Consider the following 144,179-nt stretch of genomic DNA (forward strand, 5'->3'; position numbering starts at 1 on the left):
GACCACTGCAGCAGTGTCCACCCAGGGAGGGTGGAAACGGGCACCCCAAGATGTGGTTGTTCAACACATTCTTGTTTGGGAGGAAAAAGCAATTCCATTTAAACAGCTTTTTGGTGGTTTCCATCCATTTAGGGCTGCTTTCCATCATGTCAGTTCCCCACTGCAGATCCATGCTAGGTTATGCACTGCTGGGTCCCCTTCCGAGCCTGAGGATGTCCTGGCCAGGATGGTCCCAGGAGGGAGACAGGGTATTTACAGCTGGAAACACTGGGAGAAAATGTGCTCCTGTAGTGCTTTCTCTAAGAGAAGCAAATCCCAGAGGTTCCTCCTGACAGTTCCTACTAGAAATGAGGTTAAAAGAGTGAGGTTGTTGTGGCAGGAGATGCTCCTGACAGCTTCTCCACTGGGGAGCAGTGGCAGGGAAGCAGCTCCTGTTACCAGGATTTTCCAGGGCTGAGCTGAGCACCACACGGAATATGCATGGTGCATCATACGCTAGCGTCATTGCGGCAGCTCGGCCACGTGAGAAGCACAGCAGAAACCCCGGGGTGTGGTATGATGCAAGGGGGTAGCTGGGGGTATGCTTCAAGCCCATGCAATCTCAAATTGCCTGCACAACTTGGTTCAGCATCTTCCTGCTACGTAACATACAGATGGCAGAATAAACTGAGGGATGTGCAGATGGGGACAGATCTATCCCTGAAGGAGATTACTTCTGACCCTCCTGGAGCAGGCTGGAGTGGGAAATGGGATGCTGAAGGAAATGAAACCGCTGTTGCGGGGCCCCGTCCCAAGGGTGGTCTGGTAGTTCAGCATCTCTCCAACCTTCTCCAGTGATACTCCAATGGAATGCAAGAGCATCCATCCAGCACCTGTCCTGCAAGCTGGAAACACCGAGCTCCTGCTTTCTCCTCTTTTGGTGCGCTCTGCGTTGCTTCACTCAGCCCGGGGCCTGTCCCAGTTTCAATTTATTTTCCCTCGAATGTGGGTGTGCCATATTTCCCCCCCTTCATGGCTGTGTCCTCTGAAAGCAGAAGGCTGCTGTTAAGTGCTTGATACTCCTGTGAGCTGTGGGAATACTTGGGTTTGCCAGGACACCATTGTGCTGATGGCTCATCATCATCATCTCTCTTCAGCATCTGAAACTTATATATATATATGCAGATATATATATGCCTGTCTGCTAGGGGACATAGCCATTATCCATGATTTCAGACTTTTTGTCCTATTAAATTTCATCCCATTTCTACTATTGCACTCCACAGGGTTGTTCAATTCCTCTAAAATGGTATGCAAATCCTTTTTCTTTTTTTTTTTTTTTTTGGTGAAAACTATTACATCTTTATGTTACCACAAATTCATTAGCATATTGTTTCTTGTGCCACTGGCATTGCTAGAAATACTAAGTGATCCCCAAGACTGATCTTTGCGGATCACCAGGAGTTATCTCCCTGCAGCCTGAGAAAACCCTTACTGAGACAGAGCTCCGGTATGTCCCTTAGTCCATTTGCTACCCATCTCAGAGGTTCCTCCCACCAGGTATTGTCTTCCGCATTTTAACTAATAATTTCACATGGGACACCATAAAAAAAAAAGTGCTGAAGTCCAGCAAAATATGACTGAATGCCTCTCCTTTGCCTAGAAAATCAGTTATTCAGGAAAGCTTGTGGAATTCTCTGGCAAAAATTTCGTTTGGCAGAGCTACTGCAGAAAAGCAGAGCTGTAGTTGCCCAGGGCATCTTTCTTGCCTTTCTTAAATTACTATTTTCCAGCACCGCTTCTAAACCACCATAGATTGATTTCAAATACTTGCTGCTGAACTTGCAATTTCATGGCCATTTCTTCCCCGACTCTGAGGTGGAGCTGGTCCAGTTCCTCCAATTCGCATGCACCCAGCTCTTTGAGATTTCTTTCCCCTTTACATATGGTCATTTCCATATCCTGATGTCCATCCATCTTCATTTTGGCCTAAGATTCAGCATCCTCTTTCTTCCCAAAGCCTGACACCAAACAGCTACCTTGTTTGAGGGATGTAGGTTTAGTATCTTTAGACTCCACCACACCCTGGGCACGCAGAAACCACATTTCTTTCTTCTTTTCTCATTTATGACTCACGAACATTTTGCTAGTTGTTTTAATTTCCTTTGCAAGATCTAACACAGCTTGACTTTGGCAATTCTCATGTTACCCCTGCACTGCCTGACCTTTAACATAAACCTCTCTTTGCTGGTTAATCCCTTTTTTCCATCCATTGCAGGCTTGTGGTTATTCCTGATATTCTTTTTGTGGTAATTTTTCATCCAGTTAAGGCTTTGGCCTTTCCCCTGGGAGGTTTCCTCTCTTGCTTGGGATTGCATTCCAGATTGTTGTAAGTTCAGTTGATTTCCCTGATTAATTCCTTTAATTTCTCAAAATTTCCCCTCTGAAAAAGTTAGCAGAAAGCTGAATTATTCTTAATTTAAATTGAAATGCCATGAGAGCATTCAATCCAATATATTTTCTATGACAAATTCCTTTCTAATGTCCTTACTTCTTACCAAAGCCAAGCAAAAAAGTCTTCCCTCCTTTTGGTTTAATGACACTTCAGTGAAGAAACCAGACTGTTGTGTCCAGGAGTAGCTGCGTCTCATCATTGCTAGCAGCATGATGGGAAGTTAAGGTCTTCATAAAAGACACCACTCCCATGCTTGACAGTATCAGCTCTATAACAACAGCACAGCAATCCCTATCCGTTCCCACATCTGACCCTAATGATCTAAGGGGAAGTGCCATCACTATCCTTCTATGGCCTTTTGATGCTCCTGTCTCCTTCCTGTCACTGCTGACACCTGCTAGATACTTCCCAGCCAAAGCACCAAAGGATGTGATCCCTCCCTCCCAGGCTAGTGCTCTCATTAGACTGTGTTTCTGCAGAGACACTACGAGGTTTGCTTACTCCTCGCCATCCCTGCTGCTGAGTTGATGTCCTACTCATCAGGTAGAATCATAGAATGGTTTGGGTTGGAAGGGACCTCAATGATCATCTAGTTCCAACCCCCCTGCCATAGGCAGGGACACCCTCCGCTAGACCACGTTGCCCAAAGCCCCATCCAACCTGGCCTTGAACACTTCCAGGGATGGGGCCTCCACAGCTTCTCTGGGCAACCTGTTCCAGTGCTTCACTACCCTCACAGTGAAGAATTTTTTTTCTTATATCTAATCTACATCTACCCTCTTTTTGTTTAAAACCCATTACCCCTTGTCCTGTCACTGCACTCCTTGATAAACAGTCCCTCTCCATCTTTCCTGTAGGTCCCTTCAGGTACTGGAAGGCCTCAGTAAGGTCTCCCCAGAGCCTTTTCTTCTCCAGGCTGAACAACCCCAGTTGTCTCAGCCTGTCTTCATAGGAAAGGTGCTCCAGCCCTCTGATCATCAATTCCCATATCAGTTCCCACATGCTTCCCCAGCCTGACCCAACTGCTTGTCTGATCTTGTGCAGACTCACCCTGGAAGCTGCCATGAGAAACAGCTGGTTTGCTTGGTATAAAATCAACCCCTTTTTGAAATAATTCTATTGACTTTCCCTTTCCTTCAGCAGGTCTCAGTCAAATCTAAGCTCATTAGATTGGAAGTGCCTGTAGTTACTTGGTTGGAAACTAGGCCCCATCCTCAACCTCAGGGCCAAGGGTGACTGATCTAGGTTCTCTCTCCACTCATCTTCTGGCTTCCTTTGCCTCTTCATTACTGTCATCTTGTGAAGCTTTGTAATCCTCCTAATCCACAGGAACAGGCATGTTTTAGGAACTTTGAGGCTTATGGGTCTTAGAAGGCTGAATTCATTGGAATCTAGGTACAAATGGGATGTTGAATAGCTACTACACTGCTGCAACAAGTTAGTATCTATCTGCTGATAATTTAGGAGGAACTCTACATGTTACCAACCTCTCTCCAGTGTTTTTCAGCACCATGATTGCAAAGCTCAATAAATGACTGAAGTATCCCAAACCATTTCATCTTCTTTTCCGTGTGTTACTTTAGTACTCTCCAAGGACCCATCCCTGCTCCTTCTCTTCTGCTGGCTTTCTGGAGAAAAGATCAGCTCCTTAGACCATCTCTGCCCTGCATTTTGAAACCTGCAGGAATGTGCTCTGCCTCCACCACACCGGGGCTGACTCCTCTGACACTTTTCCCAAACACAGGGTTCTCTTTACAAGTGGCACACCGCTAACTTGAGGCCCAAACAAACATTAATATGACTGAGAACAATATTTGTTTCATCAGTCTGGAAAGAAAGGTTTAGAAGAGACTAGAGGGGGCGGACAGAGATGTTTCTCCAGCACAAGGGGGAGTGCCTGCAGTGCTCACCCCGGCAATGGCCCACGCTGCCCAGCAAATGATGCACGGTCATACGTGTCCCTTCCAGTTGTCCCTCTTTCTATGATGGTCTGCCAAGGGAAATCTTCGATGCATACAGCATCCAATGGGATAGTCCTTGCAAATGCATTTCGTGATGGGTGGGACTCCACAGTGCCTCCCTGATGGTCCCACAGGCTGGCACAGGGGATACAGGGAGCCGGTGGGGTGAGAGGGAGATTGCCGAGGGGATTCCAAGCTGCTGGTCAGTGCCCGAGCAACCCCGGGGCTGCTGCACCCTTCCATGCTGCCTCTGCAGGGATCAGGAGGCACTAGCCGTGGGTCAGGATTTTTGCACGTGATGATAACACAGCGCTGCCGAGGGGCTCTGGGACCCCAGAGTGGGTCCCACCGATGGATGCCCAGCGCAGTGCCATGCTGGAGCTGCTCCCGGGGCAGGCCTCAAAACGGCACTCCCCTCTCCAGTGAGCTGGGGGAGACTCTGTGCGTCCAAAGAAGTATCTTCTACTTAGGACTTCAAGTGCATTTTTCACATGGGAAAAAATCTTGCCGCTGGTGAAGGATCCAAGGAGAAAGCCAGGTGAAGGCTGCCAAGCACTGGGAAATGTTTGCTCTAAAGAGGTGCATGAAATTCTTCTCTAAAACTGAAATGAACCCAGTCCATGGCAGCTGTTTGAGGTCTGAACTGATTGACTGGATGATGAGGCGAGGAGGACTTACACGCCCAGAGGCTGGGTAATAAAGAGTTTTCAAGTGCAGCCCAGTTCCCACGAGCACATCGTCCCGTTTTCTCCATGCAAACTCAAAGCCCTGTGCCTGGGTTGAGCTTTTTACCTGGAAAGGCCTAAGTTTGAGATGGCCTGGCCACAGCCAGTGGTTACAGGGGGATAACAGATGATTTTCCCCTAGCATGGATGTGCAATAAAATTCTTCACCTTCAAACCCTTCTTTTGCCACCTGTGGTGAACAAATTTATTATATTATTATTATCTTTTTCTTATTCTTACTAATTTTCTTGTTCCCTGTGATGAACTGAATTTATTCATTCTTATTCTTATTCTTAGAATCATAGAATCATGGAATCATGGAATCATAGAATGGTTTGGGTTGGAAGAGACCTTTAAAGGTCATCTAGTCCAACCCCCCTGCCATGGGAAGGAACATCATCAACTAGACCAGGTTGCTCTTAATCTTAGTCTTAGTCTTATTCCTCTTGCTGTATCTCTTCTACCACTATTGCTCTTACTGCTATTACTATATCATTATTGATATTAGCATCATCACCACCATTACAGGCTGGAGCCACCCTTTGGACCAAAATCCAACGGTGCTGTGTGCTGCACGAACACAAAATGTCCACAGGCCCCGTCTCGGAGCCTTTCCAGTTGAAGTGCCAGGGAAGAGCAGGCAGGACAGGGCAGCGGGGCGAGCAGTTCCCGCGCTGCTCTGGCACACGGGCAGACCCCTCACTGCCAGATGGCTTTGCCACTGGACACCGGCACCGGGGAACTGTTGATGGTGGATGGGGATGAGGGACACTGGTGGTGCAGGGTTGGGTGAGGCTGTGGGGCCCCATAGGCAGGAGAAGAGCCAGTGCACGCAGCCATCTGGGTAACACGATAAGGAGCTCAGGGCATCCGAAAGTAAAGGCTCATCCATCTAAAAAAAGCCCTGTGGTGGGGGAGAGGCATTATTTAACACCTAAGTGAAAGGGCTCTGACTTCTGTGCCAGATTTAGGCTTGGGGATCTTCTACAACAATTTCATTTTAAAAGCAGAGATGCACTGAGCTGTTGTGCAGATAATAGTAATAATAATAATAATAGCAATAATAGTATCAATATTAGTATTAGTGTATTAGTATATTAGAGTATTAGTATTATTTACAGCTTGGGAAAGTGCTTTTGAGCCACTACAAATGGCCCCACCGTGCAAGGCACTGTACAAACACCTAAATGAGGGCAACCCCTTCCCCTGGCCGTTCAATCTTAAATCTAAGAAATGGTGGCACATGAGGACCTGAATGCCTGGGCTTTCCCTGCCTGTTTCTGGCAGGACTGAGACAGAAAAGGACGTGAGAGGCAGCAGGGTGAGCAGAGGGATGGGGCAGAGTGGCAGGGTGGGATAAGTGCTGCAAGGACGAGCCTGCCAGCCCACAGCGGCAGCACGGGTGAGCAGGGTGGGGGATGAGGACATGTCCTGCAGAGGAGCAGGACATGCAGGGGGGACATGTCCCTGCGGGAAAACAGGGCATGGGTGAGAACATGTCCCTGAGGAGCAGCAGGGCATGGATGGGGACAGCCCACCAGAGCCCCTCTGCTCACCTCCCTCCCCACCGAGGGAGCAGACAGGTTACTGCTGCCCCGGCATCATGCCCACCCCAGACCTGGGGCTGTGCAGGTGGTGGCTTCAGCTCTCTAAACTACTCAGGCCCAAACCTGACTGGGTCCAAACCCACACAACACAGATTCCCTGCAGGTGTGGCACGAGTGTGTCCTGTCCACAGGCCCTTCTCCAGCCCCTGTGAGAGGTGGCCAGACCCACAGGCCCTGGGGCTTCCCCATCCCTGCATCCTGCTTCACCCAACAGCAAGGAGGGGAGAGGCTTCCCGCAGCTGGGGTCTGCACCTGGATGATGGGCTGATCCTGCTCCTTCAACAGTCCTGGGTCAGCCCGTTTGGGTGCTCCATGTTCCCCATGAGGTCACCAGGTCCCACTGCTGCTTTGATGGGCTCGGGGCGTAGACAGCATCAGAACAAAGACGTGGTGGCCACCAGTCCTCCAATAAGAGCAGAAAACCACTGGATTTGGTGCTTGGCCTGTTCATTTCTGAGTGTGCTATGAATTCAGGTGGAATTCATCCCCTGAGCAGCAATTTTTTTTGTGTACCAAATCACAATGCGATTATAAGAGCGAGCCTACCAGAAAGGGTCTTCTTAAAAATACTCTGAATAACCGGGCCAAGGGAGGGGACCTCCATCTCCTCATGCCTTGTGACACTCTTCTCCCTCCTGGTGCTTCCTGCCAGTGGGATTTCTCCTGCTTGGGTTGATCAAGACCCAAGCTGGGGACTGCCCGGGGGATGCCGGCTGCTGCCATGGTCCCCTGTCCTTGCCCCAAGCCCAGCTGTCCCATGGGAAGCTTTGCATGCCTGGAGGCTCACTGACTGCCCACCCGGCTTCTGCAGGGGCCTGAGGGTGCTCCCAAGGCACACAGGCACCACGAGGGCTGTGAACGGGGACTCAAAGAAGCCACCAAGCTGCCAGGAAAGCCACCACGATGTCCAGGCATGGGTATGACCTCCTAGGAGAGGTGGTGGCACTGCCATCCCCCACCTTTTAACTTGCTGTTAGCTCTGCTGCTGCCTCTTCCAGCAGTACCCAGGAAAACACAAGCTCCTGTCTGGCACTGAGCTTTGCTGTGGGTCCTCAGCCCCTCACAAGACAGGGGGCTGATGTTGACCTGGGTCTCATCTCTCATCGCTGCCATGCTTTGTGTCAAAGTGGAGGGTGCTGCCAAAGGACCAAGGTCCGGGCTGCGGCAGGGCCACGCAGGGTTACTCTGGAAAATATGCGCACTGATATTTTATTCATCTAAAGCTGAAGTGGTCGGTATGAAAGAAAATAGCTTGTGGTCTTTCATACCTCGAGTCAATGAATTCCTGGGCCTTTTATAGCTCAGGAATGCCGGGCGCTCTCGGTTGGTTTTACAAGGCTGTGAAGCCACGGCTTAAGGTCTGGATAAGCATTAATCAACAGCGGAGATGATGACAGCTGCTTGTGTTTTACCCGGCTTTCTGGCGGGTATCGCACTTCTGCACATTGCACCCTGTTTTCCCCTCTCGTCTGAGCCATTTGCTTTGGTCTGTGTGTGTGTGTATGCTTCAGGCTTGCGGGACCACTGGGTCCACTGGTTTTAGTACTGGGATTCATGGGGTGGGTCCATGCCCAGCACGTTGGTGCAGCACCAGCATGGGATGCAGCTCAGTACTGGCCTCAGGCACATCCCTGCACTTTGCTTTCCCCCCCAGGCTGCCGTTTGAGCCATATTCCTGCACCAGGGGTGCGAGGAGGAACGTTTCCCAAATTTCTGTGATATAAGAGCTACAGACCTGTAAGAACATGGGGTTTGGGATCCACATGCAGTTGGTCTCTCAAGCCCCCATCTGTGCCGGCTGACAGCTGGGAAGGGCAGCCCAGCCCAGACCCCACCGGGTACCACTGACCCCCCGGGGCTCTCCCACCCCCATGCTGTCCGCTTTCTGGGTGAGCAGCTCATCTGCCACAGGATACCAAAAACCTGGGTAAGGGGGTCAAGGAACACAGTGGGATGCTCAGACCCAGCCCGGTTTGTTGGGTTGCATCCAGACCCCAGAATGGGGATCCTGATGGCAAGCAGACACCTGGCAGCATCCTTCCTGGAGGGAAGGGATGCGATCAAGGCTGGAGAGGTGGACCCATGCAAGCCTCATGAAGTTCAACAAGGCCAAGTGCAAGGTCCTGCATGTGGGTCAGTGCAACCCCAAGCACAACTACAGGCTGGAGAATGGATTGTGAGCAGCCCTGAAGAGAAGGACCTGGGGGTACTGGTGGATGAGAAGCTCAGCATGACCTGGCAATGTGTGCCTCCAGCCCAGAAAGCCAACTGTGTCCTGGGCTGCATCAAAAACAGTGTCACCAGCAGCTCAAGGGAGGTGATTCTCCCTCTCTACTCTGCTCTTGTGAGACCCCCACCTGGAGTACTGCATCCAGCTCTGGTGCCCCTAACATAAGAAGGACATGGAGCTGTTGGAGCGAGTCCAGAGGAGGCCACAAAGCTGATCAGAGGGCTGGAGCACCTCTCCTATGAGGACAGGCTGAGAGAGTTGGGGTTGTTCAGCCTGAAGAATAGGCGGCTCCAGGGAGATCTAATTGCAGCTTACCAGTACCTGAAGGGGCCTAGAGGAAAGATGGAGAGGGCATGTAGTGATAGGACAAGGGGTAATTGCTCTAAACTAAAAAAGGGTCGATTTAGATTAGATGTTAGAAAGAAATTCTTCACTGTGAGAGTGGTGAGGCACTGGAACAGGTTGCCCAGAGAGGTTGTGGAGGCCCCATCCCTGGAAGTGTTCAAGGCCAGGTTGGATGGGGCTTTGGGCAACGTGGTCTAGTGGAGGGTGTCCCTGCCCTTGGCAGGGGCTTGGAACTGATGATCATTGAGGTCCCTTCCAACCTAAACCATTCTATGGTTCTATGATACTTTGCATATTTTTTTCCTGAGGTTAATATGCAAAGTGTACTTAACCTGGAGACAGCGTTACAGTGACGTTCTCGGTTTTTGGCTGGAGCATCCGTGAAGACACAACCCAAAAATGAGATAAAACCCCTCGTTATGCCTGAACACAGCTGGCAATGAGGCTTTTCCCACCCTAATACTGTTTGGCCCCTGTTAGTTTCTTTCTCCCATGGCCTTGATGAACCAAGCTAAGACCCAAATTTTACTGTCAAATCTCAACTTGAAAAGTCACAATCTCGGCAATCACCAAATTTTTGTTCTTGGTGGTAAAGAGCCAGGGCACTACAAATACTTCCAGCTGCTATGCCTTGAAGATGAAGTAGTCAGATGGGTCAGGCTGACCTGTGCTTGCATGGGGAACACGAGGTGCCGGGATGTGGGTGAAGCAAAACGCTGCTCGAGTTTCTGCAAAGCCCCTGGATCTTTGCTGACACACTCCTGCCCAGGGCAGGTTGTTTTTTTAAACAAGAATTGTGCAAGAATTTGGGGAGAGGAGGTTGGGACAGGCAGAGGAGAACCCATAGGAGAGAGATGCCCTTAGTGGCTTTCATGCCTTTCATGCCTGCAGCTCCCTGGGACCTGATTCAGGAATTTTCAAACAGACACTTTCAAGAGCATGTGAGAGCCTGCTGAGCAAACCTCCCTTACTCAAAGCCAGACACTTGGGTAACGTTTGCTCCCCTCCCCCCGTTTATTTCAGTTGCATGAGCAAACACAGGAGCAGTATTTCCACTGGGCTGGAGCACTCCCCTTGCCTGCACAACAGCTTGAAATGGGATCTGATCTTTATTCCTTACTGAGGACGTTAGAGTAATTCAGGAATATCTAGATCTACAAGGTATTTAGCAATCTCACACTGATCCAACACCTGTCAAATAAAGAAGCCCCAGACCTTCAAGAACAACAACTACAAAATAAAAATCAATGGGAGTGCTATGTTTAGCTGGAATGTAGGGCTAAAGGATCTTCAGATCTTCACCGAAGTGTCTTGTTAAGTTTCCACCCTCATTTCCTTCAGGTGAAGATGATCTCACTAAAATCCTGCTCTCCTTGCTTGGCAAAGCTCTCAGTGTGACCCTCTGCTTTGCAGAGCCACTGATTTCGTGCCCACATACACCTACTGATGGCACCTGCTGTGGGGCCTTTCATTAACAGCTACGAAAAGCAGAGGAGAGGCAACCTTAAAGTCCCCGAGGTATCACTTAGCACATTGTGTGCAAAGCTTAGAGGATTGTTTAAAAAGTCCTTTCTTCTGGGGGACTGAATATATTCACACTGGAAAAGTGAGAAAAGAAACATGTTTATACATTTATTATATACAATATTAAGGCACAAGTTTAAACAGCAAAGAATAAGAAATCTTTGGCTGACCAACAATATCAATATTTGCTGTGGGTGACACGTAACGTTCTTCATTTCCCCCCCTATGTACAAATAACCCTCCAGCTGTACAACACTGTACACCAACTTCTCTATACAACCGACGACAACAAAAAATGACAGTATTTTACAACTAGTTACCAATGTCACCTGGAATGGCTACAGCACAGTTTCCCAAAACAGAAAATGGTTCAAAGAGCTGGGAAAACCAGCACAAATGGAGTTGCACCGCTCTACTGAGAGGGGCTGATTTATGGCAGTAGTGCTCCACGCAAGTCCTGCTAGATCTCGGGCTGGGGGGAGACCCGCTGGTCCTCCAGAACTTCCCTCCAGGAAAACTAACATCTCTTGAATTCAACATAATTAGGAGAATAAATCTTTGAGTTTATTTGAGCTGGTACTCCAAAAGCAAACGAGAGGTTGCCTACACCGTAGTCTCTAACAAACAGTTTCCTATATGTGACCATGAACCCGGGGCAGCATCGGTTATGAACACACCTTGGGATACCAGAAACTGGAGGGACTGTGGTCTCCCCCAGGAGGAGAAGGAGGAGTGCTGTACTCTAGCTGACTTGGAGAAGCTGAGCTGCACCACTACCAAACGTAACTGCAAGCCACATCACGCACACTGATCCAACACTTTCTGCTAGACGCCCGGCTGTCTGCCTGTACACAAATTATTAAATAGTTTCATCGAAAGAAATAATACAGCTGGTAATAAAATGCTTAGGGACTTCCAAGCACCTGGGTAACCTTATTTCTTGGAGAGAAGTGATGAAATTAAATATTCACTGTTGTTTTACTTGTATTCCCTTGGTCTTCCTCCTGCCCCGCTCCCACCACAGACACTCGAGGAAGGGCGACAGAAGTGGGTCAGCGCTGCTGCCACGCGTGGGCCTGGCTTTTATGCAAACAATTACAACCTTTAAATTAACTTTAGAGAAAAAAATAAAATTATTTTACAAAGCATATATTAAGCTGCGCAACATCTTCCAAGGGTTTTACACATTTGGTTTCACAATGCAAAGCTGCTAATACTCGAAACACACAGTTCACTTGCCCGCACAACCTACCTACCACTACTTTGTTTAACAAGTGCAAAAATCAGAAAGTGGGCGACACCAGCGTATGTCTAATTCTATGTACATGCAAAAATAAGTGCATAGATTTAACATAACGATTTTAAAAAAAAAAAAAAGTATCAGCCAGGCAGTATTTAGCACAGGGCTCTGGCCCTGAAGGCTTTTTGAGGTTGCAGGGACTTCAGTTTTCAGTTGAAAGCAGAGTTTAAAGTGCCTGGTGTTTTCACAATCAAGGGCTCTGATCCAATACCTATCAGCACCCATCAGTTTTTCACGCTAGGCAGCTTCACATGAAAGCCCATCACCCTTTTTCCCAAAGCCAATACAAAAATACCTCAAAGAGAAAAATTTCCCAATCGGCATGTGCAATGCATGAAGCAAATAGTATGCCATGAGTAAAACAGCTGGTGAGGTGGCTTTCTTACAGACAGCCACCACCTCTACAGAATTCAGGGACTAAGCTGAAAATGGGAAATGTTCCATCCTGGGTAAAACAAGGTGAAAAGCAGCTGCAGCTCAGCACAGAAAACAGATGACGCTCATGCTTTGCTTTGCTTTGCAGTTAAACCCTTCCCGGCCTGATCCTACACCCCTTAATGTCAGATCAGCTTGAATGGCAGGTCTGTATGCTCAAGGATGGTAGGATTGGCTGTAGGCATTGAAAATAAGGAAAAATCCTGTTCTTACCACAAACACACTGATTCTTCCACTACTATGAATGAGTGGCACACTTAAAGCATGCAAGCCCAGCTTAACTCCACTGGAAATGCACCCACGTAACGCCCTCTGAATGAGCTTCTGCACCACACAGCCCTTTGGGGAGCTGCCGGGATCCTTCCTGGACTTCCCCTCCTGAAAGCTTCCCATCCTTACAAAAGGGATTGCTTCAGCAGGGTCCTCCTCCCCCACCTCTACTTTCACCCTCCATGGGAATTCCAGCCAACAACTGCTCTTACCAAAAAAAGAAGTCTCAGCAAGCTCTGAGGTTGCAAGACACGAATATTTGCATTGTAAATCCAGCTCCAAGAGCAACACTTGTCCAGCCAGGAAAGAGGCACCTGACCTGCCTGCCCAGGAAAACCACACCACACCACTTCAAACAAATACCGACAAGAACCCGCCATGTACATCTACGGACCAAAATTAAGCAGTGAATACTTTTGAGAAGTGAATTGATACTGAGGAAGATGCAAGTTTCTCCTGGGTTATTCAGAAACTCCCTCTGGCCTCAGAAGAGCCAGGATTTCACTCACTGTCCCGGTTGCAGAGAGGCAGGAAAACAGAGCAGCAGTTCACACCCAGTCTGTAACTTTGCCACCTTCTCTTTACACCAGAAAATGCAGTTTTCTTTTCCCTCAATGATCCCCTTTTCACGCCACTTTCCATTTTCAACTCCCCTTTCTGCTCAGAAAATCCCAGACGTTCATTTCATCGCTCCTCTTCAGCGCTCTAAACTTCTTGCCTGGTCCAAAGTCTCAACATATCAGACTCAAGCTTCGTTTTGGGCAAAAACTTTCTCTATCTTTCGTCAAACTCTCAGGGTTAGTTTTTAAGGTTGGCACACGGAGGACCATCTTGGACCTGGCTGTATGCACGCAAAACCCCAGAGATGCCGTCCTCTGCTCAGATGAGGACTTCCATCATGTCCGTATCTGGAAACTCGGGCTTGTGGAGCAAGCTGCTCACTCTGCCTTTGCTGTCAGGCAGCTTCCCGTGGCTTGAGTTTTCTGCAACGAGAAGAAGGGAAAGTTGGTTTTCGGCTCAAATTCAACAGCAAATTGTTCCATGCAAATATAAAACCATTTTTTGGATGGTGGTGGAGCACATCTTAAGTCTATGTCCTACATACTGAAAGTCAAACTTGATCAGGAGGCAGAGAACATGTCATGCTTAATTCCCTGCGCAACGACAGCAGGTGTGTCGGTGTGCACAGACCCCAAGGGCAGGCATAAAGATGGTATTTAAGAGATATAGACCAAAGTACCTCTTCAGCTGTGATCCTAGAGAGAAATGGGCATTTGTGAAAGGTCTACATCACTTTACCAAGTTACTCCTTGTCATATGAGCCATGGTAGCTCTCTGTAGGTATGCTCCTATTCTGCATCAGGTACAAAATTTAGGAGTTTAAAACATCATGAAGGCAGTACACAAGTAATCAGGTAGGTGGTTTAATCTAAAATGTGTTAATTTGTCAGTGGGATGGGCTAAGAGAATGTATATGGCCAATTATCACAATGTATGATAGATGTTGTTAGGTGTTAGCTATGTTTATCACCATAGTTCTTGAAAGTCAATTTCAGGGAGAAGGAGGACTCTTACAGGCAGAAATAGCTTGAAAGGCTATTTTAAGAGTACCTGGAAACAAATTCCAATCTGGATTGCCCAAAACACGGTAACCCAGAGTTTCAAGGAATCAGTGATATTCATCCCTATTAATGATACATGGCATGTTTTTTGAGGGAAGGCTTGCTTTTGAGACAAGATGAATGTGTAGGAAACTGACTTTTTCAAAATAATGTGTGTAAAATAAATGTCTCCCTTGCTAAGACTGCAAACCAGCAGTTTCCACCTTTCCAAAATAATTAAAATTGTATTTCTTTAACAACTGTCCTCCCAAAATCTCCACTTTCTCCTTACTATTTCCCCCCAGGTTTCCTTTAAAATATATAGAGAAAATGGTGCCTTCACTAACCATAGTTTAAGCTGAAAAAAGAGAAGGGTCTGAGTACGTGAGCAGGTGCGGAGTGTGAAACTCTGTAATTTTATCTTTGGCAGCATGAATAATTGCATTTGTTGGAAATTCTGCCCGCCGCAGGCAAGCGGAACTTTACAGAAGCTGTCAAGCATGAAGCTCTGCAAAGCCAGACCAGGCTTGGAAAGTTCTCTCCCTATGATTTTAGTTTCCCTGAAGAAACCTCCACACAAATTGCAAAGGTATCACCCCCCCACCCCATCAATACTGGGGTGTCTCTGGGGATCTGCTGACAGCCCTGGGGGTGCTGGTGTTTTGCACCAACGTGGGGTTCTGATGGAGCTCACCCAGTTTCTCGCTGGCCACTCGTGTCCCTGGGGGCCGTGGGGCCGGGCTGTGTGACGGGGTGGTACCCAGTCGTCCACGGCCGGGGAACGAGGCGGCAGCGGGCCAGAAGAGCTCAGTGCTTTTGTCCGTCTGGGTGCTGCTGTCTTTGCTGCCCGTTTTCGCGTGGGAGGCTGCTGGCACCAGGACAGGCATGCAGGACAAAGAGGGCAGTGGAGGAGGCAGCGAGGGGCCCGATGGGTGGTCGTGGTGCTCCTTCCCCAAGAGCAGCCCTGAAAACACATGGAGGTCAGTCACATCCCGGCTGGAACGTAAGTGCTATCCCCTCGTCCCACCCCAGCGCTACAAGGTGCTGGTCTGGGTATGTCTCCAGCCTTTTAGTTCAGCTTAGCCTTTCCCCTTGACACCATCTGTTGCCCTTCTCCTGACATCCACATGGTACTTTCCTACATAAACAGCCTTTTGAGAGCAGCTGCCCTTTCCTGCATCCCCTTCTGCACACCCATCCCAGTGATACCTACCCCTGGCACAGACTTGCATGCCTCTGCAGCCCTCGTGCCATGCGGCCCCTCACCACAGTCCTGCAATCATTTTCCCATTTAGCTGCCACATCGCATCATGCACTCCTATCCAAAGGGATGCTCACCCTCTTGTTTATCCAGGATTTTTTTCTAGCCCAAATTTGTTATTTAGTCCCACAAAGTTACAAATATCATCTGCATGTGTCTGGGAGGATTTCCCCTGACTATGGCTTTCTATATTAGTACGGAACAATTAAGTTGATTAAAAATATAATTAAGATACAATGCAAGGTTAAAAAATGACTAATTTTTTACTTCAGTGCAAGGACAAATGTTCTTCCTATGGAAAGAGCCATTGAGGCAACATGTGCCACAGCCAGGACACTTCTGAAAAGCTCAAGCAGAAGGATCAGGATGAAGTGATGGATGAGCCAAAGCTTAACAAAAAGCTGAGCTCACCTATGCTTCCCTTCCAGATCTTCTCTTCCTTCTTCTCTTCAGCTATCTGGTTACTGGTGAGTGAGGTCTGGCGTGAATGCACACCCGTAGCAGCAGCGATGGAGGGGACGGACCGAGCCGGTCGCAGGCTGGCGCTGTCGGCTTTCCCAGGGTCCTTCCGTGACCGTTGCTGAAGGACCTTGATCATGGCATCCTTCTCAATTATTTTTGCATGGAGATTCTTTATTCTGCCAAAACATGAATACTCTGCTTACAGGAATGGAAGAAGCGTTTATACAGGCTGCTCTCCCCACCCTGAGGGAGCAGGATGCGTCCCCGGGTACATGCCCTGCTGCTCTGTCCTGTCCAGGCAGACTTGGACAAGGCAGCTCCCACCAGTTCCTCTTAGGATAACCATGCACCTCGAAACAGGGAGTGTTTCTGGCTATTAAGCCAAAACTGGGAACTCTTTTCTGCAAGGTTAACTGAACCCATCTATTGCTGTGGCTTTCCCAACCCAGCAGGAGCAATGAGGGCAGTATCCTGACTGAGCTGTGGATTGTCACCTTCACCAGAACACCAACACACAGGTGATTTCCACCTCCGTAATACCTCGGGGCCAAATCTGGAAACCCTCCCTTGGTAGGCTGAGTTAACCCCACGATTCGGGTCTGTGGTCAGCTGGAGTAAAGACCTGCTGAAGCGAGCAGAAAGGTTCCCTTTGCTTTCTCTAACAGCTAGACTGGGCTCTTGCTTCTCCCTCAGCGCTGCAGAAACAATCAGTGAGCAAAGCTCGCTACTTCTCTCACGCAGACCCTGAAGACTCTCAAATCACAAAAGAAAATAGGATTATCTGAGACTTTTCTTCAGGAATGATTAACACGAAATCATACAGAAAGACTACAAAACCACATTTAAAAAAAAATAATTGTACATGTACAGTATGACAGCCAGATGACAACAGCTTGACTGTGATGTACAAGATACAGTCCAATGCAGCTGCATTTTGTGAAGCAGTGAAAGCTAAAATGCTGCATCTGGAAAACCTATACGTACAAGGGAGACAGCTTCAAGAGTAACTTCATGATGGTGTTAGTTTTCATAATCAGATGTCTAATTTGCAATGAAACCACAAGATCCTAATCTATCTTTAATAAAGCCAAAGGCAAAACTCCATTACTTCACAGGAAGCAGGATTAGCTTGCATCTGTGAGTAGAAAACAAAAACCAAACCCAGTAAAAACAATCATTTCGTTTTTCCACAAATACACCTTCTTATGAAAGTATCTGCAGACTGGTGTTTTTCTGCGGAAGCCAACATTGAAGAACAGATTTTAAACAGTTTTTCAGTAAAAATCTAGAGGAATACATTAAGTTTTTCAAGGGATTTTTACTTATCACCAGGAAAAAAGCCTGTATTAAAAATACTGCCCAGGTCTAATGCTCATTGAACTCCATGGCTACCTGTCCACTTGTGTGCTGAAAATGCAGAAGTATCTGCAACAACAAACATTACTCTCACTGACTGCCTGTGCCCAAAAAAGTTTATCTTCTACTACTTGTAAATGCATCTTTTTTAAGGGTATTCGTGGTGCTAAATTTTGCAGGTTCGTTCTTAAATGCCAACGTGACCATTACACAATGTGGATGTGGGAAACTTAGTGTATCTAGAAAAAGCAATAAGCAGGCAGGGAGCGAAGAGCGAAGCAAAGCCCTTGTGTTGCTGATTATGTAGGAGTGGGATTACAACTTCAGCTTTTACGACCAGACGCTCTTGTTTCCAGAGGGGGATTTTCACCGAGATTAAACAAGCATTCAGCTTCCTCGCATGCCAACCTACTTTTAATAGAGGAACAGCCTCTGTTCTGTAAGAAGGTCGGTTTTGGCACAGAGAAGGTTTAACGGGAAGGTAGGGAGGAAGTTATTTAACAGCAGCAACTCCTTAATCCCTCTTTTCATGCTGAAGAGCAAAACTAAGTCAAAGTAAAGCTAAGCCCATCCTTTCCAGGCATGCATGAAGGAACCAAGGGGCATCCTGGTTTGTCTGAACCCATCCCAAACTCCACAAAGAGCAGGTACAGCACAACAGCCCCTTACGTGTATTCCATGTCTTGGCAGCGCCGGTTGGCTTGCACAATCTCCTCCTCCTCCTGCCAGCCCCGCACCTCCAGCGCGCTCTCACTGTAGCTGCCGTTGCGTGAGTGGCTCGGGGCTGAGGCGTCCCTGGTAAAGCAGGTCAACATGGTGAGTTGGGCTCCTGAGACCGCGAGGGTGGCTTTGCAAGTGAGATTAGCACTTGCAAAGAAAACCCCAAACCTATGTTTGAGGAGCAAGCTAGTGATGCTTGCCTGTTAAGTGGATGGCTGTCTGGCATTAGGTTGTCTTGCTGCAGGCTACTCTTGGCTTGGGTTAAGTCATTAACACCATTAACTGGGCTGATGGAACAGAGAGCACACTAAAACCATGGGTGACCCCCATGGGGCTAACAACCATTCTAAAGGGCAGGGTTGTACATCAGAGGGACTCACTCAGCAGGGAAATGGTCCCAAGTCAACAAGACCACATTGCAAATGAGAAACAAAATCTTACATTTTGGAAGGTGAAAAACACAGGAATTGCTGCCTAGACTGGAGTGCAAAAGAAAAAGATCATCCTGAGTCATGCATTTAACTGCATTTCAAAGGCAAATCTCATTTTCATGCCTGCAGGGTTATAATCTTATTGGCATCATGGAGACATGGTGGGATGGCTCCTATGACCGGAGTGTTGGGATGGAAGGATACAGGCTCTCTAGGAAGGACTGGCAGGGCAGATGGGGAGGGTGTGTCACCTTCCATGTCAATGACCAGCTGGAGTGCATGGAGCTCTGCCTGGGGATGCGTGAGAAGCCCACCGAGAACTTATGGGTCAGGATTAAAGGCAGGGCAGGGACAGGGGACATTATAGTGGGGGTCTGCTACAGGCCACCTGACCAGGGAGACCAAGTAGATGAGGCCCTCTACAGACAGACAGGAGCATCCTCACATTCACAAGCCCTGGTCCTCATGGGGGACTTCGGTCAGCCTGATATCTGTTGGAGAGACAACACAGGAGGGCATAAACAATCCAGGAGGTTCCTGGAATGCATTGACGGTAACTTCCTTCTCCAAGAGACAGAGGAGCTGACGAGGAGACATGCCATGCTGGACCTTATTCTCAACAACAAGGAGGGGCTGGTGGGGAATGTGAAGCTCAAGGGCAGCCTTGGCTGCAGCGACCATGAAATGGTGGAGTTCAGGATCCTCAGGACAGCGAGGAGGGTGCGCAACAAGCTCACTACCCTGGACTTCAGGAGAGCAGACTTTGGCTTCTACAGGGACCTGCTTGGTAGAATACCATGGGACAAAGCCCAAGAGGGAAGAGGGGCCCAAGACAGCTGGCTAATATTCAAGGGTCACCTCCTCCAAGCTCAGGAGCGATGCATCCCAACAAAGAGGAAAAGAGTCAGGCAAAAAAGCCCAGAGGCCTGCATGGATGAACAAAGAGATCCTGGGCAAACTCAAACACAAAAAGGAAGCCTACAGAGGCTGGAAGCAAGGACATGTAGCTTGGGAGAAATACAGAGAAACTGTCTGAGCAGCCAGGGATCAAGTTAGGAAAGCTAAAGCCCTGACAGAATTAAATCTGGCCAGGGACATCTAGGGCAACAAGAAAAGCTTCTGTAGGTACATCAGTGATAAAAGGAAGACAAGGGAAAATGTGGGCCCTCTCTGGAAGGAAACGGGAGACCTGGTTATCCAGGATATGGAGAAGGCTGAGGTACTCAATGACTTCTTTGCCTCAAGCTTCAAGTACTCTAGCCATACTGCCCAAGTGGCAGAAGGCAAAGGCAGGGACTAGGAGAATGAAGAACTGGCCACTGTAGGAGAAGATCAGGTTCGAGAATATCTAAGAAACCTGAAGGTGCACAAGTCCATGGGACCTGATGAGATCCATCTTTGTGTCCTGAGGGAAATGGCAGATGAAGTGGCTAAGCCACTCTCCATCATATTTGAGAAGTTGTGGCATTCTGGTGAAGTTCCCACTGACTGGAAAAGGGGAAACGTAACCACCATTTTTAAAAAGGGAAAAAAGGAAGACCCAGGAAACTACAGGCTGGTAAGTCACACCTCTGTGCCTGACAAGATCATGGAGCAGATCCTCCTGGAAACTATGCTCAGGCACATGAAAAATAAGGTGATCAGTAACAGTCAACATGACTTCAATAAGGGCAAATCTATGAAGACAGGCTGAGAGAGTTGGGGTTGTTCAGCCTGGAGAAGGCTCTGGGGAGACCTTACTGGGGCCTTCCAGTCCGTAAAGTGGGCCTACAAGAAAGTTGGAGAGGGACTGTTTACAAGGGCGTGTAGTGATAGCACAAGGGGTAATGGCTTTAAACTGAAAGAGGGTAGATTTAGATTAGATATGAGGAAGAAATTTTTCACTGTGAGGGTGGTGAGGCACTGGAACAGGTTGCCCAGAGAAGCTGTGGATGCCCCATCCCTGGAAGTGTTCAAGGCCAGGTTGGATGGGGCTTTGGGCAACCTGGTCTAGTGCCTGCCCATGGCAGGGGGGGTGGAACTAGATGATCTTTGTGGTCCCTTCCAACCCAAACCATTCTATGGTTCTATGATTTTAGGATGTGTTTAGGGGATTTGGCTTCTAAGAAACTGGGGCAAGAAGTTAATTATCCTGTCCTCCTCATCGCTAGAAAGCCTTGCTGCAGAGCTTTGTGTGCTTTTGGGCACCACGCTTTGACACAAACTGGAGACAGTCCAGGCAAATGCAATGGGAACAAGAAGGGGTTTATACTAGGGCACATGAGGAATGTCTGAAGGAAGTTAGTTCAGGCCAGGGAAGATACAACAGGGGTTATCTGTCTTCCAATATTTACAAGGCTGTTGTCAACAGTGATCTGTTGCTAATGTACACCTGGGAAGGACAAGAATCAGTTGAGGTAATCTGTAGTAAAATGGTTTAGTTTAGCTATCAGGAGAACCTTTTTCATTTGAACTTAATGAAGCAGTGAAACAGGGGAATTAGGTCACAAAATTTCCCTCATTACAGGTTTTTAAAACTAGGTTAAACAACCACGTTGCAGAGCATGGGATGGATGTAGCCATATACCAACAGTCCCTCTTTGCTCCATCAGTGCAGTGGGGGAGGACTTGCCTTACCTATGCTGTACAATTTGGCAGCCCAAGACTTTGCTTGAGCCTCGTGCATGGATTTGATAAAGTTTTGGACCTGGTCAGAAGGGTAAATCCTGTCTTAACCAACTATTGTATCTCACTGGCATGACACTACAGAGAGGAACATTAACCCTGGCAGCGCAACTCAGCAGGGAAAGGCAAGCAAAATCCAGTCTTAAGAAAATATCTTTTCCTTATTAGTCCCCCATGCTTTCCATGGTGAAGAGAGCTGCCCACTTGCAGCAAGGCCACCTTACCTCTCCGTTGCAGCTGTGGCCGCAGCATTCATGGCAAAGTGCCTGATGGTACTCTCCTCCAGGTACTTCTGCTCCCATTTGGTCATGTCAGCTTCCAGGGCCAGGATCCTCTCCTCCTTCTCCCGCACCAGCTCCATCAGGGCTGGGGCATTGTGCTCCGGGAGGCTGCTTGCCTGGTAGCTGCCCTGCCTCTGCCGGTGGAAACAGTGACAGATATTCACCCCTTGCCAAGTACAGGAGCTGCGAGCCCTTTTTTTCCCCACATCTTCTCTGAACCTCACAAAGACATCCCCATGTCTTTTGACAGGGGCAAGGGGAAACCCCAGGCTAAACCTCTTAGGTTGCAGGAGGACCAGCAGGTTCAGTCCAGCATGCTCCGGATGATGCTGACAGAAGTAGGGATCTGATCTGGCTGCTCCCTGGATGTGCAGGGATTTCGTGGGATACCCCAAGCCAAGGGAAAAGGTAGGATAAAAAGCTGGTAGGAGAAAGAAGCAATGAAGCTTTAAAAGATACTCTTCTTGCTGGGACTTCATCACATGGCTGGGCAGTGCTCAGTATGGACAGGCAGTTATTACCAGAGGGTTTTTATATATAAAAGCAGAAAAAAAAGCAACATGTAACCTAGCTACTTGTAACCTATTTAAAACAGCAGCTCAGAAAATACCCCGGACATGAATTTTATGCCTGTCTCTCCTGGCACATTAGTTCTCATGTGCCCTCAGGAGATGCCTTCTGTGATAATTTTCCGACTGGAGGGGCAGAAGATCCCCAGGCACTGATGGATGGCTCCCACGAGATGCTGACAAGCAGCAACGGGTGCATAACCCTTTGCATCTACACTGTGAGGAAAGCACTTACCTAGGCAGGATTTATCCCACCCAGTTACAGGCACTTAATTAAAGCACCTAAGTGGCACAGGTAGCTATCCCGAGCTCCTCTCACTGCTGGTGGAGAGCAGAGGAGGATGGAGATCTAGCCCTTGGCTCAGCAGACATTGGGTGGGAGGAGCCCACACCAGGGGGAGAGGCATGAAGCTCTGGGAGAAGTCAGTAGAAGTAAATGTGGTGGTTTTTTCAATAAAAAATGCAAAAGATTTGTTACACTCCAAGGTGTACAGGATTGTGTTAAAGCGGAAATCATCTCTTGGGAGCACTGGCTTCTCATCCATGCTACACCATGAACTTCCACTGGCAAAGCAGTTCCCTGGCACTGTACCAGCACACGAGAGTGAGGGCTGCAGCAGCTGCTTCCATTTTCCAAACCACATTTCCTCCTTCTAAACACTTATCTCCTTCTTACAGGAAACTAGAGGTACCAGGGGAGGGCTGCAGCCTTTGCCTTTGGTGCGGTAATGATGTTTGGAAGCTGCTTTCTGGAAGAGTGCAATACAGGGTAGCCTTTAGGAGCAACAGCTGCAACTCTGCTCCTGCAAAAAACACCACTTATGCTTCAAATATTGTCAAATCCTTAGCAAGAAGGTAATATTTTGGAAGCACAATCCTGGTCTGTAAATGGCATCTTGGGACATTATGGGTGTGTGTCGTCTTCTCAGTCAAAACCTCTGCCAGTGCTGCACGCTCAGCCTGCAATGCTAAGTCAAAGGGAGTTTTTTGTCCTAGCTCATGCAGCAGCGGTAATGAAGATTTGCCATTTTGACTTGGTTACCAACAAGCCAGGAACAGAAGAGACTCTGGCACGCTGTCTCCTTCTGATGATTCCAGTAAAAAGCAGAAAAAAAGCTCTTTTTTTTCTCTGCGATGAGAAAATATTTCAGCAGATAAAACTTTGATAACTCAGAGAAGTCAGCTCTGAAATAAAAAGTTCGGGCATTTTGAAGCAACGTGATTCATTGCAGGGTTGTGACTCATGGGGAGAAAAAAAAAAAACAATAAAAAATACCCCGAAGTCTCCTCTCAAAGCTGGTGAGATGTGAGATCAGAGCATCTTTCTTCTTAAAACTTGATAGAGGGAACTGGTAGAGGCACTGGAGAACTATGGCAACCCAAAATGCAGTTGCTGATTACAGTGCCAAAAAAAATTTAAAATGAAGCAATCTGTAAGTTACAGAGGAATTTTCTGCCAAAATGAGCAGACGTAGCCCGAAATCCCAAGACAAAGACTTTGTTGACAGCCCATCCCAGTTACTTAATATATTGATTTGTCTCTATATTCCAACCCAGAGAACAGAACATTTTGTAGTTCTAGTTTTGCCTTCACTTGAATTTTAACTGTATTTTCTCAAATGTTCTTTCATTTACAACAGCATTAGCATGTCATACCCAATGTAATTTCTTTGTTAAATTGGAGGAGAGCAGCCTAAGGGGCAACTGAGAAGAGCTACTGGAATAAGACACCACCCTATGGTGGACAGGGTAAGAAAGACTTAACGCACTTATACAGCAGCAAGGGAGAGCCAAGACGGATGGGAAAGGTCTCCAGGAAGCAGCAGCAACAGTGATGCCGTTGAAGGGGTGCTGGGGGACCTGCCCTGCCCTGTGGCTGCCAGCGAGAAGGAGATGCTTGCAGGTCTGGCCACCTCATGACTCTGCAAACCACTGATATCGCCCACAGAGCCACTTCCCAGCTGCATCCTGCCAGCAGGATCAGCCCCTCAGTTTTATGGCAGCACAAGGTCCATGTAACAACTACTTTGGTCTCTACTAATGGCTTATAAATAAGGAAGGGTTACTGTAGCAGATGCGTTTCTTGACAGAGATATAAATGAGCCCTTCAAGAGTTACAAGAGCATCATGCTTTGCTTATGTTGCTGGCTTTTCCCCAAGCAGCGGGTTGATACACTTAGCACATCTGCTCTCCAGTGCCCACGTATTTGGCACTCTGTGCTGGCTGTAGCCTGGAAATCCTCCCTGCAACCTCCTCATGCTTGGTTTTTCTTTTTTTTTTTTTTTTTTTTTCCTTTTCACAGATGATTGGACTTTGGGACTTGGGGATGGAGGAGGAATAACAAGGAAGTAACAGAAGTACAAGCATAACACTATCCCACTAAGGACTGCCAAAAACCAAAGGGACATACACAGAAATGCAAACCTACACTTATAGCCCATTCTGGACTGGACTGATATTTAAATCATTTATTGTCTGAAGATGACACCATTTGTCTCCAGATCTGTCATGGGCAGAGGTTTTTGTAAGCTGCGTACATCAGCTTTGCCCAGAACAAACATGGCCCACGCTCTTGCTCCCACCAAATCCCACGTCATCCCACCTTGCTTTTTCGATGAAAGATTAGCCAAAATCTGTGGACTAGATCTCATGCCCACATGTACTGCTCCTTTCCCCTCCTCCTTCGGTGTGGAGGTGATCTTGCACAATCTGTGACTGCTGGAGGGAAACTGGAGGGATGTTTTCCCCCAGCAGGTGTGGGGGCACACATGGGGGCAGAGCCCTGCCTGCTCTTGGGCAGAGGAGCCAGGATCCCCCCAGCCCCACAGCAGCCAAGGCTCGGCTGTGTCCAGCAGCCCCACTGTGGAGCTCCCCCATCCCCGCTGAAAATCAGGAGTTAGAATCATAGAATGGTTTGGGTTGGAAGGGACCTTCAAAGATCATCTAAGTCCACCCCCCCCAGCCATGGGCAGGGACACCTTCCACTAGATCAGGTAGCTCAAAGCCCTGTCTGACCTGGCCTTGAACGCTTCCAGGGATGGGGCACCCACAACCCCATCCAAAAGAAAGGCTTAAGTGGAAAGCCCAACGACCTGAACCCAAAAGCAAGGTGACGCCTGGCAGGGCTGCAAGCAACTGCCCCTCTTTAAAAGCAACACAAAAGGCCCCATGCTGGGATCCTGCACAGACCGCCCCGTCCTCACCTGCTGCATCCGCAGCGAGTCCAGCTCCCGCTCCAGGCGTGTGCGCAGCCGCCGCTCCATCTGCTCCCTCTTCTCGCAGGCTGCCTGCAGCTGCGTCAGTGCCTGCTGCAGCTTCTCCACCTTCTCCACATAGGCCTGCTTCCTGCGCAGCTGTGGGGGACACGGGGTCAGCACTGCCAGGGGGCACCACACACCCGCCCTGGGCTGCCAGGACCCCGTGCACTTGCAGATGCGCATTGGGCGTAAGGATGGCTTTGGCCATTTGCTTGGCAGAGTTTCTCCAGGGGAAGGATGGTGCCCATCTGATGGACAGGGAAAGGGCACAGCAGGCATCGCTGGGGCAGCTCGACCCCTTTCAGAGGGAACACTGCCCAGATCTTCCACCCATCGGGGATCTGCTAGTCATGAAACTCCCTAGCCATTTCTAAGCAGGAGCAGTCATGTTGGTGGATGCTCTTTGGGCAAGCACAAAGGCTGGCTTCAGCTTAGAGGAATCCCAGTGGGTTTTATCGACTGGTGACACTCAGCACATTCTCTGCACCCAGAGTCTCTTATTTTCAACACTGTGTATCTGCTCAATGCAGGTGGAACAAGCGGAGTGCCAGCAGCCAGAAACGCTCCACCTGCTCTACCCTGCTCAAGGGCTTGGCCGTGACAATGTACAGATGTGCTGGCAGCAAAAGCCAGGCCCTCCTTATGCATATAATGCAATTATTGAAGGGCTAAACAGGACACAATGGTTTTGCAATACAGGGTTTTATGGGCAGAGATTGCTCAAGCAGCATACCCGAAATTGCAAGTGGACTGCAGGTGTTCAGGGTGCTTAGTGGCTCTCCCCACTTCTTCTGGCCTTCTACTATGCCACCGGGCACTCAGTGACACCACAGGGTATTGTGATCAGCAGCAGCTGGCATGCTTGGGATCCCTCAGGGAGAAGAGGCACTGAGAAGGGGCAAGCTCACAGGGGCCTGGCACACCTGGGTGTCTGCAAGCAGTCCTCATCCCTGAGGAGCGTGGACGCTGACCCAAAAACTTGCCCACGGGACTGGGACAGTGGTGTCTTCCTGCTCTCCCCACAGGCTGCAGTCCTGGCCTTGGGAAACCCAGTTCCTCTCTTCTTCCCCAACCTTATGTCATGGATTTTCTCGTCATGAGCATGAATAAATTCACCTTTCTAAAGATATCTGCCTCGTAGTAGAGAAAGCAACAGTGCACAGAAACTGAAGCTGCAAACCCCAAGGGACTTCAATGAACCCCAAAAGACCTCAAAACATTCTTAACTCCTTGACTCAGAAAAGGAGGGTAAATCTGTTTGAATGCTGGATCACGCAGACTTTGCCAAGCCTCAGTTGGACCCCATCTGCAGCCTGGGGGTTAATGGGGAATGCTCAAGGTCATTGCCATGCTCACGAAGATCCTCTTTAGGACTTCTAGTCTCCCTCATTTATTTGTACACTTGTTTGAGACCTAAAGTTTTTCAGAAGCAAAACAGGAGGCAGAAAAACTCATTAACCCCAGCTGACACTGGGGAAGTACATAAATAAGAGAGGCTGGAGAGGTGCTGCGAACTGGCAAGGCCAGGGCCAAAACCACATCCTAGTGCCTACCTCTTTTTTACATACTTAAATCACTATTGAAATTACCTGCAATGTGGGTTATGATATAGGAACAATGGCCACAAAATATCTGTGTGTAAATATCTAGGCGATGTAGTGAGAAGTTTGCTGCCTTGTTCCTGGGCATGTGGAGCAAATAAACACCAGCGCTGGGTCCCGCTGGCTCTGTGGGGCTCCCCTTCAGCCAGAGTCCTCTGCTTAGCCCAGGACTCCCATGCTGCAAAGAAGCATTTTCTCCCTTGTGTGATGCTGGATTCATCTAGGTTCCCTCCCACTGATTACAATGGCAATAAAATCACTTTTTCTTGAAATCCCTCTTCTGCCACGCTAAATCTATCCATGTCACAGGTGAAGTGAAATACTGGCTTGTTCACAGCAAAAGCAAAACTTGGCCTAAACAAACCTCCGCAGTCAGAGCCAATGACTGGCAACGTGACCTCCCTTGCCCTGCTGTAATCCAGGCTAACGTTTACGGCTTGCGGGGCTTTCCATGAAAATTAATGAGATTATAATCCCCACTAGTCTCTGGCAGCAGCACGAAGACTGCATTCCTCAGGAGTTCACAACTTGGCAAGACAGGCACAGCAGTGGCTTCTTGCTGAATGTGCTATTTGGGCAGTAGGAAGGTGCCTGTGCCACCTCCCAGCCGCACTGGCGTGGATCAGAGGGGAAGGGGGCTCCCCAGGGGTCCCTCCTCAGCAGCAGACCTCATCTGCTCCCCTGTGTCCTGCCGGATGCTGGAGGGTCCATCCATAACACAGCAGCAAGATTTTGGCTTTGCAGCAGCCCTCTACGCCCCAGGATTCACACACTCATGCATGAGTGCACCTCTGCCACTGTGGGTGAGGCGATGCACACGCATCCGCTGCCTTAGAAACCAATTTTGTTGGAGATATGCAACAAGACAGTTCCCACATTCATAAATTTATAGGGAGGTTCTTGAGCCACTTCTGACTTTTCTATCCTGTCTGTAGATTCATAAGCAAAAAATGCATCCATACATTTAAAAAACAAGTACAAAATGTTGTTGTTTAAATTAATGGGCCTGTCAGTGCAGCATGCATCTGTAAGGGAGGGGGACTGCAATCAGAAATACATGAATCTAAGCTCCACTACCTCACAGGCACACAGACCCAAATAAAAAAGCTGGATGGTACCTGGAGAGGTACCAGTCCTTCCTCCCGCTGCCAGGTAGGATCAACTCTACCTATAACCTGGCACATGTCTCTATAATCTGTTTACAAAACCCTCCAGGGGTAGGGACTCCATAACCTCCCCCTGCAAACTACTTCACAGCTTATTTTCCTTTACTGCCAGAAAACTTTTACCCTAATGCCTAATCTGGCTTTCTCTTATGCAATTTAAGCAAATTACTTCTTGTTCTGTTTCCAAATTGTGATCTACTAGAGCAAGAAGCATTTAATGAAACAATTCACATATTCACGAGATCAGCAAACTTGCCTGAACACTGCCCTTGTCCCAGGGATTAGGAAAATAAAGATGAAGAAGAGCTAAAGCTAAAAAGGGGATGACCCAAGCAAATAAATCTGAGTAAAGATGAGTGGGTCTTGGAAAAATATCTGCACTAGGAAGATAGCTCCAGTTTGAGCTATAGAATATTCTATAGATATGAGATTTGAGTTAAAGACTGTAAGAGATGGAGAATCCACTATCACCCTAAGTAGGTTGTTTCAGTGTTAATTACTCTAGTTCTTTATTTCAGGCCTGATTTGCTCAGCCTCAGCCCCCAAACACTGCATCTAATTATTTTTTCTTACGTTAAAGAGCAATGTTTAATCTGGCTGACAGCAATCCCTTCACCATGTGCATGTGCATGGACTGGAGCTCAGCCACCTCTTCACTTGAATTGTTCACAGCAAAGAACAGCTTCTGGGCCCCAAATAAATTTTACAGCTGTTTTCTGAACCCTCTCCAATTATTCAGTCTTCTATCCAAAGTGTGGACCAGACACACGATTCCAGCAGCAGTCTCCTAAATGACATGTGGTGATAATACCACCTACATATTTTTTAATTAAATCTGTCTAGTAGCAGGCACTCAGGATAATGTAGATTTACATAGTGCGTTATCTTATGTTAACTTAGTAGCTACTGCTTATTTCTCAAGCCTTGATTTAAAAAGCTTTTCAACTTAATTGCATTCTGGTGGTAAAAGAAATCTGTGGATTTACAAAGCAGTGCATGAGGTAGAGCTCTATTAATAACAATAGTTATTTTCATTTGAGTGATTTTGTGTTTCCTTCAATATAACCCAAATTACAGTAAGAATCCCTGGTTTAAGAGGAAGGTTCAAAACCTCAGTGGTATCTGCTACATAAGTGTCAAACTGAGTTCCGGAAACGCTGGTGTTTGTTGAAAAGGTGGCCTGATTTAGTGATGATACAGGCCAAAAGCAAGGGGAAGGGTGCACAGGAGCTTGAGCACATGCCAGCAGACACAGATTAACCACGCATCACCCAAGCTGCATGACACTGCCTTAAATAATTAAACCACTGCAGCTGGGAGAAAATTCATTTGAACTTCCCTTAGAATGAAACAGACAGTTAAACACTACCAGGTCAATGTGGGTTTGCCCAGGCCGAGGGCTCTGACAGACAAACACTGGCAAATAGGGTTGCATCACCTCCACATGTTGTCACCCCTGAGATCTACCCTACCCTGGGTTTCTACCTCCGTAACATCTACCATGCCCCAGGCAGGAGGTTAACAGCTCTCTGGAGGGGAACATTTGCCCTCTCCCCAGCTCCACCAGTCCAAGCTGAATCCAAGCTCCAATCCCTGGCAGAGGCACATTTCTGTTGGATGCCTAGATGAGGAGCTGGCAACTGCAAAGCTCTTGGAGATAGAGCCCTAAGGCTGCAGACGTATTTACTAGAACCCAGCAGGCACAGGGTAGCTTCTTACACTACCTGCCTGGAAATCTGCGTTTACGTTTCCACTGCCTTCACCGGTGTGTATTCAGCAAGTCAATGTTACCTGCCAATACTACACTGACAGTCTGTGGAGCAGCCAGGAACTAAACGTATTTCTTCCCATCCCCTGCATGATGCCAGGAATGCAGGAACAGGTGTTGCCACCTAAAACATTCCTTTATTCAGCCACTTTGTAATGAAATGCAAATAGAAAACCTCTGGTTGCCTTTAAGGCAAACAGTGTCAAGTGAATTCTGCACAGATTAAAGGTAAGCTAGCTCCTGCAGCTGCCCCAGGGGGACTGCCCCGAATACACTGGGAGGGCGAGCAGGCTATAGTCTAACTAACAAAGGAGCTGTTAATGTGATCCTTGTCTTGCTGCTGAGCGTATCCACCGGAGGCAATGGAGTTTTTAAATGTTTCTAAGCAGGAAGTCAGAATGGTCTAACGGTCAGGAACAAAACAGCAATGCCTTCAGTACTTACATGCAGTACCTTAAATCTTCCAGACTCTAAGTAACTCTAGGTTACTTAGCCTAACAGGGGATCTGTCACGCTGGATATCCTGATAAAAAACATTCAAATATCACTGAGGTCAATTCACCCTTCATCTTTCCAAGACTATGAACTGCAATTAAGTTACTTGCAGGTATCTGAGAAAGGACCTTCCCTGCTCCTCACAAGACCCTTTGCATCCTCGCACCCAGCGAGATCCTGTGGATTCACCCCCAGGCCAGCCCTCAGGAGGGTGCAGGTGGGAAATGAGGCACTGAAAGGGAAAAGACCTGCCCAAAATCATGCCAGCAGTCTGTGCCAGAGCATGAACCTCTACCCAAGCCTGCTAGGTGAGCATCCTTCTCCTCACCAATGGCCTGCCTGCTCAGATAGTAAAGATTATGTTTATTTTATTCCCCACAAAACATCCTCCCCCTTTGTTGGTCACAGGACTAGAGAATTGAGGGCCAAAAAGGCCTGATTTGACAGTCTTGCCTGATCTGCCAGAGTGCGTAGACCTTCAGCTAGTTATTAAATCCACATCTTTTGGTTGAAGGTCTTAAGGAACAAAATAAATTGAAATTCAGAGACCTCCAATAATGGAAAACTGACATCACTCTTAGTTCTAGATAAAACTGAGCTTTGAATTTGTGTAACTCCAGCTTTCAGCTACTAGATGTTGTTCTGTACTTGTCTGTCAGTTTGAAGAGCCCCCTGTTCCTGAGGTTTCTCTTCCCATCTGAACACATGTTTTGACTATCAGGTTTACAGGGGCTTTAAAGACCTCTTGGGGATTTTGCACAGATGGCACTTCTTGGGTGTCACGGCATGATAGGTTTTTTTCCAGCTCTCACATAAAACCTGTAGCTCTTTGTAGCTCTAAATCCTGGAAGATCTGCCTCCAGCCAGATCAGTCAGTTCTTTTAAGACCATTGTTCAGATGCAAAGTTACCAAGTCGTGCACTATTGTGCACATCTCAAAAGTCTTCTGGCATTCTTTGGGGAGAAATGTGACGCATCAATGTCACATGTTTGTATGCCAGTCCCAAGCCAGTGAGCAATCAGCTTTTTATTTGATATTTCTGTTAAGACCTACCATTACCTCAGCCACCAGTTAGCTGAGTTTCGTGTTGCTCCTGGTTACATGTTGAAGGCTCTGCTCTGAAAACATTTGTGGTTCTGGTCTCCTTTGCTTGCTTCTTTAGCTCAGTATTGAATAACTGCATTTTCTCTTTAACAGGGCCAGTGCAAGGGGAGCAGCAAGACCTGCCACATCATGGCTAGAAGAGATTCAGGGCTTGGATGGAGAAAGCCCTAACCATGAGCCACCACTAGCCTCAGAGTAGAGAAACACTGGTCATGCCTCACCTCCTCTTCCAGTTTGATGACCTTGGCTTGCGCGTTGTTTAGGGCCTGGTCAAGGATTTCGATGTGCCTCCGCTGGTCCTCATTGGCAGAGCGCACAGCTGCCAGCTCCATCTCCAACTTCTCCTTCTCCTTCAAGTGCTCTTTGTCTGGAACAAAGACAAGAACAAGAGTTGCTCCAGGAGGACAGCTCACAGGCCCTGGGCCACGTGCCAGAGGTAAGCTGCCATGTCCCTGGAAAAGAAAAAATTATGTGATACAACACAGTGCTGAGACACAGTGGGCAAGGAGTTTCTACTGCCAAGCCCCTCAATGCCCGGCCTTACATGAGCGCCTGCAGCAGAAATGAGTGGCAGCTTGGGCTGCATCTGCACTAGCAGAGCTTGTGGACCCAAGCACTGCCTCATAATTGTCCATTCTGTTGAACTAATAGCACATTCCCCAGCAAAATTTTGGCATGCACCAGCTACTCCTTTCCTATGCAACGCCCGGGCCCTGCTTGAGGACAGCCTATGTCAAGGACTGTTTATAGCTGCCAGCTTGGATGCTGATGTCCTCCTCTAAGGTTCAAGAAACCTCAGCCATGTGAATGCAGGCTGTGCTGTGCCTGGTACTTTTTTTTTTTTAAGGATGGAGATCATGAGATACAGAACATGTGAAGAAGCCAAATAATAAACACAGATCTATGCTGGACAGCTTGAAAATGGAAAGAGGGGAAAGCAATAAGGAAGAATAAGATAGAAGGCATCTGAACAGGCTTTCTCTGGCCATACAGAGAAAGAGAGGCTGTGGGAGGCATTCCAACTCTGTGGGGCCCCGGGTGACTTTCCAGTCCTCCTCTAAGGGTCCGGCAATCAGTGCTTCTCCCTTATTAAGCACTTTAAAGCATCAGGAGTGAGACTAAAACATGTAGACAACCTCTGTACTGAAAAAGCATCCCTTTTTTTGAATCAGATTTACAATGACGTTAAAAAAAACCCAAACTCGCTAAATTCAGTCAGCTTTGCTCACATCTTTTTCTTTGGCAACAAATTGCAGGCCCACCATTGACTTCACTGGCAAGCTGCCTGGGGAAAGGCTCGGCTCCATCAACCTCTGCCCTGAGAGCGCTGAGAAGCCATTTCAAGGAGCACGAGCATCACAAGCAGATGACTGGCTTCCTCACATCGGATCGCAAACAGTTAATGATTGGAGGGAGCATGGGATGGAGGTTTCATTCAGTGAAATCTGAGATTTCAAAATCTGGCCTTCTTTCTGAATGACAACAAAAATAGAGCACTTTGGCAAGCCCTCAGGAAGGAAAATTTCCTCCAAAAATTAATTTGGCATCAATTAAATATTGTTTTGATTTTTTACTTTTTAAACACAGCATTACAGAATTTATTAGTTTTTTTAACTGAAAAGTTGCTTCAAAAACCTAGAAACATGGAAAATCTGCCCCTAATATGCAGCCCATCCCACCCAAGTGTGACCACTCAAGCTGGAAGCCCCACCACCCACCTCCCCTCGAGGAGGGTCAGAAAACTTCACGTGGCCAAAGCCAGCCAAATTCAGACCTGAACTACCCCCAGAAGGGCCTTATTCTTCCTTAATTACAGGTGGAATGAGAACAGGTTTAATTTAGACACTACCAATAGGTGCCTGCAGCGAGGTGAGATGAAATTGAGCTGAGCCATGTGGAACAAGGCACAAGTGGCCAAGGCGAGCCCAAACCCACCCAGCCAGCTTCCCATTTATCCTAAAAGGAGGAATTCAGCACCTCACAAAAACATTCCATGGCAGCAACACCAGCACATTGGCCTCTGCAAAACCCACGAGCAAAGCCCAGCAAGTGCTGTGCACACCGCACCACTGACTGCCACCACGAGCCATCTTGGTATGACCATGAGCCATCTTGGTATGACGTGGCCTTAACCTTCCCACCTCAGCAAGAAATTTTATATTGGACATGTAGGTCCCTTCCTTCAACACAAAGACATTTACTTCAATCAGATTCACCAGAAAGAACAAAAGTGTAAATCTGGACAAATTATCAAGCAGCTAATTTCATTAGAAGGTGAAGAAGCTAGAAGAGGAATGCTATTTCAGCCCCGTGACACGCTGCTGTCTCATGCTGGGACCACACTTGCTGTGCTCCAGATTTGAAACCCATATTATAGGAGAACAGCACATAGAAAAACAGCACTTGAGATCTTCACTTTCAACTTTTATCTGAGGAACCTGAAGCACTCAACTTGCTCTGCTGCATTACTTTTTATATCCCCCCCTAAAAGGAGAACAAGATTATGCTGTACACAAAATGACCACTGAACCCACTAGAAAACTGACAAGAAAAATTTACTTAACAGCTCTCAACACTTCTCCGTGTCAGCTTGCCTCTGCAAAATGCTGGAGGCACATTTTATAACTACTTTCCCATATTACATTCATTTGGTCTCTGTTTAACATACCTTAAATTCTCTTCAAGTACATACAGGTATCCTTAAAGTCTAAAAATACTGTTTTACTGTGCTACACTTGCATGTACCTTCTGCCCAGGCATGTGCTTTTTACCTAACAGACTCCAGCTAGTAACTATTTCTATTTTCTGGTAGGTCACTGCTACATCCCATTACTGAACAGTCCCCAAAAGGCTTCTCTAGCTGCAGTTTACAGTTGTTATTTCACCGCTTTCCACCCACTGCCTCTGACTGTTGTACCTCAACACAATGAGGACATTACACCGATACGCTGTGGCTGGGTAGAAGAAAGAGGAGGTAAAGCCAAAAGCCTGCTTTGGTGCTTTGCAAACAGGCTTTTTGAGTTGTCAAGCTGGGTAGGTACACCAAAAGTAGACCGGTCTTGGCCCTCCTTTGAAGCAGAAACATTAGGCAGAAAGATACACTCCGTGGCTGCCCCCCTCCACTATACTCAGATGTGAACCCCAGCGTTTCACACAGACCTCACGCTTAACTGAACGTTTTGATCTGATCAGTCTTGAAAGAAAAACAAGAAATATGTTTTTAACGTACCATTTACCTATACCAGTTGAATGAGTGCCCTCAAAGCCACTCATAACTACACACTACATCGTAGATAGCACAGGTCACCCTGCACGCTTCACAAGGAGCGGCTCCATTAACTGGTGTCCCAGCCAAACACCAACACAGCTCACTGCAGTCTTCTCCTCCCGTAGTTTCGCTCACAAACAGCACATTCCCCACAGCTCTCTGGAGTTTGGACCACATCACCACCAAGAAAAGGCCGAGAAGCTGCAGAAGGTTGTGCTCAAGGTCCCTGAGTCCGTTTTCTCACATGGTGATTAACAGGGATTCTGCACTGCCATTAATAATTATGATCAATTGTAACCTACTTAATAAATGGTTCAGTACATGGTTGCTTGTGGTCAGCGACCTAAGCAGGGATGCAGAAAGGTTTGACGCTCTGTCAAAGGAAGTTACTGAATCTCCATTGAAACTCATGATGGCTTTCCTTACCCTACAAAATATTGCAGGCAGTTTAAGCATGGTCTGATTTACAGTTACGACATTTCTGTTTATGTGTCATAAGGTACAAGTCAGGGGAGAATTTGACCTTCACGTGTTGAAAACTGAAGTCGGATTTCCCACTCCCCTTTGGAGGGCAGGGGGAAGTCAGGCAGAACAGACCCATTTTTCTAGAAGACACTGTTTCTTCAGGATGCTGCTCCATGCGCAGGTGCCCTTGGCTCTGGGGGCAGGGGGGCAGCGGCTCCCCACCTCCCCACATGCAGCTCACGGCTGTGAAATGAGAGGGCAAGGAGCTCCCTTTTACTTGCCCCTGAAACTTCTGCCTCTGCCCTGATTATTTCCTGTTTTAATTCCGAATGGCTCTTAGTCTGCCCCACTCTCAAAAACATCCACTGTGAGCATTTTCCTTGGATGGATTCATCCGATGGGAATATTTCTTTGCCTAGGATATTTGGGACAGAGATGTATGCACAAGTTGTACGCGGCACAGGCACTGCACGCTCCCACAAACTATGAGGCTCTACCAACGCACAGCCAAAACTGTCTGCACATCCCCACTAATGGGTGCAGAGCCACGTGGATGGGCACAGACCTCGATCTGCCTCGGACACCTGAAAAAACAGTCCCTTGGAGGAACCCCTGCTCTGATGGAATGTCTGTTAGTCCAGAAATCCCAGAAAAACACACAAAATACTCTGACTCAACCAAAACAAATTTTTCCCATGATATGCTGTATCATAAGCTTTCTCTCTGCCCTATGCCCTTGAAACCATCTTCGCTCTTCCTGCCTCTCCCTTTCCACAGCATTTCTCAGCCCCCTCCTGCCTGGCTCCTCTCTCGCCTGTGTGGGCCCATATGCCTTCATCAGTTGCTGCTTCATGTCTTTCCTCGAAAGAACCTTTTTCACTGACAAAACATCACGTAATTATCATGAAACTAATAGGCTGTGAGTTCTCTCCTACCCCTGATACAACAGTAGCATTTTTCTTCAGCACAAATGCCTAGCACTTAATACTTTGAGGCATGCAGCCTGACTTTGTCTACTATTATTACAAAGAATAAGTGTTTTTGTCACCTCTGGTCTCCACTTCAGCATGCACGACCGCTCCGCACTGTTGCACTGGAGAGCTCTGCGAGGATCTGAGAAATGATCCCTGCACATCCTACCTTGCCAGACTTCTTTTTCAGGGAGTTTTTCCTATTACTGGAGTTTTACCACAGTATTAATTCTGTGTTTGCAGTATTACCAAGGACGAGTGTTAAAAAAACCTCATGAGTTTTATCTTTACTTCTTCATCTCATCATGAGACTGGCTTACAAGTGACAACTTTTAAGAACCTGCTGATGTTGGAGTCTTTTTATATAACTTGGGTTGGGGATGTTAAGGCTCATGTTTTCAGGCTGTTTTCCATAAATGTAAGGACTAGAAATCTACTTTTGCTTTCCTAATGAAAGCTCAGATTTGCATTTACTAATCTGACTTAATAAGCTACTACCTTTAGGAAAAAAACCATATCTGAGTTTCACGACAAAATTGCAGCAGCTGATGGGAGTGCATGTAGGCACCATTTTTTCTCTTCTTCTAAAAATGACTATTTCAGTCTCAGTAGACAAGTGTACACACGGCAGCTAAAACAAGCTGCATCCCTTCTCCTCTCAGTTTTCTGCCTGAGCATCCCATCAAAAGACACGAGGAGGGTACAGACCTTGCCTGCAAAACCCCCAGGTTGGCAGTGGGGTGCAACCCCAGTCAAGCTCCACCCCTGGGGCAGACCCACAAACATCAGTGTACAAATGCAGTAACCAGCAGAGGATTTCCAAGTAAAACTCTTAATGGGCTCTCAGAGAGGTGTTTCAGGCCAATACTCTGATATCGAGGTCATTACTGCATGTGCCCCAGCAGCCCAAAGAACATGACTGAAGAGGACCTGCTTTACATGTGCTCATTTTTCTATTCTTGGAAGCACTCTGCATCGCATTGGTAACATTTAGCTCTCCGGCCTAGCCAGGAGACACTCCAAGCATCCAGCCCATCTTATGTGATAGGATCCGAGAAGCTATATTTGTTCGTAAGCTGTGAATTGATAGCAGTAATATGCTGAGTGCACAGCGCCAAGTTTTATTGCTAGATATTTATCAATAGAAGCACAGAGCATGTTTATGCACTGGAAAATGACTCAAATTGAGTCCATCCTGGGGATTTAACTCCCCCTTGTAGCTACCAGCATATGGGAACACTGCCAGGCTGTCTCTACATGAAGAAGCAGACCCCAGTCTGCAATTTGCACTGTGCAGCTTACCCTGTTTGAACTCTTCCCAAGGATGACAAGACTTATATAGCAATGCTATTTTCTTAACAGATCATCCCCTTGGATTCGCAGCAGTATCTACATGCCCTTGTGGCATCTGCTAATATGGCAAAGCTAAGAGTCACGGAAAAGATCATTAGATTCTCTTCTGGTTTGTGCACACATGCACCAAATTATCAGTGAAGTTGTGGTGCTGGCATCATCACTGCTAGTGGGAGCGAGGAAAAGGCTCTCCTGCATTTGGAGCAGCTGGTGGATGTTGCAGGGCCAGCAGTGAGGCACGCTGAGTGCCATCAACTGCTAATGGAGGTGGCCAGTTCTCCACCTAAGGATTTGTAGTTGCAGCTCATCTTCCAAGGAAGTTCTTGGTGCAATAAATAAAACAGAAGGATCGGTTGTACGCAGCATTTAGCTTCAATGGAATTTAAGCCCGCAAGGTACTGCACAGCTCCCAGATGGTCAAGCCCTTCTGGAAGCATGCTGAAGATGCTCAGGATACACGAGAAGCCACGCGCTGTCACGCAGCATCCAGGTGCTCAGGTTTTGGTTTGGCTGGTCACAGGGAGCTGTTGGCATGTGGCAGAGAAATGCTGCAGCACTGTGCTCAGTCATTACAGGAGCCTAAAACTTGACAGGAATGGATGTTTTTCGTAGCAGTAGAAGCTGTAAAATCTTTCTCTCTTCCATCATCTGTGAAAAGGAGGGTCCACCTCTGCTCTGCCTCACATTGGCCAACCTGTCACTGACAACAAGTCAGCGGAGGTTGCTCTGGGCTTATCCCAGCCAAGAGAAGAATCTGGCTTCTCTAAAAAGCATGCATCTCCAGAGGTGATCCCCACAAGCAATACTTCATAACTGCAGATAAATATTTATCAAAAATAAGCTAAGTTGTGTTACCATTAACTCCCACTGCCTGGTTCTGGTGCTCAGAGAGAAAAAAAAACCAGCATAAACAATCCAGTCTGCAGCTTAAATAAGAGTATGTGGCAAATTAGCTGAGTGAAACCAAGCTATAAGGACAATAACAATTAGTAGCAAAGTGTTCACCTCCACTCCAGCACATATATATGTGCGCATATATATATATATATGCACCTTCAAAACAGATTAGCACAGTACTCACTCTGAGTGACATAAAGGCCTTCTGTTGACTTATCCTCATGCCCATCGAACTCTCTGCTGGCTAGCTGCCTATTGGCTGTCTCCAGTCGTTCTGCAAAAAACAGGAAATACTTTAAGTATAAATATATGTATATAAAATTGTAGACCAACCAAGAAAATAAGATGCATGCCAGCAGAGCAGTATAAATAGACTCTCTGAAGGAGGACATTAAAATGGAGGCTGACACATACATAAAAGATGAGGCCTGTGACCTCTTCCATGAAGCTGTGTCATTCAGATTTACAGAAACTGGGGGAAAAGCCTCTGCCATCCATAGCTGACATGTCCGAGCAGTTCATCTCTCACGCTGTCCAAAACGTGCGAGGCATTTGCAATCTGAATTACCTAGCTTTTGCACGGGAAAGGGTGTCTTTCCACAGTGACGTGCGGCTATTGGCGTAGCAAGACACCCTGGGGGAAGGCTGCCCCCAGCCTGGTGACACCCACCCCTGGGGACACCCTGGGAAAGGAGCAGTTCTCTGCAGCAGGGAACAATTTCCCCTGGGAAGGGCCTGCCTCCCTCCTCCAAAAAGATCATCCAGCCCCTCGCACTGTTGCAAAAAGCATGAGCCAGCTTGCAGAAGGCATCTCTCTGCCCAAAGACATATTAAAGTACTCCCATCAGGCACCTGGACAGGTAATAGCTCAAAGTCACAGTCAAAGGCACCGTCTGAAGCTGTCTCTCATATTTTGCCAGAAGGTTTCTTTGCAGCTGGGGAGGGGTGACAGCAGTTTTGTGTTATGCCAATGAGCAGGGCCTGACTTCTCAAGAAGTTTGTCTACAACCCACTCCTTTAAAGCCTGCTACTCTGGAGCTTGTAAGAAGGGGAACACTATGTCAACTGGAGGGAAAAAAAATGACAGAAGCAAGCGTAACGTACCACGGAGATCCCTGTTGAAGTCATGAAGTCTCCTAATTTCTCCTTCAAGTTTGTTTCTCATCGCTTTGTCCAGAGACTCCCTCTTAGTGGTGGTTTTGACCAGGCCCTCATAAGCTTCTGAAATCCTCTGAATCTCTATTTCAAACTGAAGGAGAGAGAGCTTCTGTTAAAGCCCAGCAGGAGCAGATCCCATCCCAGTGTTTGCCCAGCATGTTTCGATGGGGTGCAGGGGTTGGGGCAATGCCCATGCCAAATGCCACACCAGCTGCCACTGAGATTAGCTCTAAGCTCTGCGTGCCACCAAAAAAGCTTTATGCTCGGCTGTGACCTCACATCAGTCTTAAACTATTGTGGTCCACCCCTTTCCATCCTTGACCAAACACTGCTCTATACAAAAAGAAACTAAAACAAACTAAACCAATTGTTTGGGGTTTTCAATCTTGTTAACTTCATCTCCTTTAAATCTGGCTAACTGCAGGCAAAGGATGCAAAGGAAGCCCGCAGCAGTGAACTTACATCTTAAGACCCAAACCCAAAAAACTGACAGGAGGATAGTTCCAGGCAGAGTTTTGCTGTTCAGGTCAATCCAATCCAGCTCTTTTCATAAACTAATGTCTTGTTAAGTGCTTTGCTGAAATCATTGCTGCAGGAATGATCAACACCGATGTGGGAATCTGCTCCTGCATGCCTAGCCCTTGTGTTTGTGGAGAAAAGCTTGATAATGTGCACAGGCTGGAAAACTGAGAGATATATATAGCCTCCCACATACCTTTCTAAATCTGGTGCTTTTTTAGCCTCTTGAATCATGGGTGGGACAGATTAGTGATTTGTGAAGCCAGGGTGCGAGCCCACCTCCACTTGCTGTGGAGGTAGATGCCTCTCCAGGGCTCATTAAGCTTTAGGTGTAATTAGCCAGCTGCAGCACTTGCAGAATAATAGCTCCAGGGACGCCTGGACCTGCGCTTCCCATGATACTGGGGTCACTATCTGGATACAGGCTGTGGGCACGTGGCACCTCCAAACCACACACAGCGAGGAAGGCCTGGCAGAGCCGTGATGGGGAAGTGTGGTTCCCTCCCCAATTTCTGCTTTCAGCTTGCTCAGGCACAAAAGCTGAAACAAGTGGTGATGTGCAAAGCCCACAGAGCGGCCCCAGTGACATCAGCAGCTTTGGATTAGTACCTTGCTGGGTATCACATCACCTATCTCACACTGGTGTGATTTAACAGCTCGCAGGTATTTCACACACATACAAGCTGCTCCCCTACATATATGACATTAAAAGGCATCATATGCAGATTAGTTCTCAGTTGATAATTCTCCACAGCTCCAAGAAGAGGATGACCTGTTGAACTGGCTGTATCCCACGCTATGACACTCCTTCTTGGGTGAACTACAAACTTAGTCAGATTATTCTGACAAACAAAACATTTTGGTTTTTTAAAGCAGGAGCTCCAGGAAGCCCCGTTACATTTTCCCTAACCACATCTAGAAAAGCAGGTCCTCCTTCCCCACCCTGCTGATGCATGCCCAGACAGCGAGTGTGTTCCCACCATGAGGACAGCACACTCAGAGGAACGCTGCATAAATCCAAACCTGTTTGAAATTCAGACTGAACCTTACTATGGTTCAGAAAGTTTTATTTTTCCTCATATGCATGGCAACACAACCTTGTACAAAGCCTCATCAAAAAGTCTGAACTTTCTTGAGAAAATCAGCTGGAGTACTGTGTGCAGTTCTGGGCCCCACAATTTAAGAAGCATGTGAAGGTCCTTGAATGTGTCCAGAGGAGGGTAACAAAGCTGGTGAGAGGGCTGGAAGGCATGTCCTGCGAGGAGCAGCTGAGGACCCTGGGTTTGTCTAGTTAGGAGGAAAGGAGGCTGAGCGGTGACCTCATGGCTCTCTACAGCTTCCTGAGGAGGGGACGTGGACAGGGAGGTGCTGAGCTCTTCTCCCTGGTATCCAGTGACAGGATGTGTGGGAATGGTTCTAAGCTGCACCAGGGGAGGTTTAGACTGGACATTAGGAAGCATTTCTTTACCGAAAGGGTGGTCAAACACTGGAACAGGCTTCCTACAGAGGGGGTTTATGACCCAAGCCTGTTAGTGTTTAAGATGCATTTGGGCACTGCCCTAACTTGGTCAGCCCTGAATTGGTCAGGTAGTTGGACTAGATGATCCTTGTAAGTCCATTCCAACTGAAATAGTTGGAATAGTCTATTCTATCTTATGACTATGACCTACAATCAAAAATCTGTTTCATGTGAATTTTCCATAATCAAAATGACATGTCGATCAGTTACTCCAATAACGGCATAGTTTCAGCTACTTCATTCTGTTACAGCTTTTTCTTTAGATCACTGTGATATCCACTAGCAAAAGTTTTCTCTTCCTCTAAGTAGTTAGAGGCTATATTCAAGCTACCTCACATTGCTCTCATTGACCATTTAAGGAGACTGAGCTTCTCTCTCCTTGAAAGAAAGGTTTGTCTTAGCAAAAATAATTTTTAAAGCACTTTCCTGAATCCTTACTACATGATCCCAACTGGACACTGTGCTCAGTTGGGTGCCCTGACACCGCTGGTTCCCGCACCTTTCCTCTCCCAGGTGAGCCGCTATCTGCAGAAGATGCCTGCTCCAGAGAGCTCCTACCACAGCAAAGCAGATTTGCCAACATGGCAGGGGGCTTCCACAGCCCTACAGTCCTGCCCAATGCTGCTGGTTACCACAAGGGCTCTGCTCTGCCCATTATCTGCCATTATTTCCCAAAACATATCATCACGCAAGTCTCCTGCAGCCCCGGAGGCAAAGACTTGCTGCAGGAAAAGAAAGAACCTCCATCACCACTGAACAAAATTAAAGGGGAGCAGAAGAACAGCCATAAATTGTGTCGGCGTTTCTCAGCAGCTCTGGGATTTCCTTCCCCTTCTCCTATGGTGGGGAAAAAACAGTTCAGCCTCTTCTCCTCCTGGTAGCTCCCAGAGCCAACCCACTCAAATAACCCACAGATATGGCATGGGGAAGAGCCAGCTCAGCCTGGCAATTAAACTTCAGCAAGGTAACACCACTCAACAAAAAACAACAGCAAAAAACCCCAAAAACCAGAAAGTAATGCTTCACTTTTGCAAAAAAAAGCTCAAAATAAAATGTGTACAAGCCTTCTTCCCCTCCAACTCTTTTTAGGTAAGAAAACCAGACAAAGAGCACAGGGATTAATCAGCACCTTGTACCTCTCTGCAAAAAGTCTGTTCAGACACGACTGAGAACTTGACAACCCTCAGGGCTGATCTGTTCATCCGAACGCCCTGGGAGCCCTCCACATCAAGCTGATTTTCTGTAATTTCTTCTCCTATTCTGTAATGGTAAAAGTGATGGGAAGGTGGCCCTACCTAGAATAAACTTGTTACACACAGACAAACAAGAAGTACTCCTCATGACCCTTCCACTTCCAACAAGAGGGAAGAGTTTTCACACCCAAAGTATGTAATTTAACTCACTGTCACGTTTTCAGAGGTGATGTTCAGCTGAAACTGTGGGAGCAGAGGAGGATCTGTCCTGTCCTTGTGTTCAAACACAGAAAAAACAGCATGGGAAGGATACTGTGTGTTAAGGCTTTGGGTTCGGGACATTGTCCTGAAGAAAGAATGCACTTGAGCATGTTTTTCACTTTAATACTCTGCTTACATACCCCCAAAGTCAATGGGACTCAAGTCCATGCTCTGTTGACTGAAGTGAGAATTCAGCCCATGCTTGAATACCTTTCTGTTGGTGTCTGATGCAATCGACTTGCAGGGCATCCAAGATAAAGAGAGAGCTGTTTCCAAGAGTGTAAAAGGAAATTGGAATATTTTTAGGGCATCACACTCAAATACCTTTTACTGAACAATGGGGCTTTTGTAAAATTAATAGCTGGAATATTTCTTTTTGCCCACAAAGGCCACAGGGAAGTCAGCGTTAAAATCTTTGCAGACGTCTTCACAAATAGTTAACATATTGCTACAAAAATTTCTCAACTAAGTTTAGGAAATTCTGTGAATAATCTCAACTCATCTGGTTGCCGAGAAGGAGACTGCAACGATGACAGCAGCTACAAAACAACACATCTTTTTTCTAACCTGTCTGAACTTTCTGGTCACAGATTTTCCCCAAAGCTGAGGCTGGGACATGTTCTCTCAGAGCTGCCTCTCCTCCTGTGAAGGGTATCTCCAAGAACACCCTGATCCCACACAGCACAGAAAAAAATGAACTCCTATTTAGACTCCTAAATTGAGAGAGAAAATACCTGCAGCCTAAGCCCATTTATGTGTAAGTGGTGGGAAGACATAAATGAAACAGCAGTGTAGGATCCTAAGTACCTCGTTTGGTCTGGGCCCTTGGGACTCAAAGTCAGCAGATCTGGGAAGCATCTCTGCATTGCCTTCAGGGAGCTCTCATTTTTAAGCAACTTCTACTGATTTGATTTGACTCTTAATCTTGTCACACTGGGCAGTGCAGGAGACATCCTTCTCCACTGAAAATGCCACACTTGCATACAGAAAAGGTGCAGGATCTCTTTGTAAAAGGGTTTTTGAACAAAATCTTTACCAAACGGTTCTTTCGGATAAGGAGGCAGTGCATTTTAAAGTGTCTAACATCAGCTCTTAGAAACCCATGGAGCAGTCACTGAAAGCATCTTAGACAACCAAACTATAACGCATGTCCAAACAACAGGCAACACCACCGACAGCTGTTACACTTCCAAAGAGCGTGAAGCACCATGTGAGCGTATTGTGGTGAACAAGACCACTCTGGACAGATGTGGCCATGCTTCTCACCTGCAACTCTGCTGCCTGTACAGATGGTGCAGGACGTGGCTGCCCCAGGAGCAGACTCTGTCCATGGGAGATTTCCAGAGAAAGCTCCAGTGAGGCCAGCATGGAAGGATGGAAGGTGAAAATCCCCAACTGAGGCACATGTGATGAGCTGCTCTGTTTTTCCCTAGAGGAAGGGGAGCCCACGGGCCTTGGGGCACAGGATTACACTTCTGGCAGACCACCATGGAGAGGCAACGGTTAGAGATGGCCACTGGTGCATCCCCGCTGCAGTGACATGACTATGAAGAACAGCTTGGGGGACCCAAATGCAGAAGCACCAAGATGGTTGCACTGCCCAGGCCCCATCCACCCCTCCACATACCTTCTGCAGCTTGTCTGCCTTCTCATAGTACCCCTCCAGCTCCTGCCGCAGCACATGGTTCTCCTCAGACAGCATCTCCACCATCTGCTGTGCCCGTTCCACAATGGCGAAGGCGTCGGGTGTCAGCTGCTGGCCCGGTGGTGTCGGCGTCGGTGGCTGGGCAGCGGTGGGGGCTGGCAGCTGTGGCAAGGCTCCTGGGAGGAGAGGGCCGGCAGCAGCAGTGGTGGCCTGTGAGGACATGGGGCTGTGCTGCTGGGCCGGCGGCGGTGGGAAGGGCGGCTGGCATTGTCGGCTGCAAGGAAGCACACGCAGGGGAGGCGTTAGAGCCACGCGCCCTTGAAATGCACACAGGAGCTTTCGCCTAATGACTGCATGGTTTATTAATAGGGTTATAACTGTACGGTTGTGATTCCGGTCCTTAGTCACTCCCAAATACCAACAATTGCAGTGGGGACCAGGTAAATTGTCTCCTCGCCTGCTCTTGACAGTGATGTATACATCTGGTATGAACGGATAAAGGAAGCATTGACTCGAAAATGGCATTTTTGCCTAGATGTGCAGCTAATATTTCAGCAGCCAGCCAGTCTCTCCCTGCCCCCCCTTGCCACAAGCCCCACCGCTGAGAAGCATAAGCCAGCGGGCACAGAGGAAACACAAGGGATGCATTACTCACCCTTCGAACACCGCTCCCTGCCTGGAGCGAGACCGACTGATCGGCCGAACTGGGAGGTGAAAGGAAGTGATGTGAGCGAAGCAGCGTCCCTGAGCGGCTTTAGCAAGCAGCAAAGGGAAGGGCTGCTGCAGAGCTGCTGGAGGCACAGCCCTGGTCAATCACGGCAAGCCACTAAAGCCATCTTCCAGCGTGAGACCTCATTGTGTCAGCCCCTGACTAACGGCATCCATCACACACCAGGCTCATCTCAGGGAAGGATAAGAAGCGAGCTGGTGGTGGACCTGCTTGTGGGCTAGGCTTTCTGACGGTGGGAGGCTCTTTAATTCACCCAAGTCACAATTTGCAATGGCTGGAGGATAACCCAGGAGGATGTCTTAGCAGTGAGGGCACCTTGGTTGCTGGTGGCCAGGCGGGACCGGAATCCCTCACTTCTGCATTTCAGCCCTGTGAGCTCAAGAAGGGAGACTGCCTCTGTTTCAAAAGGGGAAAATTCAGGCAGGGAGCAGCTCAAAGCTCATCTGCACCAGACCCATCTCCATCCCTCCATCCACCGCACAGGCAGCCTCGGAGCCTCAGCCAGGGTGAGCAGCCCCACGCAGAGCCTTGCTGTGCACACGCTGAGCCACTCCTCAGCCCAGATGCCAAAGTCATGAAATTTCTACACTGCGTTTGTCTAAAAGATTCAACCCAGACCATGTGGGACATCTGTGTCAGAGACCACTTTGGCTAAAAAATAAGCTGGCTGCTGGACCCCATCTGAAGTCTGCAATCACGCACATTCTGAAAGTTGTCTTTTAGCTTAACCACAAGCTATTAGGCTTGCTGTAGCTACCGTTGCCTTTATTTCTGTACCCTACACGAGGCAGGAGACCTAACGAACAGATGTATTTACCCCATTTGGCCTCAAAGACCCATGAATGCTATTTTTCAGACAGACAATTTTGTGCTGTATAAATACATAATAAATATGATTACCGTTGTCTTCAGCACCTACACAGCTTCTCAAAGAGAGGTTTTCAAAATCTCTCAGTGTTGGCCTAATTTTACCGATAATAATCCATCACTGCCGCAGAACAAGATGAAAAGCGAAGGCAATTTTAAAGCCCTGCCCTATAAGCGAACAGCACTGCTCTAACAAGCTTGTCCCCACCAAGCCACACAACAGCAAGGAAAATGAGCAATTCAGCTGTATCTTCTGTCCAAACTAGAAGGAAAGCAAACGGGGCCCTGCAGCCCCCCAGACGCAGCACACACACAGCCCCAAGCTCCCATCCCAACTCTTGGGTTTTGCCTGATGCATCAACCATGGCACAGAAAGGTATTGCAACGGAGCCAAGACCTGCGATGAGTCCATTCCCGAATACAAGCGTGCTGCTAACCTGCCCGGCAGGACAGACGCTGGTCTAGGCTTGACGTCCTCAGGAGGAAGATCCCAGCCAAGCTTCGTGCAGCCAGCACTGGGAAAACCTGTGCTGAGCTCACCCTGGCCTCAAGATGGCTTTTACCTGCACAGCATATATATACCTAAGGTTGTGTCTCCCCTGGTAAATTAAACATCCATGGAGGCGGCTCAGGAGCACAGGAGAGGGGCCATTCCCACCGGGCAACTCCCAGGGCCAGGAGGGTTTGCTCTCAGCCCCAGGCATGTTACTTCTCTGGCAGGGATGCAGTCTAATGACTTAGGAGCTAAATATCTACAGAAAGTGGATAAAACTTTCCAAAGGACAGTAACACAGGGAGGTGCTGTATGACACTTTACATATGGCCAACAAAACATACAGTAATTCATTGTCATGGAACAGTTTGGGTTGGAAGGGACCTCAAAGATCATCTAGTACAACCCTCCTGCCATGGGCAGGGACACCCTCCACTAGACCACGTTGCCCAAAGCCCCATCCAACCTGGCCTTGAACACTTCCAGGGAGGGGGCAGCCACAACTTCTCTGGGCAACCTGTTCCAGTGCCTCACCACCCTCACAGTAAAGAATTTCTTCCTAATATCTAATCTAAGTCTACCCTCTCTTAGTTTAAAACCATTACCCCTTGTCGTATCACCACAGACTCTGGTAAAAAGTCTCTCTTTCTTACGAGCCCCCTTTAAGTATTGAAAGGCCACAATAAGTTCTCCCTGGAGCCTTCTCTCCTCCAGGCTGAACAACCCCAGCTCTCTCAGCCTGTCCTCATAGGAGAGGTGCTCCAGCCCTCTGATCATCTTTGTGGCCTCCTCTGGACCCACTCCAACAGCTCCATGTCTTTCTTGCACTGGGGACCCCAGAGCTGGACGCAGTCCTCCAGGTGGGGGTCTCATGAGAGTGGAGTAGAGGGGCAAAATCACGTCCCTCAACCTGCTGGTCATGCTTCTTTTGATGCAGCCCACAATACGGTTGGCTTTCTGGGCTGCAAGCACATGTTGCTGGGTCATGTTGAGCTTTTCATCCACCAACACCCTCAAGTACTTCTCTGCAGTGCTGCTCTAAATTTCTTCATGTCCCAGCCTGTATTGACATTGGGGATTGCCCCGACCCACATGCAGGACCTTGCACTTGGTCTTGTTGAACTTCATGAGGTTCACACAGACCCACTTCCTCAAGCCTGTCAAGGTTCCTCTGGATGACATCCCTTCCCTCTAGTGAATCAACTGTACCACTCAGCTTGGTGTCATCTGCAAATTTTCTGAGGGTGCACTCAATCCCACTGTCTATGCCACTGATGAAGACATTAAATAGGATTGGTCCCAGTACAGACCCTTGAGGGACACCACTCATCACTGGCTTCCACAGGGATATTGAGCCATTCACTGTAACTCTGGATGCAGTTATCCAGCTAATTCCTTATCCATCTAACAGTCCATCCATCAGACCTACATTTTTCCAATTTAGAGGCAAGGACGTTGTGGGGGACCATATCAAAGGCCTCACAGAAGTCCAGGTAGATGACATCCATAGCTTTTTCCTTATCCACTGATGCAGTCACTCCATTGTAGAAGGCCACCAGATTAGTCAGGCTTGACTTGCCCTTGGTGAAGCCATGTTGGTTGTCTCTAATTACCTTCGTGTCTTCCATATGTTTCAACATAGCTTCCAGGAGGATCTGTTTCATGATCTTACTGTTTCTTAAGAAACACTGCAAAGTTTTATCTATCGTTGCTGGTCAAAGCTCTGCCTGCATTGGCCCCGCTCACCCATCCCATGCTACAGTATGCACCACAGTGGCAACACAACAGCACCGAGAAGCAGGAGAAAGGAAACTATATCAGCTACACAAAAACACCCCTCAACGAATGCCACGCTAGCGGGAGCCAAAACCCATTCCACCCCACCAGAGGAGAGGATGCTACCACAGCTCTTTCCTCTGTACTGACTGCAGTGATTTGCTGCAGTGCTCGACATCACCTTAGCAGGATGGGGGTCGTTGCAACAGGGAGGCTATCATTTTAATTTCAGGATGTTAGGTTGCCATGCTCTCTTGCATTTGCCATCAGAAAGGAAAGGGGCATGCACCCCCACCCCCAAGGTGACTTTCTGGCTGGTGTATCTGCACTGTGGCCTTTAGATGGTGCTCAGGAAAGCCCGGGGCTGTACAAGGAAGCACACCACTTCTTCTCCTGAAATCAAAAAGCAGTGGGCCCAAGGTAGCCCCAGAGCTCCTAGACACTGGCAGTGGGATAAGATGCTGCTCCCTGCTCACCTGCCTTTGGAGTTTACTGCTTCTCCAGCCTCACCACTTCTATCTCCTGCTGGGACCTTGCAGCAGGATGCCCTGGGGCGGTCACACTGACCTGGGGGGCTCAGTTTATCCTCCTTAGACCAAAACCGTGTCTCCTAGCAGTGCCTGGCAACCTGAGGCCTTGTGAACCAGCGAGCACAACGAGCCCTGTGCCGAGCTGCTCTGCAAATGGCCAGGACAGCCTGACATGGGCACACCTCTCACAGCATCCCACAGTGCCCCTCTCGTTCCAGTGCCCCAAAATGTAAATCCCAGCAAGGGACTCCACGCTCATCTCAGGACTGGTATGGTTTTTTGCTTGAAAATCTGAACAATAAAGGGCATCATGAGCAGTGGAGCAAGGGATGTCACTCATGATGCAAAGGACGTTCCACAAGCTGTGCAAATGCAGCCAAGCACACGGCACCTCCTCAGTGCTGCTCACAGCCAGTCTGCACTTGTGTGTTTTTCCACGGCAATTAATTAAACTAAGTGTGAGTTCATTTGGCTTTACCAAAATAAAAGCCACAGCTGATTTTATACAAGCAAAAGCCTGCCTGTCTGGACACAGTTATACCACTACAAAGACACAGATTTGCTACAGGTACAGATTTTCTCAATTCTTTATGGAAATAGGTTACAGCAATATAATTAAATTGATATCTAAACCAGTGGAGATATAGCAATTTTTCTTTTTCATAATGAAGTAGTACAATCTTTGGTCATAGATACACCCTTTAAATGCTTGAAGGAACTCTTGACCCTGTACTTTAAGGAAATTTCAACCTCCTGTCAATTAAAGTTTTTCACATGCACTTCAATCTGTCTGGCTTTATGCTAAAGAGGGAGGAGAGATCCCCAGGATCTCCATTTTCTTGAACTGCAAACCACTTATTGAGCTACTAAAGATTTACACCCAGTCATTTCTGCAGACTTGCAGCAGCCAAGTAGCAGAGTCTCCATAGCCGGGGCCATAGGAGAGATTCTTCAAAGTGTTTTCCAGCTTGGAAACTAAACATGCAAAATCGACATTACATCTCTTGAAGCACATCTGTTCAACATAACGAACACGTTTCTGACTTTTCTTTTACTTGCTTCATCTATCCCAATTTAATTCTGACTAAGCCTAATGCAAAATCTCCAAGTGTATATGCAATAAAATCAACACAGCGATTCATAGTAACAAATTAACATTTGTAGTAATAGGAGAGTTAGGACATCAGCTTAGTTCACATCTGACCTCTCATGTAAAGCTCCAAAGAAACGAAGCAATGAGGATTATCCTGAGCTCCTTCGGACTTATTAAAGAATGACATTCTCAAAATGCTTCTACTGTATTTTAAACATTGATCTTACTCTGCATTAGAGCAGGTTAAAATCTTCCAACCGAACACGTTTTCATCAAAAATCATCCTTAAAAGCATGAAACTGTGGAACATTATGAGTTTTCGATATCTCTGCAACACTTAGCTACGTTTCTATTGAAAACCTATCTTTTTGTTGACATTATTGTAGAAGTAGGGCTCCTATATACCTCTGCAATGCAATGCAAAGAATCAAAAAAGAAAAAAAAACGAAACCAGCTTTTAGAAGAGCAAGCGCCATGCAGACAGTGAGCCTTTCAAGTGCTACCATGTTAAGGTCACCAGACTGCACTCTCTCTCTGAAGTGATGTATAGCTTGCTATATATGTAATAGCTTTCTATATGTAGCTTGCAATACAGTGTCTTCAGGAAAACACTTGACCACAGACTTCACTTTCATGAGAAAACCCACAGAATTCAGCAAGGCCACCTAAATCTCCAAATTTAGGCATGGTCTTAACACACCTGTTGGACTGGAACCCTTGGGAGCAAGAATGATCAATACACAGGAATTTGGGGGGGAATTTTTAGCTGTATGTAGGAATAAGAAATCCTGAAAAGACAATTAATGATAAAGTCCACTTGCTGTTGACCACCAGGAAATTGTAAATACAGAACAGCTAACGCTCAATAAAGCAGGGCAGTATCAGGAAGTAATAAAACAAAAAAGTCCGTAAATGTTCTGAAAAGGAAAGTCCACTTCTGCCTTGCTACAGGTACAATGCAGCTCTCCTCTATGGAGGGACAGAGAGCTGCCAGTGGAGAAAGGACTTTGTTTCCAAAATACCATGACATTTACATTCATAATTAAAATGCCCTCCTCTAACCTATTTAGCTCATCTTTCTCAGAACACTTTGCCTTCCTTTGCCTCTAGGGCAGACTGGCCTACTTCATCTCTTGAAGGCTCTCCCAAGGGACTTAATCTCACAACTTCACACATCTACTGTGGATGCTCCAGCTGAGTCAGCAAGGAGAAAAAGGCATTTTTGGGGTGCAGTTCTTCGAAGCTGCCTTAGGCTTTTACCTTAAAAAGAGAATAAAAAGTGTGTGAAAGGTGCTTATTCCTGCCCATTGACCCGGAGCCTTGAGTCTGGATACTAACCTCAGACCCAGGTGTCTACCTGACTTCAGCTATGCTTTCTGCAGGCTGAAGCAGACTTCAAATGCTGGTATTTGTAGCTATGAATAACATAGAGGAATCAGTCTTGTCACCATAGGGGAAAAAAAAACCAGAATCCTGGGAACGTCAGTAAGCCCAGTCAAGTCATGGTGCAAGGAAACTCAGTTATAGACCCATCATTAAATGCTGATACAGTGAGAAATGGGAGAAGACTTTCCATAGCCAAGACATAGCCCTCGTGGTATCCTCCAGCTTATGGAATCAGCAACAGTTGCAGCACCTTATAAACGCAAAGGTTTATTTCAAGATCATTTTGCAGACTTGCAGAATTCACTATTTTGTTAGTGATGGTTGTTAGTGCTGGAAAGACTTGGCCCAGCTGCTTTGGAGGTGATTACATTAAGATTTGCAGGGCAAAATTATCATCTGAAAAGATACAGGCTGTATTAAACATACCCTCTGTAGTTAAGAGAGGGACAGGATATTGTATTTCTTCACAGGGATCCACACTCAGAAGAGACACTCTTTCTACAGCCCAGCTGATTTTCAGCAAAGGAAAAGGTGCTTCCCTCAACCTCTGTGCCCCTAGAGGAACCAACCAGGATAATAACACAGAAAGGTAAAGAGAAATAATACGGGCATCACCCAAGCCATGGGAATGGCTTCATTTCTCTTTCATTTATTTTTAATGAAAGGCAGATTAGACCAGAAGGAGAGGATACAAAGCTCTTCTGCAGGGCTGCCAGCATCCACGTCAGCTGGCAGCGCAGCCTTCGACCCACGCTTGCGCTTGGGCTATCCTCGCAGACAATCGCCGGCAGAAGTCAGCCTGGGTGTGACATCCCTCGGCTTGGCCATGCTGCCAGCACACCCGCCTGCTTGGGGTGTCTCCAGGAGGAAAAGGAGCTCCTTGTAGTCCCCTCAGTGGCCACAGACATGCGGCTGAATGAGTAAATATCAACAGGTTATCCGAAAACAGCAGTAATGCGTGTGGGGGCTTAATACACAAATAACCAGAGAAGCCACAGACTATTCCGGCAGTTAAATATAGGCTTCTACATCCAGGCAGGGTGGAATTTTATGAGGCACATGAAAAACTGGGATATCTTTAAAAACAACCCAGATTTATTCTTCAGTTGCATGCCACCTTTTAAAATGTATGGATCGGATCAGAATTAAAAGGTGCCTGCCATGAATGAAGTCCCCTCAGCAAGCAATGGTGTTTCCAGTTCAGGGCTTCATTTGCATTATACGCACTTTTTATTAATGGTGCAGAGAAAGAAATCATTCTGGATAAAAGACACCAGGATCTGATAAGGGCCACTGGGATCAATGAAGAGGATTCGTTGCACTGAGTGATCTGGATCACTGCTTAAGCAGGGCATGAGAAACAACCTGGACTTGAGCAAGTCCAAGTTCATCCACCCAGGAATAAATACGACAAGGAATAAATACAGTAAAAGGGTGGGAAATCCTATCTTGGCCTGTGACTACCCTCACATGCCTGACTGGATAACAAGCTGGATAGGGAGCTCCCGGGGTGCCAACATCTGAAACGGCAAGTGTTAATGAGCTACATAAATGAGGAACATTGAGTTGCATTGCAGAGGTGATACTATATCTGATTAGCGTCTGGTTCAGCTGGTACTGCAACGGTGTCCAGGACATTTTCCACAGTGAAAAGAGGGGTTTTGACAACAGTGAAATAATTACGGGGCTCCAGGTTCAACCTGTTAAATGCATTAAAGGACCGACAGCACAGGGCTCCTCACTGTATCTGACAAAGATATTGCAAAATCCCAACTGGTAACTAGAAAATACAGGCTAAAACTAAGATGCAGATCTGTGCCAGAGATGGCAATTAGCTAGTGGAACAAGTCTGTAAAGGCCCTGATGGATTCTCCAGACAGAGAGTGTTATAATCACCAGGACTGAATGTTTCGCAAACTGGAATTAATTCATGGCGTTGTGCAAAAGACTAATTTAGATTATTTCCAAGCCCTTTTACCTGACAAGCTGCGACTCTCTGAACATGTACCTAAGGAAAGTTAGCAAAGACACCATTCAGGAATAGCTGCACATCTAGGAAAGGAAAAGTTTTCTAAAGATTATTACACTTGGCCAACTTAAAGCATTCAGAACTTGTGAGTCAGGGCTCTAAGCATCATGCAACTGGCTTAAAAATACTGATATTTTAAAACAGGAACAAATATCGGTTTCTTTTTATTTGCCTTCTGGGTTTTTTCGCCTTTTAAGCTTCAGTGTTCAAGCTCTGCTCTGCAGTTGTGATGTCCATAAAGCAGAGGTCATTAAGTCTAATTTATATAAATGCTGAGATTACTGCAGCATCATATGACTCTAGGAGGTCTTCAGGAAAATACCAAATATCTTGAGATTTACAGTAAAGTTGTGAGATTTCACCGCAGTGATTATAAAGGCAACATTCCCTTTAAAACCAGCCAAATGCAAAAAAAAGAGACAAACCAAAAAAGCAAGTTAAACAGGAGCTTCAGTTATCCCACCTCCTTCAACAGCCCCCTGCCAGCATTTGTGGGTTTCCAGCCACACTTCCCTCATCACAGAAGGATTCAGAAGGATTGGAGGGGGGGAGGGGAGGGGGTGATTGGTGACCTTACAGATCTTTTCCATCCCTGGTATCTGTGGGTGCTTCCTCTGGACCGATACAGCTGTTTTCTGGAGGGCAGAAGCCTGTTGCACAGTCCCTGTCCAGAGCAGAGGATGCCAGGTTGGATGGGCTGGGGAACAGATATGGCCGGGACAGAGGGAAGGAGATTCTAGGATATGAGATTCCCATCTGACCAGGGACAAAGCTCTGTATCCATTAGCTTCTTTCCCAGGCCCTCCTGATGAGATGAAAGCTGGAATTTCTCACCTCACTTCCTCCTCTAACAGAAAAAAACAGCCTCTCCAAACTCTACTCTTCCATTAACTTTATGAAACCGGGTAGTCCCCTGCCTCGACCTCTCTTATCAAGGTCCTCCATCCCAGCCAGATGGCTGGCTGTGAGCCTCCCCAGAGCCCAGGTAAGGGGGCAAGCAGTGAGCAAAAACAGAGGCACAGGAAGGTTTGTGCTTGGGAGCAAGCCTGCAGTGTAACGCAGCCCCCGGCTCTCCTCCAGCAGTGGTCAGGGGCTGCTGCCCAGACAGGTCCTCTAGCAGAGACGGGGCTGACATCCCCGGACAGGTAACCTGCCTTAACCCTTGCCACAGAGAGGAATATTTGGGGCAGAGGCCATTTTGTGAAATTGCACGTTAACCATGCTTATTCCAGACCTGGGCAAGCCCATCCCACAATGCAGCCCGAGACGTGCGCAAGGATGCACCGGAGCACAGCTGCTGCAGACAGAGAAATGGAGAGTGATGAGCACACTGGGATTACTGCCACTTCCTAATGGCTTTTGTCACCCAAATCTTCCCAGGTAACAGGGCCGTAAGGGAATCTTACAGCCCGTGGGGCGAGTTATAAGCTGGGATATGGCACAGAAAAGAAACCAAAACAGTTCATACAAATTAAGAACAAGTCTGGGTAATGCCAACAGCGAATATTTCAGTGTCCTCAAGCAAAGTGAAAGGTTGACATTCCTGTATCAAAATATATCACAGAAAAAAGCCCGAGATGAGGATGAAGGCCACTGCTTGCCAACATCTCCTGCACAGTCAAATGTCCCCCCAGGTGCTGGCGCTGTGCAAAGCAATGGCAGGAGATACAGTCTGCAAGTGAGCAACTGTCCTGCTAGTGTTAATTACCGCCTAAAATGTAGCTGGCAGGAACACGTAGGCAGGAAACATCCCCCAAAATGCAGGCATCATGTGAAAGGAGCTAAGAAGGACCTGAAAATCCCTGTCTGCATGCCAGGACCCAGAACTGCCTTAGAGAAAGCTCAAGAGAGACCATATGCCTTGGAGAAAGCTAGAGAGACCATACGCCTTAGACCAAGCCTAGCTTTGGTGAAACACCCCTCAGCTATGCCAACCTCCTAACCTGCCCCTGGAAACGCATGCTGGAGTAGTCAGCAGGAATATACGCAGACCAAGGGGTATTCAGGCCCTTGCTGAGCTGCAAGAAAAACACCACCCAAGATTTTTTAATAAGTCTGCAAACCACAGAGGCTCTGCTCTGCCATGCTGCCAGTCCTCTGCTGCACAACACATCGTTCCAGTTCCCCCGAACCTGCCAGGAGGGACATTTCTCCACTGTCATGCAAAGAAAACAGAACGCAGGGGTAGCAGGCATCCCCTCTGCAGTGCAATTTGGGGGTTAAATGATGCTGCCTTAAGGGAATGAGCAGTAACCACCATCACAAGCCGGGGGGTTTCTCCCCACAGCTGCTGGGGTGGTCCAGCAGCATCTTGGAATAAGGCTGGGGGCTGGCCCCTGCTGCCGGTGTGGAAAGCTGCACTGAAATCAAGGGGTTTCTCAGCATTAACCTTGCTGATCAGGCACCTGGATGAGGTTTTGGAACTGGTCCTGAAGGATTTCCCACTCAACAGCAGTGCTGCTCCTGGTTAGCTGCAGCAGTGCATGCAGCACCCAGGTCTGCTCGCTTACATGGACTCAGCAGAAGAGACTCTGTGGGTATTGAATCAGATTGTATTTCTAAGAGTAATAAAAAAAACCCAAACCAGCTCCTTTTCTGTGGAGATGAATCTGTCCAGTGCTGGAGAAGTTTGCTAGCACCGCAAATGGCTGCGGCAGAGCACGGCTCCAGCTCAACCCCATTGCCCTCAAGTTCATATAGCTGTTTCTTAGCATAAACAGAGATTTTCAGAGCTCTTAACAATATCATCTCCCTCCAAAAAAATTGCACAAACTCCTCACAGTGGTAGGCTGGTAATCAAAACACATGTGTATTTGGAGGAAGGCCAGCAGCGCTCAGCATGGGCCCTCCGCTTGTCACAACTGCCTTGCAGCATTCGTAAAAGCCACGCTCTGAGTTCCTCCCTGTCTTGACAAGAAAGCCGTCACTTTTGCAACCACAGAAAGGCAGAGCACTCGCTCCCTTGTTTCATGCCTTATGAATTTTGGAAAGGAAGAGCCAGGTCAGCTGCGCCATCTTTTCTCTGTGTCTGCGCTGTGGCATGCAACTTCAGTTGATGCCAACAAAAATCTTTGGGGATTTTGGGGTCAGAAAAGACCTAACGAGGCAGCTTGCAACATGAAAACCACCCACAATCACACCAGGCAACACCAGCCTTCCAAATCCAGCAAAATACTGTCCGGGTGATAAAGAGACAGGGATGAGGCAGAGAAACACTTGTATTTAGGTACAGCAAGGAAAGGGGAGCTCCCAAAGCACAGGATCGCCTCTAAGGCAGCAAACCTGCCTGGGTGCTGCGCAGGATCTGCACCACTCGCAGAGATCAGCTCGCAATGAGCAAACACTCCGGATTATTTTTAATGCGCTTGGAATAAACCCGTGCTCGCGAGGAGGCCCGGCACGAGGGGCCTGGTACCGTGAAAGCCCCACGTGAGCTCTGTTGGGAAGATTTAAGTAGGGCATAAGTGGTGTATATGCTTCATATAGCCCTCCTGGAGATGCAGGTGCCACCACCAGCTGTACCGTGTGGGCCGTGATGTCCCCACCGTGTGCCTGAGGCTGCAGCTCACAGGGCCACGTCTACGTGAGGTCCAAGCCCCACAGAAGCCAGCACCTCCAGTGAGGGCAGGATCAGGCCCCTCCAGCAGACCCACCCCCCTTGACGGCCATTACCTGCTGACCCCGTACTCCGGGGGCGGCTGGTAGCGGACGAGGGCCACCTCTGCCCGGGCGGGCGGGGGGGCAGCGTAGGAGGCCTTGAGGACATCCTGTGCTGGCTGCTCGCCGTAGAAGAGCCCGTGCTCCTGCACCTTGCTGCCGGGAGCTGCTGTCTTGCCTTTGTAGGGGTACTCAGGTGGCGGGCCCCGCGGGTCCGTGGCCTTGCTGGGCTGCGTGGCTGCCTTGAAGCCCTTTCCGCCCACTGGGGCCGGGGGCTGCTGCTTGGCCCCGTTCCTCTCCAGCGAGAGCTGCATGATCCTCTCGCTCAGCGAGCGGACGTGGCCCTGCTTCAGCTCCTTCAGTGCCTCGTCCTTATGCGCCTGCCCGCTGTTGGCCCGATTCACCGTCGGCCTCCCCTCCGTCCTGGACTTCTGGCCGGATGCGCCATAAAAACCCGGCGCGGCAGTAGTGGCTGTCGGCTGTGGCTGGCCTCGGAAAAACTGAGACTGGGCCTTGGCCTCCTCGTAGGTGGGGAGCTCCTCGGTGCTGTGTGGGGGCTGCGGGGCCCGGGGCTGCTTCTCCATCGCAGCACCGTCCCCCTGGTGCTCCTGCCCCTGAGGTTCCTGCCGCCCCGACGGCTGGACCATTGGCGGCTCTTCGGGCACGAGGTTTTCTGCGGAAGAGAGAGTGCTGGCAGTGCTGTTGGAGGGGCCGGCGCTGCCCGTCGCCTGGTGCTGTATGGCCAGCAGGTTCATGTTTTCGCTGGGGTTGCCATACCTCAGCCGCTCCTGGATCAGGCGCTGCAGGACGGTGCCGGCTGCCACCTCCTCCGTCCCTCGCATCTCCGCCTCTGGGACCCGGCGGAAGCTGGGTGGGCGCAGGGTGCAGAGGGCCTCCTCGGCTGGGCAGGGAGAGAGAGAGATGCCATTAGCTCTGCTGCCCGGGAGGTCTGACCCCCCCCCACCCCGCTTTTTTCCCCTGCTACACCCTATGGCTATGACCTACCAAGGGTTCCCCTGGAAGCAGAAGGGACATGGCTGGAAGCAGTCAAAGGAGGAAGGGCACTGCTCCCTGCCCGACCTCCCACCCCAGCTCATCCCTAATGTCTGCAGTGACCCCAAAACACATATTCCTGTCCTCTCCTCTCCATATTCTCCATGCGCCCCATGCCCATGGCTCTAAACCCCCTCCCAAGTCAACAGACAGGCAGTGTCACAGGGAAATTCGGTCTTTTTCTAAGATATAAATGGGGTAAATCTGCCCTGGAGATGCCTTGCATGGCTTACAGAGGCAGCCTGCATGGCAATACTAAATGAGATGCTGCATTTTTGACAGTCAAAGTTAGATGAGTCGAATGCCCTCCTAAGTGCGCTGCCTGCCACAATAAAAGAAAACACAGAACGTGTTGCAGAAAAACTCTGAAATGCCGCTAAAAATAAAAGGGTCCTAAAAGTGTAATTAAAGAGGAATCTGTGCTCTGCCATGTTTGCATAAAACTGCAATTTCCCTTCTGGCCAATAACACTATTTCTAAGGGAGTCAATGCAACTTTTGTAAGCCATCTGGGAGAGTACAAGGAAGGCATTACGGTCATAGACGTAACGCCAGCATTTTAAAAAGAGCACAGACGGATCAGCTACGTAACCCTAACACAGGCTACTGAAGTCATTCAGAGGCAACGGTACCATTTTTGCACTACATACACAGTGGAGCTTGCCTGGAGCTAAGCATCTAATGGCATATAATCACAACAGGGAGGTTGGGATCCTTCCCTCCTGGAGCCCTCCTCCCACACCCATCCCAAAAGTGGTGTAAGACGTCTGCCTGAACAGTGTCTGAGCCCAGAGGGGTGCTCCTGAAAGTCCCCAGGGCGGATAAAAGTGAGAATAAGCCTGTAGCTCTGGACAGAGTCCTCCATGGCCCTGGGCAAGAAGGAGGTGCTGTTTTCAGTTCAGTTTTTTGAGGTCATTCTTGGCAACTTTCTGTCTCTCTCCTGCTGTTTCCAATTCTCAGAGGAGTTCATCAGAAAGACTTACATTCGGGTTTTGGTATTTGAAAGTAGTTTAAAAGCAAACTTTCTCTTGAGGTCTGGTATTTCCCTGAGGTTTCATCAGTTACTGCATGTGCTGTGGGATAACTTATATACAACCCAGAGGAAGAAAAGCCTTTGACTCTTAACTACGAGAATAAGTCATTTCCACTAACATTTTTGTGGCAAAGCCTGAAGATGATTGTGGGGCTCGAGGGGGAGAGAAGATTCCCAGGTTGTTTCACTCCATGCCTGCCCTTCAAAATACACTTCTCATGCTTCCCCTGAGACAATATCATTTGCCTGCCAGCTTGACTCACTGGGGTTGCAGCCTGGCCACCAGCTTTCAGAGAGTCTGTCAGCTCCCCGGGCCAGTGTTTGAGCCAGCAAGATGCATGGACACACATCTCCATCTACCTGTCTGCACAACAGCCAAGTATCCATCTACTTCACGTGTCCCTGCAGTTACACCAAACTCTTACTGCTTTATTCATGTTATTGCAGTGGACATTTTTGCAGACATGCAATAAAAGTCTCCCTAACATACCAGAAAGCTCACAGCCTATGTTGTTAGACTACACCTGAGATAAGCCTGCGGAAAGTCGATAAAGCCAGCGTCACATGGTCAAGGCAGCTCTTATTGACACATCAGAAGGATTTTCACCTCTGTGCTAGTCATCTGTTAGCATCCTTGTATTTGGGAGATGTACTTTAGTTGCCTATTAGTGAGGTCCAAAAGAATCAACCACCACGAGCCCTCCACAGGGTGCCTGCGGCCCTGCTGCATCAACAAAAAGCTCTGGACCTCGGTCCAGCTGTGCAGTAAAGAGCAACCATGTGCTGAAGGACAGGCGGAAAGGCTGCATCCTCCACAAGGACACGTGACAAACGATGGTGGGTCACAACACTCAAGTCAAAGGTAACTCCCCCTTGACTCTACCAAGGATGGCCTTCAACTCTGTAAATACTATTTGTAAAAGGTCTAAATTGCTCAATTTATGCTTCCAGAAAAACCTGGAAGTAAATGCAGTGGGTTCGTATGGAAGTGCAGCCACACACTTACCAGCTTTTTCTTTGGCACTGACGGCTTCAGCTGTTAGCAGAGAAACTTCATGCCTGCCAGCAAACAACTGGTGATCCTGGTAAAGAAAGCCAGTGTCTTCCAGTACCTGGACTGGGCTAGTAGGCTTATAACAAACAGATGTGGAGCCTGCAAGAAAGAATGGGATGTCAGTAAATAAACCACTTCAATGACAAAATATAAAGCCATGACTTATGACAGAAGTCCAAAAAGTTTTCCTGAGGATGGTTAGGTACCTGAGAAGCCCAGCTGAGGCCACTGAGCCAACCACATCTACTCTCCTCACCACCCAAATAACACATTAGCTCTGAGGAACAAGAGGCAGCCACCAAGTCATCAGTCCTGCTTCAAGCACCAACCCAACTTGGCCATTGACGTCCCCAGACCAGACACAAAGCAAGGCTGGCACAGCCTGGCTTGTAAGAGCTGACAGTGACAAGCTCACAAATCGAGGCACAGCCCCGGGACATGAAGCTAACAGAGCCAGTGTTAAACTGCAAGAGGGAGTGGGTAAAAAGAAGGAAAGAAGGATAGGTGAGGACCCAGCCACACATTCAGTAGGAGTAAAGGCTGGGAAAGGCTTTACCACAAAATCTGCTCATGAATAACAGTTCAGTAACACAGAAAATTACTGAGACATAAAATCCAGTCAATGCTATCAAGGGAGAGAGTTTATAAATCACTTTGTCCAGATGTTCTTAATATGGTAAGGAGAGGATGTAGCTGGAGGGCCACGGGAATGTGTCCGGCAGACTGACTGCACAGGAGCCGCATGCCTGAACTCCAGCATCCCACAGGCATCGACGGCTGGACCCCAGCCCCTTTCATAATCAGTGAGCAGGAACAAGCTCTCCTGGCAAGCAGCAAGGCTCATCCTAAATCTGCTCTTGGGGACGGCTTTCTCTAGCAGTGCTTGTTTTAACAGGCTCATACAAAATGCATCACAGCAGTGTTAAGACAGGAATGACATTGGCTTGACCCCACATTTCAAGAAAGACACAGACAGACTGGAGAGGGTCCAAAAGAAGGCCAGGAAGATGATTAAAGGGCTGTAGAACCTGCCCTGTGAGGAAAGGCTGAAGGAGTTAGGTCTTTTCTCCCTGGAGAAGAGAAGGCTTGGGGAAGGACACCTCATCACAGTGTTCCAGTACTTAAAGGGCAGCTACAAGGAGGACAGAAGCTCTCTCTTCACAGGAAGCTACACGGAGAAGATAAGGGGCAACAGGTACAAGTTGCACTAAGAGAGGTTTTATCTTGACACAAGAAAGAAATTCTTTACAGTGAGAACAATCATTCACTGGAACAACCTCCTCAGTGACATGGTACAGTCCCCATCACTCGAGATTTTCCAGATGCAACTGGACAGGGTGATAGATAATCTCATCTAGGCTCCCCTTCCCACAAAAGGTTGGACCAGATGATCTTCTGAGGTCTCTTCCAACCTGCACTGTTATATAATTCTATGATTTTCCACTTCCTACTTATTTTTCTGAGCATTACCTCATTTTTGTAAAGAGAAGGCTCTTCGAGGTCCAAACCTTGGAGGTGAGCATCTCCTGGCCCCAAGTACCCTGGTGCAGTGAGGGCACAGCAGAATCACTCTCCATTTACACCACCAGTTGCCATAGTTTTTAGACTTTGGGAATGGCCATCAACCTTCAGCACTGGCCACTGCCAAGGGACTTGCTTGAGCAGGAGGTGGAGGGCTCGCAGTGGCACCAGTGGGGCGTCTATCTGTCCCATCAGAACATACATCCATCCATCCCAGTGGGGCAGGAAGCCCATGAGCACCGGGACCACAAGCACCCTACTCTGCAGGAAAAACCATCAGCCACAGATGATCCGGACTTACTAATCCTGACCTCTTGGCTCGCGCTCAGCTAACTGCATGTTCACTGGCATGTATCACACAGGGAGGTTGCTTTGCTCTCCTTATGGCATCACTAACCCCACTCCCCTGCATGGAGTAAGGGGGTAGCAGAGAGCAGGATCCAGCCCATCCTCTCTACAAGCATGAAGATGCAGATACTATTTTCTTCTGTGCCCAGAGGAGAGGAAATAGGCATTTCTGCAAAATGTTAATGAAGTCATTGCTGTACCATTCATATTATGCGTGAATGAGTATGGCAGTTATCTATATTTAGAAAGCAAGAGGGAAAGATTGCTCACTTGAGTAGATCTAAGCCGAATATGTTTGTGAAAATGAGTATGGTAGACTGGTCTGGAATTTGTGCTGATGGCGATACAGACCCAAGAAAAATCTCAAGAACCCTAATTTCCAACATTATTAGCCTATTCTGGTACAGAATAACATTAAAGACACCCTTCGCTGTTCCAACACACACAGAGTCCTGCATCAGAATTGGGAATCCTGAATGAAACAGGGGAGTGTTGAGCCCAGGTGTGTTTTATGAATAAAAGGTGGATTGGGGTGAAACAAAGAAAATTCGCACACCCAAGGAAGACGAGCAATTTCAAGCATTACAGGAGACCTGAATAGCCAGCAACTACCAGCTCAGCCTCACCACTCACCAAACAGAATTTAAAAGAAATAAACAGTTACTAAAATTGTACGCTTGCCGTCTGCATTTTAAGTCTGTAGGAACCCTTGGGTCATGGTTTCAAATTTTCCAAGATGCAAAATGGAGAATAAAGACCTGTTTTGTCTGTGATAAGAGCAGAAAGTCTCACCTAACCACTTGTCTTAGGCAGCTGTGGCCGTGGCAAAGCAATATTGTACTAAAATCAGGACTGGTAAATGTTGGCATCTGCCAAACTGCTCAGCTGCCCATCTCTGTTATACAGGAGTCAAAACCAAGTAGCTCTGATCCGGGCACAAACCACTGCACTTTGCTGTATCCGTGTTGATGTTTTATCATCCTAAAATGATGTAATGATGTTTTATGATGTTAAAAATGATGTAACTATGTTTTATGTTCATTCACAGTAGGTTTTAATAAAATGTCAGCTGTAACTGGCACAGAAAGCCAATTTATGTGTAAAACAGATAACAGCTCCTGAAAGATCAGTGCTTGGTGTATGGCCAAAATCCAGATCACGGGCAATAGCGCGCCACCTGAAAGCTTGGTTAAGCCTCACGAGCCATTCGGAGCAAGGCATGAGCCTTTTTTCTTTCCCCCCTTGCTGTCTCTGGAGCCTCCCAAATGCCAGCTCACCTGTCTGGAGGGGAAGGGTTTGCTATACCCAGCTCTGCCTGGGTGCAAGGCACCCTCCCCATGGCTCAGGCACCTGCTCCTTCCCCAAACCTCCTCATTCTTCTGTGACGCTCACCAAAAAAAGCAATTTTCATCCCTATAACTGTATCCTGGTGCCAGCGCAGTGGTGCTCAGGGGCCACGGGTAAGCAGCTGGTTGAGGGCAACCTAGGATGGACACCATCACCCCTCCAAGGACGTGTCCCCAGGGAAGGGCCTTCTACCCACATCCAGCCCAAATGTCCCAAGCCACAAACTATGACTGCTGCCCTGTGTTTTGTCACTGCCGCTGCCAAGAAGAGCTGACGCCATCACCTCCACAGGTGCCTGCAGGCAGCTCTGCTGTGCCCCATCCAAAATCAGGCCAGTCCCCTCAGCCCCAGCGTACCAGCCTGGTCCATAGACATCACCTCTTCTATTGCCATATGTATGGGGTCTTTTATAGCCAACCCTGTAAGACATAACTACTTTTCTGGCCTGGGTCAGTCCTTGCTGAATTAGGCAGCTGCTCCAGGCCTTCACTTCTGCATCAGTACTGACTCTCCCACATTTAAGTGATTGCCTGACACCAATTCATTTGTTTTCCTTTTTTTTTTTTTTATTTTTAAGATAAACATGCATTACGCTCTGCAGAAGCAGACGTATTATCCTGGAGGGTTACTACACAGCAGAGCAATTCATTTGAAGATTCAGAACTATTTCAATGAATCATTTGCTAAGATTAACACCAGACAGTCAGCAAGGACCCAGAGACAGAGGAGCAACACTTAAATATTTCCTGTTTCTGATGTGGTTTCAGTCTGGTTTTGAAAAGGATCTAAAGCAAAACCTAACAGGAAGCTCATTGCTGTGACATTACAGGAAAGCCACAGTTTTAGAGTAGTAACAGCATCCCCAAGAAGCAGATTTCCTCCTCAAAAAAATACTTGGAGAAGATGGTTTTCTTACAGCCAAACTGTACTACAACTATCACCTTCAGTAAAACACCAAAAATGCCCATTAGGCACAGACAGTTTGCTGCTATTTAGAGGCAACATCTCGAGGCAATGCTGGGGTGATGAGTTTCCGCATCACACCCCGCTGCCCGCCCGGGTACCGCTCTGCGGCTGCCTGTGGCACAGCCTGCACTGCTGGCACGGACGGCTCCTCCTCTGCCACCCAAAAGCTACCCAGGCAAACAAAACCACGGAGCTGTCCTCCAAAAAAATCCTCTTCCAGTTTGTACCCTACTGACCGAGTGGTTCAAAAGAGACTGAGGCGTTTCGAATACCATCCAAAGCAATCACCTGAAATTAAAAACTAAGTAAGGCAGCTTTACACTTTCCTATAAACTCTGCCGTGGTTTGCAAGGGAGGTCCAAAAATGACAGAACAAAAATGATGTCGTTTCCAAGCCCACATCTGTCCTGTTTCATAGCCAAGCCAGACAGGAGTATAAATACCTTATTCCACATTTAAAACATTTTCCCTGCCCTGCTACTGCATTAAAAAATTTCAGGTCAACAAGAAAGAAAAATAATTATTTAAGGGAAATAACGAAAGGATGGTTGAAGCGCTCCAGGGTCCCAGGCTGTGCCACGAATTCTCCAGGGTGGACCCATCAGGCCCTCCAACGGGCGCAGGGACCCTCCATCGAGGCTGGACACCCCTCCATGTACATCCCGGCCTGCGAACGTTAGTTTCTCTCCCAAGGATCAGCCCAGTTTCAAGAGGGAATTGCCGTACCCCAGCCACACAGCCGTGCCACTCTCACAAGGCTGGGAGGAAGATTTGAGTTTCCTTTGGCTCAGAAAAGAAATAACTTGTGTGTCCAACTTCTTGGTTTAGGTACAAAAAGTGGAGACACTGCTTCCAACAGCATCTCAAAGGGTGCTCTTGGTACCTCCAGCAGCTCTCCTCCAGCGGTGCTGGGACTCCTTTGCAGCCCTGGCTCCAGCAAAGTGCAGAAGCTCAGGCAGACGTTGGTGATCGTTTCCCACCGGCAGCTCCCCGGTCAATGTGGAAGTTTTCTAGGTCACTTCTGGGGTGGCCGCCTCACCCTCGCACCCCGTAATTCTGCTTCGGAACCTCACATCCACTGCCAGGGCTCCTGAGCACCGCGAGGACTGAACAAGCATCACTAATATTATTTTTGTGGGAGCAGAGCAACATCTTGTAGGACAGAAATCCAACCCACGTAACGCACACCAGATGTGAGCGAGCAGCACCTCTCATTTCCCACATGAAAGCCGGGGATCTGCCACATCTGAGCTGGGAGAAACCTCACGCCTGTGCCTGGCAGGATTCACCAGACCAAGCCCCCGCTCCACAGCTCCCTGTCCTGGGGAAAGAAACCCTCATCCCAGTATTAGCTCTGGGATCCACGTTGTGCTATTCCCTTGCTCAGGAACCACTCCTGGAGTCTCCCAGCTCAGGTACCGTCATTTCACTCTCCAAAAAGTACGTCGTCCAAGAAAGCACCAGCAAGACTAATGAGAAAAGGCGATGGAGGCAGCCAAATCCCACCTCTCCCAAGGAATCGTGCTAACACATCCAAATTTAACTGCCTACAGGGATGAACACTTTCTGTGAAACTTCAGCCCCACGCGCTTATTTTCATATATGCTTCCCCTCAGCAAAAAACAAAGCAGACGAGCAAAAAAGCTACAAGCGAAGCAAAGCAAAGGCGCCTTGAAAGCGGCTCCCAAACCTGGCATGAGATCAGATGGATACTGGGAAGAGCAGAGCCAAGTCTGCCTGCCCAGGAGAAGCCCCACGGATGCCCGTGCCTCCCCGATGGAAATCAGGTGCACAGGCGTTGTGGGGGCAAACGGTGCCCATCACAGCTCTTTCATCTCAGATGGTTACAGATTTTATAATGTTAGAACAATCCGTTGTTTTCTTCCCCCATCCTAGGCTCACCCCCGGAGGAGAGGCAGAGTATTTTCATTGCAGCTTCAGGCACCGAGCAGTTACCTGGGCATTAACCTGACGGACGAAGGGATGTATGTTCCTTAGGTGGCTGCGCTACGTTTTGCATAAGTATGTGCATTTTTAAAGCCTCTCTATCTTATAAGCTATAAATTTGCCTCTGCAGCTATAATAGAGTCTACAATAAGCAGCAAGCCCAAATTTATTCAAAGAATTGAATCAATAATTGAAATTTCTACTTTGATCAAAGTGCCAGTGGCACAATGACGACTCATATCAGTGTTGCTGCTCCTAGATAAAAGGGTAAGTACTATTCAGAGCTGAAAGTAAGGGAAGAAACTCTCGGTAAAAGAGTGAAATACAAAGGCTGACATGGAGCTTGCGAGTGAGACAACACTTCTGCTACAGCCACACCGCTTGTCAGCACAGCAAAGAATCTGCAGACATTTTCACTACACCATAAATTCTGATTTCCAAGCCATAAAAAAAGCTCCAAGATAAAAATTCATCACACAAATTCTTAGGGAAAGATTTTTTTTTCTCCACTGGGAAAAAAAAGTCATAAATCGAACAGCTACAACATACAGAAAAGACACTCACAAAGCAGCAGTTTAAGCTATGATTAACTTTGCTGTACTTACTGCCTTTAAAAACGATCACGTTACAGAAAAGCACTGGCATGATCCATGTCACTTGGATATTTAAGCCCTTCCATTAATTAACCAGAAGTGAAATAGGACCTAGGACTGTGGATCATTCAGTCTAGTTCCTCGTTACTTCAAGCAACCATATTATAAAAGTCCCTTCTTGAACTGAATAAACAGCATCTGAAGAAGAGGAATTTTATTTTTTTTTGCCCCATTTGGAGGAGGTTTCACGATTCTCTTCTTCAGATATACACAAATATTCTGCTCGGTTCCCGCTCGCAGTCACTGACATCGCTCTTTATCCATCTATTTTTTTGCCAGTGGTGTCCTTTAGGTTAAATAGCTTTCTCCCTGAGTCATTCCCACAAACTTGCAGCGTACAAAGGAGCCTGGGATAAGGACAGAATAAAAATAGTACAAAGACTGTACAGTACTCTCTAACTGAAAATGCAGGCATTGAACTCTATCGTATGGATCTTCAGATTTCTAGAGCTTTTCCTTTTTTTTTAGCACAGGCAACAAACCATAGGCTAAGGATCCACAGTGCTTCATTTGATCCATGTGAAGAACTCCTCGTGATAACCCTACACTGAGTGGAGCATTTGCATTATTCTTAAGTGTCATGTCTAAAGGAAAAAGAAATTAAACCGTCTTCCCACCAGAATATATATTAAAATTATCGGCCTTCCATTATTAAATCATTACACGCAATTTATATTCAGCTACTTTTAAAATGCAGAAATTTAATAAAGGTATTATACACAGCAGCACTAACAATATAATTGCCTTTAGTTTCTGCTCCCAGATGGCTGAGCTCAGATTTAGAACAGGGAAAATCATGGTAACAGCTGACGGTGTGAAGCCATCACCTCCATTGCGACTCAAAAACAGCCCAAAAATTATGCAGGTCGCAGGGGGAGGGGGAGGGACATCACTGGCAGGGACCCCCTGCCCAACCCAAGTAGCCATCCCGGAGGAGGGAATCCCCCCAGGAAGTGCCTCCCCGCCTCTGCGGGATGTAGGAGCCCAGACCAGGTCCCTGGAGGGGACCCCAGAGCCTCCTGCCCTCCAGGCACCCCGGGGGACCCATGTGCCATCCCTCAGCCTGGCAGCGACTTCACTGAAGTATCTGCTCATAACATATACATTGAGGAGGGAGGGCAGAGGAATAACAGTTTTTAAATTATTTCAGTTGGCTTAGGTCTTAAATGGAGACTGAATTTTACTAAAAGCATTTTAATGCATAAAATTATTCATTAAATTAAATTAAATTAATAAAATAATTTCATTATTTTCCTGAGCCTTGATCACTGGAGTTACTGTTTTCTAAAGCACATTTATATTTGTGCTAACCAATATGGTCAGAGTAGAAAATCCCAAGTATTGCTCGATTATTTAATCCCTGGCTATGTTTTCCTGAGATGCGGCATTCTCTTGTTCTCACCCTGCTCCTCGAAAGGTGCTGCCTCGACCTATGCCAGCCATCATCGCCTGGCTTTTGCACAAGAAGGACCCGCTACAACTTCAAGACGTGGTACAGACGTGCGTGGGGAAAGGCACAGCGACGCAGTGCTGTGGGACGTGCCGGGGCTGTGGCAAGGCCACCAAGAGGCAGTGACAAGCAGGCATGCCAGCAAATACTGCGGGACCTGCTGCTGCACCGAGGATCAGCTTTACTGCAGGGCAAAACTCTGCTCTCACCTGCACTGTCCAAATCCAGAGTGATTTCACTGGCTTCTACAGATTTACTCCAGATTTACACCCAAGGCAGCATCCCACCTACTGGAAAAGTCACTTAAAGGACCAAAACCAAACAGATACACTTCCTAAATACAACATTTCAATAAAAAAGTTGCCCTAACCAATTTTTTTATAAGGTGGTGGTGTTCTTCTTGTTATTACTATTACTTTCTATCTACTTCCATCTATTTCTACTTCTGCCCTGCGCCGAAAGCAGGCTGTTCCATTTAAGAATTCAGGACACAAATGGGAACCAGATTACATCTATCCCAAAGCTGCCAAAAAGCAATTGCTGTATGAAACCAAAAATCCTCCTGGGATTTTTCCCAAATCCGCAAAATATTCCTGAACACTAAAGTTTCCACTGGGACTATTACATTAGCAGATAGTCTCTGTGCGAAAACCCGAGCATGCAGCCGTCCTCCTAATGGTTTCCAGGACAAGGAAGCTGAGCAAGGCACGTACTCCCACCTTAGCACCAAATGACATTTATACCAGATCTGGCCTTTAAAGCAAGTTATACGCCCATCAGTGTTTAAAAAATGGCACTGGGGATGATCAGGCTTTTGTTTCCCAAAGGAAAGCTGCAGTGGTCAGCAGTAACATCTGCACGTCATCCTGAAATCTCCACGTGCATCCCAGAGTCCGGCTGGGCAGCCCCGCACGCATCCCCACAAACCCCCTCCGGTGCGTCCGTGCTGGAGAAATGCAATGCCTCTAGCTCTGTGCCGATGGTTCCTCAGAGAAGAGCTCTTGCGAGGAGCACCGGAGCTGTCTCCGTGCATCAGTCCCTCCATCCAGGCTGCCAATGTGCCAGGGTTTGGTTCAGATCGCTGTGTGGGGCCAGGACCCCAGGAACTGCCCCTACGCCCACCCACGACACCGCAGGTGCGTGGAAATGAATAAACAAGTGAGAGCAACCACCGATCCTGCGGGCATCGGGGCTTCGGAGGGGCGGCACATGCTTGTGTCGGCCGAAGCTGCCCTCCTCCAGCAGCCGAGCGCTTTCCGGAAGAAAAGGCAAAGCAAAGCTCCCCCTGGCAAATGCTGGCAGAGACCAAAGGGGAGCGATTGACATCAGGAGAGAGGAGGAGGAGGAGGATGGACATGCAGGTGATAGGGGGGCGGCTCCCTCTGGCCCCACACAGCCTGGGGAAACTGGGGGGCCCAGCCCCAGCAATGCTGGGGGGCACGTCCCTCCCTATTTAACAACCTAAACCCAGCCCTCCGACTTCATCCCCTCATACCACTGCTCCAGGCAGGGTTGGGGATGAAGAAGGCTGGGCAGGATGCGGCCACTCCACGCGGGGCCACGGCAGCACCCAGCACAACCCCGGAGAGGGTTTTATTACGGGCTCTCACCCACCCAATAGTCCCTGCCCTCACTGCTCAGATATTTCTTGATAATGTACTTACAGGACCCTTTTAAGAGCTTTTCTGGCCATTAGTAATGACTACATATATATAAATATATATATTTTATATAAATGTAGTGTATTTTACATTTATATATAATATAGATGTAGACATATATGTCTACATATATGTAAATATATAAAAATACATAAACATATATCTGCATATATTTTATATATCTCTACATATATGTAAATATATATAATATATACTTATAAAATATATATATATCCATGCACACCTGTGAGCAGGAACAGCACTGCCAGCTAGCTGCGCACAGGAAAAGATCGGGGGACTCCTCATCTTCATGGCCACCCCTCTGTCAGAAGGCTTTTTAAGGCTTATTTTTATACAAAAAAGGACAAAACCTCCGCCCTGTGGGTGCCCGATAAGGGCCTTGCAGATGCCTTAGCAGCCAGATCCGGGGGTCCGGCGGGCAGGCGGCAGCCCAGCCCCAGCACTGCTCCCCGGGCAGCTGCTCCCCGCTCCCGGGACGTTCACACAGCACCAGGAAAGAGGAAAAAAAAAAAAACAAAAAACAAAAACCAAATAACTGTTTCCATCGAAAGAGGAAAAAGACCAAGCAGCGACCTTCCTGTATTTCAAACTATGAATCACAAAACCTGGCAGGAGGATTCGGGTTAAATTCACGTAGGGACGGCTTTTTGGTTTTTTGTTTTTTGGGTTTTGTTTTTTTTTTTTTTTAAACAGGAGTTTATCTTTGTTCTCCCTGCAGGGGTAGGAAGGTTAAACATAAAAGTTCCCCCTCACCACCACCACCACCCCCCCAACAACAACGTGAAAAACCCCTCTCACCCGGCGTGGGAGGCCCTTCCTGCATTTCACCCTGCCCGCGGCTCGGCTCTCCCCACGCACCCCGCAGCGGGACGCGGCCACGCTCGCCCCGTGCTCGGCGGAGGAGCGGGATGCGATCCGCCGCCACCCCCAGGGGTGCTCCCGGGCCGGGGACGGACACGCACGGACACACACAACCCTCCGAGGCCTCCCGCCCCACCGGGTCGCGGGGCCGGGACCGGCGGTGACAGCCTGGCGCTGAGCGACCCGCGGGCACGCTGCGATCGCTGCTGCGGAAACACCAGCGGCCGCCCCGGGTCCAGCTGGAAATATTCCCCCGGCGGTCCCGGCCGCTCGCTTCGCTCTTCCCCGGGAAAGGAAAGCCGGAGGCGGCTCCCCCTCCACGCCTGACACGTTCCTCCTTCAAAATAAACCGCAAACAGCCCGGCTGGACCGGGGGCTGCTCCGGTGCTAACGCCGGGCTCGCACACCCGCCTGGTTTTGCCTTTCCGGAGCGGAGAAAATTCGCAGAAGTACTTGGGGAGGGTTCAGGGCGAGGAGAAACATGGAGTATCCCGCGGCCGGCCAGGCTGGGCTGGGCTGCTCGGCCCTAACGGTGCAGCGGGAGGGGGAAGGAGAAACTCGCCCCCGCTCCCACACCGGGTGGGGTTTCCACGCGGCCCGGGGGTAGCAGGGTGTGCTGGGTCCGGGAGCCTGCTGAGGGCTGCCCAGGCCTTCCCGCAACCTCCCCGGGGAGCAGCGGGGCACATCCCCGGGGTGCGGTGGGTCGGTTCCCGGGGGAGCTACGGGGCAGGTCCTCGGGGAGCTGCGGGGCAGGTCCCCCGCGAGCCCGGCCCGGCGCTCCTCGCAGCGCTCGTTCCACGCATGGGTGGGTACGAGCAGCTACAGCCCGCACCGGCACTCCCGTACACACCGGTACACGCCCCGGTGGAACCGCCGGTACACACGTGGACAAAGACACACGCACTCCCACGCACACGGGTGCACACAGACACACGGGTGCACGCACACGTATGCACAGACACGCGCACCGCTCGGACAGACACACACACCCCCCGCCGCCGTTACCTCCGGCTCCGCGCCCCGCCACCCCCGGCAGCACCTTGGCCATCCGCGCCGCTCCCCGCCGCCCCCAGGCGCTCACCGCCGGCCGCCGCGGGCCGGGGCGGGGCGGGGCCGGCAGCACGGCGGGGGCGGGGCCAGACGCCGGGGCGGGATCTACCGCCGGAGGCGGGGCGGGGGTGTGGCCGGGGGCGGGGCCTCTGCACCTTCCCCGGGCGGGGGGCGGCCGCGGAGCAAGGCCCGGGCAGCGGCCTCGGGGGACATGGCCCGCCGTGCTTCCCTGCAAGGCTGCGGGGGAGCCTGGGCACTCAGGCTGGGCCACGGGCTTTGCTGGAGCTTCGCAGCCCCAAACGGAGCCGCTGAAGACTCCTGGATGCGCCCGGGGTGAGCGGTGTGGCAGCACGGCCTCCCCACCTCACGCCTGGGGATGCGCGGGCCCTAAATCCTACCCTAGATACAAACGCGGGCTCCCCGGATCCCACCCCAAGCCTGCAGACAATGTGCAGTTGATAGGAGTTACCCCGAGTCCCAAGCCCGTGCGTTAACCCCAGGCAGTGTCCCTCTCTGCCAGGGCTCCAGCTGCTTCCCCCGCAGGTGGAGGAGTGGGGGTCTGTGTGGGGAGCGAGTGGGCTGAACGGGGGCACCCCTGTTCTTAAATGCAGCCCCTTTGCTCCGCTGCCTGCCCGCTTCATCACGCATTTTCTCACGAGCAGCAGATGCGCGTGTCCCTTGACGTCAAGGGATTTATGGCCGATGCTGGACGTGAGCACTGTGGTAACAGGAACACAGGGCATTTGTCAGCTCGGGGTTTCTTTGCAGCTCGGCACATCAGCTCCATGGGTTGTGTTCTCATTAGGGTTGGAGCTCCATCTCCCCAGCCCACCCCAGCCCTGCTGCCGAGGTCTGGCATGGGGACAGCATGGCAGAGCTCCTCAGATGTTTGCACTGTGCTTCATTCCCCTCCTTGGGGCCAGGTGGGCACAGATTGGGTTCAGCAGTTCCTCTGCATCCTTTTCCCAGCACTGTCCCGCAGGGCAGACCTCTCTTCAGATGAGTGGCACTGCCAGCACGCTGCTTGGGTTTCCCCATCTCATTGCTCCAACATCCTTCAGTCCAACAAGATGCCCAGTGATACTGGGATTATCCTTTTCGTCTGCACGCGTTTCTCCCAGCTCTCAACACACGGACAAGATTTTCAGGCCTCAAAGTTGGGTCTCCCTCCCAAAATACGGCACCGAAGGGGTAAAAGCAGATGGAAATGCCACACAGGCTGAAGAGGAACGTGCGCTGTGCCACTGCAGCCCTGTAAGGGGGCACGGCAAGATGGGAGCTGGCCCGGTGCCATGGCCGGAGGGCTGGATGGATGCAGCGGGGAGTCCCGGCAGCTCCAGGTGGTGGGAGCGTGCTGTGAATCACGTCGGTCTGAGGCATTGCTTTTTTGAACCGCAAAACCCAGCTTTGCTTGGAGTTTGGGTGTTGCTTAGGGGAAACTATAGGATATGGGAAAGGGGCAAAGGAGGAAAAAATATTGATGGTGAAATTGGGTTCCTCGGTTCCCACATCCACACATCTCCTACGGCAGCAGTTGCTGCAGAACTACATTTCCCATGTAAGCTGAGCATCCTCAGAGGTGCTCTTCCCTCGGTGTTGGTGTGCAAGATGAGGTGACAGCCGGGTGCTGTCCCTGCTAGTGTCTCTCTGAAGCTTTGAAACTGATGCAGCCATTAGCTGTCTCCCTGAGGTCACCTAATACAGGCTGGGGTTATGCTCAAGCAGGAGAGCAGAGAATTGCACATACACAGTTTGAGGGGGAGGCAAGGGAACCATCGCGTCCTTGGCCGCCTCAGGGGAAAAAAACACAGTCTAGTGCTGAGGGTACCAGACTTGGACAAGCAAGGGATGTTACTTTCCCTTGCCTCCTGCAGATGCCCTGAGTATCTCAGAGCAAATTAATCCCAAATTCAGGTTTTTGAATGCCTAAATTCTCTCCAAAGTCATGGGGAACCTTGATGATAGAGTTAGACACCTTGGTCCCCTAGAGGAACTGGCCTTTCATTTTTCAGATTGTATAGCTGCTCTCTCCTACCTCCCCTGGGGATTAATGTTGGCTTTACTTATAGACACAGGTGAACCATGAACCTGCTCAGCTGTAAATGAAGGTGAAATTTTGCCCTCAGCTTGTCAGGTGCCTGTTCACAGCTGTGGATGAAGTTGGGTGAGGGCACTGCTCGCTGAGCCCAGTTCAAAATGGCAATTCAAGCACTACTTTTTGTCATGCTCCAGCTTTATCATTTGGTTGGGCAAAATGGGGCACATTATTTTGGTTATTCTGCTTCAACATGGTCTGTGTCATGGGGGTCTGAGCAATTCCAGTGCAATCCAGTGGAATCAGCCAAGCAGACCCAGCCTGTCCCAGGGCTTATTCAGTTTCTCATTCTGGCCCCACAGTCTATGCTCCCCTTTTACGTACTGCTGCGTGATGATCAGTGATGATTTCACTGCTAGATGAACAAATACATCAAGAAAAAGGATTATCTGCTGTCTTGTCTTTCAGTAGCATTGCAAGGACCTCATGAACCATGCTGTTATATTTCCAAGGAAAACAGCCTTTTTTTTCTGCCTTATTCATCTTCTGGTGCACGTTTCCAATTGATTTTATAAGTCTTTTTCCAGTTCAACTCTATTTTGATTTGATAAACTGAGGACAGCAGATTGGAGAGGGAGTTCTCTAATCCCTCTGTGGTTTGATACAGCTGATAACAACCACTGGGGAGCTGTGTCTGCCCAGGAGGGCAAGGGTGAGGCAACCACCACTCATGCTTCTCCACTTTGCAGCTCTTTGCAGCTCCACTAATTTTATATATATATATATATTTATATATATATAGTTCCCCCAAATTAATTTTGTAATAGGTCCACTATTTTTATATTTATATATATTTATATTTTTTATGTTATTCCCCCACTGAATTTGGAAAAGAAAAGAAGTTCATCCTTCCACCCCGTTTGGTCCTAACCTGCTCAGCTGGGGCCAAGTGCCACCACAGCTCCTGCTGCCAGGTCAGCGGAGCGGAGCTGACAGTGTCATCTCACTTCACTACCTCTCTCCAGCTTCTCCCTGGTAACTACAGATCCAGCAGACACACATAATGCACAAGCTGGAAGGACAGGTCTGTTATACCATGCTGTAGAAAATAAACACCTCTCATGAATTTCCCACGCATTTCAGCGAGCTGTGTGGGAAGGGAGAAGCATTTCCAGGTGCTTCCCTGGCTCAGCCATTAGCATCCCTGTGGATCACTCAGCATCCCTGCGCCACCCCGAATCCCTGGCAGCTGGGGAGCTCTGAGCAGTTGCTACCACCACACCCAGAGCTGGACCGCTGAGGCTGTGCAGAAGGGATGCAGCCATCCCAACCTGCAAGTGCAGCCAGGTTTCGATGCTCGTTGCATTTGCACCCACCCATGCGTGTAATCCCACAGATTCCCAATGCTGCAAGCAAACAAATAATTGTCCCTCTCCGCCTGACACTGCGGCAATCCCAACTGCCTGTGTGCAGTTTCACTTCTTGCTGTCGCTGCTGCTTTTAATGACAGCTGATGGGCAGCCGGACAGTTACAGCCCCGTTAATTGCCACCAAATGTGACACCAGAGCCCGCCACCACTGGGGATGGCATGAGTAACCGCCGTGCGATGTTGAGACCACAGCAAGAGCTGAATCTATAAATCAGGATACCCTGTGTAGAAAGCTTCACCCAGGTAAGTTTAGTAAATAAAAGCTGCAAAGCCTTTGACAGGAAAGATGGCCTTACCGTTCTCTCAAGTGGAGATAATCCTCCCTCTTCTTGATAGTCACAGGCTCCACCAGCCCTGCAGAGACCTTGCTACCCATCCTCAGCATCCCTGAAGCATCTCTAACTACTGAGCAGAGGTGAATCCTCTTGCAGTGCTGGAGTAGCACTTTCTAAACCACACCTGCAGAAGGTTTTTAAGCAATCTTGCTACCAGGCAGGCAGTGAGCTCAGCGGCTCAGGGACCCCCACGGAAACCCATCCTGCTAAATTAATAGCCACTGTTAAGATTTCCACAATGACAGCTGTGCATATTTATCAGGTCCCCTCTGATACGCACTTAACAGGCAGCATTGTATTTGGAGGCAGCAGAAATATCTCCGCACATCTGTTTTTCCAGTTCTGCCAAAGAGCTTTCATTTTTCTCTAATAACTTGACCTGTCTGGTTTCTGGCAGAAGATGGCTAAGCAGAGCACTCACTCTCTGGATTTGCTCCAGTACGGGATGAGGTCAGGACAACAAAGAAAAAGAAACAGCTGGATGGCAATGAAGCAGTGGGAACAAACAGGGCAGGGACCAGGGCTTTTTCTTTCCTTCCCTTTTTATTTATCCAATGGGATTTCATTCCTGGGCGTATTTATTCCCTGGGCAGACAGTATCACAAAAGCAGTGTTTCCTGCGATTCGTTGTTGTGGGGACCCTCCTTCAGCAGACTGACCGTACCCATGGTGCAGGTATAAATAGCACAGCCAGCTAACTCCTCCTCTGGTCAGCTGTCAGGAAATGTGAGGCACAGGTCCTAGGGGTTTCCACTGAGATATTGCATCTCCTACATAAGCATTTTCATCTTGATTTCAGCAAGGTGGGGTTCATACCCCACACTCTCAGATTATTTTTCCATTTCATCGCATTCTCATTAGTTTACCTAAGGCTTTCTGGGCTGGGGGCTTTCACCTTGCCTTTTTCAATCAATCTTCTTTCTTTTTTCCGATATTCAGCTAAATCATCTTAAAGCAGCAAGCAGAAAAAATTGCCAGTGAAGCAGGAAGGAGGTGGAAAAGAGGGGAGGGATGAGGGAATGGAAGACAGGGAGAAGACATGCAAGCACAGGAGAGACAGCGAAGCAGTCTGCACATGTTCCCTGTTTGGAGAGTTTTTCTCTCCCTGACCTCACTTTCTCCACGGCCAGAAATTCCACCTCCGGACTTGCCAAGGAGACAATGCAGCATTCCTCTGCTGGGCCACAAAGCAAGTGTGAAATGTTCTGTTTTAATAATTTACAGAACAAAAGGAACACAACAGTCACTGTCTGATTCATATCTGCTGAAATCCAGCAACCAAAGCTGTGGGAGAGGAGAGACAGATGAAGAAAGGAAAGGAAGAGGAGGTGTGGGTTTGGTTTGTTTTTTCCTTCTGGTTAGTCACTGTGGAGCTAAGGAAATACAAGAAGGACCACACTGGATTATACCAAAGTGCAAGAGCCCCTGGTGCCCTCTCTCTGACGTGGCCTCTGGTAGATGACTGCAGAGAAAATACAAGGAACAGTACAACTACAAATGCTGTTTCCTCTAGTACGTGATCCCGTTTCCCTTCCTGAGCTGGAGGTTGTGGCTGCATCATCAGATTTGACAGCCCTTCATAGACCTTTCTTCCATGATGTTTTCTATTCACTTTTTGAGCCCATTCATACTTTTGGCACCCTGGATATTCTTTGGCAGCGAGTGGCACAATGTCATTGTGCGCTGTATGAAGACATACTTCCTTTGGGTTGTTTTAAGCCTTTCCTTATTTCACAGAATCTCAGACTGGTTGAGGTCAGAAAGGACCTCTGGAGATCATCTGGTTCAGCCCCCCTGCTCAAGCAGGACCACCTAGAGCCAGTTGCCCAAGGCCACATCCAGATGGCTTTCGAGTATCTCCGAGGTGGGAGACTCCACCACCTCCCTGGGCAACATGTGCCAGTGCTCCATCACCCTCACAGTAAAAAACTGTTTCTTGATATTCAGAGGGAATCTCTTGTATTTCAGTTTGTGCCCATTGCCTCCGGTCCTGGCACAGGGCACCACTGAAAAGAGCCTCTCTACAGCCTCCCTACAGGTATTTATAGACATCGATGAGATCGCCTTGAGCCTTCTCTTCTCCAGGCTGAACAGTCCCAGCTCTCTCAGCCTTTTCTAACAGGAGAGATGCTCCTGTCCCTTCACCATCCTTGTGGCCCATTGCTAGACTATCTCCAGTACATCCATGTGTCTCTTGCACTTATTTACTTCTATGTCATTCATAATTCTTGTACTTCTACTGTATCCTCCTTCAAGCATCTCTTTCCCACATCATCAAGTTGTAGTTTATGCAGTGTCTGCTTTCATAGAAGCTGCTCTGTCCCTCGGTCACCTTTGCCTCCCTTGCCTGGTACTTCTCCAGGGAACCTCAGAACTGTGCTCACTGCTCAAGGTACAGGTGATCCATGCACTGACTTACACAGCACAGACCACAGAGAGGTTTCCAAAGGTTGTGCATGGCAAGCAGAGCACCAGTCTTTAAGGCAAGGAGAGAAAGAAGAGTTAGGAAGTGATTTCCCAGTCAGTGTTAATTCCATCCTTGGAAGCGCTGGAACAATCGAAAGCTTTGCAAACATGTAGAAAAGGAGGATATGAGTAATAGCCAGTACAGATTCAGCAAGAACAGAGCTAGTCAGACTCATCTAGTCTTCTGCAATGAGGTAATAAACCTCATAGATGAGGGGGGAGGTGCAGATGCCATATATGTTGGCGTATAAGTAAGGCTTGCAGTGCTGTGTCATATGATATCACTATAAGAAAGAGAGGGGCACCTGGACTAGAAGAAAGTATGAAAAAATGGATGCATGACTGGTCAAAACTTTTCTTGGAGGTTAGTTACTCATGGCACGAGGTGACGCAAAACAACTCTCGTAAATCTGGTACTGATCAGCATTTCCATGAATGACTCAAAATCCAAGCACGGCTTTTTACGTTTGCAGTTGACAGAAGGCTGGGACAAGCTGCCACAAAGCTGGACAGAGGACTAGAGGTCAAGGCAGACTTGATGAGCAGGAAAAAAAGGATGCATTTCAGTGATCCTCCATTGGGATCCTCCTCCAGCCCCCGCAGAGGACAAGACACAATCATCTGATCCATGAAAGGGCTTTTCCCTGCTTATGCTCGCCTTTGGCAGCACAATGTGTAATTGGCTTAAATTACAGAAATTGGACACCAAGAAAACCCTTCCAGTGCAGTGAAGTGCTGGGGTGGATTGCCTGGGAACGCTGCTAGGACAGGTTGGTCCTTCATGTGGGGTGATGGGTGAACAGGAGCCCCTAGCCCTGCCTTCAGGCAGGAGGGAGGCACAGCTGACCTCTTGAAGTCCCACTCAGACCTGCCTTTCTGTGATGTTTATGGTGATGATGCTTTGTTATGATATTGATGTTTTGTCTCAGGATGTTGCTATTATAATGCTGCTTTATTCTGTGCTCCTCTACTAATAACTCCTGCCAGTCAGGTGGCTTGTTTGACCAGGGATGAGTATTTTTTACCTGGTATTCTCAGGCTCTGGTTAGATGATCACTTCAACACAGCATAAATCTGAGCTGCTACTGGGATGGTCTTGTCCTCTCTCCCTCCAACACGTGCTTGCTTTTACCCCCTCGCTTGCCTGGCACCGCAGACTGTGCAGCTGCGCATGACTCAGGTCAGGAGACTGATCCAGCTGAAAACTCACCGTCTGGGAGGGAGGCAGGAGGAGAGATCAGATTTCCATTACTTGTTCTGCTATGTCACATCCTTTGTCTGTCTTGTCTACCTTGGATGGAGCAATCACGTTTTGTGCCGTGTTTGGAAGGCAGAGTGGAAATGTAAGGTGATACAAGCACTGGTTTGAATAATTGTTTCCAGACTGAGGGATTTCTAATACTGCTGCAGAGGAAGGCAGGGTCCAAGCAGCTCCTGCTGCCCCTCAGCTGGGAACAAGACTGTGCAGAAGCCCTGGGAGATGCCAGCCACCACCTCAGGAGGCAGTGGATCACACTGGATGGCACAGACTATGTCCCCATTAGCACAAGAAGGATGCCAGGAAGTTGTCCCATGTTACAGCCCTGATCTCTGCCCCTTGACCAGGGGTCACCAAGAGTCTCATTTTGCACATTTAAAACATCTGTCTAGCTTCTAATGCCTTTCTTTGCTACTCAACTAAAACCAACCAAATCTTGTTATTTGGGAGAGGGAGCTTGTTCTTCGTCACTTAATAAATTTGCTAAGACTTGGAGGGTTTGCCAAAGTTAGGAGAAATGGGCATATGTTACTACGTCACCAGTCAACAGATAAGAAGAGGAAGATCAAGAAGAAAAGGAGCTGGTGGAAGCTGTGTCGCAGAAAATGCATTTTAAAGTTACTTGACCTGTTTTAACAGCAATCGGGTAATGAATAAGGCAGCCAAGGGAAGGCTCTTGGATTTATTCCCGTTCCCTGTTGGACACTCCTCTGGGTGAACGCATGTCAAAGCAGTCTCTATCCTGACACCAAGTGGAGAGAGCTCACAAGTACTCCTTTAAAATGCGATGATGTGTATAGACTGCCTGTGAGGGCAGCTGCTGGCCCAACCACCCCTTCTAGCGCCACTGGGCCATCATACAGTTCATAGGCATTTTTGTATTTATACGAATTTTTTCAACATCCTGGCTCTTAGCAGCAAAGGTTCACAGATAGTTGCACATGATAAAAATCATCATTCTGGGTTCCTGCAGTTTTTACCCTCCTACCCCAAGTCTTCATCAGTGCTGCATGTGGTGAGCAGCCCGGTGTGCACACACAGACCATCCTTACTGGGGACAAGGTGGGTTTCCAGAGCAGCGGGGAAGTCACAGAATCACAGACTGGTTGAGGTTGGCAGGGAACTCTGGAGGTCATCTGGTCCAACCCCTCTGCTCAAGCAGGACCACCTAGAGCTAGTCGCTCAGAACCATGTCCAGACAGCTTTTGAATATCTCCAAGGATGGAGAATTCATTTCCCTGAAAGTGAAGAGAAGGGTGCCTTTTCCTTGGGAGGAAGGGCTGGTGCTTGGTCATGTAAGGTGACGGGCATTGCAGTGTGCAGGGGTGGTCCCACCATGCTGCAAAGAGCAAGGCAGGATGCACAGACCTGAGCCCAATGTCTCTCCCAACACATCTAATTCGCACTTTCCCTCACGCTCCATCTCCAGCCTTCCCCCATTTTCTCAGGAGGGGCTGGGGGCTTGATTTCCCCCTTCCCCACACATCAGACCTCCTGCAGAAGCTTCTCAGCATGCAACTCAGGTCCTTACTCCCACCTTATCTTGAGCACCTCTAACTCCTCCTGAGCACCACATCTTTTTTGACATTGGCCCTAGGATTGAGGGGAGATCACTGCCAGATAGGGCTCCCCCATGGATTCAGCCTCTGAAGGCTTCAGCTTCGCATGCCCATTTGAGGTTGTTTTCTCCCTGGGTGTCTTACTCTTCACTCTTGCTTTACACACCTCTACTTCTGCCTCCCAGGGGGAAAAAAACCCTCATCATGTTGCAAGGCACCAGAAAGTCACAGAAGGTCCAGTGCTAGCCGTGGGCTAAACCTCAAACCCCAGTCAAGAAGCAGCAGCATCTGAGAGCGCTCTGCACCAGAAAGGTGATAGCTTCTCTCCCAGGGGAAAAAAATCCACATCAATTTAATACAGAAAAGTACTAAACACATCTAGCGTCGAGCTGTCCCATCCCTCTGATGGATGGCATTCAAAAGCAACATAGCAAGGAGGCACTGGTGATGATGAATTTATGCAGCAGAAAGCATTCAGCGGCTGCCCTGTGTTTTAAGTCATCTCCTAATTACTCTACGTAGAAAAAAAGGAAGAGGAAAATGTATCACGCATGGACTTACCCAGCTGATCCAGAGCAAACAGGGCTGGGGCACCTTCGGAGAGCTCATTGTCTGTGGGAAGAAGAACAGATGCTCGGAAAGGTCAGCTGGAGAGGTTGGTGTGGAGAGCTGGGGTGACAGCACTGTTTTAATCACACTGCAGATAAGCCCCTGCTCAGCTTGCTTCCACTTCACCCCTGACAGCTTTTATATGTGTTGTGCATTTGGGTTTTTTAATCCAGCTGTTATTGAAAAACCTTGGAATCAGCTCAAGATAGAGACTTGGCAGGATGAACCCTTTTCCCCCTCCAGCACTGCTGAAGAGCAAGAGCTCTGCTGCCCTGTCTCTGCCCACGCTGGGATCCCCCAGCCACGCTCCCCTTTTCGGCTGTGCCATGGCTCTCCGCTCCCTTTCCCCAGCTCACCCAGCACTCAGGGCACAGCCAGGAGCATCCTGCCCACAGCAAAGCTGTCCTGCATGCTACAGTCTCCTCTGACAATGGCAGCTGGCGTAGGTTTAACCAGTGGGAGCAGGAAAATGCTCCAGCCAGGATTTTTCAGAAGCTGAGCAAACCCTCGAGTCATCTGATAATAATACTGCTGTAACTCAATGCCTGTGACAGGTCAGATCATGGGCTCTGGAAACCCCTGAACTGGTGGCATCTCTCACCAAAAGCTCATGGGAGATTATCTTGGATCCCAAACCCAATCCCACCACAAGCCCACCCATCATTGCTGCTCCCAGCTGCAGAGCACAGCACACAGGCATCCCTCACTGCCAGGAGGATCTGCAGCCAAGTGTTAAATGCCATTTGTGCCTTGGAGTTGGTGGGGATTTCTTTATTTTCAAACATCTATTTCAATGTCAAAATGCTGCTAAGTTGCAGAAACTCAGTGCAATTTAAAAAAAGAAATTTGCAGAGAGGTTTTTTTTCCTGTTGGTTTTTGGTTTGGTTTTTTTTTTTTTCCCAGGTTCATGGCATTTGTTCAATGCATGGGCTAGACTGAAGAAAAAAACCCAAAAACTTCTGGTCTGGGATCTGTGGACTGTTCCTAGGGGTTTCAAGGAGGATATTTAAGAAGGGCACGTGCATGACCTCATATAGTAATCCATACCTGTGAGACTTCTAAGAGATCTCTCCCTCTATTATAAAATGCTGTTAGGCCCATTAGTTAGAAAAGGCTGTGAGTCACTAATTTAGGATAGCAACGGGCTGCATACAAAACTAAAGACCAATGTATATCCACATTTAACTTTTAGATTTTTGTAAACTCCTGATGGCAGTGACCACCCTCCTCTGCTTTATAGACGCAAGCATGGTGGGATCCCAAACCCAACAGTATAACCCAACCTATAAAGAGTAACACATGCCATGCACATGGCGAAGAGTTTGGAAAAATAACAGACGTAGAGATTGTCCTAATGAGGAAAAAGGATGGACTGCAGCAAGCATCCCTGTGCTGGTCCCTTGGAGCCACCCTGGGCTGAGTACCTGCAGAAGCAGCAGATGTGCTGTCATAAGGATGCCACCCAGGGGTGCTTGGCTGGGGACACTGAACCCAGGGCTGCCGGGTTCAACAGCATAAACCTCCTTATCTAATTCAGCTCTCACGGAAAAGGAGGCGATGCCACATCTCAGACTGTCCCTTTCCCCTTCCCCAGGCATCTGGGCTATCAGCGGGAAGCTGAGGGAAACAGATGGAGATAAGGGAAGCATTTTACCAAAGCAAAATGTTTCCGTTCCCAAGGTGCTGTCATCTGGAAGGCTGTGGGTTTGTTTTGGTTTTAGTCTGGGGCACAGCGTGTCCCAGCCAAAGAAGGAGCTTTGCCCAAAGAGGCGCAGCTTGTGCTGGCCCCGGGTACGGGGACCTCCAGTGACAAGGGTGAGCTTGTCCCAGCAGCTGGCTGGAAATGAGGTAGAGATGAATCGATACAAGAAATAGCTCTGCCAGCTATTTCCCATTGCATCTGTCCGCAGTGCTTTCCTGACGCTGGCAATTTCTGGAGAGTGATGGACCCCAGCCTTGGGGTCATGGTAAAGTGGGCTGAAACCTTGAATGGTCCTGCACAGGGAAGCCCAGCTGGGACAGCCCTCGGCCCTCCTGTCACCACTGGGACAGTGTGTCTCCCTGGAGCTATCCTAAATTGTCCCACATGAATATAACTGAAGAGAGAAGGAGATATTTTTCCAGCTCTCCTCCTCATTCCTCCCCAACCGCTCTCATCTGCAGAGTCCTGCTTGTGAAGAATGAGGGTGGTCACATCCAGCACAAATGGCATATTAACTTGCCAAAGGTGGGGTGGGTTGGTTGGGGTTTTTTTTGGCAAAAGGCCACTCTGGAGAAGGAAGACAAGCTGGAGATTGAGTGCCTGTGTCAGTCTGCCAGCTTCTGGCAAGACACTGCAGCTTGGATCAGACCTTTCCCACCTTCACAGTGAGTACTGCCTTGCTTTGGACACAGCCCAGCAAAACCCCTGGGACCACTGCAAGCACAGTGAAGGGCAAGCAGCACAGCAGGAAGGCTCCCAGCGTGTTCACTAGGTGGATTAAAAACCAGCAATCATATCCTACCTCCTTTCACACTGGCAAAGGGATGGATCCCACCATGAGACAACCAGTTGGTTTCATCCAGGTTCCAGTTTTCACCAGGGTCCATCTCTGATCTGCAGCATCAAAGATCTGCTTTCAATGCCTTCTGCTGCTCTCTCTGGAGAATAACCAGAAGATACTCTGAGTGCCTGTCATGGTCCACACCATGGCCAGCTGCTGAGAAGCTTCCCTCAGCAGTGGAAAATGTCTAGTCAATATATCAGGAAAAAAGAAAAGAAAAAAAATTCAAGAAAAAAAAATCACATGGCTTACAGGGGACTGTTGGACCAAGGAGGAGCTGACTCTGCCAAGCCTTGACTTATCACCATGATGAGTGTCCCTGCTGTGTCAAAAGGCCACTGATGCTTGGACCTCTTCCATTTTCTGTTGTTAGTCTGACCAAGGCTGAGAAATTCCTAATCCCTCACAATATTTACAGGAATGGGGGGTTATTTCTGAGCAGGGTGACGTGCCATGAGGGCATCCATCAGGTGTGTGTCTCCTGGCTCCACGTGCCCAACTGACTGCATCCTGGGGTCCTGGCTGGCTGGGGGAGCGGGCAAGGGTGCTGGCCCTCGCTCCTGCATCTCAGCCCCTCCATGGACAGGAGCTACAAGCTGAGGGTTATCAGTTGTGTGTTACCAACCAGTGCCACCACTGGCTGCTCAGCTCTCACAGCTGCCCCAGCTTTGGAGCTGTGGCTGTGAGCTGCTGGGGAGGACGTAGATTATTGAGCAGTTAAAGCTGGAGCTTCTAACCCCAAAAACTCCCTTTCTGGTGTAGACACTGAATTGTTTTCTTGTCTATCAGCCATTTGGTGCTACCTACAGGTTTGCTGCAGCTGGGAGTCCATGAGAATACATGGAGGCATTTTCCCTCCCTGACCCCTTGGACCTGTGTATCCCTGGTGAAGCAGGCACACAGGGGCATTTCATCCATCCCTACATTTTCAGAATTACATGGATTTGGGAGGGAATGGAGTACTTCCAGCATCAACAACTGCTAATTTATTAAGGAAGCACAAAACAGTGTTGGGACGCAACAAAAAAGTACTGCAGAGCTTTTTTGCCTCTGTGGGAAGATGCCAAAGAGGAGGTGACAACAGGGACTTTCCCTAACATTGTCCCAGGCAAACCCAGACCCCAAATGGCACTGATGGTGGGGTGAAGCCCCTGGAACCTGCCACACTGGCAGCTGTGCATTTCTACTCCGCCCCTGTTTTTCATCATCATAATTTGTAGGAATTTGTTGGAATTTAATGCTGCCAGGGCCCTGAATTCAGAGCGCTCCTGGGAGGGATGGGCAGGTAGTGATGGAAGGACACCATCATACCAGTGCTGTTTCCTTAGGAAACCAGGTGAAGAAAGAGATGGATGGGCCCTATCTCCATGGGGAAGCGAAGCATGGCCGAGCCACACCACTGCACTTCCCAAGCACTGGTACTTCCCAGCCACCATCCCATCGGGGGGGGAGATGCCGGAGCTGGGGGGGGCAGCAGCCCCACGTTGGTGTATAGCCCCGTTGGCTCTTGGCACGGCACAACTCGAGCTCCTGCCCCAGCGTGCTGCCAGGTCTCACCAGGGCGAATCATGGCTGTGCCAGTGCTTCCCTGGCCGGCCAGACCTGCAAGAGGTCATTTCACCTGCTCTCTTGCTCAATACCTTAATTAAGTAGAATTAAATACTTGTGCGTGCACGTTTGCTGAGCAGTAAACAGGACCAGTCACTGCTGCATGCAGGCGGAGCTTGACTGGGGATTTTTGATGTAGCCAATTCACCTGAAGCGCAATTAAGAGGTACCAAGACTCTGGGTGGATTTGGCTGAATATATAATTAGTTTTAGCTGAAAGAGAAGGGAAAAAGTTCTGAGAAACCTGCAAAGCTCCATTTTGACATTTAAAAAATGAAACTGTTTTTGTTGTTCTTTCAAATGACATTTTTGAAGTGACCTAGTTTGCTTTTTCTTTTCTTTTTTCATCTTTTTTTAAGTTATGAAAGTGCTAAATAATCTCAAACTAGAATGTCTCGTGCAATGCTTATGAAAAGAAATCAAAGAAAAGAAACATTCTCCTTTAGAGAGTGACCCAAAACAAAAACTATTTTCAATTTTTCTATTCAGCCACTGAAAAGAAAAACCTATTATTTGTACAGCTCCACTACTGAAAAGCACCTTGTCAGTGTGTACTGCTAGCAATTTATTCTTCCCACCTGCCAAGGGAGAGGTTTGTCTGCAAGTTCAATAAAAGAGAAAGAACGAAAGGGCAATCTACCAACATAACATAGAAAATAAAACGGCTTTTCCATATTCACTCATTTCTAAAGAAAAAAAGAGGAAACCTCCGGACCTCAGCTCTTTGCCCACTGTCCCCCTCTGTTCAGAGTCACATAGACATGAAATCATATAGACACAAGCCCTGAGCTTCTGTCACACAGAAGATTAATTGCAAATGCAAAACTTCTGACTTTACCAACGCGTAAGGTCCAACCAATACTAGAGAAAGCAAAAGACAACATTTATTAGGGACAATAATTTTGGCAATGAGAAACACCTAAAAGATCATAAACCTCAGTCATCAGTGTAGCTTTGGGACATCCATCCCTTCACATGAGAGCACAGCAGAGCTTGGAGCCAGCGGAGGACAAGGATGGGTTTGTGGTCCCTGTCTCACCGCGGAGCATCCGTCGTGCCCACCCTCCAGAGCGGCCAACCAGCAGGATGGGGTGGGAGGTAAAGGGACGGGTACAAACACAGACCAAGGCCCATTAGCTGCATTAATGTTTGTGTAACGGACTTCTTGCTACCATGCAAAGCTGGAAGAAGAGGCATTGCCGCTCAGCCTGGTGCCTCGCGAGGGCTAGGAGTTATGGTCCAGCTGTATGAAGCACTCAGCCTTGTTGCAGTCAATAGTCAATGCCTATTACCTCCATCTTTTAAGAAGAAGATAAATCAAACGTCAGATTTTTCCAAAGTGCCTGCACTCGGATCCTATGTTCAGTCTTCATTTAGGGCAGGGGAGCTCATTTTACACACCCAAAACTTCCACCAATCCTCTAAGAAACACATAATGGGAGGGTGTGAATTAAGACCCCTTTCACTTCACATCTTTCACTGTGCCTCAGTAACACCCGCACAGATCACAAACCACTGCCCATTTTCAGCCTAATCTGCAAATCTCTTCCAAACTGCAGAATAAAATATTGTAACATTGAAATGACCATTTCAGCCGTGTTTTACAACCTCTCTAATCTGTAAGAAGTGGCTGTCAGAGGACAAGCCCCAGTTAAGCTCCTCTTCTGGATCATTTCCAGTTTAAGACAATCGCCATGCAGCCTCTCTGGGCGCTCAGCAGCTGCATGGGGATTTATTTTTTTTTTTAGTACCATAAACTGCAGAATTCACATGGCCAGAGCAGCAGGAAAATAAAAATTAATGACCTGAGACTAACCCAGACAGATAAGAGATTAAAGTGTCAAACCCTAAACTCTCCAGCCTGCAGGGGCTTGATCTGGAGAACAAGATGCTGGCAGTGTTTGCCCAAGCACTGCCCTCAAAATTGCCTCTGTCCACGTGGCTCACCAAAACCAGGTGCTGCTGAGCAGAGATGCAGATGCTGTACAAAGGATCTCCCATTTCTCTGAGCTACAGCGTCTCCTTGCATATGGTTCAAATTCAGAGCTCTAGCTGCATCCACCTACTTTGACTGAGGGGAAAAATCAGTGGCATCTTCCAGAAGATGCAGACTCAGCTACTTCTCCTTTCTTCTGTGAGGAATAAAGGAGGGCACAGTTTCGTGAGATGCTTAGCCCAATGTGACCTTGCGCATTGCTAGCACTGGTGACCACCTAGGGCTGGCGATAACGACATACCACCTTGTTGGTCTGAGCCCCCAAAGCACCACACAGGAGCACTTTGTGCTTAATGACTTGTTTGTTTAGATGAACAACCTTTCCAACGCCCTGTAGCACCTAAGAAGAGCTCATATGTGTGAACCCTACTGAGCAGGATCCGGCCTGGTGGAGTTGCGCAGCAGAGCAGTCCCAAGCCATGCCATCATGGGGCTTGGTGATCAGGCCAGGGCAGGTGACCGCAGAGCCACCACTAGTGTGTTGCAGGTGTAAAGGGGGAGTGAGCATCAGCAGGGATGGGGGCAAGAGAAAGAGCTGCACAACAGCTGAGATGGCCACTAGCCATGGGAGGACTGGTAGACGGGGCACCAAGAAGGACACCAATAACAGTGAGGTTGGGTATCAGTTTGGCAAGGAAGGGTGGGAAGGGGGAGAGAAATCTCTGCTTCTGCTCATGTTGCAAACCCTGCAGCAAGGACTGGCCCTTGCTAGTGTGTTTTCCAGCAAGAGAGGACACCGACCCTTTCCTGTGCCTCCAGGCAATTTGTGGGGTTTGGGACAGACATTCACCATGCCAAAGGGATGAGGTGGGCAGCCAAGGCAGGACTGAGGCTGAGGCAAGAAGTGGGGACTGAAGAAAGGATCTTGGTCCAGCTGGAGAAGAGGGAGCGAGCTCAGGCAGACTGTGGGAGGTCTCGAGCAGCAGTCTTGCAGCAGCCGCACATGGGATTAAATGCTACGAGAAAAGACTGCTTTCCCTGGGCTGCTTCTCAGCCATGAAAAAATACTGGGATAGCTACACGGCCTTCCTCTTGTCAGGCATGGGCTGGAAATGTCCAGCCTCATGCTCACCAATATGTTATATACATCCTTACGGTGCCTACATGGTAACCCAGACTCTTCCCACTCCCAATGAGTCCAGAGGAGTTGAAGCATCCCCTGACCCTCAGTTTTGCTCAGAGCAAAACTTTTATGTGTCAAAAAGGCCACGTATGTCAAATGTGGGAGCGGTGCCGAGGTGAAGTCACATCGCTTGGGCAAGCAGCAGCTGCTCTTGGGCAGGTATTGCTGCCCTGCAAAGGCATCGCCTTTCTGCACCTGCCTCTCAGCAGCTATTCATCTGCCCAAGGGCAACAGGAGTGGGAACGAGAAGGTCTGATTGACCCTTATGGAGCCAAGCAGGGCAAGATCAGGCCTTGGAGAGGTCTATCACGAAGCCGTGTAACTGGGAGCACGATGGCCGTGGCGAAGGGCCCAAGGTGACAAATTGCTTCCCCCATACTGCACAGCTCAGCCTGACGGCTGCCTTTAATCACCCGCTGCCGTTCTTTCCTGCCTTGGATGTGCTCTCCCTTAATTAGCCCAAAAAGTGACTAATGAGCTATTTGTTAATGCCATCATTCAAAAAGCCCTATTTGTTGCTGGTCTGAAACGGGGTTTTTTTAAAAGCGGCGAATTTCAGCCAACTGGCACTAAGCATGATCACAAGGTAATTACATGATCTCATGGCAGTTATCTTGAACTAATACATCATTAATCTGATCTTACGACAGCTAAAGGAGAAGCCCAGAGCCAAGAAGCACTTGAAGGCTCCACAGTCCCCAGGACAGGAGCCCTTTTTATAAAAGCTGCGGGTTTACACACAGCAGACATGTCAGGACAAGCTGCAAGTCGTATCGCTCCCCTCACCCCGATGAACAAAAGCCTTCAGGAGCCAGGAAACACATGATCTGCCCTGAAAGGAGCCTTCCCAAAAGCACAGCCACCGTCCCCTTGCCATGGTTCAGGGCTGCGAGGATGGTCGGAGCAGGAAGGGGCTCAGGGGCCGTGGCAGGCAGGCTCCTGGCATTGCTCAGGGACCCCAGGGTGTTTGTTTCTGACAAGCCCTCTGTATGATGAAGTCCTTTTGGAGGACCTATCCTAATCTGATATCAGGGCAGATATTGGCAGGTGAGTAGTTTCAAGTCACCTGCACTGATGGGGACTCCTAGAAGCTCGTCTATATCCTCTATATCCCTTTGGATATAAAGGTAGGAGGCAAATCAATACATACATCCCTATTTACACGTCATGATTTCATTCGAATAGCTCATCCCTAGCTAGGGACACACATCTACACAGATAGCCAGGAACCAGAAAAAAAAGCTCGAAAAGCTTTAAAAATACTAGCTTCAGTTGCAGTCAAGCTCACTCCTGAACAGAGGTACACCCCAAAAAAGTCCTGAAGAGCAGCCATCCCGCAGGCACAACAGGATGCCAGGAGCCACCTCGCAGTGCCACTGCCACTGACCACTGCTCTGGTGGCAAGGTACAGGAGATGCTGGGTGCGCATGTCGACCCTGATTTGGGGTGGTTTTAAGATCTGTAAGGTCCTCCAAGTTACTGCATGGAATAAAATTTCTCTTTCTTACTTCTCTGTTTTTCTTCCAAAATCTGCAAATTGAATAGCAGCTCGACAATTCAAATGTTAAAGCGCCTGAAGAAAAGGCTGTGTCTCCCTTTGTGTCTTTTGCAGAGCTGTCTGTGCTAAACTAGCGATACCAGACGCCACCGCACCTTATTTTTGCCAGTTATCTTCACAAGCATTTAGCTGCCAGGTAATTTTACCCATAACAATCACTTATCTGTTTAAGAGAGGATGATTTCTCTGTGCTGTTCCCATGACCTCTCAGAAAGCACACAACTGCCTTTTTTTTGCATTCATAGTAGAAAATGTTCCTTTTCCAGATTCCATTTGGACAAGATCTTTCAAAAACCAGTAAAATAGAAATGGTAAATCTTACCTGACAAAATACCCGTGATTTCTCTGGCGAGAAAAAGTGTCCGTGTCCCGGTGCTGCAAGACCAAAGCTTTCTTGGGGAGACGCTTGTTCTCTGTTGGGTAAGGGCTCAACAAAAACTATGCAGCCATTGCCTGGACTTGCTTCAGTTTGGGTAGGTAAGTCACGGGAATTCAGCTGCTCTTGTGTGTTCAAAGAGCTTCAAAATGCTCTACACCAACTATCGGCATTATGGTTCCCACAAGTATGCAAGGTATGCGTTTGTCTTCCTGAGTCATATAATTATCTTTGGGAAAGTAACCCGCGGAAGTGCAGGAGAGGAAAAAAACACCAACCGGCCATATAAATACCTCAATGATCAGCAGTGGCCCTGCGAGGAGATCGCCTTGAAGAGAGGCTTTGCTAATTCATATGTCCCAAACATCAAAGCTAACGGAGATGCTGGGCTGCCTGCTTTCAATCCTGCCTTTCTTGGTGGTTTGCAGCAGCACGTACAGGGAGTGCCTAGGAGAAGGAGTGGCACAGTCTTGAAAGCATCCACAGCACTGGAAGAGCTGATCTGAAGCTTGGTGGGTTGCACAGGTTGTGGGGTGGCCTGTGGCCGGGAGGAAAGGTAGAGTGAAATAGTCCCTGACTGCTGTAAATGGAGGGTGAGTCATCGGTGATACAGGCTGAAAAAATGATGTGATGCAGCAGTGTCTGGGCTAGTTACATCTTGATAAGGATGGCAGGTATCTTCCTGGGTTTTCCGTTGAGTCAGAAGCACCTGGGGAAAGGTGACACCAGAAAAGGGATTTCTGCCATGATCAAATGCCACTGCAGGCAGTCTCAGAAGAGGAATAAGTACCACAAGAGAATGGGATACCACATTGGTGAGCTTCCCAGAGAAGCCCCTTGTGCCAAGCATAAGGGAGGAGAGAAGGCTGAGAACGGAGAGCAAACAGTGAAGGGGGTCTTAATTACATCATATTCTCACAAGGAAGAATATGGGCTTACCATAGAGTGAATGACTCCAGCAGATGTTCACACCCCGCAATGTTTTGTCAGAGTTGCTAGTTTTCCCAGATGATTTATAACAAGGACATCTCAGAAGTGAAGCTCCAATTTGTGCACGACAGCAGCAAGCTCACTTGAGCATAGGCAGTCCACACACCTGAGACAGATGTGAATGGATCTTGGGTTTTGCTCCATCTCCTAAAAGACCAGCTCCATCCATCATCTCTCTTGACAGATTATGGTACTCAGGAGGTGATTTCAAAATTATGAGCTGAGCTATGAAGGACTTCCAGCCATCAGGTTAGACAGAAAACCTCCTGCCTGGGAGGCAAAGAGCTCCCATTCCCACGACCAGGAGGGCTTCAAGCACCCACGTGCACTGAATGACGAAGAGAAATATTTTGTACAGCCTTTAAGCCAACTCTGATTGGTGGCCTCTCCAGCTGGGTCTTGGTTTTATCACCCCATCCCAGCTTTGGTCAGCATTGCCTAATGCCTCTGACAGTATCTGGCTGTGCTTGGCACCTTCGTGTGGCGTGAGAAGGTTGGGACACTGGCATGAGGTGGGTCGCAGGCTGCCTGTGTATTTAGGGAGCCAGCAGGTCCGGGAGCAGCAGACATCAGCTGGGGAGCAAAGACCCTCAAAGACCGCACATTCCCACACCTCCTCCAGAGGCATGTCTCAGCTCTGATTGCGAAGGAGAAAGCATCCGAGCTCATACCAAGAGGCGTTTCTGGGAATGCCAGTGCGGTGACAATGGTGCTGGCTGCAGCCGGTGTGTGGGGCAGTGAAAGATTCGGACTGTGCCACTGCCTGTGCACAGATGAGGAGCCCTGGCTGTGCCAGGATGTCCCAAGGACATCCTCACGTCTAGACTCACCCACCACATCTGCAAAGCAGGAGGAGCAGCCCTGGTAGCATCAAAGCTCTCCCACCACGCCGCTGGGACACTGGCCCCAGGATGCACCCTGAGGATGGGGATGCCCCAAGGCTTTGCCTCTGTAGAGGGAGACACTTGGAGAACCCACTCCACTTGGACAGAAGTCAACCAACCGATGTGCAATGGAGGCTTTGGATTAAGCTTGTTTTTAAAAACAAAAAAAATCCTACATAGCAGGCCTGTAATTACAGTGACACTGAGTCCTGATGGCTTTTCCAGGCCTGCTGACATGGGGCATGCTCTTACCCTCCTCCCGGCGTGTCCGTGCAGGGCTGTGGTCGTCCCACCGGGCACAGGCTCGTTCTCTCCTGCACAAACATCCAGGGGAGCCAAAACTACCTTCAGAAAGGTGAGCAGCCGGGACCGGTGCTCCATGGCTCTTACACTGTGAGTCAGGAGCTCCCTGGCAGATTTAGAGCCAGGGGCACCGATCTGCCTTGGAGACAAATGGAGCAGATGGTTGCAGCCCAAGCCAAGCTCCCGGGTGCGATGGGGCGAGGCGGTGATGAGCGGTCATTTTGCAGCGCTGCAGGAGGGTTTACCCACAAAAAGGGGTGTCTCTGCTCTCTTCCCACCCTGTGCTGGGGTGGTGGTGGATGTCACCAGCCTCCTGTCCCTTCTCCAGCCACATCGCCTGAGCCTTGCACTCGGGTACCCATGTCAAAACTCCTGTCCCTCACAGCTTGTCCTGCTCTTCACACTGGAGCCTGTCTTCTGCTAAACATCTGCCCAGCTGCAAGCACTGTGCTCCCCCAAAAGAGCAGGGTGAATGGAGACAGAGGGTCACACCAGGCAATGGGATGAGAAAGGCCATCCCACTGTGGTTGGTTGGCAAATTCTGTCTGAAAACAGACACTTTTTGCTAGGAAAGTCTTTCTGGGCACCACCTGGCCCAGGGATGAGGTTGGGTGGGAACTTACGGGTGTCCCAAACACTGAGGGGGGGGGGCGGTGCTGCACCGCTGCCTCTCGAGCAGCAGCAGAACCTCGCGGCTGAGCTTAGTTCCCCGTCCCCATGCCCTGGGCACTGCCCCCGCTCAGCATGCTCTCCAATTCAGTAACACTGCTGGGTTACCTGAGCTGAGCGAGGGAGAGGAGGGAAGGGTGGCTGGTGGGACGAAGAATATAAGTCCCGGGCCAGCCACAGGCAGCGGGGAGTCCGGGGTTACTTGTGGGGCAGGCAGGGACAGGCAGCAGCTCTTGGGTCACTCGGCTGTGGGAGAGTCAGAGCAGAGCTCTGTCTCACCAAGACCCCGATGGACACCACAGCCGTAATCATCATAACTTTCTCCCTGGTGAGGGACAAGAGCAGGCTGAGGAAGCTTCTTGGCTCAAAAACCCAAGCATGTCATTCAATGCACTGGAGGCTCAGGCAGGATCTCTGCTGGCAGATGGGAAACACTTTAGCTTTTTGTTTAAGCTGCACTATTTTTCAGAGGACTGAGATAGACATAAAATATTTACAGCTCTCTCTTCAGAGGAAGCTGGCTTTGGGGATGTCATTCTGTGCTAAAAAAAATCAGAGCTCTGCAGGGAAAAATAAAAGAGGAATCCAACTGGTCTCTCATTGAATGTTTTCCCCAGGATCAGACAAGAGCAGAAAAGGGGCTGGTAAAATGGTGGTGGTGTTGGTGACTGTTGGAAGAATTACATGGCAAAATGAGACCTCAGTGGCCCATATGAAGGATGCCTTGTCCTTCCCTCCTTATCTGGCTGCATATAGGGGATATGGCATCCCGCACCTGGTCTGGCTCCTAATCCATCCTCCTCCAGTTCAGGGTTAATCCAGCACCTTTGCTCCCTGCGGCTCACCCACACACAGCTCTGACGTCCCCCAGGCCCGTATTTCGCCATCCAAGGGCAAGCCCATGCTTGCTCCCGGCTTAGCCTCTCCCCGGGCTGCAGGAGCGGGGCCGCTGGGCTCCCCAGCCCCAGCTCCATCAGTGAAAGATGCCAGCGCTCGGGAGGTGCTGGTGCGGGGCCACCAGGTCCTGGCCGACCACCTGCCTGGCCTTGTGGCACGCTTGTTGGACAGACACACAGACAGATGCGCATTGATGGTTTCACGTGGGTGGAAGAGGGAAGACTCAAGTCTTGCTTGGGTAGGCTGGGATATTTAAAAAGCAGACCAAGTGGGACCTCGAGAGAACAGTAAGATGCAAGCTTGCTCATAGCTACCACGTAACATGGAGTGTGAAAGCCCTGCTATGGTGGTGGGAAGAGAAACAAATCTCCCTCCTTGTCGTGGTTTTACCCCAGCCGGCAGCTAAGCACCACGCAGCCACTCACTCGCTCCCCCCCCCATCGGGATGGGGGAGAGAATTGGAAAAGTTAAAGTGAGAAAACTCGTGGGTTGAGATAAAGACAGTTTAATAGGTAAAGCAAAAGCTGCGCGCACAAGCAAAGCAAAGCAAGGAATTCATTCACCACTCCCCATGGGCAGGCAGGTGTTCAGCCATCTCCAGGGAAGCAGGGCCCTGTCACGCGTAACGGTTACTTGGGAAGACAAACGCCATCACTCCGAATGCCGCTGCCCCCCCCCCTTCTCTTCCCCCCAAGCTCCTTATAAACTGAGCATGACGTCATATGGTATGGAATATCCCTTTGGTCAGTTTGGGTCAGCTGTCCTGTCTGTGTCTCCTCCCAACTTCTTGTGCACCCCCAGCCATCCCGCTGGCAGGGCAGTGCAAGAAGCAGAAAAGGCCTTGGCCCCGTGTAAACACTGCTCAACAATAAGTCCATAGAACAAAAACATCTCTATATTATCAACACTGTCTCCAGCACAAATCCAAAACATATCCTCACACTAGCTACTATGAAGAAAATCAACCCTCTCAGCTAAAACCAGGACTCCTTTCTCCAAGAGAAATAAGTCTTCTTTCCCCCAAGAGGCTGGTGCCAATTTATGAGGGCATGATCTCTGCCTCCATGGTCAGTCATGGCACAGACACCTAATGTTTTGCCGCTGGGATTAAGGTAATGCAGCTGATTTTCTCCTGGCTGCCCACCCTTCCCTGCAAACTGTGCAGTGGGATGCTGTGGCCACGTCCCGCCCCACATCCTCTGCAGGTCCCTTCTCTAATTGCAGGAGGACCTGGATGCATCCAGGGCTCAGCCCCACCTGACACAATGTCCCCTCTGCCTGCAGGCACGGTGGGAGGATGGCCCCCACCAGTAATTACACTGAGCAAGAGTTTGGCCACCAGTCTCAGACATGGCATGGTGGAGAGTGAGTACCTGTCACCAAACGCCTGTCTCTCTGCAGTTCTTTTGAAAAACTAGAGAAGACCTTGGTTTTACTCCACATCAGAACAAACCCAAAAGCTGAAACTTCTAAATATCTCATAAAAGAGAAATGCCATTTTCCAGCCAGGTCTGCTTGCTGCTTAAGAAAACAAAACTGCCTCCACCATAAAAATATCAGCATTGCAGTGGCATTTGTTCTAGCTGAAGTGTGAAGCACACCAGCTCCTCTTCTCCTTTCACATTACTGCTTGAGTACTCTCTAGACTTGCATTTTGTAGCAATAAGGGGCTTTTGATTTGTGCATGTTATTTAAACTCTCAGCAGGGAACCAAAGTAACAATTATCCACCCCCTGGTCTGGTGATTCACGGGAGACTCTGACGAACACAGTGATGCCGTGTAACCGGTATGAGCTATTGGTGAGAAACAACCATAAAGAAAGTCTGCTCAGGTCAATTACAGAAGAACAGTGTCTAACAGGATCCATCCAGCTGCATCCCGACTGAGACACTGGGTGATTTAATCATCCCTTGAGGTAATACATAGCCAATTATTACTTTCACATGCACACTACTGAAAAATTCATCAGCAATCTGACATTAACGGGTAGCACTTCTCAAATGGAAATGGCTCCAGGTGTGGGGCAAAGAGCCTTCCTCAGGTCAACGATGTTCTCCCTGTTGACTTCAAGAGATGACGGACCAGACCCCCCAGTTGCAACAAAGTCAGTGTATGGGGATAGCTGTATCTTTTTATTGTGTGATAAACAGCAATGGACCTACGCTTTGTCATAGCCAAGAAGACACCTCCTTTAACACTGACATGTTTGTAATAGTGCCAATACACTAAAAAACCTTCCTGTGGCTTTACCAGGCAGTTCACTGTCACAGTCAATCCTATCCACGCTGGTCACTATGATTCTCTTTTCAGAGGTTTGTTTAGGGTTTTTTTGCTATCACTTATAAATTAAGAATAAGCTTTAAATTCCATTAAAAACATTAATTTTTGCCTGACTCCCTCTCCTCCAAAGAAAGCAACTGCTTTTGAGCCTTTTTCTGTGCTCGCTGAGACCTGCACACTGGAATCATGCCCAGTGGGTCTGAGCAAATTGGAGGCACCTTCTTCTAGGGCATGGAGGAATCCCATGGCTTCTCCCCAAAAGATGGTGTGACAGAGGCTGCCCTTTCCCTTTTCCCTCCTTCCAGTAACCACTAACCCCAAGCTCCCCTCAAAAAAATGATGGCACTCCATGACTCCATCCATATCTCGGTCCCTTCTCTCCCCACTGAGCAGGCAGGGTCCCCTGCAAAGCCACCTTCTGCTCTCCTGTGGGGACAGTGAACCACATCGGATGTACAGCTTGGGTTATCTGAAAAGCCAAGAGTTAGGCTTTTCCTCCAAGACTTTTTCATGAGGAATGAAACCTTGCATGTATGCCCTGGATGGGAACTGAAGGAGACAAAAACCTACCTCTCGTTCCCCATGAGCAAGCTATAACAGCTCATTCTCAGCCATCTGTGGCTTGGGCTGTGCCGGTGGGGTTTCCACTGCTGTTTTTTTCCCAGGCGCTGGAGCCTGCTCACCATCCTCAGCAGTTTTCCAAAGGGCTGTCATTTGTGTCAGCAGTTCCCAGGGCCCTGGGGGGCCCAGGGCTGCTCCCCACCCATGGCACAGCCTCGTCCACCCAACGCTTGCACACAAGGGGGTCAGCAGCTGCTCCCGTGGCCCCTGCGCCCACCCTGCTGCCTCCCAATTGCCAGGGAAATTAATATTTCCTTGGAAAATATCAAATTTTTTTAAATTTTTTTTTGGGGGTGTACCACTTTCAACAAAACTTCTGCCAGGAAAAGTTTCTCAGGCTGGAATTTTTAGTCCACATGTGGAAAAGCCACCTGGGAGGTGCCAGCAGCTAGCGGTTAGGGCAGGGCGATGGTGGGACCTCAGATGGCCTGTTTCAAATGCGGACCTCAGACCTGAGCTTCCCACATCCTTAACCCCTTGCTTACGATCTTGGCCTCTAACTCTTTTCCCAACAAAATCAATAAATCAAAAAAATACAAAGATGAAATTTGGTCCTCCTGAGAAGTTGGGAAAAAGGATAAAGTTAGAAAAGTGTTTCTTTCCAGCCATAGCTCAGGCTGTTTTACTCCCAGGAAATGATCTCCACATGTTTCCATGATGTTTGCCGGCCCTGAGCCAAGATTGCACCATCCACGCTGCGGCTGCTCTCTGCCACTTGGCTCTGGGAGACAAGAAGGGCTACAGGCGCTACAGGCTACAGTGGGTGTTTAACAGCCTGTGGCCAGACTGAAACGTGGAGGTGATGGTTGTCCTGTGCTAACTCAGCTCAAGCCTTCTGCCCATCCATGTCCTGCCCAGGCAGCAAAACACCACGCATGGCTGTGACCAGCTTTTTCGTAACAGCACCAAACAAGTACATCCCCACAAACGACAGCCCTCCACCCAAACACCTTCATGTCAAAACTCCTGTTCTTCTCAGCTCGTCCTGCTCACCGGTTCTTCTGAACTGGGGCAGGGGGGGAAAGGTCTTCACACTGGAGCCCGTCTTCTGCTAAACATCTGCCCAGCTGCAAGCACTGTGCTCCCCAAAAGGAGCGGGGTGAAGGGAGACAGAGGGTCACACCAGGCAACGGGATGAGAAAGGCCATCCCACTGTGGTTGGCACATTCTGTCTGAAAACAGACACTTTTTGCTAGGAAAGCCTTTCTGGGCACCACCTGGCACGGCAGCTCAGGGAGGAGCTGGGTGGGAGCTCGTCCATGTCCCGAACACTGTGGGGGTGCTGCACTGCTGCCTCTCGGGGGTGGGAAAGGAAGGGGGGGGTAAGGGAAGACTGGCTGTGGGGGGGCTGCCACCCGCCCAGCATTTTTGTGAAATGAGCCCTTTGTTTCCCTTGTTTTCCTTTACTAGAACCCGAAGCGGGAACAGTCATCTCCAGCCCCATCCAACATTTTGTTTTGAACAGAACTTTCTCTTCTTTCCTTTGCAGTTTCAATAACAAAAACAACAACAACAACAACAACAAGTAACATATATTTAAACCCACATCGGAGTGGGTTTTCTTTCCTCCTCCAATTTGTCAGTTCAGCAGCCAAACCAAACACAGGCGTCCCCACGCCTGCTCTCTGGGCACCGCTGGATCAATAAATAACACCGCTCTGTCTCCAGCCTACCTTGAGAGGTCTCTCCTCACCCTGTCGGCCGTACCCCACTCTCCTGCGGTGAGTTTGCCCGGCCCCAGCGTCTCCTTCCCCCCCCAGCTCTGGTGCTGCTCCCCCTGCACGGCGATGGCTCAGGGGTCTGTGTTGTGAAAACGGGCGTCAGGCGGCATTGCTTGGGACAGGATTCAAATCTACATGGTGGTGGAGTTATTCCTGGCTCACCACGGTGTGTGTGGGCACAGGACTCGGTGCAGGGAGCTAACGTGAGCCTTTGACATCACCAGTTAAATTTAGGGGATTAGCACAGTCCTAAAATGGTCTGGAGGAAAGCTACTGCTAGCCTGGCAGGAGAGAGACAGCACGCTGCAACCACCTCCCACCCCAAGCACAAGGCAGGGGATGGAGCCGGGAGTTTCTGCCCCGCTGCTCCTCCGCGTCACCCCTTCAAAAATACCCCCCCCAGGAATGTGCACTGTGCTTTGCTGCAGCACAAAAGCAGACGGCCTCCCTGGGTTTGCCAGGAACCCTCTTGAAATCACACAGCCCCATGGAGCCGCTGGTCCTGCTGCTCTGGTCAGGGTGGAAGGTTGCGGAGGGACAGAGGTGGTGGTGATGTGGGAGAGGAGGTAATGGCGAGCAGGTCCCAGCCCACAGTCTCCCCCAACAGCCTCCTGCAGCCACTGTGCCCCCTCTCCAGCGGATGCTGCAGCTCTCACCAACCAGCCCAACCCCAAGAGGAGCATACCTCCAAAGGAAAGGAATGGGTAATAGTCACAAAAGAGTCAGCTCCCCTCAAAAGATGAAGAGGAAACTCTAAAATCTACGAAGAGTCTCTGAATCCCAAGTCTGTCTGCTGTTTGTAGAGGTGGGTGGAAGCTGTAGCTGTGTAATTACAATTCAGGTTGGTTTTGGCAACCTCGGTACTTACAGAAGATGGCTTCTACAGTTCGTGATCTCTTTTGTGGATGCTTTATTTTTTTCTCTTGATTCCTTGTTAATTCTTGCAAATCCCTCTCTATTCCCTGTGTGAACAACACCCCAGGATGCTATTGCAATACCCTTGAATTTTCACATACCTTCAGTATGGAGATCGTGGGACACCCACGTTTGACATGACCAGAAGCAGCATCTCTCTGTTTCTGAACGTACCATCTTGCATGAGCAACTGCCTTGTTTTGCTGCAGCCGTGTGGCACCTGAATAACAGAGACTGGAGCATTTTGGGTGCGAAGAAGGAGCCATCTGTTTGCTTTCCTGAAGGAATAGCTCTGCAGCCACCAAACAGCCAGTGAAACGGCAGCCGCGGGAAGAAACTAATTCCAAGCCAGGTCGTAAGCAATAAGATAATCCTTAGTTTCTTTCTCAGTACTGGTCCTCAGCCCATGCTAATGCCAAAAGGCAGTGGAGCCAAGCAGGCTGACAGTCCTCAAGTCCAGCCTCTTGTTTCTGACATTAATGATGCCAAAGAGTACACTAATGTAATCTGCCCAACAAGTTGCAGAGCTTATTACTAGTGTAATTAATTTTTTTTCAGATTTTAATCAAATTTATTGGATATGTAGGAGTGCTGCTGACTGCATTTCCAAATTTCTCTGTCTTGAAGAAAATCATCACCATAGCTTCAGCCTGTGAAGGTCCTCCGTGTCCATGGGATGTGGAAGGCTCACATTCAGGGTATTCCCCACACAGCCGAGCCCAGATGGGCCCTTATCAGCACTGCACAGGTGAATAATATGCTCACCACACCAGGGGGTGATCTGCTTCTCAAAAATCTGGAAGAGTTCTCATTGCAAAATTCAAATACTTTCCACAGAAAAGCTCATGTTTCCCTCTTGAGGTACAAACACCTGACATCTTCAAGGATCAGATACCATCACTTTCATTTTTTTTTCAATGTTGCTATTTGTGCATCTAGACATTAATTTACCTATTTCACAACCACCTTTCACTGTGCATCATCCCCCAGGTTTTCACAGTCTGTGACTGCTTTGAATGTTTGCTGCAATTTGACTCTCCAGCTAATGAGCAAGACGCGGTGTTCTCAGATCAGTCATTCTTCTGCCCTCTTTTGTTCCTCCTTTGATTAATGTGTTCTCTTTGATGCCGCTCACACTCAGGGACATGTTGCAAGTGCCTTCATCTTCTCATCTTCCCACCTCCTGCTGCAGTCACTGAAGGTTGTCAGTCATTTCCAACATCCCAATTTCCTCTGCAGAAGAGGACCTGATTCTTCCTCACAGCTTTCATGTTGAAGTGCTTGAACATAATGAGCTCGATGGTCATTAATGTGGATTCAAGCACTTGTTGTGAAGAACCATGGAGGTTATTTACACAAAAAGTACTCATTTTGTTATACTAGAATCAGAAGATGGCTGGAGAAGAGCTCCTGGGTCATCATACTCCATTGCTATCTGCCACAAGGAATCACATCATGACATTGTGCTAAACTAACCAAGGTATATATACCTCACAGCTAGTTTCATCCTCTATATCTGTTTTTCCTATTAGAAGGATGTTCTCACCTTCTGATGATTAAAAAACGTCCTTCTCGTTTCCAATCTAAATACATTCATGGGCAGTTTGTGTCCACTTGTTCTTAAGCCTATGTTCTCTTTTAGTTTAAATAGTTCAGTCCCATCCCCTTTCCTAACCCAGGAATCTATTTTTAAAAGAACAGTCACAACCCATATATACAGCAGTGAGCTGTATTATACATTTTGGCCGCTATATTCTGGCCCCTAAGGCTGTGACATGCAAACATTCATCTCCTTAATTTTATTCTAACATGTAGCCCTATTAAAATTAAAGGGACTACTCAGAAATAAATGAAGCATAACTTTGCAGGAAAACTGGCTGTGTAATTAACTGCATCTATGTGTAGTCTGCATCTAAAAAGTCTGTGCTGCTTTTCATAAGGATTATAATATGCATTTTCTGTCAATAGAAACAAATATCCTTTCATTTGTCTTCTTTCATGATGACGTTACAGAGCTCTGTGGCAAATTAATACAATTACTTAGGTTTAAGATGTTACAAGCATATCTAAAGCTCTAGTGCTGTCTCAATAAACTTGTGTTAAGAGTAATGCAAAAGCAAACCCAAACCCCTTCATCCAGCAAAACCCTTCATCCAGCAAGATGTAGAAGAGGACAAAGGATAAGCAGCCTTAATAATGACAGTACCTTATTGCTCCGTATGCAGCTCTCGGTCATTTCTGATTGCTATATATGGATTTCACATACAATTTAATAATAAAGAGCTAAGAAACCTTCAGCCGAGTTAGTGCCACATCATGAATTAAATTAGAGCATACACCATTTTTAACTGCATTAGTAGCAACCAAATGCATTTATTGAGTGATAGGGCAACTAACACCTCCTACCAGCTTCACCTACACAATACCTGGGCACAAAACTAAATTGTTCTGCCACATGCCAATTAACGCTTGATACAGAAATACCTATTTCAGATAAAACAGCTTTGATTTTTTTTACCAATAAAAATTCCTAACGCTGAGTGCACAAGCACAGACTCAGCCTGGAGTAACTGGCAATATGAATTACACATGGCACAGCACGGCAGCTTCTCCTCCCATCAACCAACCCAGTGCTTTCAGCGGAGAAAATTGTCTGTGTTGCGCAACCATTCTGAGCTCTTTCCTCTTTTAACCCGTAAGCTGGAGCATAAAGTGAGCTTCATCAGCTCCTTCCATGTCAGTCCATTTGACTTCTCTCTGTGTCTATGTATATACATACAAATACATATATATATACAAGGCTAGACAGCCAGCTCCCAGGTAGACACCTCAACTCAGGTGTCAGTCCTGTGAAGCTGCATCCAACACTACATGAATAGCCTCATCGCACAGTGTTTAAAGTCTCATCCTCAGAGGCTACCCTGGGAATCACATTCCTTTTTTTGGTCCTAGATCAGAGAACTTGTGGGTTTTCACTTGTTCAGCACGTGTGTAAGTTATCTCTGCACTGCCCTCCACTGCACTTCTGTCCAGTGCTTTCAGCAGCACATCTTCAGTGCAGGTTCTCCACTTGCTAGCAAAACCTTGTATTTCTAGCTCATAAAATATTTTCTGTATACCCAAAAGGCCCTTTTTTCTTATTTTTAAGCATTTTTTGTTCAGTGACCTGCTTTAACAGAAGGCAGTGTTTCCAGAGGATGATTCAGCCAACCAGTCTACCAGCTCTCCTAAAATGGATGAATGTCCCTCCAGATGTGCCCATTCTTCTCCACTGATGACAAAGAAAGCCTAAAGCAACTACTTCAGACTTGGATATCTGATTTCTGAATGTCCTAAAGAGGGGAGGTGATTCCCACCCAAATGGATCTACAACTGCGGGCTACTGTCAAAGTTTTCTCATCTAGAAGTAGTACATCGATGGTATTAGCTTCACCTGATTTAAGCTGTAAAATTCATCCCACATGAACGGAGATGCCTACTTTCAGGATGAGATGAATCACACTAAATTCCTGACTTGGGATGGGCTGATTCACCCTCAAAAGCTGCATCTCTCTCACTTCACTGACACCAACACTCAGATGACCAGTTCAGATGAGCCGTAGCTGGTTCCCTGCAGTACCTGTGCTCCAGGAGCTATAGGGCTGGAGCTGGGGCACCTACAGGCAGCTTTGGCTTATATTTCTTGTGTTTAAAACCCAGGATCTCTTAAATCCTTTCAGTTTCTTAAACTTTAGGTAGATTTCCATCCTGTGCCCACTGACATCTTTTCAAAGCTAAATTAGGCATGTGTGTGTTTCTCCCATGCCTGCTAGTTGAAGCGTGTCGATGAGCTATGAGGGTTTTCCCAGGAAGAGATAGCATTCCGCAAATTTCATTTTCTCTTGGAGTTTTAGATGCTCTGTGTTTTCCCTTTGGGTATTTCCTAAGTCTGTTTTTCCTGATGGTGTGTTCAGGCAGACCGATGTGTCGGTGAGCATGACAGAGGGATGCTCCATGCAGTAGCTGCATCTGCACAAGGCAGCAGCCAGCTCCAAAGGCTTCCCTACAGCCTGGTGTGATAGAAAAATTATGTTCCTTTGTCTGGCATTAAACAAAAACGTCATGTTTCAGTTGAATCATCCACAAATCTCTAAAGAAGCAAGTAGGAGACTGTGGCTATTCTCTGGACTGCAATTAGCAGAAGGTGCTATCTATTTCAATAAACCTGAAGTCATTTGCTGCTGACGGATAGGGGGGAAGACAGCATCTCCTTTTGTAGCATGGCTGTATCTCTGTTTCCCTCTTACACACACACATTTTGTCCTCTTTCTCCATTGTCCAATTCATTCCCTTGCATGACCGTACATCACTTTACACGATTGTAAATCACTGAACAGTGATTTCACTTTCAGTTCAGACACTTCACGGTTTCTCAGCTTCAGAGTCAACTTTTTCTTTACAGCTCCATGACTGCAGGGACTGTACCGGTTTTTCCTGCCGCTTTACTTTGGAGCTTCATTAAGAGCTGCTTCAAATGCAGGAGCCGAAGCTTTGTAGCTCGGCTGCAAACAGATGACCTCATCCAGAGAGACCATGTGGGCAAGCACCCTGCTTTGAGGAGCACAACCACCTGCATCTGCCAGCTGGTACCTACATGCAGATGTCCCTCAGCCCACTTGAACCAAAAGAGGTCAGATATTGGCAAAGTTCTACTATTTGACCCATTTAAATCTGAAAAAGCTAAAAATTGGTGTGGACCCTCAAACCACATTACAGCTACTCTTGTCAGAGGTATGCCCACCAGTGTTGCGCCACTTTAATGAAACCAGTTCAATCCAACCAGTGCAATGCTGCACATTTAAGCAGATACGTCTTTCAGTTTAGCACTGAATCTTTGACGTGACATAGCTAGGTCCATACTTGGTTTAACAGAGTCAAAACCAGACCACTCTTGTAAAATTTTGAGTAAATATCATGGGTCTCATTCTCTTCTGGCTTACTCCAATAGATATAAAGCAGGTGTTACTCCATTAACTTCAGTCACACTTCTTCTAAACCTGATGGGGAAGGGAGAAGGACTCACACACGCTTTGTTTCTTGTCTGGTTGACGTTACGATTGCTAAAGTAAATTGGTTTGTGTTTTGATTTCCCAGAACTCATAAAAACAAAGTGGGCAGCTGAGAGTGGCATGATGAGTTAGGCAAATCGTTTGGGGATGGTGCTGAACATGAAGAATAATTTTGTATTATTATGATATTCATTGCTCTCTGGAGAATCTGAGATGGAAACCTGAAGAAATCAGCCTGAATTCCTCTACCCTGCTGCTCGATAGAGAGAGGAAAAATTCCTACTGACCAGAAATGGGTATGAAAAAGAAAAAAAAATTTACTAAGTGTCTGTACCCTTGCTGCCTTTGGAAGTAGAAAACATTTTACCTTAAGCGCTCATACGTGCAAAAAAACACGAGCAGAAAGCCAACACAGCATGTTCTAATACAAAATGAAATATGACCTTTTAAGGAAACTTAAGCTTCTGAAGAGTAAATGTTAAATCTATATATAATTCAAAGTATATTGGCTAAATTAGATGCTGGATTCAAACCTGTCCTGAATAAAACCATCCTCACATTTGGATTCTTGGCTTTATTTATTCTCTGTGGTTAAAAAAAAAAAAAAAAAAAAGGCTTTTGAAATTTTACTGTTATTAACCAATATACTGCATGGGGAAACCTGCTGTTGAAAGCAGAGTGGCTGCCATGCCTGCGCATGCAGGTGGCTCCAACAGGGGCTCGATCCAGGCAAGAGTGAGGGTCCCCAGAAGTCGGTGCTGCTGGACCCAGCTCTTGTCCTGGGACTGCCAAGGCAGAGTCCAGAGCCACGTGTGGGCCTTCAGGCTATGGATAAAAAAATGCAAGGTGGGATATTGCAAGGTGACAACCACCTTGGCTGAGTTAGCTGTTTGCTGTAAAAGTAGGTTCTTTCAAAAAAACATCAAGTATTGAATACTGATGCTTAAAGATCACATAGCTTTCCTTGATCCACAAATTACTATGCTGCAATGTTATCAGGGACTGAAAACATTGAGTAAAATCCAGTTTTATCCTGTTAAAACTCCCACTCACTCCCACCACTATTTTGAAATTAATTTACTTATTTCAAAAGGAATTCTTTTGAAAAGAATTTGAAAAGAAAGCACACAAGTGCAGGTATTGCCTTTGCACTAAGTATATGTGTTGATTTAAAGAAAAACAGATCCAACTGGGTATGGCAAGATACTAAGAACTGAAATAAATTTGGATATTGAAAGGTCTCTTATTGATGTATTAATAAAGTCAGGTATTCCTTGGCCCTGACAGTTCTTCCCCGCCCTCAAATAAACAAACTTATGCGATCCTTTCCCACTCACTCCTTTAAAATAATTTCCAGAAAGTTTTCTTACTGTTTGACGGCATGTCAGCCATTCACGTGTCAGTATTTAAACTCACAGTCACATATAGCTCGGTTCTCCTACAACCACCTTGTGGATAAGAGCTGGGGAAAGAGCTTGGCCCAGCATGTGGATAAAACACAGGGAGACTGTCAAATACAGGAAACGACTACTGCAAAAACAGCAGGGGTGGACAAATACTGGATGCCAGCATCAGCCAAACCATCTATAAATGAAATGACCAACTTGTTAGCCTCCTAATATTTGAAATATAAACAGGAAATCCACAAAATACCGCCATTTGAAATGTGTGACCTGATCTTTTTAGCTCCTTGGACTCATTACCTGAATAGCAATGCTCGCACTACATAAAATTCAAACCACAGTAGGAGTGTTACTCAGCGCCATATTTGCACGGCCAAACGCTGTGCTTTCCTCCAATACAATGTGGAAACAGTTTGGACAGAAACTCACTGGTGTCCAGCAAGGCTGGACTGGAAATGTATAAACTCCCTGCAAAAAAGGCTTAGTCCTAGTTCATCATTACAAATTATGTCTTTGGGGAGCCAAATTTGCACTGCAGCCACTGCCTGAGCACAGTCGTCCTTCAAGTAACCGTGGCGGGGAGACACCAAGAATATAATGACTCTCTTGAGTTGTAGAAGCTGAGCCCAGAGCAAGGCCTGGAGCATTTCCTCCATTCCCAGCCCGTGTGTCAGTGTGTTTTAATGTCTTCATCTGTTCCTACGCTGCACTGCATCGACACGAGGGTTCATTTTCCAAACCATCTGTGCCAATGCCCGTTTCCTTACCAAGACTACCTCAGTATCAAGATTAACAACAGAATGAGCTCAGAAAAAACTTCAGCGTAATACATTTTTAGCAATTCAACGTTCATATTATGTAGCAAAAATACTCCTAGGATGCAATGAAACTTTATTTCTAAAAGAACCATTTGAAGTCTCTTGTAAACAGACAGTAAAAAAATTCTGTAAATGGAGAAGTGACCTTGAAAAGGAACCCAGAAGTTAAATGTGTGTGCCTGCAGAGTAAGACATGGTTTATTTATGGCCCACATCTCAGGGCATTAGTGAGGGGTTTGCTCCTGGACACCAGAATGTGAATTTAAATATCATAATTCCTGACACTGTGCTACACCAGGCACAAAAAGTCCTCAGCTGTCCTAATGCAGAGAACAGATTATTCCTCATTTTAAATATAAACCAAAATATTTTCCCCTCTCTAATGCAAAAGAGAGTTGGAGCAAGACTGTGTTGGCAGCCTTGAGATTCCAGCAAGGTTTCTGAAAATCGTTTTTATGGTATGAAGTTATTCCCTTCACTAGACAGAGAAGCTGGTCAGGCAGCTCCAGGCTTGGCTCCCCACGGCCGCTCCATCCCCCTGCTCGTGGGGATGGGGTGCTCACAAGCCGACCAGACTCCGTGAAAGAAGCATTTGAAGAAAGTAAATGGTCACTTCTGATCTGCATCATTGCTGCTGCTTCTTCTGAGAGAGGCAAGCCTCAGGGAAATACCATTCCTGTATACAATGCTGTCGCAGGATTGCTCTCCCCTTTGCTGTTGGCATGGGCTGCCAAAGGTCACACTCTGCATGTTCAGTCAGAGGCTTGATTTCACTATGAAAACTGTATATTTGGGGGCACGATATGTATATATACACACTTGGTGGAAGAAAAGTCATTTTTTACCATTTTTGGACTGAACATGCATAAAGCTCCTTAAAAGTCAGCTGAGGAGCAGGCATGACATCTTCAGGACTCTTCTTTCCACCACACAATAACTGGATGCTCTTGGAGGCTGCTGCTTCTCCCTCCCCAAGCCCTTCCTTGTCCCACTCAGGCTGACTTGGTGGGTAATGTCACCTGTGCTGCCTGTTTCTGCCCATGCAATGGTCCTGCCTTCCTCATCCATCTGCCTCCACCATGGTCAAAAGCAAGGCTGGTGGCAAAGAGCCACCCTGTTGTGGTTCCTGCTGTGATGTGCTGGTGAGATGATGTGGAGTTATGTCTGGTGAGATGTCTGCTCTCATGCCTACTGAGAAGCACTCGTGGTGTACCTGCGGTGATGCCTGCTGTGCTGGGTACTGGAGTGGTACCTGGTGGGGTGCCTGCTGAGGTGTGCATTGAGACGCCATGGTGGGATGCCTGCTGTGATGCCTTCTCCACTTAGTCATCTTTCAAGACAAGTGAGACCAAGTGTTTAAATCTTTGTCATCTTTTTTCTTTCACCATAGTGCGTGTGTGTGTGTGCTGTGTGCAGATATGCAAATATGTTTAAATAATTATTTTTACAGCCTCTGTCTTGTTCCAGAAGGAATGGTCCCAGATGGGCTAGGGTCCAAAGCCATGCTTCCAGGCAAGTCCTCACCGAGCCTTTCAGTCTTCCCTGAACGCTAGCACAGAAAGAGCAGACATTAGCTGTTAGCCCCAGTCCTGTGACTACAAGAGGTGCCCTTCACAGCCAGAAGCCATGACACGGACATGCTAACAACAGGTTCAGACCACAGGCATGTTTAGCAGTTTTTCAGCACCCTTCTATTCATCAGGAACCACATGGAGAAAGTTGCATCTTGCTGAGCTCCTCCAAGGCTCTGTTGGACCCCTTGGGCATCAGAAAGGAGCTTCTGAGCAGGTGGGAGTACTCGTGCCCACTGAACCCACGCTGCAGGAGGTGGAGGAGCTTTTCATGCACTTGGGCATTACATCCTCTTGTTTATATTCTAGGAAAGCCTTTCTTGTCCAGGACACCTTCATTTCTGATTTTGAATGTTATGAAATATCCAACTGCAGACTTTTTCCATGTATGATTTCAGAATATATTATCTGTTGCAATGCCTATTTAATATAGTTTCTTGGCCATTAAGGTTATTGCTACACTTCAGTCTAATATTGCATTGGCAGCCACACAGAACGGCTGTAAGAAACTGGGGAATCAGATTTATGTGAATTACTTTAAGACAAATTCAGCAGGTGTATTTTTCTCTTCCAGGAGAGACATGTATTAGGAATTACCTTTAACATCTAGGACTACCCTGTGAAATTGGTCTATATGCAATGCCTTCTATTTTTAATGAACTGCAATCATCTTAAAGCAATAAAAAAGTTAACATGGATTGCTGTGCACCCTTTGCAATGTAACTGACGACTCTGTCAGCAAGTTCCATATTGGAATTTTAATATACAGCTGTAATTTTAAAAATATGAGAATTTCTGTAAAATAGTTAAGGCAAGACAAGTTTTATTAGATGAAGAAATGCTAAAAATAGCCATACCCTTCTTCATTCGGTCCAGGTATATGGCCTGTTTTTGGATTGAACATTTTCTCATAACACTGAGTGATAGCAGATACTCTCTGAGTAACATTACTATCCCTTAGCTTGGCTTTCTACTCTGGGCTGTATGTAGATGCCAAACATTTGCTCAGCACAATGTAAATCTCTCCTTGCCATTCAGGGTACGTGCAAGGAACCAAGGGATGCATTTCTCCCAGACCACAGGAGTGTCACAGCTGTGACACTTTGGGTCTTGAAACAACAGAGAAGACAAAAGCACACATATCCAAGTATTTACATGTATTATATTTCCTAAATACAAATAAATTTAAGCTCAGATTTATCTCACCTAAGGATGCACTAAGTCTTGGGATCATCTCCTGCAGTCATTGTGTAACCGTGGGATAGGGGCCGTGAAACAGAAACTATAGAATCAGGAGTTGATTATATAAAAGTTAGGATGATTTGATTATATTTGTAAAATTTTAACTTAAAGTTATAATGTAACTATAGTAGTTAGAGAACTTAAAGAATGTGCTGAAAACTAAAGAAGGTTTGGGAGGGGTAAGGAATTCCTAAGAAGCGGGAGGCCAAGAAGATTTTATGCTTGGAAGTTCCTTGCCCATCTTGATATCAAGGATTAATTGGACAGTGTGATTTAAAAGACCAATCATTGAAAAGGTTAGATTGCAAAAGAGAACATAGTATACATTTTATGCAAACTAACATAGATAGTAATGAGAATTATACTGCGCAGAATCACCTAAAGGAGGTCATCCAACGGACACAGGTGCGAGACCACTGACGACCACCAGAGACCCCTGAGGACCACCGACTCAAATCACTGAGCATGCGTAACGGGGAGGAGAATATGGAAATGATTTCCCAGAAATAATTATCATAAAACTGCCTTTTCTTGGAAATATAATGAATATGTATATTTTGATTCTATATAACCTGTGTATTGGTGATTACCTGACATGCACGTTGGGTGGAGCTATCCCCCGTGCATCCAGCGCTGCAATAAAGAATGCCTGCCTTTTAACACTACATTGGTGTTACGAGGTTTATTCCTGGATTTTGGTGACAGTTTTTGGCACCCCAGATGGGACCCTGCTTTTGAACCTCGATGGATCCGTGGGATCGCAGGACCTCCAGCCGGCACCGGGGAATTCTCAGGGAGAACCTCCGATCCCCGGGCCGAAGAGCTCTGAGCAAGACCCTTGGAAAAGGTAAAGGCATTCTCATTTAATTGAAACATTTGAAGGTACCTTATTTAAGAAGACCCCGTGGCTCTCCGGGACAGGCCCGTATTGGGACAGGCCCACACCAAGAGCATGGGAGGCCTGCTCGTAAGGCGCGGTGAAAGCTGCGCAGAGTTGGGCTAGGAAGACGTCTCAGGTAAAAGTCTCTGCTAGGCGAAAGCCTGTGGAGCAGGGCCCACCAGGGAGGGGAAGCCTCCAAAGTTGGGATTTCTGGTGGCAGGAGAAATCCCTGGGATTTCCGGTGGCAGGGGAAATCCCTGAGGGAGCTCTAACACGGGTTAGATAGTTAGGTTAGATAGTGCACAATCACAACCACTGAGTCCCTGGGAGATGGGTACTTTTCCGAGTAAGAAACCAATCCCACGAAAAACACCACTGGGATGCATTCTGGAGCACTGGAAAGATCTGGGAAATGTTGATCCTTTGACTCGGAAACAGTTGATTGAATATTGTAATCATTAGTGGCCACTATACGCTTTAGAAAATGGGGAAAAGTGGCCGGAAAATGGGACATTGCAATATAACACCATTTTGCAATTAATGTTATTTTGTAAAAGGGAAGGTAAATGGAACGAAATGAGATCTACATATGCCGTTTCGTTCCATTTACCTTCCCTTTTACAAAATGTTTTCACCTAGTTCTGCGATAATGGCATTAAAGGGGCAGGAACCTGATAAAAATTTGGAAAAAGATTGCTCAGCTTGTGATAATGGTAAACGGTGTCTTAAATGTGAATTTGAAGATGATGATGTTGAACTATTGGTTGCGTCTCGCAGAAGGCTAGGAAATGATCAGAGGGATCAAAATCTGGAGGCTAACAATGCTTCTGCCCCTCCTGTGGAAGGGGAGGCAGAAGGATTCAGCCCGATTGCAGGGAGAACGAGAGGAAGAGGGGGAGGAGACGGATTAACTGTCCTCCAGGCCCCTCTTCGACAGGCTGTTGGCAATGAAGGTCCAATAATGGTGGAAGTCCCCTTCTCAATAACTGATTTGAGGGCATGGAAGGAGACTGCGGGCACCTATCGGAATGATCCTGAAAGGGTTGCCAAGGTAGTGGAAACAATAATCAGAACCCAAAACCCCAATTGGAAAGATTTACAAGTAATATTGGATACATTGTTGAAAAGTACTGAAAAGAAAATGATATTAAATACAGCCAGGAAATAAGTAGAAAGATCCCATGCTAACGGAAATATACAAGGGACAGTGGACCAGAATTTTCCATCCACAAATCCCGAGTGGGACCCTAATCAGCCGGGACCCAGAGGGATGCTGACTAGGTACCAGAAGTGGGTTTTATTTGGCATTAAACATGCAATGCCAAAAGCAATTAATTGGTCTAAATTATATGAAGTAAGACAAGAACTAAATGAATCCCCTTCGGCCTTTATGGAAAGACTGAAGGTGACAGCTAGAAAATATACTAATCTGGACCCAGAAAAACCTGAGGAGGCTATACAACTGGCCTCTATATTTATGGGACAATCAGCCCCAGACATCAGGAGAAAACTTCAAAAATTGGAAGGAGCTGAGTCCAGAGATTCGGACAAAATGCTTGAAATAGCTTGGACCGTGTATAACAATAGAGAAAAAGAAAAAGAAGTCAGGCAAATGCGAAGGGATGAAAAAATTCTGGCCATTTTGACTGAGAATAATAAGGGAGGCATGGAAAAGAGATGAGAAATGAATATCGTCGATCAGGGGCTTGGGAGGAGAAGGGTGGTCTCTAGATTGACAAAAGATCAATATATGGTTTGTAAAGAGCGTGGGCATTGGAAAAAAGATTGTCCCAAAGCTGGGGGATTAGATCCAACACTCCAGGCTATTAAATTGATGACTTTGGATAATGAGTCATGAAGGGAACCGGGAGAATCAACCCTAGCTAAGCCCCTGGTTACGTTAAGGCTAGGGAATGAAAAAATGAAATTTTTAGTAGATACAGGGGCTACATATTCGATATTGAATACATGTAAAGCAAAACTCAGCCATAAATCAGCAGAGGTCGTTGGTGCGACAGGACAAAAGGAGAACCGGCCTTTCCTGAAACCATTAAAATTTAAGTTGGAAAAACAGTGGGTTACACATCAACTTTTGTATATGCCCAAATGTCCGTTGCCTTTATTAGGGCGAGATTTATTAAGCAAGTTAGATGCACAAATAATTTTTAAAGATGGAGAAATCAGGTTACTAATACCAGAATCAAAAGCCATAGAAGCGAGAGTGTTTATGTTACAGGATTCCTCCAAGGAGGAACAGATTCCAGAAGTGGTGAACAATGCAGTAACCCCTTTGGTATGAGCAAGTGAAGCTCCAGGACGATCTAAACTGGCGGAACCAGTAAAGGTGACTTTAAAACCCGGAGCCAAACCGGTAAGACAAAAACAGTATCCTATTAAGTGGGAAACCCAAAAAGGATTAGAGGAATTAATTACAAAATTCTTAGAATATAAACTGCTAATAGAATGTGAATCAGAATATAATACCCCTATATTACCAGTAAAGAAATCAGGAGGCAAGGAATACCGACTGGTCCAGGACCTAAGGGCCATAAATCAAATAGTTCAAGATATACACCCAGTAGTGGCCAATCCATATACTTTACTGACATCTTTAAAGGAGGAACATAAATGATTTACTGTGCTAGATTTAAAGAATGCCTTCTTTTGCATACCTCTAGATACAAAAAGTCAAAGCATATTTGCTTTTGAATGGGAAAGTCCTAATACGGAACGAAAAATGCAATTAACATGGACTGTACTTCCTCAAGGATTTAAGAATAGCCCCACAATATTTAGAAATCAATTGGCAAAAGAGTTAGAAGCGTGAAAGAAACAGAACCAGGGAAAAGATATACTATTGCAGTACGTGAATGACATCCTGGTAGCAGCAGAAACCCAAGAAACATATTTTGAAATGACCATCAGTTTATTGAATTTCCTGGGCCAAGGAGGATACAGAGTTTCCAAAAACAAAGCCCAGATAGGGAAAGAAGCAGTGATTTATTTGGGATTTAAAATATCTCAAGGACAGAGACAATTGGAAAATGAAAGAAAAGAAGCCATTTGTCAGATCCCTGAACCTAACAGCCCAAAAGAACTGAAAGCCTTTCTGGGAATGATTGGGTGGTGTCGACTCTGGATTTTAAATTATGGACTGTATGTGAAACCCCTATATGAAGCCTTGAAGGAATCCAAAGACCGATATTTAATTTGGACACCTGAATGCCACAAATCATTTAAAGAACTCAAAAAGTCATTAATGACGGCCCCCGCATTGGGTTTACCTGACCTAACCAAACCTTTTGAGCTGTTTGTGCATGAAAGGCAACATCTGGCCCTTGGAGTGCTGGCGCAACGGCTGGGATCCTGGAAGCGACCAGTGAGATACTTCTCCAAACAACTTGACAACGTGAATAAAGGATGGCCGGGATGTTTGTGTGCCGTGGCAGCAACAGTGCTGCTGATTCAGGAAGCCCGAAAATTAACCATGGGCCAAAAGACAGTGGTATATATACCACACATGGTTATGACTGTCTTGGAACAAAAGGGGGGTCACTGGCTATCCCCTAGCAGAATGTTGAAATACCAGGTTGTCCTATTGAAACAAGATGATGTGGAATTAAAAACCACAGCAATTGTAAATCCAGCAATGTTCCTGACAACAGAAAATCCTACTGAGAAATTGGAACACGATTGCTTGGTAACTATTGAACAAGTTTATTCCAGCAGACCGGACCTGAAGGACGAACCTTTGAAGGATCCTGATCTGGAACTGTTTACGGATGGAAGCAGCTTTGTGCAAGAGGGAAGGCGAATAGCCGGATATGCTGTTGTTACCACCGACAAGGTATTGAAGTCAGGAACACTACCTGCAAATACATCGGCGCAGAAAGCAGAATTGATGGCGCTGAAGCAGGCTTTACGGATGGCAGAAGGGAAAAGGGTAAACATATGGACAGATTCTAAATATGCATTTGGTGTGATCCACGCTCATGGAGCCATCTGGAAAGAAAGAGGACTGTTGTCAGCCCAAGGCTCACCTATAAAATATAAAGAAGAAGTTCTTCAACTTCTGCAAGATGTACAGAAACCAAAGGAAGTGGCTATAATGCATTACAAGACTCATCAATTTGGTCAGACTGCTATAAATATAGACAATCGATTGGCGGATAAAGCTGCAAAGCAGACTGCAGAACGAGGTATCCTTGCACTAGTACCAGTAAAACAGATAAAAATTCCAAATTTAAAAGCAAGATACAGTAAACTAGACGAACAACTGGCAGAGGATTTAAAGGCATCCCAAAATGTGGAAGGATAGTGGGTAACACCAAATAATCAGGTAATAGTGACCCCACAAGTTATGACAGAACTTGCAAAGAAAAAAAACATGAGCAGACACATTGGGGTGTGGATGCTATGATTACAAATTTGAAAACATCTGTAGTGTGTGTAGAAATGACAGGAATAATTAAATCAATAATAGCTAAGTGTCCAATTTGTCTTAAAAACAATCCCTTAAACCAGAGGAAAGCACCTTTAGGAGTAACAAAACAAGGTAATTCCCCAGGAGATTATTCCAAGTCGATTTCTCTGAGTTACCTAGACAGAATGGATATAGATATTTGTTGATATTGATTGATATGTTTTTTGGATGGCCGGAGGCTTTTCCTTGCCACACCAACAAAGCAAGAGAAGTGGTCAAAATATTATTAAAAGAAATAATACCGAGATTTGAGGTACCATTGGGCATATCTTCTGACAGAAGACCACATTTTGTAGCGGAAATAGTCCAACAAATAAATAAAATCCTAGGGATAAATTGGAATTTGCATACTCCCTGGAGACCGCAATCAAGCGGGAAAATTGAAAGAATGAACCAGACCTTGAAAAGACGAATAAAATTTGCCAAGAAACATCTTTGAAATGGCCACAGGCTTTGCCATTAGCTCTGTTAAGAATAAGAATCCAACCAAGGTCTAAAGACGATATAAGTCCATATGAAATATTATATGACAAACCCTACCAAACTCCCTTAATCCCAGGGGACATGAGGGTAACAGGGGAAACAGATTTGAAAACATATCTGATTTCTTTAGGAAAGACCCTCGAAGCACTCAGAAGATATATTGTGCTGACCAGGCCGCTTGCTCTTGATACGGCTGTACATCCATACCAGCCAGGTGACTTTGTATACATAAGAACATGGAATTCTGAACCACTCCAGGAAAAATGGAAGAGAACTTTCCAGGTACTGCTGACAACTTATAACGCAATTAAGGTAGAAGGAGTGGAGCCGTGAATTCACTACACTTGAATAAAGAAGGCACCATCAGATCAGTGGACATCCAAACAAGAGGAACCTTTGAAATTGAAACTAAGTCGCCTTCAGTGAATTATTTAACCAAGGGACTATATAAGTTCTGTGACTTTGTTGTGAATATCAATATAACAAACTTAATCAATAATGAGAGGGTTAATTGCTCTGGGTGTTTTAGCATTTTGGATAAGAAATAGCACTTCTCAAATTTTATTGCCAAAATGAGATCGGAACAGAAATATCTGGGAACTGTTAGCCAGAGAAATAACCAACATGTCCTCCTTCTATTTAGATACAGAAAGTTCGGTGGGAGAAATATATAGTTCTTGTTTAATAGGAGTCCCGACTCCTCTAGACTTATTGAAGAATTATACTATGTTTAAAGGCTTTGATATTAGTTTGACTTACTCTCAACTATACAATATGGGACAAACAACTAAAATTAAAAAAAAAGGGATGTTAAAAGTTAAAATACGAGATACTCTCCCAACTAGATATTGTGTCACCTTTACGAATTGCACCTCAAAGTGTGAGAATTTAACATGACTCCGGCCCCCTTTAACCTGTAATAAAACCCAGAATATAGGTTATGCCTGGAGTCATACTAAATTACCTTTAGGGTGGTTTTTACTTTGTGGAAAAATTGCTTATACCTATGTACCAGCTAATGCAACCGGAGGTCCTTGTTCAGTAGGTAGACTAACTCCATTATTACTGAACAAGGAAGATCTGAAACATAAAAATAGATCAAGAAGAGATGTTCATCAGTTGCCTGAAGATTGTGATTCTCAAGTCACCCTATACAGTAGCAGTGAAATGGCAACTGCCGCAATATTGACTCCAGGAATAGGAATAGCCATAAATTATCATACATTAAAAAGGATTACTTGTGCTTTGATAAAAGATATAAATTACCGAGATGGTTCAAGTCAGAGAGGCTACTCTGGAACATCGAGCTGCTATAGATTACCTATTATTGAAGCATAATCATAGGTATAAAAAATTTAAAAGAATATGCTGCTTTAATCTGTCAGATAATTCACTATTAATAGAGATAATTCACTATTAATAGAAAAGAAGATTCGACAGTTAAAAAAATTAGCTTCCTCAGTTACAGAACGAGAAGGATTGGACTTATCTTGGTTGACTTCATGACTTTCTAATTTAAGTTGGTTGAAGCAATTATTTGTATTTGCTTTATTGTTTATAAATGTAATTATCATTACCTGTTGTCTCATTCAGTACATGCCTCTGTATAGAATAGGAAAATATGAGTGGAAGTATTGAAAAGATAATTATTTCAAAACTTCCAAAGGGGGGAAAATGTAACCGTGGGATAGGGGCCGTGAAACAGAAACTATAGAATCAGGAGTTGATTATATAAAAGTTAGGATGATTTGATTATATTTGTAAAATTTTAACTTAAAGTTATAATGTAACTATAGTAGTTAGAGAACTTAAAGAATGTGCTGAAAACTAAAGAAGGTTTGGGAGGGGTAAGGAATTCCTAAGAAGCGGGAGGCCAAGAAGATTTTATGCTTGGAAGTTCCTTGCCCATCTTGATATCAAGGATTAATTGGACAGTGTGATTTAAAAGACCAATCATTGAAAAGGTTAGATTGCAAAAGAGAACATAGTATACATTTTATGCAAACTAACATAGATAGTAATGAGAATTATACTGCGCAGAATCACCTAAAGGAGGTCATCCAACGGACACAGGTGCGAGACCACTGACGACCACCAGAGACCCCTGAGGACCACCGACTCAAATCACTGAGCATGCGTAACGGGGAGGAGAATATGGAAATGATTTCCCAGAAATAATTATCATAAAACTGCCTTTTCTTGGAAATATAATGAATATGTATATTTTGATTCTATATAACCTGTGTATTGGTGATTACCTGACATGCACGTTGGGTGGAGCTATCCCCCGTGCATCCAGCGCTGCAATAAAGAATGCCTGCCTTTTAACACTACATTGGTGTTACGAGGTTTATTCCCGGATTTCGGTGACAACTGCATGAGCTGAGCATCACTGAAGATGGGGTCAGTCCTTGTAAGATCTGGTTACCTTCCTGGAGCTGCATGGTTGTCTTCACTGTCTAATGGTGGAGCCTACAGCAGCCATACATCTCATACAGTTATGTGAGCTGTGTGTCAGGAGATGGGGAGGTGAACATGGCACTAAGAGTAGAGACAGAGGCACTCGATGTCTGTGACACCGTGAGCCTTCCCTGCGAATGCAGCTCTGCAGCTAAGCAATTTGTTAGACTTGGGAGAAGACATCCACTGATATGAAACTAGGCAGTGTCTCTGTACATCCAATTTCCTTACAGAAATCAGAAACATTAAAACTTGTTTTTGTATGTGTATTTTCTGGGGAAAAAACCCTCACAGAGCAGGTAAGTGCTGAACCTGCTCAGGCTCCTAGAGTGTGAAGAGGAAAAGAATAAATCTCAGATACCTGTCCCTGTGGTGACATTTACCAGCTGGGGAACCTCAACATCCATGGCCGCCTCTGGCTGATTTTACTATCGTGATAAAGAACAGAATGGGTGTATAACATATGTGAGATTATCCACTGTTACATATGACATTTAAGACATTCTCATCACTTAAATTGATGCCCTCAGTTTATTAGAAATCACTTCTCTGTGTTCAGCAACAATGATGGGAGTCATTTGTGGACTAAAAGAAGAAAATGTCTTCACGTTTCTCCATCAGCATGGAAGGTGGCGATATGTAACACATGGAGCGGGTGGCCTGGGAGGTCTGATCCCTGGTTAGGGCTCTATTTCTAGCTCCCACAACTTCCAGATGAGTAATTTCTTGTGACTCTGTTTATCCATCTGTGCTTCTCAATACCCATTCACACCTCAGCTAGCAGCACCCTGATGACTGTTAGCTGACAATTATTGTGAGAATAGCCAACGTTTGGTCAATTAAAATTTAAATACACTTTTCTAAATAAAAAACCTCTTGAAAAGATAGTGCCCAGGGCTGCAGAGACCAGTGTTAGCAACAGGAATTCTGCTCAGTGTACTGCTGGTCTTCAGCACATGCTCTTAAAATCAAACCATTACCTTACTATTGCTCATCCTTCTCATAGAAATGCTGGGCAGTCAATTTGTTAATATTTAAATGTATTTAAACCTCATGATGAAAACTGCTCTATAAAGTGAGTGCTGGTTAAATATACAGAGGACAAAGTGCATACGTTTTCTACTGTGAGCTCACATTAAGTTTGTATTATTTGAAATATAGGTTAAGCCCATGACTGTCAATTAGTTGCAACACAGTAATGTTCATATGTGGTTTTCATCAAAAGTGCTTCACATTTTGTGAATTATGGAGATGCATAATGAAATGCTGCATTTTAGTGAGTCATTATCTGTATCTGACAGTTATAGAAAGTGAAGCACAGAAAGCTAGACCGTCCACGCGACCAGTCAAGGGAACTAAGCATAATTTAAGGTGGCTTTTGACGATGGAAGTATTTACACTCTTACAGCAAGGCCAAGTATTTTGCTATATCTCTGTCCAAGTGACTAAATAGAGCATCAGAGACAAAGCGGCAGTTTTGTGCCAGGCTCCCGAGCGCAGCTTTGTGTGCCTTCCCTGGGTCACACTGGTCCAGGGGACGAGGCCAGCACTAGGTGCTCAAGTTCACCCATTCGACCACCTCAGCTTGCATCCTGTGGGGCATGGGATTCCCCGGAATGCATTCTCCTTTAAGGTAGATCATATCTGTCAAATAAATATTTGATTTAAAGATGGAAGTGGAAGACTGATCATGACCACAGCAATTTTTTTCCAAAAATCAAATCTCTTTTTAAAATGATTTATTAATGATTAATAATGACTTCAGCCACTGGATGTTGCTGTGACTTTAGCTGATACACTGGAAAATCCATAATCAAATTTGTTCCTTAAATAAACAGCTACAGGGATCAAAGCTGACTCTCAGTCTTCACTTCATTGAAGATAAGTAGATGAGCTTGTTAAGATCCTCACGGCAAAGGCGCTTTTCCCAATACTTCATTAAATCTGTGACTCACCCCTAAACTGTCCCAGTGTTAAATGGTTACTGAAACCATCACAGCTCAAGAATTATCACAACACTGCCAAATGAGGAGGTACGCTAACTCATCTACTCCTACTTGGTATTTTCCTGCCTGCTTGCATTTCCCCTGGTAGCATTAGGCTTTTCCATAGGATGAGAGGAAAATTCAGGCTGGAAGGGACCTCAGGAGATTGGCTCCAAGATCAGCCCCAGCCACTCAGAGCTTCACTCAGCTGGGTCTTGAAAGCCTCCAAGGAGGGAGGCTGCAAAGCCTCTCTGGGTGGCTGGGTGGGTGTCCTTATGGGGAAAAAGCATCCAAACCTCTCATATTTTAGCTCGTGCCCATTGCCTCTCGTCCTCCTGCCCTGCATCGCCGTGCAGAGCCTGGCTCCAGCTCCTCCATGCCCTCCTCATAGGCACTGGGGCTGCCCTTGGGTCCCCCCAAAGCCACATGCTCTCGGGCAGGAGAGAAGCCCCATGCTATATAACCAGACTCACCAGATGAATCACTACCTCCCGCTCTTCAGCAAGAATTTGGCCATGGCCAGAGGTAATCTGGGCCTCTCAGCCTGTTCTCCCTCTTCTTTTACCCATTTTCTGAGGTTTGGGTCAGCTGTGAGTGTTACCAGTAAGGATTTTGCAGTCTTCCAGTTTAGTGATGTCTGATTTGTCTGAGGCAGTCCAAGTAGAAATTAAACCTCAGACTGCCCTAATAAGGAAGGCAGACACGGTGATAATAGCAGCAGTGTTAGAAAAGCCTTACCTCATGATGCTGGAATTAGGGTGGGCCACCAACTCCATTACCCAGACTTCTGCATTGATGGGGTCTTTATTGGCATCAGTCACCAGGAGTGATGTGAGCTGTGAAATAACTTATTTAAATTTGGAGTCATTAGTGATAAACTGGGTTTAGGAGCTGCTAATGCATTATTACATTTCATACATTATGATTTTTATAATGCCTGATGCCACTTCCTGCACCTTGCACAATCTCTGCATGCTGTCAGAGGGTTTGAAGAAAATAATTGGGTTTATGGCTATAACCAAGGTGGGAATCTGGAGTTGACCTCTGATGTCCCCATGCACAGAAGTCAAACCAAATGGACAGATTTCAGTAATGAGGCCAATAATGAGTGAAGGTCACTTCAATCAAATTGTGTGACCCAATTATACTGGTGTTTGAACTTCTACAGTGCTGATGATCCTTTTTTTATTAATTAAGATGGGGAAAAAAAGAGTAAAGAAAGCCAGATTTACTGTTGATGTGTCAATAACATAGGGGCAAACTTTTTCTGTTACTGATGCACTGATAAAATCTACAACATTGTCTAAATAATTGTCTAATTGTCTAACTAAGTGTTGTGGTTTAACCCCAGCCAGAAACTAAGCCCCACACAGCCAGTCACTCACTCGTGGTGGGATGGGGGAGAGAATGGGAAGGGTAAAAGGGAGAAAACTTGTGGGTTGAGATGAAGACAGTTTAATAGGTACAACAAAAGCTGCGCACGCAAGCAAAGCAAGACAAGGAATTCATTTACTACTTCTCATCGGCAGGCAGGTGTTCAGTCATCTCCAGGAAAGCAGGGCTCCATCATGTGTAATGGTTTAATGGTTACTTGGGAAGACAAATGCCATCACTCCAAACATCATCATAGAATCATAGAATCATAGAATGGTTTGGGTTGGAAGGGACCTCAAAGATCATCTAGTTCCAACCCCCCTGCCATGGGCAGGGACACCCTCCACTAGACCACATTGCCCAAAGCCCCATCCAACCTGGCCTTCAAGACTTCCAGGGATGGGGCATCCACAACCTCTCTGGGCAACCTGTGCCAGTGCCTCACCACCCTCACAGTGAAAAATTTCTTCCCAATATCTCATCTAAATCTACCCTCTTCAGTTTAAACCCGTTACCCCTTGTCCTGTCACTACTTGCCCTTGTAAAAAGTCCCTGACCATCTTTCCTGTAGACCCCTTCAGGTACTGGAAGGCTGCTGTAAGGTCTCCTTCTCTTCTCCAGGCTGAACAATCCCAACTCTCTCAGCCTGTCCTCACAGGAGAGGTGCTCCAGCCCTCTGATCAGCTTTGTGGCCTCCTCTGGACTCGCTCCAACAGCTCCATGTCTCTCCTGTACTGGGGCCCCCAGAGCTGGACGCAGTACTCCAGGTGGGGTCTCACAAGAGCGGAGTAGAGGGGTAGGATCACCTCCCTCGACCTGCTGGTCACGCTTCTTTTGATGCAGCCCAGGACATGGTTGGCTTTCTGGGCTGCAAGCGCACACTGCCAGCTCATGTTGAGCTTTTCATCAACCAACACCCCCAAGTCCTTCTCCTCAGGGATGCTCTCAACATACTCCCCTTCACATTGGTAGTCTTAGATGCCTTCAGTTTTATTATTCAAGCAATATTATAACTAGATACACATATAAATTTCGCAGCATCCATGTCCCTCCCCAGGAGGCATGGAGGTGATGGAGCGGTGCTCCACATCCACACATATCTTCCTGCTTGAGAGTTTTCCACTTTTTTAAATACATACACAGTTTTTCCAATGAAATGGGAAGAATTTATGAAGTCTTAATTAGTTGTTCTGCAAACTTCTTTTTCATACAAGATGACAGCTGGAAAATGAGATCCATATAACAGGGCTGAAGGTATCTGCCTAAATGGACCACGCTGAATAAACCGTTGACTTAGCCCCAGGCCAAATCCTGCCAGGATCTAATGAGCCAAAGCACCAGAGGGTGAGACCCCCATGACAGCAACACCACCAGGTCGGGGAGCAAATACAGCACATTTACTTCAGCCCCGTTCTGGGGGGAAAAAACCAAGTATACTCCATTAGAAGATGTGCAGCAGGACATGGTGTTCCCCAGGCTGCCACCTCTGCACCTACTGCACTTCCACCCTGCTCCCTCCACAGCCTGTTCATGCCTACCCTAAAAAAATGACTGTGCCTTGCTCAAATATGCCTTATATAGCTTTCAACTAGCTCATCCAAATACCAGACGCAGCCTAACTATGGGAGCAAAGCCTCCAGTGCAGGTTGGAGGGCAAAATGCAGCTCCCCTCCCTTGCAGTCACGCTGGTACCAGTATCCAAACTAACTGCTTTAAGGTTTCCAATCTCTGAGCTGTCAACACTGGAATCCTTCTCCATCTCCCCTCCCTAAGGGCCAGAAGTCAGGCTGCATCTTCTTCAAATGCAGTACAAACGGGTGCCTGAGCAAATAAAAGACAGTAACCCCAGCTGTGCATCAAAATTCACGTGCTGCTGTGTTGCCCATGGGAATGCCACCCAGCGCTCAGGCACTTGTAATCTGAACAAAAACACGTGAGGTAAACATATCCAGCCATGCTGACTTCTCACATATCAGTTTGCTGCTCATTTTCTGAGATGAGATGAGGAGCAGTCACCAGTGTGATACCACACAAAATAATACTCAAAAACCTACCAGGGTTGGGGGGAGATTTTTTTGTAAAACCTGATTTGTTGGGGTAACTAGTTCTTAAAAGGCACAAGTTGCTTCCAGAATGAGTCTATAAAGGATGCTGCAGTAATACCTGCATGCTATAGCGTGTCCAACAGCAGCTTCTTGAGGTGGCAGCAGTCACTTTAGCCACTGACCCTGGAAACTGAGGCTCTGCAGACACCTTGTTCAAACACGGACCTGCTCCAGCAAGTCCAGAGGAGGCCACGAAGATGACCAGAGGGCTGGAGCACCTCTCCTATGAGGACAGGCTGAGAGAGTTGGGATTGTTCAGCCTGGAGAAGAGAAGGCTCCATGGAAGAACTTATAGCAGCCTTCCCGTACCCAAAGGGGCCTACAGAAAAGCTGGAGAGGGACTTTTTACAAGGGAATGTAGTGACAGGATGAAGGGTAATGGCTTTAAACTGAAGGAGGGTAGATTTAGATTAGATATTAGGAAGAAATTCTTTACTGTGAGGGTGGTGAGGCACTGGAACAGGTTGCCCAGAGAAGCTGTGGCTGCCCCATCCCTGGAAGTCTTGAAGGCCAGGTTGGATGGGGCTTTGGGCAACATGGTCTAGTGGAGGGTGTCCCTGCCCATGGCAGGGGGGTTGGAACTAGATGGGCTTTAAGGTTCCTTCCAACCAAACCATTCTGTGATTCTAAGCCTTTCTTATTTTCTTCTTATTAAGGCACACAGCTGACTTTTTCATATCAACAGCTTACAATGAAATCTCCCAATATGGATCAATCATTTCACATTAAAATGTGCTGCACTCCCCAGGCACAATTATGATAGCTAAACACCTGCATGGAAAGGCCACCTCCTCCAGCCAAGGAACTTCTGTTCATAGGAACATACACTGCAGATACAAACTGTGTAACATTAAACACCAATCCCCTATGGCTGTTTGAAGACCATCTTTTTTTCTTTATAACTGAGACAGGGACTTAGCTGGCCTTTCTCCAGTAGCAGGATATTCTCCCCAGGGTGTGAAAGCCCAGATGTGTTACCACAAAGAACACTTGATGGGCAGCCTCAGACTGCAGAGACACACAGAAATATGCAATTTATGGTGACAATTAGGTTTGTGAACTTACTCTCTGCTCTTTTATTAAGATTTCTCAGCTGGGAGAGCTTGTCCACTCAAAGAAATTTGGCACACAAGCTGCATGGCCAGATCTCCAATATAAACAAGCTCCTGTTTCTGCAGAAGCATTTTATTTAATATAAAAGACAGGGATTTAAGTACACACTAACAAAATCCAGAAAGAAACAGCTATCAAATAAGCAAACTCAAGTTTTCAAAGAATCTGGTTGTATTCCACTCTATTACTTGAGAAAAACAGCCCAATACTAGCTGATTAGATTGGGTGGCATTTACCACCATGATATGACCCCTCCAAAGCCAAGGCGTGCTTAGGATATTGCCTGTTTTATCAGCTGGTCCCCTGGGAGTGCAGAACAAGCAGCAAGAGGTAACCAAGAATTGCAGTGCTCTGACACCATCTAGGGGACTTAGTCACGTCTCAGCTCACGAGAGGCATGTGCAGCTGGCCGCCCAGCGATAGGTGAGAAGGGCAGCACTTTTAAATAAAATAGCACCGCTCATGCCCCAAACCCCCCTTTTCCATACTACTGATCTGTTGCACAGCTCTCAAACCCTCCTAATTTTACCTGCACTACATCTGTCTCACCCCCTGCCCCTTTTTTTTTTTCATTTTTCATCTAATTTTGCCATGTATTGTTCTACTCTAGTCTTCATTTTCCCTGTCTGTTGCCATCAATAAGTACTGGTTATATATAAACCTAAGTCTGTGCTATACAAAATCAAATACTTTAAGAAGGATTAAACTGGTTAAACACAATTGAAACAATTTAAAAAAAAAAAAAATCCAGTAAACCCATGAATGCAGAACAGTTTGCTACAACATGAAAAAGTAAAATTAAACCTCACTTCAGAAAATGAATGTTCAGCTCCTTCTGTTCACATCAGGATTAGCACTGAGGAGCACGGTGCGTGTGCCTCTTGTCTCTGTTCCCCCCAGACTTTATTGAGTACAGTTGCAGCCAGCAAAAGTCTTCAGTTCATATGATGCATGGGCGCTTTGCATCTCACTACTTCTGAAAAAGATAGAATCATGGAATGGTTTGGGTTGGAAGGGACCTTTAAGCATCATTGAGTCCAATCCCCTCTCATGGGCAGGGACACCTTCTACTAGATCAAGTTGCTCAAAGTCCTGTTCAATCTGACCTTAAACACTTCCAGGGATCAGACATCCACAGCCTCTCTGGGCAACCTGTTCTCACCACCCTCAGCATAAAATATTTCTTCCTTATGTCCAGTCTAAATTGACCATCTTTCAGTTTAAAACCATTGCCCCTTGTCCTGTCACTATAGGGCTTGGTAAAAAGTCCCTCTCCATCTTTCCTGTAGGCCCCTTCAGGTACTGGTAAGCCGCAATTATATCTCCCCGGAGCCTTCTTTTCTCCAGGCTGAACAATCCCAACTCTCTCAGCCTGTCCTCACAGGAGAGGTGCTCCAGCCCTCTGATCAGCTTCGTTGCCTCCTCTGGACTCGCTCCAACAGCTCCATGTCTCTCCTGTACTGGGGCCCCCAGAGCTGGACGCAGTACTCCAGGTGGGGCTTCACAAGAGCGGAGTAGAGGGGCAGGATCACCACCCTTGACCTGCTGGTCACACCTCTTTTGATGCAGCCCAGGACATGGTTGGCTTTCTGGGTTGCAAGCACACGCTGCCGCCTCATGTTGAGCTTTTCATCCACCAACACCCCCAAGTCCTTTTCCGTAGGGCTGCTCTCAATCCCTTCATACCCAGCCTGTACTGATACCAGAGGTTGCCCCGACCCATGTGCAGGACCTTGCACTCTGCCCTGTTGACCATGAGGTTCATTTTTAGAAGTGTAATAGTTTGTATATAGACTGCAGGTAACAGCCCCTTTTCTGCATGGAGAGTTTAAAGGTATCTTCTCCTTTCTGAATCCCTAAGAGCCTTTACATCAGTAGCATAAATGATGACAGCACCATGTTCATTGATATTTAAGTAGCTTTGTGGAAGAAGAAAATGTGACTACCAAATCCTGACCAAATAGGACGAGCAACCTGACGTACACCAAACCCTTATTGGAAAAACATCAGGGAAACCTACAGAGGCACATGCCAAGAGTCACGTAGCAACTCTGCAGCCTGAAATCCAGCATCATGTGCGTACAAATTAATAGGTATTATTATCATTTGAATGTCACCAACAAAAAACACCTCTTGAAACACATTCATACAGGAAGCCATTTCATTTTATACAATTATTTTGCATTCATGTAGAAATTTGCATTTTTTACACACCATGGCATGACTTTAGTCACGGACGGTCAGGCAGAGGCTGGGGTTTCCTGCCCTACACCCGTCCCCTTGCACAGCACCTTCTTAGGGGTCTGCAGGCTGACACACACCCACTTTATAGACGTTATAGCGGGAAGAGGCCACTCTTTAAACCTCACAAACAATACAAAGAATTCATTTCATGCTCTGGCTACAATCTGTGTGCTTAGACTAAAGCACTTGCATCCTCAGGAGGCTTTTTATCATGTAATCTATATCCTACTTCTTGTTCAGACAGTCTTTATATGTTTGTAGGAACGTGGTCTTTTAGTACTGGAGAGGATAAGCCAGAGGAGATCCAAGTGCTCTCAGAATTGCCTGCTTTGTGTTTGTCATGGCTTATGGGAACAGGCATGCCAGTTTTGGAAACCTGGTATGTATAAGAGTCCAAACGTATGTACAACTGGGGAGGGCCACCTTCTGTTTTACCACAAACACAAAGGCAGAGGAGCATCAACACTGCTGCCTCATGAAGTTTTAGATAAAAAATTAACTCTTGCCCATTAGAAAGAGGTGCAATATGATATTGCTATGTACCAGATGGGGATTTCCCCATGTTGTTATCAACTACAATTTCTGAACACTTGGCAGGCAGCTTTGTAGCTGTCAGCAGGTAACCATCCAGGAACAACTCTCAACAAGCAAGCTGAAGGTAGCCAAAAAAAAACAAAAAAAAAATTTTTTTTTCTCTATTTTACATAGCTGCATTGGAGACGAGGCTGTACTTCTTCAGAAAAAGATCTGGCAGTTGGCAACAGTGGCTTAACAATTCCTATATTTAACTCCAAAGGATAGAAAATGACTCATTTCCAGGCACCGAGCTGCCTTCTCTGTCAACATGCGGCTGGTCCAGCCTTTCCCCGCGTTTACAGGTACTTGTTAAGCAAAAGTTCAATTCATCATCTCCTCAGCAAACCTCATTATACAGACAAAAATCTTCACTGAAAATTTAGATATGTCTTTATTCCTGTTGATATAATCAAATATATCTGCTTAGCGAGCTATACTTTACGCCCACGTGAGGAGTGTCAGAGAACAGACAGGATTCTGATCTGTTTTATCAATGTAAGTTAGAGGAGACTTCACTGAAATGAAAGGAATATTTCGCTACTACTAAACTGGGAAACATTATGCTAATCTCCTTTTTCATGATAAACCAGGGAAATTCTTTTTCTCTGTTCTCTCAAACATGTGATTGGAAACAAATGTCTGCTGTAAGAAAAAATATTTGTCTGTTCTTAAACTTATCCACTGGTGCAAAAATGGGTAAAAGTGACTTTTTAACTCCTGTACGCTACCTGCACTTATCACACTGAGATCAATGGTTTAAAAATCACTTATGATATATATTTAAAATTTTGTCCATATTAGGACTAATGTCATTTGAATCAAATTAAACATAAATTGAGATTGTTCCTAGAATGCCGTCTGTGATAATAACTACATATAGATAGCATACTTCCTGAGCACTGTCTCAGGAAGCCTTGCACCACAGCTCTGGGACCGTCGTCTTCTCCTGCGGAGGTCAGGCCACCCAAGAAAAGTGCCTGTAAGCAGCTGAAAACAGCCACACGCTGTAATGATGCCAACCTGGTACGGTGGCAACATTTTAAATTATGGGATAGAGCTCTGGTTTATCATAGCCCTGCAAGTTTTTTTTTATTTTTAAAAGTATCCTGAGATAGGTTCAAATGTATGAAAATAGAAGACAGGCAGCCCTGACAATTAAAGCTTATGTGCCTTAGCACACAAACAGGAAAAAAGCGAATTCAGTTAAGCACACTCAAAATTTGCCCATTTGTGATAAAACACAGTCAGCTCTGGAGACGAGAAAAACAGCTGGGAAAAACTGCCACATTATAGAATTCGGCAGGACAGGAGATGCTGCACGGGGGCATTTTGGCCAATAGCATCATCACACACTCAGGCCCAGAAAGTGTAATTTTTAAGGCGCTCACAAAGCAGATAAGCCGTCATTTTTTAATTTTTAAGCAAAACATGCATACAGAATTGCATGCCTATTTACCTACCTCAGCAGGCTTAAAAATTTCTAGCTTTTGTGACAGAAAAAGGGTAGCTCCATCAAATGCTTCAGCTTTTCCATGAAATTCCTCAAGGCTGCAAAGCAAAGCAAGTAGCAGGCACCTTGAATCTAATTTTGAGTCAAACATTACGGGGTATTGATACAGCTGCAGCATCCTCAGGACACCTGAACTATAGAGGCTTGTGTCCACTTTCCCTGCAATTCCACTACAGATGTCAGTTTTAACTGAAAAATTTTGGTATAAGACACTGTCGATACTAACATCGTAGTTCCTATTGACTTTTGCTGCCAGTATCCTCTGGTGAAGCATAAGAAAATATGAGAAGCCTGAAGTGAGAACAAAAAATTAATTTTCCGCTATCAACGTGTATTACTTTATGGAAATTATGAAGATGATAGTGAAAATAAGTGAAGAAATGGAAAAAATTAACTCTAAAATGACAGGTAAATATGGGAAATGGACATTGAGCTAGCCTCCAGGTGTCTATGGACTATGGAAACAAGACTCAGGATCAAAAACATGGGGAGGTGCTCACCAGCTGCGCTGAAATCCAAAGAGCCCTGCCAACAGGAGGCAGATGCTGTAAAACACTTATTGTCACATTGTTAAAATATAACAGAGAAACTGGCCCGAACTTCAGCAATATAAAACTCAAATTCCGGCTGATACTCACTGTAACGAGCAGCACATCGTTACGCTGCACGGATTTTTCACAGCCCCAAACACAACAGCCCTGCTGAAACATAACAGCATCTTTTGAGTAAAAATACTGCTTTGCGTTTCGGCATCAGCCTACAGCAAATCTCTCACGTAGCAGTGGATTACACCAACCAACATCCCTCGCGAAGCGCAATGCCATAATCCCCTGAGCAGGGCTTAGGACAGGCGCAGAGGGGCCATTCCCATCCGAATATCTCACGCTGCAAAGTCAGCAGCAGCAAACAGCCTGATGGGCTTCCTTACAAGATCCCCTTTCACCCTACAGTGATTTTTAGAGATACCTTCCTGCAAAGATCTAACCCAAAATGTCCTTCAGCTAACCGCTGGTGGTAGCAATGGGCCCTACATTTTCATCCTGCACAATTCCGATGTGAAAAAAATAACTCAAGCGTATTTAAAATGTATTATGAGAGATACGAACAAAGGGATATTCATAGAGCTGAGAGGATGACAAGCTGAAGGAAAGGCAAGGCAAGGCAAGGCAAGGCAAGGCAAGGGGAAAGGCAAGGGGAAAGGCAAGAGGCAAGGCAAGAGGCAAGGCAAGGCGAAAGAGGCAAGGGGCAAGGGGCAAGGGGCAAGGGGCAAGGGGCGGAAAGGAAAGGAAAGGAAAGGAAAGGAAAGGAAAGGAAAGGAAAGGAAAGGAAAGGAAAGGAGCAGGGAGAGAAGGAGTACATCTGTGCATGCCAGCAGTAGGGGAAAGTAACCCCATTTCTTCAGCGCCGCCTTCAGACCTTCTCTAAAAAGCTATTTTTCATCCCCCCTTCCCTGTGCTGGTGTAGAAGCAAGGGGACAAATGGCAGCAGGCATCTGCTTTTAAGGAGCAAAGAGGTTGCTGATGGGCTAACAGCACCGGGGCGCCTCATGAATTTGGGAAGTGCTTGGTGTTTGCCAGGGAGAGGTGGGCGATGCACAGGAGACCACCTTGGTGCTGTACGTCTGAATAATCCTGGTACCTCCTTCTTAATTCTGAGCAATGCTGGGAGACAGACAAGACAACATGCAGCTGTGGCTTTTTTAAAAAAAAAAAAAAGTGTATTTTAAATTTGTATTTTAAAAAGACAACTAATATTCTCTAAAAAGAAATAGAAAGCCTTCTCTACTATTTTTTTAGCAGGATTTCACCCTGCTTAGATTTACTAATCCCTTTGAATCAAAAAGATTGCAAATGCTTGACAGAACGGTCTCGTCAGGAAGCGAAGCCAATGAGTCGAAGCATGCAATGCAAATGGAGATGTCAAAACCCAGACATCTCAAAATATTCTCTTGGCAGAGGGAAACTCCTACACATGTTCTGAGCACCCTCTCGGGGGTAATGACTACCTAAAACCAGAGATGAGCACTTTGCACAAGCATGCTTTTCTATTTCCAAGTGCCGATTTAAAGCTTCAGCCTTAGGAGCCACTCACAGCAAAAACAGCGAGGTCCTCTCCTCCCGCTGCTCAGCCACTGTCCACATCACATCCCAGAAATGCAGAGTAATGCAATAAAAAATTTTTATTCTACCTGGTTTATGATCTCTGATATCTGATATTGTCTTTCTGGTATTTATTTCTCAATCCTGAGCCTTACAGTGAGCCTTCCTCCCCCTCTCTGGCATCGTGAATCCGATCTCTCCTGCAGTGTGGAAAAAGCGCATGGAGAAAATGGAAATATGGAGAAAAGCCTAAAATTATTCATTCTTAAGGGGTCCAGCGGGATCGATGAAGTTTAGACACAGGTAGCATTGCAGGCTTCTGTTTTTCCTGGTTTTGCAAAATGAATAGCAAATCTGAAGGTTCGTTGTAATTAATTGCTTTTCATTTGGGAGTACACAGCATCAGAATGCAAAATTAATCTTACTAAACTTGTCCCAATCGGCTTAATGACTAGTATGGCATTATAATCTATTAATTCTTGTTCCAAAAATGTAAAAGATAAATTATTTTACAAAACAAAGATAAATTAGTTTACAAAATAATTTACAAAATTTTACAAAAGAATAAACAATAGTAAATTATTTTATAAAACAAAGAAATTATTTTACAAGAAAACCCCAGTGTTTTATTTTTATACACATTGAAATTAATTTATTTACAGCATTCTGTGCCTAATGTTCATAAATACCAATACCTTTGGTCAGAAAATTATACATTACACTAATCTTTTAATATGTTTTAATAAAAGCATTATTATGTCTACTGTGACAATGTCAGAAAAAAAGCAGAAAAAAAACAGAAAAAAAAAAAAAAAAAAAGATGGTCCCTGCCCAGTGAGCTTGTAATGTAGCTGACTACTAATTTGTTTAAGCAAAGCAGAGTGGCTGGTTGCACGCCCGCGTTTTGGCATCAGGTTTGATGCTCCCCTGTGGAAGCTCCTTTCTCAGGCTGCAAAGCCCGAGCAGCCACCGGTTCAGCACTTCTGCAGTGATCTTGCAAGACGCTGTTCATCCATCCCTGAAACCACAAATAACAACTGGCCACATCTGTGCTGTACGGTGCGTACCCTTCTGCCAGCACCATCCCACCATGTTTCACCTTGTGGTTTTTCCCCCGTGCAAGCTCCTTAAGGACGCAACCTGGTCTACCACGTCGCAGAGGGATGCTGATGCTGCAGACACCTCACCTCCACAGTGGTCCCCAACTGCAAGGGGAGCCCAGAGGGACGGAAACAAGCCCTCTGAGCAACTTCATCTCACTTCAGCACAGATGCCTAAGATACGTCAGGAGAGTTTGGGAGAGTTTCTTCTGCTGGGGCTGGGAAGGCACGCTGCCGGCCAGATGATGGGCTGGGAGAGCCCTGGTACCCACACATCACCCACTGCACGCAAGCGCTGCCACAGCACCCACCTCAGGAAATCACGACTCTGGAGATCTTACTTTATCACCTACCTTTTTTTTATACTCTCCGGATCATATTTTATTATATAAAATAAATTAATTTTGTGTTCAGCTTTGGCATAACAGATCTGATGCCTTCTGGTTTACGAACAGCTTTTTCTAACCAAGTGTAACCGTGAAACTAAATTAAGGAAGAGTAGTACCACAAAAATGGTTACAAAAGACACCTGCATCTGAGATGGTCATTTTAGGCTCCTTTTATAACCACTGGGCAGAAACAGGCCATGATTCATCTCATCCTAAAAATAACTGGCTAAAGAGGCATGGCTAAATTATGCTAAAGGATGATAAATAGCCATTCTTCATGTATATTTTTGTGCAGCACAGACAAAACACAAGATTCACTGTATATTCAGTACAGTAACGTGTTTCAAGAGTTACAGAAAAAGTGAGTCGACCCCAAATTAATACGCTATTTTCATTTTTTTGCAGTTAGAGGAATGTAGAGTGGACCTTCTCATAACATCAGTGACCAATACAAGAGAGTGAACTAGGACTGTCATTTTTATCTATTAACACTGTCCTAATTCATATTGTTCTTGCTTTATCTGTCTGGATCTGGGTTCCGTGATACCAGGGAGAAACAGGGGAAGAGGGCTGGCTCTGCTGTCACCTTCTGCTAAAACATGTGAGCATCAATTCCCTCCTCCCATCTGGACTCTCACACTAGCTATAGATACAGGACACTAAAGAAACGGGGCACAAGAACATCAAAGCCCAGCTTTACCTTGCTCTTCACTGAAAGCTTTAGTGCCCCAAAGCCAAGAGAGCGTAAAAGCAGTGACATGAAAGAGGTAACAAAACAAATGTTCAATACACACTGCGCTGGCGAAACTGCAAGCTTAAAGAGGGGAAAAAAATAAAGAGAGGGAAGAGGCTAAACTCGCTTCCCCTGCCTGTACGTCCTCTGCTACGTACAGACATTAATTACTACTTGCAGGATGCCAAGCTGTTGCACTCTCCCTTCTGCACTTGCAAAAGCCTGCTGAACCTAATGCTCTTACCCAATCCCATCCACTCCTCGTCCCCAAAACATCGCTGGCTTCATTATGAGTAGCAATTTTAGCACCCTGCTACCTGCAGCCTGGTGACTCTCCCTTCACAGGGTCCTATATGTACACTTTAGGGACACAAGGCACAGGCTGGACAACAGGAATGCGTAGCGGCGTTGTGCTGTACGAAGCCCCAGACCCATTGAGTTTAAGCTGTTTTCTGCTGAGTCCGAAATGCCTGAAATCTGAGATCTCTGGGGCATCTTGGTACAGTCGTGGCAGGGAACACGCTCCTGCAGCAGCTCTGGCAGGTGCTACCAGGGTGGATTTTACAATCTGAGGTTGGAAGCCAGTTCCTCACCTCCTGAAACCAAAATGACTCAAATCTGAGAACATCCACAGCCTGCCACCATCTCTGTTGTTGAGCTTTTAAGGAGGACTGAACAAGCTGAGCTCTGTATTGAAAGGCTGCTGTTAATAGGACATTTTCTTTCTTATTTTAGGTTTCAGGAAGTCTGGGTGGCTTCTTTTTCGACGCGTGCATTCATTATGTTGTTAACAGAGATGAGACAGACAGCTCTAGACAAGTCCTTTATTCTTCTTATAACTGTTAACACACAGATAACATAAAGGGCTGTAAAATACGAGATATCAGCTACACTGTTAGAGAACTGATAAGCAAGTAAAGTGCCTTTATTGATACTCACAGAGGAAATGACCCATATTGTTTGGCTTTTAATAGGAACCATTCAGTTTTGAAGAGCATGCACACTCCAGCCATCTTCACAGGTGTGACAGTGAGAAGAAAAGCAATTCTGCTGCTAGTTCACAAGCAAAATGCAGTGCTGTCCAAACAAAGGAAATCAATATTTCTGAGTATCCATGGACATGCATCCTATTTAGAATAGAACACTCATGCAGTTAATTGCATGTATGGTTGTTAAAAAAAAACCAGTCGGCAAACCTTTCGATCTTAGTCTAAGGAAAACAGGTTGCCAGTGAACAGCAATCTGATTATTTGCTCCTTGTCTGACCAGAGAAAGGGCAGTGGAACAAAGAATCCAGTGTTCAGGTGAGTCCTGGCCCTGGGTGAGAGCCACCTGGCAATGCCTTGGTGAGGACTGAGATAACCTACCTCATTTCTGGAAAGGAACCAGAAGCAAAAGTGACAACTATATCTGTGCACCCAGCTGATTGGACTCAGCTGCCACTGATAATGTAATATTAGTACATAAGAAAACAGAAGCATTACGATAGCCTGACCTGCTCCTGGAGAAGGAGTGTTCAGAGCACCTAGGCATTTTTCCAACTGTGCCTTTTTCTATGCAGACTTTGTCTCACTTATCTGTGCTAATCTTACACAGGGACTGGATCACAGTAACAGAAGGTAATACATAGCCAGGCCAGAAAACTCCTCTCAGATAATGCCAATGGTATGAAAGCCAGATCAACTGAGATACAGGGTGGTTCCCAAACTTTTCCCAAGGTGATCCCATGAGTCTGAATTTCACTTCTGTAATTGAATGTCACTTGTGTGTTTGACCCCTCTGTTCTAGGAGACACTGACCATTTCAAGTTACGGATAAAATCCAAGATGTTGATTTTAACTCATACTCAAAATGCCCACGATGGTCTTTAGGACCTGCTATGGGCTACCAAAGAGCCTGTGATTCTTCTTGTTCAATGCTGTCTTATTTAAAATCGGCAGTAGCCTTTGAGCTAGAAGCCCACCCTTCCTATAAAAGAAGGACATTGCCGTCAGCAAGTTTCATTAGCTAGTACACGTGTTACTCTTCAGGGAACTTTTCTCTCCAAAGCTGGGCTGAGGATTAAGAAAAGTTGTTCTTTATAGGTCAAATTTCTTCTGTCCACTTTAGCTCACTTATTTTGAGGTTTTACCCTACCCACGCATGGGAGAGCAAATTAATTCTCCATTAAACTTTGAAGAGAATAGGAAATACCGTCTTCAGAGATGAAGAAAATCACTTAATTTTAGCCAACATATGTAGTAGCCTGGTCAAGGATGGGTGACGATGGCTGCCACCGGCACTGAGCAGCTCGCTGCATCACTGTTTGCTCCCAGAGGCAATGGCCCACTGATCTGATCCAGCACCTCTTCTTCCCCGTGGCCCCCGATCGTACGGCCTTTGCTGTCTGCAGACTGTGTCTGACACATTCTCCATTGCCAGAGTGTGTCCCCGGGGGTGGCAAATGAAGCGTAGCAGATGATGGGTAGAGCATTAGGTCACTGAAAATCTTCATTTCCTTTCTGAAAATCAGAACATGATGAGACATGACAAACGGACACCTCTCCTTTGTACAGGCTGTATCTAAGTGGTGAAGAACAGAAACCTGTCTTCCGCTCTAGGGCTATGGGCTTCTCTGGTACTTTGAGCTTCTTTGCTTTATTAGTTTGAAGGAAAAAAATCTCTAAAATTTTGCTAAAAACCTATAGTGATATATATTGTTCCTGTAAAGAGTCAGCTTGAGCTATTGAAGAAAAGCTGCCTTGTAAAGACAAAGCTTATTTTACAGCCCAGAATCCCACAATATTGTATTTGTGATGTTATGTACTCTGACTACATTTTTAATCTGATTCAAAGTTTACCTAAAATACTTTGCCACATGTCCTTTGTAGGACATCCCACCTGAAAATAGCAGAGCAAATGGCTTTACTATTTTTATCCCACAGTATCAGCTTCTTGACACAGCCAAGGCTCTTGTATTGTAGACCCATCCAAAATGCAATCCATGAGGTCATGCTCACTGCAAACAAAGGCACACAATGCAGTATCATTTTGTGCAGACTCTGTTCTGTTTGTGCTGTAACTTGTGCGATTGCAAAGATCAAAGAGATGCAAAGCACTGGGAGTACATAAACATATTGCTCAATTAATACAATATAAACGATGCACATGGAAAGAACAGTTTGACTTTATTTCACTTTCTGCTGCTTTCACGACAAACACCATGTCAGTGCAGTCACTCTGGTTAGTATTGGAACGGTTCTATTGCAGTGTCTCCCATGATAATTTCTGTGGCCATGTAGGCAAATACAGAATTTACACGTAGGATGACACACCGAGAAAGTCTCTGGAGAGATTTCCCTTGTGAATAGATACCTTTAACTGAACTAAGCCAAGTTTACGGGGAAGCGCTGACATGAAAGAGACGTTCCTATCTCCATTGTGCCGTGAAGTCCCTCTCAAAGGTAAAATGCAGGGGATGGGGTTGGGGATGGCGATGGAGATGGGGATGGCGATGGAGATGGGGATGGCAATGGAGATGGGGACTGAGAGTGGGATGGAGATGGGGATCAAGAGCGGCATGGTAACATGCACTGCACTGCCAAGGGAGCAGTGACAACTCCCACCAGAGCCTCAGCTTAGCAAAGATGCCCGTGGCTTATCCTGGCAGAGTTCATAGATCTACGCTCCTTTAATACAGCAATTTTTTCCCTTTTTTTGACTGCCATGCACTCCTTTAGTCTCAGCATCAGCTCCTTCATACCACTGTAGTAGCTTTTTCTTTGTAGATCTCAAAACACTTTATTAACGGGGAAAAATATCTCACAATCCCCCGAGGAAACAAGGTTAGGTCCATTTACAAACAGAGGGCTTCTTTGCAGCTTACTGTGATCAAAGTGAGGGGAAAATAAGAACAAGGAATGGTCTGGGAAAGTCCCATCTTACTCCACTGTGGTGTTCCTGGGGGGAAGGAGCCAGGTGTCCCAAACCCACCAGCACCCCACCGCCATTAATTACTACCATCTCTGCACGCAGCTAAGAACTGATCGTGAGCTACATCTATCTACTTTGAGTACAGTTTTGTGTGAAGGACAGTTGCGAGCATGCACACAGATCTGCAGTGTCAGGCTGAGTGGAGACCCTCCCCACCGCAATTCACACGCTGGGTCACTGACTGAAGGAGGAGGTTAAGCGCAGGGAAGGTATCTATCCTAGAAATGACCACTGCTATCTCCAGGAAAGTCAGACAATAATGACTTCCAATGAGTTAGAAATATGCAAGACATCAGAAAAAGATGAAATCTACTTGTGCCTCCAGGACTACTCCTTACAGGAGACTATACGGCTAGCTTGCCTTCTACGCTGCTGCTTCTATGCTTTTTGTGACTTGAACAAATATGCTGCCTCAGTGTTTTAAAGGATGTTTTAAATTAATAGGTACTTGACTTGCATTCTACTTCAATCTGGGATAAGAATGATTTCTGTGTTACTGGCTAATGAAGAGGCACTTCTCACACAAATCACGGTGAATCTGTATCCCAGAATACCAGGACAATAGAATCATACAATCATAGAATGGTTTGGGTTGGAAGGGACCTCAAAGATCATCTAGTTCCAACCCCCCTGCCATGGGCAAGGACACCCTCCACTAGACCACGTTGCCCAAAGCCCCATCCAACCTGGCCTTGAACACTTCCAGGGAGGGGGCAGCCACAACTTCTCTGGGCAACCTGTGCCAGTGCCTCACCACCCTCACAGGGAAGAATTTCTTCCTTATATCTAATCTAAATCTACCCTCCTTCAGATTAAGGCCATTACCCCTTATCCTATCACTACATTTGAACAAAAGTTCTAGTTCCCAGCAGTTTCTCCAATGGGACAAAAAAGGATTGCTTTATATAAATTACAGGGACTAGTTTGAGAGCTGTCATCATAAGACAAGAGCAGAAAAATGTGTAACTGGCATAGAGAGAGGATCACACCTGGATCCCGTGAGTTCCCAAGGAGCTTGTCACACCCAGGGAGGCAGCCAGCAGATCTGCCTTGCTGCACTGGGACACAGATGAAGCTCTTTCCACTCCATTGGGCAGCTGGAATAAGTCCAAGAATCAAATGAAGTAGTTTCAAGGAGATGGTATCCCCTTCTGCACCAGCTGTGTGGATAGCATGTCCATATAACCTCATGGCTTGAAGAAAATGAATTCCTGTTATTATCAACAACAAGCACTTAGCACAAGTTGCCTCTTGAGAAGACAATGAAATATCTAGAATATAGTCCTAAGAATCAAGGCCAGGAAAGATGCCATGGCTGGTTATAGGACTTCAAAACCCTGGAGATACTTCTCTCATGTTTTATACCAGAATTTGTGGAGGCTGAAGCAAAGATAAATTTCTGTGACATTTTCACTAAAGCCATGCACTCTTTTAGCTTGATGCTAACGCAGAGTTTTCATCATATAAACCAAGTAACCTGAGATGTAATTGAACTTGTTTTCTTTTAGCAGAATGGAGAAGTACCTGTAAAATCAGATGATTGACAGCCCTGGAAATTAAGTAGAGTAGACTGCCTCACTGATGTTTCTTATCCTGCTCTGGTAAAACCAGATGGGTGAGATGCTACCAAAACAAATGCATACTTCTCCTTTGAGCCAGCAGTAGCATTTCAGAAGGATCAATAGAGAAGGCTTTAATGTACAGTAAAGACCATGAGAAACAAGATGAATCCAGGAGGCACAATGTGGTTGGACCCCTCAGTGAGAACAAAGCCAGTGTTCCCCTGTGGTGAGGTCCTGGGCCAGATTCAGGATCCAGACAACCAACCAGATACTTTTTGTTCTGTTACAGACCTGTCAGTCACCCAGGCCATATTCCTTCAGCATTTACATGTGCAGAGGTATATGTAGATTGCAAGTCCAAGAGAGGACTTCAGTCTTCCTAAGAAGATGTGAATGCAGTAGGGATGGACGGAGACAGGACTTGAAGCGGCTGCTTCCAATCTAAATACAGATTCCTACAGATGTGCAAATCAGGTTTAATTTCAGTATCAAGTGAAATGCCCAAGTCCTTCCGGATCCAAGTCTTCACGGTATAGCAGTCTGCTTTGACTGTGGCATCTTTGATGCTGAAGCACCTTGCAGCAAACTCACATTTGTAAAATGTAGAAATTATATCCATGTTGCTCTTTCATAACAAATTTCAAATTAAAGCCAGGAGGTAAGCGTAGGGAATGAACATATGCATCCATATGACACAGTAAAGCTGTAAATACATAAGCACTGGTTAGGATCTGTGGTTTCACCTGAAGAGCAGCAAAAATGAGTTTGCAAGAACAGAACATCATAACCTCCACCTTGCCTTGGACCTGCCATCCAGCGTAAAAAGTGATGACCAGTAAAATGGGTAATCACAGGGTAGAATCACTTGAACACAAGACAGCAGGTTCCCAGTCCCAAAGTTGGCTTTTATTTATGTTACTTCAGATAAAACATTTGAAATTATCCTCTTCATTCTTAAGTTTTAACCTAAGGGTTATAAAGGGACAGTTTCATCTGAACCAATGAAATCCGTTCTATTTCTTTGCTCATCTGCACATATTTTTGTGGCAGTCTTAAAGCTGCTAGATCATGCCAGATATGCAAAAGCAGCAGAACACACTACACCAGTGCAGAAATTGTGCCCTTCCAGCATGATTTAAAACACTGATCTCAATCTAGACCAAGAGAGATGGACACAACACAGAAAAGTTTATCTATTTTCAAGAGTCTTGCTCAAATTGCTGGCTTCCTAGCATATAATGTGGCCTAGACTGATAATAAGTAGGAATTTCCACAAGAGCTGACGACACTCTATATACTCCAAAACCACTTGTGAAATCCACAGGACGTGTATGTTGACAGAACAATACAATCAGCATGTGGCTGACCAATATCCCAAGCAGTCAGATTTTTTTTTGGCAGCCTGCATATACTCCAGCAGTTAACATCAGGAAAAAAAAAAAAAAAGGAAACTACTTCTCTTTGGACAGTATAACACCCTGCCTTCTTAAAGGAGCCTTTGTAAAATACATGAGGTCATGCATGAGTAGGAAAACAAGAGATGGCCTAAATGATAGAGTCTTTCTGAGGTGTCCAACGCCTTGTAAAGGGTGTATCTGGAGATATCTGTGCTAATTTGTGGGTTTGGTTTATGGGCTTGATTAAGGCTGTGGGGCCAGGACATGACCTGCCATTGTACTCGCTGCCTGTCTGTGCAGAGCCAGCGTACCCACAAGTAACACTGCTCAGGACAAGCTACAAGACGCAGGGGCATAGGGATGCCTGGGAGGAGCAGGCATCTCACAGAGCTGAACCGTACCGTCAGGTCTGTCTCTGCATCCCCTGGGTAGATGTGAGGATGGGACCTGAGCCATCGGCGTGCCCACCACAAAGCTCACTGCCCCCTCCGGGCCCTATGCATCTGCTAGAGGAAAGCGGATGGCCCCAAGGGCAGGCTGTAACAGTCCAGGTGCCCCTGCAGTTAAGCAGGATCACACAGGTGAACAAGTTATGGGAAGAGGCACAAGATGAGGGAGTGCTCTGAGGCAGTCAAGGATCAAACCGAAATTTGTGGAGAAGCAGGTGTTCAGAAAAAAGAAATGGAGATTTCCCCATCCCCATTTCTGATACTGTCATGGGGAACATTACAGTGCAAATACAGAGTTTCTTCAATTTGCCACTTAGGGACGCTTGCCTCCAAGAAGTTCTTCTCTTCCTTGGGTATGATTAGCTTTGAGTAAGGCAAGGAGATAGATACATCATCAGTTCTTCATCTCACTTTCTTTCTCTTCCCAGCCACTTGGTAACTCCACAGCCTGGCTATCCACAATCTTAAAAGGCCACCAAAAAAGAAAATTACATACGCACTTGTTGTTTCACGATACTACTTTCCCGTTGACACAACCCACCAGACCAGACTAACCTGCCCAAGCGGCTGAGCTGGTGAGCAGTCCATTAAGAGGGGAATGAGAACAGATGCGGAAGATGGCCCACAGCAGAAATGTGACAGATAAGTGCACAGGGAGATGCATCAACCACTAGAGCAACAGGAGCAGAGAAAACAGTTTAAAACTGTAAAAAGTCTATCCAAGTGCCTGAACAGCATATCTAGCTGTCCCACAGCCAGCAGACACTGTTTAAAGAGTCCATAGCTTAGCCAGTTGGAGAGGCTGGACAGTTGTTGAGAGCTTGTAGAGTTGTGAGACCATTGCCTATACAAAAAGGTTGGTTAAAACCACTTCAGCCCTTGGGGCGATGTTGGGAAGAGGATTTTTCCCACAATATGTCACAAGTCAGTAACCAGTGCGAGGAAGGTGGCCTGTGCCTCTATGCCTCAGGCATCTACGAAAGGAACAAGATTCATCTTTCTTCTGAAACACTGGAAATCAACCCTAACTTTTCAGTGCCCTGATGGTTCTACCGATGATACTCAACCTAGAGGCTGAGTAGATCATATATCTCGCTTGTATGCTCAGGGTAAAATTACTCCCAGATGTGACATCAGAAAGGAAAACCCTCCCAGCTCCTGCCCTGGTCAGGTCACCAGGGCTGCTCATCAGCCTCCAGGGCTCCTGCGAGCTTTTCATCTAACACATTTCTTTTACTGCCTTGGTGATGTCCTTGCTTTCTCCTGCTCTCTTCTGGTTGCTGCACATGGGAAAAAGCTCATGGGGCTTTTCCAGCTTGTTTCTGCAGGCATGGGAACATTCTGAGGCTACGGAAAAGTCCGTGCCTGTGACCAAAAGGGTCTCTTTGCATGTTTTGTTGTGAAGTTCCTTGCATTCCTCAAATTCTTTAGGCAATGGGATTCAAAGTACTTCAGCAACTTAAAGAAAATGTATCTTTGGTGACATTTGTTTATCTTTTCTATCACCTCACACATGCAGTCAAGCCCAGGTCTGCCACTCATTCATACTACCTGCAGCAATGGTGCCCTTGGAGGCTGCTCCAGAATGACCTAAGTCAGTGGTCCAGAAGGGACAGAAGATGCCCCAAGCTTTAGCATCTGCCCATGTACTGTGTGGACAGAAACATGGACCAGAGTCCTCCCATCACTCTGTCCCACCAGTCCCGGTGCTGCCACCCAGTAGAGAGCAGGCATGAGGTGCGTCCCTGAGGCTCTGTACATTGCTGCAAGGGCCGGGTAGGATTTGTCAGCAACCTGAGTTTTGGAGTGTGCGTTGGACTTTGGACCACTCCTGACAAACCAGTTGTTAATGGTAACCCACTATTGCTTCTCAGTGATCTGCAACCCACCATGAAGCAGAGCTAGATAAGAACACAGGTCTTCCTCACTCCTTGACTCTGAGCAGGAGGCCAGATTTCCTCTCCTCTGTATCAGTAGGTGCAGAAGAAAATTGTTTACTAAGAACTCACCAGCTCTTCTGGATTACTCCTCACTTTAGTAACTTTCTAATTAGTAGAAACAGAAACGACTAAACTGTAATGACAAACTGCAATACAACTTCAGGCAAAGAATCTGAAGGGAAAACTAAATACTAAAACCAAAGGAATTATATGTTCTATAAACCTGAAGTTATTTCTTCAATGTGGCTGTCTGAAAACTTAAATATTTGGTACACAATATCCCAGGAATGAAATGAAGCATCTCAGGAAGTAAAGGTGAGCATGCTGGTTTCCATCAGTTGAGAGCTTGACCTCTTATTTCTAGGCATTCATCAACTCCAAAGCAGAAAGATACCTCCCATGGGAGAGGTTGCTTGCGAAGGGACTGCTGGAATCAACAAGAGTTCCAGGAAGCATCTTTCCCTATAAGGTTAATAGGAAAATAAAACAAAATAAACAAAACAGACTCTTTGGTTTTTCATATTATTTGGGGCTCTCCAGGCGAACATTTCAGTTGCCATCCCTGCCCCGGCTAACCATTCCTTTTCTGGTTCTATTATGTGAATTGCCTCCTTTCTTTTACTGCTGACAGACAAGTGTGCTCCAAACACCACCTGCACCTTCCTGTGCTGAGCATGGCCATCCTAGTCCTCTCCTTCTAGCAGGCTCTACAGGATATAGTTG

General features: G+C 47.0%; 1 protein-coding gene across 4 annotated transcripts; it reads right to left on the bottom strand.

Annotated features, from left to right (window-relative positions):
- Nucleotides 1-10,924: 10,924 nt before the first annotated feature.
- On the bottom strand, nucleotides 10,925-99,745 carry AMOTL1 (angiomotin like 1). 4 transcript variants are annotated; one of them, XM_054804867.1, is made up of 16 exons: nucleotides 99,558-99,745; nucleotides 91,186-91,948; nucleotides 84,540-84,675; nucleotides 81,988-82,038; nucleotides 60,471-60,617; nucleotides 57,395-58,280; nucleotides 44,801-45,092; nucleotides 39,628-39,772; nucleotides 38,708-38,797; nucleotides 31,791-31,936; nucleotides 25,381-25,530; nucleotides 21,551-21,741; nucleotides 18,181-18,306; nucleotides 16,105-16,331; nucleotides 15,127-15,396; nucleotides 10,935-13,814 (listed from the first exon to the last, which is right to left on the bottom strand). In XM_054804867.1, exons 3-16 carry the CDS (start codon nucleotides 84,622-84,624, stop codon nucleotides 13,711-13,713), a joined length of 2,910 nt encoding a protein of 969 aa, XP_054660842.1. In that variant the 5' UTR covers nucleotides 84,625-84,675; nucleotides 91,186-91,948; nucleotides 99,558-99,745; the 3' UTR covers nucleotides 10,935-13,710. The 4 variants fall into 4 exon arrangements, with proteins under 4 accessions (XP_054660856.1, XP_054660842.1, XP_054660848.1 ...); XM_054804873.1 differs by lacking the exon at nucleotides 91,186-91,948 and having other exon boundaries at nucleotides 99,558-99,733; XM_054804881.1 differs by lacking the exons at nucleotides 81,988-82,038; nucleotides 84,540-84,675; nucleotides 91,186-91,948; nucleotides 99,558-99,745 and adding an exon at nucleotides 72,299-72,405 and having other exon boundaries at nucleotides 10,925-13,814.
- Between the last annotated feature and the right edge of the window lie 44,434 nt (nucleotides 99,746-144,179).

This window comes from Grus americana, chromosome 1 (assembly GCF_028858705.1).
Source record: "Grus americana isolate bGruAme1 chromosome 1, bGruAme1.mat, whole genome shotgun sequence".
NCBI lineage: Eukaryota > Metazoa > Chordata > Aves > Gruiformes > Gruidae > Grus > Grus americana.

Excerpts from the sequence above, each read along its gene's own strand:
- AMOTL1 (XM_054804867.1), bottom strand. The coding sequence starts at position 84,624 with ATGGACCCTGGTGAAAACTGGAACCTGGATGAAACCAACTGGTTGTCT. Across the intron at positions 39,773-44,800 it reads AGGCAGACAAGCTGCAGAAG|TTTGAAATAGAGATTCAGAG; the intron begins GTATGTGGAGGG and ends TCTCTCCTTCAG. Across the intron at positions 21,742-25,380 it reads ACTCGCTGCGGATGCAGCAG|AGGCAGGGCAGCTACCAGGC; the intron begins GTGAGGACGGGG and ends TTCCACCGGCAG.